The 107,224-nt window shown below is 38.9% G+C and overlaps 3 protein-coding genes across 3 annotated transcripts; all 3 read right to left on the reverse strand.

Moving 5' to 3' along the window:
- Positions 1-516: 516 nt before the first annotated feature.
- BZW1 (basic leucine zipper and W2 domains 1) lies at positions 517-17,236 on the reverse strand (the record flags this gene model as incomplete). The annotated part of the gene is made up of 11 exons (XM_079538821.1): positions 517-548; positions 757-879; positions 1,657-1,795; positions 2,152-2,298; positions 6,283-6,453; positions 6,570-6,679; positions 8,052-8,187; positions 8,405-8,470; positions 11,998-12,092; positions 14,378-14,554; positions 17,176-17,236. 11 exons carry the CDS (start codon positions 17,234-17,236, stop codon positions 517-519), a joined length of 1,257 nt encoding a protein of 418 aa, XP_079394947.1.
- Positions 17,237-23,588: 6,352 nt separating this feature from the next.
- Positions 23,589-62,977, reverse strand: LOC306949203 (aldehyde oxidase 2-like; the record flags this gene model as incomplete). The annotated part of the gene is given in 36 exon segments (XM_079538985.1): positions 23,589-23,642; positions 26,112-26,279; positions 27,430-27,618; positions 28,968-29,033; positions 30,021-30,135; positions 30,680-30,732; positions 31,101-31,175; positions 31,970-32,098; positions 33,004-33,099; positions 33,962-34,189; positions 35,114-35,305; positions 35,842-35,928; positions 38,999-39,086; positions 39,796-39,929; positions 40,267-40,391; positions 41,495-41,591; positions 42,146-42,202; positions 42,206-42,265; positions 42,816-42,930; positions 43,447-43,616; positions 44,955-45,047; positions 45,255-45,413; positions 45,641-45,642; positions 45,645-45,828; positions 47,638-47,747; positions 48,850-48,943; positions 50,092-50,243; positions 51,457-51,549; positions 52,804-53,014; positions 55,794-55,880; positions 56,365-56,426; positions 57,397-57,523; positions 58,490-58,598; positions 59,556-59,652; positions 61,165-61,222; positions 62,921-62,977. Coding segments are annotated over 36 exon segments (3,993 nt in total).
- Positions 62,978-67,874: 4,897 nt separating this feature from the next.
- LOC306949202 (aldehyde oxidase-like) lies at positions 67,875-104,894 on the reverse strand (the record flags this gene model as incomplete). Its single annotated transcript, XM_079538984.1, has 34 exons — positions 67,875-68,084; positions 69,850-70,038; positions 70,594-70,659; positions 71,272-71,386; positions 71,966-72,018; positions 73,614-73,688; positions 74,201-74,329; positions 75,022-75,117; positions 76,079-76,306; positions 76,599-76,790; positions 79,041-79,127; positions 80,077-80,164; positions 80,833-80,966; positions 81,982-82,106; positions 83,025-83,121; positions 83,901-84,023; positions 85,050-85,176; positions 86,747-86,916; positions 88,777-88,869; positions 89,712-89,874; positions 90,404-90,588; positions 90,888-90,997; positions 93,262-93,355; positions 93,626-93,777; positions 95,506-95,598; positions 95,753-95,897; positions 97,312-97,392; positions 98,033-98,113; positions 98,815-98,876; positions 99,946-100,072; positions 100,582-100,690; positions 101,905-102,001; positions 103,734-103,791; positions 104,835-104,894. The coding sequence occupies 34 exons, from the start codon at positions 104,892-104,894 to the stop codon at positions 67,875-67,877; spliced, it is 4,014 nt and encodes a 1,337-aa protein (XP_079395110.1).
- Between the last annotated feature and the right edge of the window lie 2,330 nt (positions 104,895-107,224).

Here is a 107,224-nt window from a genome sequence, read left to right on the forward strand (position 1 = left end):
TGACAAAGATTTTACAAAGATGGACAATCAACAAGGTTATCTGGAGCAAGTAGTATGGATTAAAGTGTCACACCAAGTTACCACGCAAGCCACGGCCTCGTCAAATCAGAGGCTTTTTACAATTTAATTTGCAAACAGAACTGCCATGAATCTCATTTACCAAATCATGTCTACTCAAATGCAGATAGAAAACCCAACGAGGTAAAATGAATTTAATTGTGGAAGGCCTTAAATTACATTATTACAGTAGAAAATACAGGAGGTAGAATATAACTGAAAGGACAAATGCAGGTTAGAGTCAAATCTATAGCTCCTGTAAACTACCTACTTAAAACATGGTTTTAAAAACTAAACCCAGTATTTCAATAACTATAGAAAACAGTTAAAATAAATTTGCCATGAGAGCCCTTATATCATGCTTGATACAGGGAGGTAGGATGTAAGAATCAGAAGGACACATGAGACGTGACACTTATCTACAGCTCCTGTTTGCTTTACTGAGGACTGTTCCAGAGGTCAGTCACCCTCCTCCGCTTCAGACTCTGACTCTGCAAGAGAGAACCCTGATCAGCTGCTGCCATGAGGCCAGCCCCCCGGTAGCCCCCGCCCAGCAGCCCCAAACCGCAGGGATTGCTTTTCCAGCCAGGACTGGGGGCAATCCCGGTCTCAGAAAATCCATTAGTGCCTCCAGCTGACAAAAAAAAGCATCGGGCATCTCAAAGTGAAAAGGAACTTGTGAGCTAAGCTTTTGCTTACCTTCTTCAGCATTCTTGAGCCATTCAACAAACTTCTTCATTTGCTCCAGGAAGACACTCTTTCCTTTTGCAAGATGTGCATCTTTATACCACTTCAGGATGGGTTCTTCGCTCAGAACTTCAGCTGTAAGGTGTACAAGAGTGACGTCAACAGGGCAAAACACCAAATAGCAGTCAGCAAGGAACCCTGCCTAGCAGGCTTGGCTTCCTCGCCTAGAAATTTCAACACATATTTGTTGGTTGTTCCTTGGGGATGGCTGGACATAAGTGTGGAAAAGAGAACCACACTTTTCAGGTTGGTGACTGTGGGTTTTCTGAGCGTTGCCTCCACAAGCTGCACTTCTACTGCTAGTGGTAACACAGCCTTGAGTATTTCACAGCTATTTGAGTTCATGTACTCTGAGTCAGTCAACCACTAAGAACAAATGTCAGGACACCACACCAGCTGTTACCAATTGTTACCGTTCACAAATACAATATAATCTTCACATCATCAATTTTCCTTATGTTCCTATGGTATTTCTACAGGCCCACAAGCATGTCTTTAATACCTTTTAAACAGCCATTTAGCAGAAGCCCTAGAGCACCTTGTCACCTTGGTGGTCTCAATCTCTGCCTGTTCAGACCAAGAACTTAGGAAAAGACTGTAGTTAAGTGCCTGAAAGTCTTATTGCTTTGCTGCAGGAGACAAGAAGCATCCTTCCTTGTCCAGAGTACTTATCCATGTGCCAAAGACTGTAGTACCTCCACTTGTATTTTAGAATTCTAAGTTTGCAAACTGAGGGTAGAAAATTATTCAGTTATGGAAAAGCATTGAGCTCCCCTGAAGGCCTTACCAGGACCAAACCATTCTGCAATCCAGGCTTAAACAGAAAATGAAATCAAGCCCACAGAGATTTACCTTTATAGAAGAGCACCACTATTTTCTGGAAGGCCTTCATGAAGTGAATGTTGTCATAACAATACTCCTGAATCTTCAACAGAAGAGTCAGCTCTGACTGACCTTGGGTAGTAAAGGCAGCAAGTAGAGGGCTGTATTGCTGTAATAAGGAAAAACAAGTTGACACGCAGACACAACATTTCTTAACATTTACCACCCATCTACGCTGGCTTCGCACAGTTTCTATCAGCCACAGCTTAGAAATTTATAACCCACATATCAGGGAAGCAATTTCTACACATCTGTGGGAGCGTTTCTGCCAAAACTGTACTGCTTTTACCTCAACAACTGGAACAGCAATCAATACTAAAGTTGCAAGGGGAAGAGCTCCCCATCTAATGTTGTCTCTGCATTATGGTACTTATAGGTTCCAATTCACTTGAAAAGAGAGCTGGAGACAAAAGGAAGCCCAAGCCCTACCCCAGGAGATGCAAAAGCCTCAACTTGGTTACATACCTTCAAGTGCTTAATGGCTTGCTCTGCTACCAGCTCCTCCTTTTTGTTCCACTCCACAGTGCTCATCACACTTGACCAGATTATGGCTATGACAGTCTGCTCTGAGATGTTGTTTTTCTTCATCTCCTCCTTTACATACAAGATTATCTGTCAGAGAGAATAAAAACAATCATCACATAGGTCACATATGACAAAAACCTAAACTGAAACTTCTATTCTAAAGACACCTTAGAAGCCTTAAGTACCGCCAAGGCTCAGAGCATTAAGGAAAGACCACAAAGCTAAAACTGGTAAAGCTGGTACTTACTGCAATTGCTAGTGGGAACTAGGTGCCTGAGCTCAGCAATTGGACGTGTATCCTCTCCAGATTAGCATTAAATACTATTGCATTTCAGATAATTTGAGCTACATTCCCACAGAGGAAAAAGAAAAATGAACAGCTGCATACACACCTTGCCCACAGACTGTCATGGTTCTATGTTCTTTGTTTTTTGGGTTCCAGTATTGCACATCAAAACATCATGTAGTGTACGGGGCATTAAAGTGTCACTGCCCCAATCCCAGGTACCTATCCCTGTACATTCAGCAGTCACAGGATCTGGCCCTGCCGGGTGGGGGGGGGGGCGCTCTCTTGCTGCCTTGCAGTGGGTGCTGGAGGTGCTTTCCTAGCCGCCCCAAGCTTTTCAGGTTTGACTCGGTCCCGGGAACTCTCTCTCTCATCTTGTCTGATTTATTAATCTCAATTTCAATTAAATTGTATATATTGTGTTATCTTGTATTCCGGTATTACAGTAAAATAAGTTTTCCTCCATAGGTTGTTGCTGCTGTTCTTTTCCTCCCTTCCTTCCTTCCCATTTTTGTGGGACTGGGGTGGGGGGGGAAGGCAGAGGCCTGTTGCCCCTGTCACGGACATAGATTGATCTAGTCAACTCCGTGACAGATTTTGGTGGAGAATGCGGGCTCGCTGCTTTTTAGCTTTTAGAACGAATCTCTTTTTCTCTCTGCTCTTAGAGAGCTTTGTTAAGAAGCCTTATCAGTAGTTCAGGTTTCTGTGCTGGAAAACCTGACCTTGAAAGATTAGGCGTGCTGCCAGAGTTCTGGGATATTTGTAAACTTTGAGCACTACTTAGTCTGGGTAGTGCCTTTTTTTCTTTTTTTTTTTCCCTCCTCTTGTTAGCTTCAATTCATTAACCCCGTTTTAGCAGGCACCAGCAATGAGCTCACTCGTTATCATGGGGGTGCTGTGTAAAGGACTAAAAGCAATGGTATTACTCACAATCCACTGGCCAATAATCCATCTCATAAATACTTGTTGTGGAATTGCAATCATACATAACTACCTAATGGCACTGATGGAGACACCTATATTTTACCTATATGCAATGTGGTATGATTTGAATTTTGACGTTTACATCCCAGAAGGAATGGCTAATTTCACAAACAACTACATCCCAAATGGAATAGCTAATTTTACAAACCACACAATGTTCAGACCAGTCTCTGGGTTTTCTTCTTCTTCAAACCAAAAAGGTTTGTCAAACATTTTCGAATCCTGAATTAATACTCAAGGTGGTGTGCATGTCATTAATTTTCCTGAATGCATTCCAATGCATTCGTAATAAGGGGAAGGAGTCTCCTCCAAAACCAGAGAATGATGACTGGCAGGGAATATGGAGAGGTTTAGGAAAGGTCTTAGAAGCATGGGGACCCGCAGTGTATGGGATTTTACTCTTGAACACCTGTGGGATCCTGAGAAACTAAGCCAGTATTTGACTCAGGGATGATGCAGCTTGCATAAATCTAAGGAGGTACAACTTATTTGGGGTTTGGCTTGTGCTTACCGTGCCCTATAAATACCATTCTGGAGAGAGAGAGTTTCCAAGCTGAGGTTCAAGCCAAAGGGGAAAATCTCCAAATCAAATCTAGTCAATTACAGGAGACACCAGTAACAATACCAGTTGCTCCTGTGGAGGGCAAGAAATGGAAACGAGTGTCTTCGTGTCTTGAACGAAAAAGAGAAGAAGAGGAGGAGGAGGTGGTGGAGGAAGATCCAGGCGAGGGGCCCTCCTCAGAACCACCACCATCGCAAAAGGCAAAGGGGAAAACTAAGATGCAGAAGAGAGTGATGAAGAGGAAGTCTCTATTACTACTCGCTGGCCTCTAAAGATGACTGAAATCCAAGGTTCAAGAAAGGAGTTCACATGGCGCCCGAATGAAACTCTTGTTTCCTGGTTGATTCGCTGTTGGGACAGTGGGGCCCATAGCTTGTCTCTAGATGGTAATGAAGCTCGCCAACTAGGGGCCATTGCCAGAGATCCAGGTATTGATAGAGGAAATAGCTGATGCTCGGATGAGGCTGCCAAACTCTGGGAACGAATGTTAATAGCCGTGAAGGAAAAGTATCCCTTCAAAAACGGCTTGAAGATTGTGATGAAAAAATGGGATACAGTTGAAAAGGGTATCCAGTATTTGAAGGAAATAGGCGTGGTGGAAATGTTGTACGTCCCTAACTTAGTTCCTAACCACCCACACCAAGACCACGACCCTGAAAAAGTGAGGACAAAGCCTGAGGTATGGCAGAAACTCGTGACAACAGCACCGGACGAATATGCCGCTACACTAATGTCAGCGTGTGACAGATACAAGGGTGAATTATTTCTAGCTCGGTGGGCCCACGAGACCTCAGGTCATCAAGGGAGAGAAGAAACATACAAATGGGCTAGAGACCGAGGGATGGACTTAACTATGGATGCCATTGCACAGGTTATTCATAACTGTGAAACATGTGCCATCATCAAACAAGCCAAGAGGATGAAACCTCTCTGGGAGGAAGGGCGATGGCAAAAGTACAAACATGGGGAGGCATGGCAGGTTGATTAAATCACCTTGCCACGATCTCACAATGGTAAGCATTATGTGCTTACTATGGTGGAGGCAACCACTGGCTGGCTTGAAACATATGCAGTACCCCATGCTACCGCCCGAAACACCATACTGGGTCTCGAGAAACAAGGCCTGTGGCGACATGGCACCCCAGAAAGAATTGAGGGGACTCAGTTCAAAAATTCTCTAGTAAATACTTGGGCCAAAGATCATGGCATTGAGTGGATTTACCATATTCCCTATCATGCACCAGCCTCTGGTAAAATTGAACGATACAATGGATTGTTAAAAACGATGCTAAAAGCACTGGGTGGCAGAACATTTAAGCACTGGGAGAAGCATTTGGCAGAAGCCACCTGGTTAGTCAATACCAGAGGATCTATCAATCGTGATGGTCCTAACCAATCCAGTTCCCTACATGCCGTAGAGGGAGATAAAGACCCCGTTGTACATGTAAAGAACATCTTAGGAAAGGCAGTTTGGGTTCTTCCAGCTTCTGGAAAGGGCAAACCTCTCCGTGGTACTGTTTTTGCCCAGGGACCAGGATCCACTTGGTGGGTGATGCAGAAGAATGGGTATGCTCAATGTGTACCACAAGGAAACTTGATGCCGGGGAGTGCAGTTACTAATTCTATGTATATGTATATAGCCATGTGTGTGTAATGCATTTCAATCATTTTTTGTTTGTTTGTATATATATATATATATATATTTTAAGCATGATGTAGTGATGTAGAATAAGGGGTGGAATGTCATGGTTCTATGTTCTTTGTTTTTTGGGTTTCAGTATTGCACATCAAAACATCATGTAGTGTACGGGGCATTAAAGTGTCACTGCCCCAATCCCAGGTACCTATCCCTGTACATTCAGCAGTCACAGGATCTGGCCCTGCCGGGTGGGGGGGGCGCTCTCTTGCTGCCTTGCAGTGGGTGCTGGAGGTGCTTTCCTAGCCGCCCCAAGCTTTTCAGGTTTGATTCGGTCCCGGGAACTCTCTCTCTCATCTTGTCTGATTTATTAATCTCAATTTCAATTAAATTGTATTATATTGTGTTATCTTGTATTCCGGTATTACAGTAAAATAAGTTTTCCTCCATAGATTGTTGCTGCTGTTCTTTTCCTCCCTTCCTTCCTTCCCATTTTTGTGGGACTGGGGTGGGGGGGGAGGGGGAGGGGAGGGCAGAGGCCTGTTGCCCCTGCCACGGACATAGATTGATCTAGTCAACTCCGTGACACAGACAAATACTTACATCCTTAAATGGATCTCCCCGTGACATCTGCTCCTGAAGTTCTTTCTGCAGTTCTTTTCGAGCTCCTATAGTTTGCTGGTTCCGAACATACTCGGAAAGTTCTTTCAGTCCTGCTTCAGTGAAGTACTTGGAGAAGTGTTCTACGCTTTGTTTGTTGGCTGGGAAGAGTTCCTGAAAACAAAGTATACAACAACTCTTTCAAAAGAGAAAAGTGTCAAGTACTTTGCTGGTAAGAGCTATTTTCAAGCTGCCTTCAGAAGTGAATCAGTAGCAGCAGTGAGGCTCACCATTAGCCTGTTATCCATGTTTACTTTACGAAGACTGACAGCTACTGCATTAATGTCCTTCTCATTTATCCATGATTTGAAAAGCTTGACCGCAAAAGCTGCAGAAACACCTGGGAAACAGAAACAGTATATTACTGAGTTCAAAACAAAGGGAACCCAGTAAGAGACACATAAATTGCCACCCCCTGCCCCAAGTGACAGCTGTGCTCAGAAGCGGCCCAGTCAGCCTGCAATACTTTTGGTTGCTGCTGACCTGTTGGACTCCTCTCACAGCTCAGCATCGTAAGAGCTTCTCTGCACTAAGCCCAACTCTCACTTCTGTAATTTAAGAAGGAGCCCAATCATAGAATCACAGAATCACAAGGTTGGAAACTACTTATAAGATCGTCTAGTCCGTCTCCTCATCACCATTGCCACCACCAGCACTACACCATATTACACAGCACGTTGTCCAGGCACCTCTTGAACACTGCCAGGGACGGCGACTCCACCACCTCCCTGGGCAGCCATTCCAGTGCCTGACCACTCTCTGAGAGAAATAGTTCTTATGTCTAATCTAAACCTCCTCTGATACAACTTGTGGCCATTTCCCTGTGCCCTGCTCGTTGCCTGGGAGAAGAGGCCAAATCCCTCTTCACCACAACCTCCCTTCAGGAGGTTGTAGAGTGCAATGAGGTCTCCCCTGAGCCTCCTCTTCTCCAGACTGAACAATCCCAGCTCCCTCAGCCGCTCCTCATAAGACTTGTGCTCCAGACCCCTCACCAGTTCCATTGCCCTTTTCTGGACACGCTCCAGGACCTCAACATCTTTCCTGTAGTGAGGGGCCCAAAACTGAACACAGTACTTGAGGTGCGGCCTCACCAGAGCTGAGTACAGGGGGATGATCACCTCCCTGCTCCTGCTGGACATCCTGCTATTTCTAATGCAGGCCAGGATATCATTGGCTCTCTTGGCCACCTGGGCACACTGTTGGCTCATGTTCAGCCGAGCACCAACCAACACCCCCAGGTCCTTCTCTTTACACTCACCCAGCCACTCATCCCCAAGCCTATAACGCTGCATGGGGTTGTGCCCAAAGTGCAGGAGCCAGCACTTGGCCCTGTTGAACCTCATCCCATTCACCTCAGCCCAGTGATCCAGTCTGTCTAAATCCCTCTGAAGGGCCTCCCTACCCTCAGGCAGATCGACACTACCTCCCAGCTAGGTGCTCCGAAGCACCTTCTGCTCCAAGAGGTCCTTTTCCAGAACACAGCAGTCACTTGTGGGGCAACTCTAGTGACTACAGCCCCCAGCACTGTGCAGAGAAGCCCTATGCACAAGTTTCCTAAACGACAAGTTTCTACAGACCTTTCAAGGACGTCATCCAACACGTTTACCTTTGCTAAGGGGCACACTGTCACCATGGTTTCCTTCTACTGACAGCATAGCTTTGCATTCTGTTCACATCATCGTTCCTCTTACAGAAGAGCCAGCAACACTTACCTTCTTTTACCAAGTTCTCATTATAAAGACTGTTGAGAATTGATGCATTAAGTGTTCCATTGGCTAGCAGAATACCCGTCAACATGGCCAGTTTGTTCCTCTCAGACTCTGAGAACCCTTTCAGGAACAGCAGCAACTGCAAGCGGAAGAAGAGTTGTGACATCCATGCATACTTTTATTACTCAACCAGCAGCACTGCTAGGGCACTGTCAGTCTTCTCCAAGTCCTACAAGCTTGTTCTTCAATTAACAAGATTCTGTTCTACTATAATAATCAATTATATAACTCTTCCATATCATGACTAATTAGCAGGATATGAAAGCCTATATCTCTGCCAAAATAAATCTTCATACCTTTTTGACTTCATCTTCAAAGCCTTTCTCCAGGTACTTGTAACGCCTGATGAGCTTGTTAAAAACCTGAAAAGAGACAGTGTGTCTGAAATGCTTTGAATTATCATTGAATTTGAATTAGGAATCAAGTTCAGTACAGTTGGTCTGAATTCCTTTAGAGCACTTCCAGCTTAGAAGAGTACCATTCCACAGTGCCCAAAGCCAACAGGTTCCCAGGAGGCTTCTTCAAGTCATATGCTTTCTTTTAACCTGAAGTTTCAACTACACTGTCATGGCTTTGTCATTTTTGGTTTTCGGTATTCCACATCATAACATCATGTGGGGCACTGGGACTTTAACTGCCAATGCTCAAGACCTGGGTACCCGCCCAGAAGAGAAAGAACTACATTCCCCAGGGGACCTTGCAGTCAGGGAGAGGAGGTTTAACTCCTGGCAAGGTCACCTGATGCACTCTTTTTTGCCTGCCTTTCGTCGTGGGCGCTGCATGGTCTCCCTGCTGCTCAACTGCACTGCGCATCTCACCTCAGCGTTGTGGTGAGGCCTATCCACCTTTTGGACATTCTCTCTCTCATTATATTTATTAGCTTCAATTGTAATTATATTGTATTATAGTGTGTTATCTTGCATTCCGATAATATACTTAGTAAATTAGTTTGTTTCTCCTCAGATTGTTGCTGCTGTTTTCAATTATTTTGGGTCCCCCGTTTGTTTTTTTTCCGGAGCCGCGGATCCGCAGATCCCTCCGCCCCGCTCATCATGGAACCGGGCCCAACCAGCCTGTAAACCACTGACATTCTTGGTGGAGAATGCAGGCAAGGTGTTGTTTTTTAGCTTTTTAGAATCTCTCTGCTCTCGGAGAGCTTTGTTGGGAAAGTTTATCTTTTTCACCGGTGCTCACTGAAAACTTGATCTTGAAAGTCTAGGCGGACTGCCAGTGTTCTGGGATATTTGTAAACTTTGAGCACTGCTATCTTGCTCCGTAAAGAGAGAAAAAAAATGATTCTGCTTTCTCTTTTAAACCTGTTTGCAGAGGGAGCTGCTAATTTCACAGAACTTGGGATTTTTAAACAGGTTCCCAGTCTCTCCTTTTTATCCTTGATGCAGTTTTTGAACGCTCACCTGATCGCGTTGTTAATCTCCCTGAATTTACTGTTCATCATTTCAGTCAGTTTTTGTATTTTTGTATTTTGAGGAAGCCTTCCCCAAAACCAGAGAATACTGAATGGCAGGGAGTGTGGAGAGGCTTGGGAGAGACTTTAGAGAGATGGACATCTTCGGTGTCACAGAACTTTACTCCTGAACACCTGAAAGACCCTGAGAGTTTAAACATTTATTTGAGACATTATAGGCAGATCTAAGGAGGCACAAATGATCTGGGGCCTGGCTAATGCTTATTGGGCCTTATTCAATAGTATCCCAAAAAGGGAGAGAGTTTGTGAAATTGAGAGAGAGTGTCTGAGAGGGAGAATCTCCAGGCTGAGTGAGAGTCTCCTGGTTGAGAGAAAAGACCTCCAATCTGAGAGGGATATCCTCAAGTCCGAGAGAGATGCTCTCCAAATCGAGAGAGACTCCCTGCAATCCCAAAGAGAGTCTCCAGGCTGAAAAGGAGAGTTTCCAGGAGAGACTCCGAGCAGAGAGGGAGAACTCCAGGTCCAGAGAGAGAGTCTCCTACTTGAGAAACAGAGTCTCCAAACCCAAAGAGAGATGGATCGTGCCGTATTGTGGGAAAGCATCGCAGATGGAAATCTGCTGTGTGGAGCCCTACACAAGTTGCAGAGGCCACTGAAAGGAAAGGAGAATCAAGCCAATTTGCAGAGGTAAAGGCTGTCCAACTGGCCTTAGATGTTGCTGAACGGGAGAGGTGGCCAATGCTCTATCTTTACACTGACTCATGGATGGTAGCAAACGCTTTATGGGGGTGGTTACAGCAGTGGGAGCAAAATAACTGGCAAAGAAGGGGTAAACCTATTTGGGCTGCTGAACTGTGGAAGATGTTTCTGCCTGAATAAAGAATATGGTTGTAAAGGTGCACCATGTAGATGCTCATGTGCCCAAGAGTCGGGCTACTGAAGAACAGCAAAATAACCATCACATAGACCAAGCTGCCAGAATTGAAGTGGCTCAAGTAGACCTGGACTGGCAGAACAAGGGTGAATTATTTCTAGCTCGGTGGGCCCACGAGACCTCAGGTCATCAAGGGAGAGAAGAAACATACAAATGGGCTAGAGACCGAGGGGTGGACTTAACTATGGATGCCATTGCACAGATTATTCATAACTGTGAAACATGTGCCATCATCAAACAAGCCAAGAGGATGAAACCTCTCTGGGAGGAAGGGCGATGGCAAAAGTACAAACATGGGGAGGCATGGCAGGTTGATTAAATCACCTTGCCACGATCTCACAATGGTAAGCATTATGTGCTTACTATGGTGGAGGCAACCACTGGCTGGCTTGAAACATATGCAGTACCCCATGCTACCGCCCGAAACACCATACTGGGTCTCGAGAAACAAGGCCTGTGGCGACATGGCACCCCAGAAAGAATTGAGGGGACTCAGTTCAAAAATTCTCTAGTAAATACTTGGGCCAAAGATCATGGCATTGAGTGGATTTACCATATTCCCTATCATGCACCAGCCTCTGGTAAAATTGAACGATACAATGGATTGTTAAAAACGATGCTAAAAGCACTGGGTGGCAGAACATTTAAGCACTGGGAGAAGCATTTGGCAGAAGCCACCTGGTTAGTCAATACCAGAGGATCTATCAATCGTGATGGTCCTAACCAATCCAGTTCCCTACATGCCGTAGAGGGAGATAAAGACCCCGTTGTACATGTAAAGAACATCTTAGGAAAGGCAGTTTGGGTTCTTCCAGCTTCTGGAAAGGGCAAACCTCTATATATATATGTTTGTGTGTGCATTGTGCATGTGTTTAATGTTTGGTAATTACTGTTTGTTTGTATATATATTAAGCATGATGTAGTGATGTAGAATAAGAGGTGGAATGTCATGGTTTTGTGATTTTTGGCTTTCGGTATTCCACATCATAACATCACGTGGGGCACTGGGACTTTAACTGCCAATACTCAAGTCCTGGGTACCCGCCCAGAAGAGAAGGAGAACTACATTCCCCAGGGGACCTTGCAGTCAGGGAGAGGAGGTTTAATTCCTGGCAAGGTCACCTGATGGGCTCTTTTTCGTGGGCGCTGCTCCGGTCTCCCTGCTGCTCAACTGCACTGCGCATCTCACCTCAGCGTTGTGGTGAGGCCTATCCACCTTTCGGACATTCTCTCTCTCATTATATTTGATTTATTAGCTTCAATTCTGATTATACTGTATTATACTGTGTTATCTTGCATTCCAATAATATACTTAGTAAATTAGTTTGTTTCTCCTCAGATCGGTGCCGTTGTTTTCAATTATTTTGGGGTCCCCTGTTTTTTTTTCCGGAGCCGCGGATCCGCAGATCCCTCCATCCCACTCGTCACGGAACTGGGCCCAACCAGCCCGTAAACCGTTGACATACACAAACATTTCATTTTTGACTACAGAATGGTTTAAGTAAAATTATATTCATTTCAGGACTCACCTGAGCAAATGCTTGCATGGTTTCTAGGTCTTCCTGTGCTGCAAATACACAGACATCTGTGCGTGTCATGTCATCTGCCAGGGTACCACCTGGGGCTAAGGAAGGGTTTCAGTATTAGTGCTGTGACTCCTCAGTGAGAATCAAATACTCATAACATGAAAAATACGTTGTCTTTTCATGGTAAAGAGAAGAACCACATCACTAGAGACACCCTGCATTTCTATGTGCTCTGCTGCTGTAGATGCACTAAACTTTAGATCGGTAACTTAGATAGGAACACCTAAATATTCCAACTCCCTACATCTAAAATGACCGACAACACATCTTGTTCATGTCCAAGCAAGTTAATATAATTATACATGCTCTTCTTCTCTTAAAGGAAAACACTGAAGCTGCCTAATCATAACAACTTCTTACTATCCTCTGCAATCATGCTGCTTTCTACATCAGTCTTAAATAACCAAACAAGTCACCACAGGAGATTAAACACTTAGAAATGCATATTCACAATTCAATGCCTTTGAGATGAGCTGAAAACTTGAGCCTGTGAAGCTCATTTCAGCTTTTTAGACTGAAAAAAAAAAAAATAATAAAAAATTGGAAGATTCTTCTTCAACATACGTATTCAGTTTAATACAGACATTTGACTGGGACTCAGTCTGATTCATAACTGAATTCCAGTCGCCAACTTCAGCGTCAGAACAACCTGTGATCAAATTCTATACCATCCTACATGGAAGGGAGCTCCTTTTGTTTTGCAGTAACAAAACTTCACGATGAAAATAAGCACTAGCCTTAAGAATTTTAAGAGGTGGCATGTTCTTATTTTGTCTGTGTCTGATTAAAGACCAAAACTAATCTATTCAGCTGCTTCTGCTTGTTATACAGAGCAAGCTCAACACAGGTCCCTCCTATCACCACTAATGCAGTAATTCATTTTTTCCTTCAGTCTCATTCTGAGAAAAAACATTTCCTAACATAGCACACCATGGTCTTAAGACTTGAACGCAATCTCCCCCAATTTGTACATTAAGATTTCCAAGCCGTGAAGCTCCATGTGGCAGACAAACCTACTCTCTCACACAACCAGCTCTTGTAACACCAGCAAGAGAGGCTTTTGCCAAAACAAACATTGCACAGTAACTTCAGCCTACATAACACTGTTCCAACACACAGCCTTCAGATAAGCAAGCACGCTTTGTTACATTGCACCATTCTGAAAGCCTTGTTTTTGGCATTTCTTTGAGCAAGTCACCTGACAGTTCTCCAATATCAGTGGCAGAGCTCCGCACATGCAGCAGAGGTGCCCTCCTAAACCAGCCGCCCCACTGCAGGACTGCTACGCAGTCAGGCTGGAGCTCAGAATCTGATATTCCCTCTTCCTCCCCTCTGCATTTAGGTTATTTGTATTCTGTCATATTACAGAAAGTCTTCTATTACTGCCACTTACTTCATTTTCTCATTACTTCACTTTCTCAGTGAAGTCTTTATCCCCACCACAATACACAGAGCAACCAATGTCACAATCTGAGATGGACTGTATCTGTCTAGATAGACAACAGAGCGCCCTTTTCACACCCTCTATTTTAAACAGTTCCCTGCCACTTGAATCCCTTCTCACTGAACAGCAGTCAAACATACAGTCTAAATCTAGAACTGCATCTTTCTTAACACTTTTCAACTTCATTTATCTTCATCTACATCTTGCCTGGTTGGTCAACATCCCTTCCATTCTTTGCACTTCACACACAAGTATGAGTTCACAATACCTTCAGTCATCACATTTCACTTGCTCAGTTCACGTGTTTTCTGGTGACTTGGCAACAGCCTCATCTCTCGCTCCCACACAAAAACTAGGAGTCCACCATGCCCTCACTGCTGCTAGCCACAAACAAAACAGCACTTCCAAGGCACAGCAGTTTCTTCTGCAAACAATGTTACTTTGCAGAACAACAGGGAAGGGTGCACAAGACACAGGATCAAGTCAGAATCCTCCAGGGCAACTCCATTGGCTCTGTGACCACAGACAACGAGTATGAACCAAGCATTTGTTTCCCATTAGCAGAAATGCACTTCATTACACAAAATTCTACTGTTGGTTTAAAAAAAAAATTCAAAATCCAGTATGCCTCTCCTTAATCTAAATTTGTATAGCCTACGCTTTCAAGAAGGCAAACTATCTCAAGCAAAAGCATGGTGTGGTATACAGAGTATACAGGCCAATTTAGGCCTGGGACACTCGTAGTTTGCTGCAGATAACAAACCCTATTCTACACACCAGCATGTTTCCTGAGAGAGTTTGCATAGTGACAGAAAACAGCAAGTCTCTGTCAAAGGTCAAGTAAATGAAATCAGACAGCAGCTCCGTCAGAGTACTTACCCAGCATCCCACCAGCCACCAGGATGTCAAAAAGTGTTTCTGCATAGCGGCGATAGTCAAGTTTTGCACCAGAAGCATCAAGAAACTTTGCTACCGCCTCCAAGTCAGTGCCAGTTTCAGTTAAACCTTGAATAATGCAGTCCTGGAACTGGGTAGGGTCAAACCTCTCTTTTTCATCTGCAAAGACAAGTGTTTGTTGAAGTAAAGTTGTCACACTCATTTATTTGGTCTCCAAACATGTGAAAAGTTTTTTTTTCTCTTTTTGTCTTAGAAAAACAAAAGGAAATCTACACACTGACAGTTCTGAAGTGAAACAGAACTGTGAACATTCCAGCCTCCCAAGACAACCGGGGCCACTAGCACAAATAGTGACATAACAGTGTAGCCTAGAACAAATTTCAATGGCCATAATAACAAATTTTGGTGTTGTCATCTGTACACTCAAGCTAAAACATACCTTATTTACCTTTCAATGATTTTCTCAGTCCTTTCACTAAGCAGAGCAGTCATTTATGGAGATCTGAACCTAAGAAAACCTATTTGATTTCCGAGTTTGATTCTTACACCCCTGCTCACACATGATCACCACCTCTTCCCCCAAAACAAAGGCTTAGCCACACACCAGAAGGTAATTCCTAACGCATACCCTACAACTTCTTACGTTTGACCCTGCTACTCAAGTTCCATTTCAGTCCTTCGGGACTCTCACTGTTTCAGATGAAATACTTTGACTGAGACACTGCATCCTGTTAACACACGCAGGCTTGGCCCCTGGCCAAATTTAGACCACCTCCTCTTCAGCTGGAGGTAAACAGAAAGCTACCGCCTTTTGAGTGCCTGGGGGAAACACAGAAATCTGAGCTAACCTCGTGGTCTTTAATACACGTTAAATAATTAACTCGTTTCTATTGTTTTAAGGCAGAACACATTTTTACATTTGAGATAAATAATTTGATCATGGCCTTTTCACTCAGTTATAAGAGCTGATCTGAAAGTAATGCCTCCTATTTTATTACGTTGTCTCACAACACCAGATGTGGATATGTTGGTGGTACAGCAGTAGAGGCTGAACCTCCCCACCAGTATCCCATCACGTACTGCTGCCATGCGACAGATGGCAGCAGTGGGGCAGTCTGACAAAACGGTGTCTCACATGGAAGTGTGGATGAAGCAAAGACGTGCCACTGAATTCCTCCATGTGGAAATAATGGCACCCACTGACATTCATCAGTACTTGCTGAACATTCAAGGAGACCAAACAGTGGATGAGAGAACAGAGAGGTGGAATGTGCTGCATTTCAGCAGTAGGGACAGTAGTCACCTCCACTGGTGCAGGTTTTTATGAGTGCAACACGCAGGTTCTTGTTCACTGCTGGCAAAAAAAAAAAAAAGCATAACTAATGGTGGTAGCTGTGTTGGAAAATAGCATTTTGTAGCTGAGAACGTTCTCCATCAAATAGTGTTATTGTGCTCTTTGTATCTGCTGTAGCTTACATGGAAATACACAGGAGGCACTACTTTTGGAGCAACTTGCACAACACACAGCATTCACGTAAATAATAGGCAGCCTTACACGAAGAGGTCTTCACCTCTATTCAATTCAGTTTGTCCTCAGATTATGCAAGCCACGGGAAGAAAAGCCTTCAAATAATATAAGTGCTCTCCTGTAAGCCTTTACTAAAGCACCAACAGCTGAGGTAGCACTGTTAACACCTGAATAAGTGATTTTCTAAGGGGCATGTCAGTGTCCTTACATCTAGTGCAAGTTACAAAACAGCCCTAACAGCAGGGTGGAGATCTGAAAATGGCGAAGCAGTTATTTTCCAGTACAGATCTATGAAACTCATTGTTACTGCAGGATCGCTTGGAAGCCAAACAATGGTTAAAGGACACAAAGTCAGTTCCACGTGCAACCAGGTACTTCTGTGCCCCCCATTACGTCTTCTGTGGGTACCACACCCTCACTGTCCTCAGCGTGACCCAGAACACCACGAGGACACCAGTGGGTGTTTGATGGAGTAAGGATAGAAGGCAGCAGATACAGCTGCCTTAAACCAGTTTCAGATTGCTCAAGAAAGGCAGTTATCACAATCTGGTAATAAAGAAGGAATTGCTGATCCCTTTCCGAGGATCAGGGCTCCCTGAGCACTCTGAAGCCAGTGATGTCCGAGAAGAGATCCTTCCCTTGTGACTGTCAGCCCTTACATGGTGTTAGGGAGGGCTGGACCCAGGGTCCACATTACTTCCACCTGTGCTCCCAGGGCCAGCTACACCACTTCATCAGGTGCTCAATCACTGCTTCAGGCCGTGCCCTAACGGTTCCCCCAGATGTGAATCACAGAGCGCCCCGCCAGCTCTTCAACATCCAATAACCACATCCCACATCGCTTCTCACGTTTCCCCAGCCATTAGCTCTTCCTGCAGCGTCCCCGACAAGATACGGGCACCGCGCAGCCCTCGGCCGGTTCGCCGCTTTGTTTCGAACCGGATCCCCGTACGGCACTGCAGGGCAGCGCGGCTCCCAGCGGCCCACACCGTCCCGTTCAGAAGCCGCTCTCTAAGCACGCCCCGCAGCAGGCCGCGCCGGAGCCGCCCGCGACCTTGGAGCACCGCGCGGCCGCTTCAGGCCAAAAACACGCGGCGCGGCCCACGGGCCCCTTTCCTCCAGCCAAGGTCACGGCAACCACCACGGCCCCGCTCGCCACTTCCCTCCCCCACACGGCGCTCGCGGCACCCGGCGCCACGCTCGCGGCGCTCTCGCGCAGGAGGCAGTGCGGCGCCAGGCCGCGGCCCCTTACCTCTCTTTCTGGTCTTGAAGCGCTGCCCCGATAGCGTCGGCTTCTGCTGCTTTTGATTCATAAAAGACGCCCTGCGCGGGAGCACAGCACATCACAGCACATCGCACCTCAGCGCCGCCCGGACTCCCCCCGCCGCCGCTCCCGACGTGCCCCGCCGCTCCGCTCCTCCTCCCCCCGCCGTACGGCGGTCCCGTCCCGCCTCGCGACCCGCCGGCCCCGTGGCGTTCGGCCGCCGCCCGCTTGGGGGCACGGAGCGATCCCCCACGCCCCACCCCTTCGCGATCGGCGCGGCCGCCGCCGCCGCTCACCGACTTTAAGGTAGAGAGAAATCGCCCGAGGGCCCGGAGCGGAGACGAACGCGAGCGACGAAGAGGAGCGGCGGCGGCAGAAACCTGCAGGCGGAACCGACGCGAGAGGAGGGGGAGGGCGCGCCCCGCCCGGGACAGACCATCGCGTCGCGCCGCAGGGGGCGCCGGGGACGAGGCCGAGCTCCACGGGACCGCCCGCCCGCGGCAGCCCCGGCGCTGCAGACCCCCGGCACCCGGCCGCGCCCCCCACCCGTCCGCGGGGCCGTCCGCTCGAGGACCCCCGGGGGGCGAACGCGCCCGCGCGCCCCTCGACGGCGTCACACGCGGCAACCCCTGCCGCCTCCCCCCGCGCGGCGCTGCGCGTGGAACGGTCCGCGGGCGGCAGCGCCCCTGGCGGCGCGGTGTGAGCGCGGGCATCGCCGCCCCGACTGCGCTGCAGCGGCCCCTGCAGCAGTGCCGCGAAACGCAGCCGGGCGTCAGCCAGTGGCGAGAGCCCCATCCGGCCGGTTGATAAACGCCTCTTTCCCATCGAGCCCGAAACGCCGCGGCTTGTGGTTGGCGGCATGGCGGCGGCTGCGTCGCACAAACGTAGCGGCAACAGCGTGCAGCCTGTTCCCGAGGCCGCTAGAAAAATGTTATTTGCTTTGGTGCTTTCTGAGTTAAATAAGCAACAGCAGATGGGTTGGATCGTGAAGCCATAACAGTATAGCAGTTAAGGAAGATGGCCCAGACCGACACCTTCCCTAGGACTGCTCTGTTGCGCAGAAACATGGCTTTGGAAAGGGAAAGCATCAGTCCGTACTACCGACTACCTTTCTTCCCACCCACAGAATCACAGAGGTTGGAAGAGACCTCTAGAGATGGAGTCCAACCCCGCTCTTAAACAGGTTCCCTATGCAGGTCACACAGGCAGGTGTGTCCACACAGGTCCTGAGTATCTCGAGAGAAAGAGACTCCACAACCTCTCTGGGCAGCCTGTTCCAGTGCTCCACCATGCTGACAGTAAAGTTCCTCCTCATGCCAGCATGAAACTTTCTGTGCTCCATTTTCTACCTATTACGCTTTGTTCTACTGCAGCACACCACCAAAAGAAGTCCACCCACATAACAGTTACGAGATCCCCCCTCAGCCATCTCTTCTCCAGACTGAACGGTCACAGGTCCCTCACAGCACCCAGCCTTCCCTCACATGGGAGATGCTCCAGGCCCTTATTTATCTCTGTGGCCCTCTGCTAGACTCCTTCTAGGGAGATTCCTGTCTTTTTGAAGCTGGGAGCCCAAACTGGACAAAGTATTCCACATGTGGCCTCACCACAATAGAAGGCAGAGATCACCTCTCTCTACCTCTACATGCTGGCCAGGCTCCCAGCTTTGTATCATCAGCAAACTTGCTTGGTATGGACTCTATCCCTTCATCTAGGTCACCAATGAAAATGTTCAACAAGACCAGACCCAGCATCGACCTCTGGGGATCACTGCTAGCTGCAGGCCTCCAACCAGACACTGCACTGCTACCCACAACCCTCTGATTATTAAGAGCTTAAAACTATTAGTTCCTAAATTTGTATCAGAATTGCAATTTCTTTTCCTCCAAACTTAGTTATAAAGGCTCCATGTATTCTGCTTACAGACAAACAAACTTATGGGTTAAAAACTACTTACATCTGGTGTAGAATCACGTTCCTGAGTTCCAGGAGCACAGGCCTTCTCTTCCTTCAGATAACACACAGCTTCTTTTACCAGCAGTTGTAGCAATAGCACTCATCCTGTCTGCAGGCTGTAGAGCAGTACTTCCATTAGAAGACAGCATAAACAGAACCAGTACGGTTGTATGAGTCTAAAAGTCATCTAAACATCAACGCTTAGATGGACGCATCTGCAAGACTAGCTAACAACACACAACGTGCTGGCAGAGGACAGGAGAGGCAATTGCTGCTGAGTTCCTTACTCCCCAAAAGGGCAAACTACTTATTAACCCAGAGCTCACACAGCTGCCAAACTTCCACCAGGTGTAAAGCATAATGTTCCTTTGGCTAAAACTCTTGAGCTGTTATCAGGTGTGCAAACAAAGAGAAAATGGGATCACCTGCACAACCATAGCTCCCAACCTTTTTTTTATTCTTTTATTTTATTTTTTTAACTCCAACAAACCATTTCCTTGGCTGTGAATTTTATGGCTTGTTTGGCCCAGTAAAAACTGTAAATATTCAAAAGAATGCCAGGAGATGCCCGTCTGACAGCACCAAAGGACAGTAAAGTGAGCTGCATCTGCTGCTCTCTATCTGAGGAGTACACCAAATATGTTATTTTTCAGTGGAGGCTGGTCCTCTGAAAGCCTTATTCTGGAATACATGTTTAAGAAAGCATATATGAATTTGTTAGCGAATAGCTTAAGAATTATATATTTTACAAGAGAGTACACTTAAAGCCTGAAAAAGAATAATTTTAATCTATGATATTCTTTCACCAAGCACAACTGGTTAACTTGTGCTTGATCCTGCTGCTTTACACAGCTGATTATCTTGAATTCAGAGGGTGCTTTCCCTCCACTGTGTTTACCTATACTAAAGGCATTGTGCTGTCATCCAACCTGGCATTCACTTATTTACACTCCCACATGTGTAAAAAGGAGGGTAAAACTTGAAAGAAACAAATTCAATGTTTTGTTCATTCTACAGGGCAAGTGTACTGAAGGTATACAGTACGGACCCCTCTGGTAGCTAGCCTTAGACATTTGGTTCATCCATTCCAGATCTACCCCTGTGGTGGCATCTGCAGGTATGAGCCCAAGGCCTGAAACCTCACACCAGTTGCTGGCACCCAGCCCTCCCCACACACAGCAACCCATACAGCCACATACTGAGTCATACTCAGTCAGCTGGTCAGCACATCCTGGTATTTGCTAGAGATCACATTGATATACATACCCTCTCTTGCTCCAGTTTTGGGTGCCATGTGCTCTCCTGTTGGTCAGAGCCCAGTTTCTGGCACTTATGCACGCACAGGTATGCAGAACGGAGTCCTTTACCCAGAAAAATGGTCAGACATGGAGTTTAATTAGATAGGACAGACTATGCTGATCAGACACAGGTACAACCAGACAAGTGTGCTAACAATCAGCCTGGATTTCCTATTTGTCACTCTTCCTATGCTTGTTCCTCCCTAAAAAATAACAACCTGTCCCTTTTCCTGCCTTTGGTTTCTCACCTAATCACAGTAATTACAGTAGACCCCAATTGATTTTTTCCCTCCATCCCATAAGTTACACACCACCTCCCCAGTCTAGACAGTGCTCTGGACACCCTCTTCTGCTGAGTGTCCCCATGGCCCACGGAGGTGATGGCCCCTTTGTGACAGCCCCAGCACGAGTCTGGGTAAAAGCTGAGGGGCTGCTTTCTCTAGCTGGGTTATTGGGGTTCCCCTGCCTTCCCTTGTGCCCCAGGGCTTCTTGGTGCTCATGGAGACAAGACTTCTGTCACACAGCCTGAGCGAATACTCTGCAAATAGTATCTTTCAAGTATGTCTTGTACTTTGGAATTGAGACAACTCTACTTTACAGATTTAGGATAAGAGGACTACCAAATCCCCCGAGTTCATTTGTTACTACGAAATTCATTACCACAGCAGATTAATGGGTGTCCTGGTTTCAGCTGGGACAGAGTTATTGTTTCACTTCATAGTGTCTGGTGTGGTGCTTTGTTTCTGCTCTGGGAGAAAAACAAATCTGATAACACGAAGGTTTTAGTTGTAGCTGAGCAGTGGCTGCGCAGAGCCAAGGATGTTTCAACTTTCCATATTGTCTCGCCAGTGAGGGGGCTGAAGGGGAAAAGGAGCTGGGAGGGGACAGTTGACCTAAGCTGGACAAAGGGATATTCCATACCATATGACATCATGGAAAAAAGCTTTATATTGACGAGGGGAGCAGTCGCTGCTCGGGGACTGGCTGGGCAGCTGTTGGTGAGTGGTGTGCAACTGCATTGTGCATAAATATATATCATTACTTTATTTTCCTTTTTTTTTCCTTTTCTACCTTAGAAAACAGTTCTCAATCCACATGTTCTACTTTGTCATTTTTTTTTCCCATTTCTCTTCCCCATTCCACTGGGAGTGTGGAATGAGTGACCATGTGGTGCTGAGCTGCTGCTGGGTTAAACCACAGTGATGGGAAAACACAAGGCTTGCTAAATCACTTACTTTGAATTTTACGACCAAACACTGGCCATTCTTACTGTCTGTAGGAGCCAGATTTCATTTCTCACATTGTATTCATTGCTGTTGTTTGTTTTTCTCCTCCAAACAGTACCGGTTGTAGATCAGCATCACAAATAGCAGGACAGTGCCCTACAAGTATGCTTTTATTGAAGACTTATATAAGAAAACTCCAGTTAACAACCCATGCAATCTAGAAAATACATCATCCAAAATACCCCAAGCAAGATCACATTCAGACATAGAGTTTTGCAAGTACTTTTCATTCATATTAAACCCAAGGCAGGGGTTGCTTTGATACTCATTCTAAAATGATAACATTTGTCTAAATCACAACTAAAAGCCAAAAAGATAAATCGCAACTGTGGAAATCTCATTTTAAGGAAAAGAACACAGACATATTAAGGAACTGACTGCAGGAATTAATAAAAGTCTCAGACTGCAAAGTATATTGCCAGCTGAGCTGTAGTGCCTGACAATTTATCCAGGGGAAGATAAAAGGAAAAAAAATTAAAATGAAAAATTCACCAAAATAAGCTATCAAGTTTCTAATTATCTGGAATATTAATTTATTTGTAAAGGCATATAATCTTCTTGTGCTGCTACAGACGTAGATAAAATGATTTATTTGATGCTCTGTGCAGATCATTCTCTCTTCTATATTAACTAATTTAAACCCGCAGACTCACCATTAAAATAAATGAAATAAGCTTAGACGTGTTTATGTAACTGACAGCAAGATATAAAATAAAACTTGTTGAGTTTCTGCAAGTGTTTTAGTAAACAATGACAATGTTAAACGTGTTCCTACTATTACTTTCATTATCTGAACTATGAAAGGTGAAAACTGAATATTCATTTGTATGGATATCTGTACTGACTCAATTTAGCCCAGCCATTTTCTTTGTTTTCTCTGAAGCACCTTTAAACTTGCTTTTCAGTCTCCTATCCTCCTGAGGACGTACTCCATCAAGGTTCATATAGCTGTCACTACATCACTTTAAAACCTCCTTTCTAGCATGTTTGGCACAGCTGAGTCAAACATGGAGCTGACACACCTGGTTTTGATGACAAACTGCTCTATTGCCATTGTTAGCCCTGCTCCTCCATATTTTTCAGCTCAGTCACCTGCTGCACGTCTGCTACTCAGTATCTACTTATCAGTGCAAGGAGTGACCCCATTTCAAAACCAAATATTTCAGAATTAGTAAGAGTTCAGTCCTTTTATCTGAAATAGAACATCTCCTGTACCTCACGCTCTCAGTTCACCTACAGACGAATGCATTGGCTGGGACCTACTTCACCTTTTCACTGGAAAGAGGGAGCAAAACTGGATAAGGCAAAGGAGAGGTGGAGTGAACGCTGACAGCGTGGCAAATAACAGTGGTTTTATTTCAGCTCTGAGAGGTCAAAGTCAACAGTGGTTTAGAGAGGTCTAATGGGTATGGAGTAGACGTGAGATGGGTTGTCAGGAAATAGAAAATTACACTGGACTATTACTTATTTACCATGGTAAATATCATTGTCTGGAAAATATTTGGTAGTATGTACTCTTAGAATCTTGGTTCTGCTACATTATTGGTGTACGTCTGTCACTATCTTGTACAGTATCTAACTCTGATTTATTGCAGATACTTTCAAAACTGCATGCAAATTCTTCAAAGTTTACAGAGTAACTCCAGAATTATTCCACTATAGCACGGAGAACAACTCAGTTCATAAAGAAATACATTTTTCTGAATGAGAGGTGTCTTAGTTGGCAGCACATTAGGGCTGATACTTATACCTTGTTGTACAACTACATGTGTGTGTATGTATTACTGTTATACTTCTTTCTTGCAGGAATACTTTCTTTCAGTCAGTAAGTTCCTGAAAGTACCACCTGGTTATTCCACACTTAAGATATATCAATGGCCCACGGCTTATAGGTTCCAGGTTTATCCTTCGGAATCTGAAAGAATGTAAAGAAAACATGATTTTGCTAAGTGGAAAGAAAACCTTATGTAGTTCACAAATGCGTGTTCATTTTTATCCATTTCAATGTCATTGCATGAACCTTTTTCACATAATAAAGATTTGTGAAATCAACCAACTTGCCTCTAGTCAACTGTGAACAGTTAATTAAGGACATCTCTCTATAACACAGGTGAGCTCATTGCCTGAAAGTTTCAGGTTATTCATAGGAGGAACTGATATATGAAGTTCAGTTGTACAACATGGTTTAATGGAACTGCATTAAGTCCTAGAGGCCATGAAGTCTGCAAGGAAATCCTAAATTTCAGAGGGCAGAGATGGAATGTCAACTCCTGATGACAAGATAGAACGGTCACCTTCATTTAAACTCTAAGTAGTTAACAAGTGTATGCACAACACCTAGAGGACAAAGGTTCTTGATTGTGGTTATGATTTCTATAAATAGGAGAAATTTTATCAATGCAAAACACTTGATCACTGTGTATTGTGCGCAGAAGGAAGCAGAAGTGAATGGATGTGGAATTTACAGTTCCAACCTCTGGTCAGGATGAGGTCAGAATGTCTCCAGCTGGCTGCCATTGAAAGAGATAGCAGCCTGCAGGTTTGCCTAAGCCAACTTCTGTCCCTTTTCATAGAGAAATCTGCAGCCTATGTTAGAACACAGTTATTCAAACCCAGCTTTGTGGGGCTTTTGATTAGGCTTCCACCATTGAAATGTTGTCTTAGTGTGTGGTACCTCTTTTTTTAACTTGAAAACTGTATTGGAAATGGTGTGTGATTTCTGGAATGCCAGAAGATTTGCAGATACCCAGAGAAGACCTGAAAGCAGTCCTGTTTAGATTTTATACCAGAAATGTGTCCCTGATGTTCTGCACAGACTAACAACTTTTGGCTCCTCAGATATTAAAAATATAAATTAAAAATAACTTGGGTCAAAACACAGCAGCTCTTGTTCTCAACAGGGTAGTAATTTAAGTTGAATGCTAAATTAAAGTATCTTGGCACAGTCTGGTCTGCTATTTCTCTACTTCCCTGTCTGCAAGATATTCGTCTAGTTCACTTTCTGACAGGACACAGACTGATGATAATGGCTGCAAAACCTTATTCTCATGATTGTTCCCATGCTTTATTCCTTTCATTTTTTTTTATTCTTTTTTTTTTTTTCCTTCAACTTACAAATAAACAGAAATTTGGGGCAAGTGACAACGTATTACACAACCCCTGGAAAACCTGCTGAAGTGGCCTAAAAGTATTAAGTCAGAAAACAATGTGGTCATTTCCCTTTTCTCCTTTGTGAATAATTTTTTTTGTGTGATCATCATTGGCTTGGACAGATGGGGTTTTAAGTTGGCTCCTGCCTCAGTCTCACAGAAAGAAGCACACCAACAGCTATTGCTCTGTTCTGCCAACTCCTAGTGAGAGAAGGGCAAGATGCAAGAAGAGTGGATTAAAGGTTCTACTCAGGAAAGAAAGCAGAGAGCATAGATGGCTATCCAAATAATTTCAGTGACTAGGGAAATTTTTGATAGAAGTACACAATCAAACCTTTTGGTTGCCTGCTCTATTAGAGAAAATATTAGAAGATAAGATTATGTCAAAAACAGCCAGAGCTGGATTTATGTTGCAGTTGCAGACTGGGAAGCTCTATAGTTCTCAAACCTAGACATCAAATCTACAAGAAATTATAGTACCTGAGATAGGCAGAAAATAGGTCTCAGGAATACTTACCAGATCACGACACAGAAAATGAGCTTATATGATGTAACAGGGACCTAGACAGTTTAGGCCTCTGCAGTGAACACTTTAAATCTGCACCCTCAGATTCTGTGCATGCCAGTGTCACTGGTGTTGCTTGCATGAAACCATACCTAGAACTCAAATGTTGTATTTGGGAGTGTTCTTGTGCAATTAGTCTATATTCTAACTCCATGTTTTTACAAGACCTGAATGCATATCAGCCCATATTTCTGTCTTCCTGTTTTTTAAGGAAGAAAGGTAGGAAACTGGGATACAAGGCTTAGTGTGGAACTAGCATAGATTGGGAACTTTGAACTAGTGGTGAAGCACACCTACTCTGTGTTTAGACATAGTCATATTTCCTCATAGAGATGCAAATCAAGTGATACTAAATAAATAAAGTGATACTCAGACAGTAATCTCAGAAGTATTTTAAAGGGCCCTTAAATTAATTACATTGGAGTTTTCACTTCTGCAGAAAAGGGACAGATACTTCAGAGTTCTGGAGTGTTGCTAACTCTGGCCAACCATTCATATTACAGCTGAGAAAAGTGTCACTGATGAAATAAAATGCATAACTCTGCTAAGGATAGAGCACTAGTCAGGCACTGATCTGGCACTGATCAGACTATGTGCACTATGTCTATCCAGGTTAGAGAGGAGTACTGAGGAGGTAGCTAGCTCATGAAAGGAATGAAAATACTGTTACCATCTTAGTAAAGATATCATCACAGGCCATACGAATCCGCTCAACGGTCAAGGGGCTGTTCAGAGTGAAGTCCAGGGGTAGTCCTCTTTCTTTCCGTGCAGCAGCCACTGCATCACGTATTGCAAAAAACACTGAACTGCCCAGGAAGAATCCAGCCTCACCCACGCCCTGGTAGAGGAGAGAGACAACTGGAGAGATGGGCTTAAAAACTAACAGCAGAGTTGAATCATTGTATATTCGCTGTAGTTATCCAAACTACAGTGACTTGCACTAGCTTTGTATTTGGTCAAGTCCAGCATATACACATGCAGCAGCTTTACTCATACCTCTGAGAACTTGCAGTTTAGAAAAACATCGAGGTCCAGGATTTGGCTGGTGAGGACCATTTTAAAATTTACAGGACAGCCACACTATCAAAAAAGCTTTATGGTGTGACTTCAGTTGTCACATTATAAAGCCATGAAATAACTTACTACTGCTCACATAAACTACTTGTTCTATATTCAAGTGGTCATACTGAGGAATAAAGACCCCTTTAGCTTCCTCCTGCACAGATAAAGTCTGTGCCATCTACGCCTGATATTGTGTTCTTTGTCTTTATGTTTTCTTCATGTGGAACAGTTTGTTTACCCATTTATACCAGGTAAGAATATAAGCATCTGGAGTGGACTTTCCTCTGGAAATTCCTATTCCTTTGTCATATCTGCTCTACATTCAAGGCTGTAACAGTGGGCACTCCTGTCTTTCAGAAGCCAGAGCCCTCCTCCAGTTTTCCCTTTTATTTTAAGTGCTTTTGTTTTGAGGCTACAAACTGGATGCTTCCTCAGAGGATAATATTCCCTTAAAACACAAAGGCTGGTGCTCTGCAATGCCTAATGGAAGAACTAGGCTATATTCCCATATCTATGAGATTTCCCATACGATTCTAGAAAGTCATTTAACCTCTCATCTCATGACTTCTCCACTTTTAAAAAGGATCACAGTATTTCCTTCTTCCATCCTTTCTCCTGTTAGGCACTTTAAATTCTTCAGGATGGATTCTTTTGCTTTCAATGCATTGCACAACAACAAGGCACAAAAAAGGGTTTCAATTTTGATTAGTGTGTCTAAGTGCTACTGTAATATCAAAAAATCATAGGAGGAAAATAAATAAAAAAGCTCAGAACAACAGCGCTTCATCATTTAGATAATCTTTAAGCACCGAATCTGAAAGTGGAATTACTTCAAGGAAAAAAAGCATCTACCATACTATACAGCCACTGAAGGTTTTGCAGCAGAATCGTCTCGTTTGCTTGCAAACAAGGTTTGGTATACCTACCTTGGAAGAATAGATAGCAATTGAGTTGCATGAATTTGGCAGTAAATAGACATGGAATTGTTCAGGAATGTCACAAACCGCAGGGATCTTGTATGTATCCGGGCTAAGAGTGAGCTGCTCTCCTTCTGGGGAAAAGTAGATTTCTTCTAATGTGTAAAGACCAACCCCCTGAATGAAGGCCCCTTCAATCTGAATGAAGAAAAAAAAGTTAAACACCTACAACTCATTCAGGCATTTTAAAAAGACAAAAACATACACAGAATTAGACCTTCTGAGATTACACATAAACTGGATTCTTTCCTTCCAAAATTAGAGGTTAGCCAATGTAGACTGAAATAGGACCAACCTGTCCTCATCTGACTTACACAAATATTTTCATTGGCTCAAGTTCTTCTCTTCCTTATTCCTGACTAAATTCACTGTGACTAGTGCAGTTACCTCTGATTTGCTTTGGCAAAACTGAGTTGAGTGAAATCTGTTGACTTAAAGCTTATTGTTCACAGGAATGCCATGAGGAGATATTTGCTCAGGGTCTATGACATAAATAGTCTGCCCAGTCTGTTATTTTCTTATAAAGATTTGTGGATAGCTAAGGAATTCATTATAGAGAAACAATCTGTCAGACACAAACAGCAGATAAATTGGATATGAAGGGAAAGCTACAAAGAAAGCCAACCTAAAGTAGGAGAGAACAGCCACTGAGAAAACCTCTGGGCCATCACAGTACTTGATATAAATAAACACTGGTGCAAGATGAACATAGCATTGAACTGGTAGGAAAGAATTATTAGATTTATTTGATAATCCTTGAGTGTGCAGAATGAGAGTAACCATTTAGACAAAGAACACATATATAAGGATGAGCCTGTAATAGGATAAACAAACAGGATATGAAAGGATTTTTAAATTTAAATCAGATTCTTAGGAGTGTTTTCTTTGATTCTGCAAAGAAATGACAACTATTTTTTTTTACATTTCTGAGTTCACCACTACTTTCTTATTTATAAACTATTAGTGCCACTGCTTTTATTATTCAGTTTATATTTTGTTATTCAGTTTATTTGCAGGTGTAGATAGTTGAATCCATAAGGCTATGGATACGGGACCTTTCAAGAAAGGTCTGTTCCATGTCCACAACTTCTTCCATGAAGCTGAAGTCAGCAGTACCCTGCAGGTGGCTGAGATTTAGCCCTCTGTCAATAATTCCAGGGCACAGTAAACTGATCAGGAAAAAGTCACAAGTTGGTTCAGGGTGCAAATCCTACAACACATTTCCAAATGAGGTCTGACGGTTCTCCTTATCTTAACACTTCTCAAATATAAGAAAAAATAAGATATGGAAAACTTAACGTAGTATTTTTTATACCTGCAAATAAAAACAAGCAGTACATCTATTTAGTCCAGCCTCCTTGATCACTAAAGCATAGCATGTCTTAGGCTTTGGTGGACATTAAGATAACCAGCAGTAGCAATCTTTTAGATATAAAGAGGGATGTGCACTAATATTTGATAAAAAGCAGAACTGTAAAAGTACATACCTGTCCTATATCTATAGCTGGATTTATGCTAAAAGAGGCATCCATCACAATGTCTGTCCTAATGTTCTGTTAAACAAATAAAAGGTGTTATAAACTTATATTTAAAATAGACAACAACAAAGGGATGCTAAGTAATATATATTCTCACTCATCATAGATATGTAATGACAGGTGATATTACAAATTTACTCTGAAACATGAGAACTACTTGAGACAGGCTATGCTGATAGAGAGCTCATCCCTATGATTCATTTTTTATGACCACCTGAAACTTGCAATGTAATGTGCACATCCAGTGCATAACAAGATAATGAATAAGATGATGAATTCAAGAACAAATCTGTCGCTTGCTCTCTGATAGAAACTTAATTGCTTGAAGTGACATTTAGCCATTTTCCATGCTTTGCCATGAGTGTGGAAGCACTGACACCTGTGAGGAAGTTCCTTATGTAGAGAAGGGCACAGAGAAGAATGCTTACTGGGCTTTCTTACATGAAGACCAGTGGCTTCTGCTTCTAAATCCTAGCTTGTGTAGTTTGACCAGGTTCAGAGATTCCAGTGACTTTGGTGTCTAGTTTCACTTGGGGTACTACACAGATGAGTTACTGCAGACAAATGTGATTCCCCAGTACAGATGAAGACATTGGACTGCGGCTCCACACCAAACTGCTGAAAGCTGTCCATGGACTAAATCCTCACTGCAACAAGTCACGTTATGTGATAGTGACTTTTCCTGTTTTAATGTAGCTCCTTTAAAAATGGGCTGCAACTAATGATTTAGACTTGTGCTACTGAAAAGCAGTAGGAAGATGTCCACAGGGTCTAATTGAATTTCAAAGCCATCACAGATAATGGAAACATTAGATCTTTCTTATTTTGTGCTGTTCTCATATACTTCCTTATTCTTCTTTCAACAACAGATTTTATCAAAGAATAGGATGAACAAATTATAAAGGATTCTGTAGCCATTTATTGTCATGCTGTTTCTCTATTCTGAGTCAAAAGAGCAAGAGGAAAAAAAAGTCATGTGAATGTAATGATAGTGACCATTACCTTGTGTGCTCCTGTAAGGCAGTCAATTTCTACTTCAGAACAGGCAGCTCCATAGAGAAAATACTGGAATGCATGGCCTTTCTTTGTTTCCCAGTTCATGTTTGTCACATAACCTCTAGAGGAAACAAAAACATCCCTCAGATAATATGAATTTGATCAAGACACCCTCCTTCCACTATCCTCATTCTCATGAATAATGCTTGTTGAGATCACTATGGGAACCACTTAACATGAGAAGCAAACTCCCTAAATGACCTATTTTCATAGGAACCTCATAGTCAAAGACAATCTGGGGTATCGTACACTGATAAATATTTGTTGCATTGAATACTTTGGGAGACTAAGAACGTTGCAGTCATGATGGTTATCAAGTCAAATCCTTGTAGGTTTCCTGTTTTCTACTGCAGTTGGCCTTGGAGAAGACCCTGTGCACCTACCTTCAAATCTTTTATATCCTTGCCTAGCTAGCCAAGGTTGAAAAGATGACTTCCTGTTGCGTAAACAGTGCAGTTTGACCCAGGCAACTCCCTCATGATTTGTGCGCTGCATCTGATATGGCCTTGAGAAGGCTGAGTGGGGACAGTTTTATCCTGTCTGTAACATATCGCCAAAATGCATCTCTGATGACAAGAGATTAAAAGACTAACAGCTTTCCTTACTTGAAATAGCCAGTAGCTGAAAGGCTGATGCTCTTCTTGTGAGCTTCACTGATCTGCAAAAGGCATACTTATTACTAGCGAGAAAATTTTAAAAATCTTTCTGATATTCTTTATCAAATTTAAAGAAAAAAATGAAACTTTAAAAAATCATTTAAAAAAAATGGAAGTCTAAATAAAAGCTTTACATTTCCTAGTGTCCTGAACAGGTCTTTAGGAAGGGACATATTGCAAAAGACAATCTAAAGCTGGCCAGGTTTACTAGGGCATTGTGTTACACCACTTGCTATTCTACAGTTTATTCTCTCTCTTCCAGTTTACTTTGCAGAGAGGCTCCTTTCTCCCTCCAGAACAATGGCGGGTGTCACACTGGATCCATGGTTTCATCATAATTTAATAGCAAGAAACAAGGAGAGACACTTACCCAGTCTTCCCATTTGCCTTCAGGATTCTTTCTTCGGATAGGGTCCGGACGCTTCCAAAGGATTTGACAAGCATCCTAGAGAAGAAGTTAAGCACCAGAAAGCCAAATCTATCTGGTGTTTTCAAAGAAATACAAGTATTTTCCTGGTGAAGTTGGTTTGTTAAATGCTCCTTCAACATGTTCTGTTTTTATTCTCACTTGATAGTTGCTCAAAGAAAGACTGATTTGGATTAGCAAATTCATTCTGTAGTTCAGATTTCTCTTCATTTAGTAACAATTTCTTTCCTCTGCTAACAGCCAGCTACAAAGCAGCACTTGTTCACACACTAGGCAGCTGTTGAAACCATAAACAAATAGAAGACAGAAAATCTGATTCCCCTTCTGTCTTGATTCACTGGATCTACCAGTGTGAATGATTTCTTCTGAAATAAATGAAAGAAGAATTGATCCCAAAGTATCTAAGTGGATAAGAGTGATTAATTTAAATTTAAGTTTAAATTTAAATTAATTTAGGCACTATTTTAAAAGTGCCTAATGTGTATCTTACAATAAATTTTCCTTTAATTTTTGTTCACATGTTCAGAATAAATTGAAAATCCATAATTTTCTCTAGATTAAACCTGAGAAAAACTGAAGTTTGTATATCCGATACAGTAAAGCTTTAAAGCTATTCTTTTTAACAGTGTTCTATGATTTGCCTTACTCTAAACTGTGCACATAAATTAAACTAGCAACAGAAGCTTTGAGATAAAAGAACTGATGCTTTTTGAAAGCTGCTCAAAAATAAAGATGAAATTATGAATTGTCAAAGTGAATTCATTATTTAACAGAATGGATGATCATGGGAAAAAAATAGTAGTAAGTCTAACCTGTACTGCTCTTGCATTGATTTCTGTCCCAACTGATCCCGCTGTGTATTTGCCATTAGGTACGGTTGTTGAGCTTGTTTCACAGAAGTGTATATATGACAGTGGTATCCTCAGTTCACGGCTGGCAATCTGTAATAAAATTAAATAAAAGGATATCCAGTCCTACTTGAAGAGACAGTCTCAAATTAGGGAAAATAAGGCACTGTCATTCATGTCTCTCTATATACACGCACTGAGAAATGACCTAATTCCAAGTGATGCTGTAAGGAGGACAATGCTGAAGTCTGCCTTAGCAATTATTCTGTAATACAACTAATTTATTAATTAATTCAGATACTAGAAGATAGGATAAAATAATACAATGCAATATCATATATTTTGCCATTAATTAATTGCTCTATTTAATCAGGTTTTGGTTTTACATATTTATATATACATATTTCAACCAAGATTTAACAATAAATCATTAATCCTCATGGATTTTCAAATCTTCTTTTTATATTTTCCTTTCTATCTCGTTTCAAACAGCTTTCTTAGTTTGTTTTCACACTTCAGTGTTTTTCAGCATTCTAACATTTCAATATCATTCAACTCATTTTGAAGGAATGGACTCATTTTCGCTCCAAAAGTAACTATTTAGCACATGGTTTTGTGCATCACTGTTTGCACCTGAATGCATAACAGTGGACAGATGCTGCCGTCAGTTGCAAAGTTACAATTTCTCAGCAGTTTAGCTCCTTCTGCAAAAAAAACTGCTGAATCTTTTGTGCATGTTCTCTCTGTGCCTTAGCCGTCCTGGTATCAGTGAGGAATATCACAAAGATGTTCAGCTACTATCCTCACCTTGAAAGATTATGTTGATTATAGCTTATATTTTCCCTGAGATTTGTTTTCACCAGTAACTCTGAAGCAACAACCCAAAGTTAAACCTAGCTTTCTTACTGAAACAAAATTTGTTGCACATCTGAGTGTCACTCATCTTTTTGGCTCAGTTATCTTGTTGCATTTACTCTCAGATGGTAACTCTTACTCACCTGTAACATCTTAGTGTGAATTCCTTGTCCAAGTTCAATGCCACCATGAGTGACTAGTACAGACCCATCTAAGTAGATATGGACAAGAGCACCAGCCTAAAGAGAAGATATGGAAATGCAGTAATTCTCTTACTGTACTGAAACAAGAAGGTGCATAAGAAGGAGAACAAGGCAAAGAAAGATTTATTTCACAAGAATCAGTATATTACCAAGAACAAGGATAAATTCTCCAGTAGTCTGACAATAAACTTCACCACTCAAGAGCAGGGTGGTTCTAAATGAGCTAGCAGTTACTAACAAGAGTTCTGTAGGGATCACAGTAATTGGTTTATATTACAGAAAATCGTATCTGTTTTCTTGTGAAACTGAGAACATAAATATACTCTATAGGCTCTAGTTGTATGTGAAGCCTCAGATCCACAGAAACAAAGAACTTTCAAAGGAGTTGTGATGAAAAAAATCACACAAGCCACTCCCTCTTACGAAGGAATAATTGGATAGAAAAGAAAAATTCTGCAAAATTGCATTCTGCAGCATGCAAACAGCTCCCAGCAGTTAGAGAGCAAACAGCAGAGCCTGCGAGGTATTGTGAAATACAGTGTCTCCAAAGCTTGGGGTTTTTTGCATGTTATTAGTTTTACATTGAGAAATAATGGTCACGTCATCTCTTTGGTGTCAACTTGTGACATTTGCAATCAGGTAACATTTTGCTAATGTCAGTCAGTCTCAGTGCCAGAGATCGCAGCAAATAATAAACCTATTCTCTATGACTTAAATCTAGACCCTCAATCAGCACAACGCCTGACCTTTACTTTGAATGGTTGGGTGAACTGTAATTGTTATTTATGCCTTTTACTGATCTTTTTATCAGTAAAATGCCTGCCTATCGAGACTACACTTCTCCTATGGAGAAAAATAGAGACTTCAGACAACAAAAGCACCATTTTGAAACAGTTACCTGATGAAAATAGGTTGCATTAAATCCAACAGAAAATTTCATGGGAATGATGGCAATGCCTTTCTTTTTCCAGTAATTCTTCCTGTTAAACTCTTCCACCTTTGCGTTCCGGCTGTGGTAGTCAGACTTAACCAAACATTCTTTCCAACATTTCCACAGATTCTCTGCGTCAAATTCTTCTTTGAAGGCTGTTGGGTTAACTCCTTTGTACATGTTTATTTCCCTCACCTAAATAGCAAGCAAATTTATAAATGCTGAAAATAAATGTGGCTTTATAATGTAATGACATGTTACACAATACATAATGGCATGCCATGTGAAGGAAATCACTGCTACATAAGAAAACCATTATGCCTTGTCTAGAGCTGCTTTAAGTTGACATGAGGAAATCAAAAGTGTGGAACAAGTGTGGGCTGGGAGATAAGCAGTTGGATAAGCGAAAGCAGAAGTTAAGGTTAAAAAGCAGTTTGGTCTTCAAAGCTACGCCTGAATCCTCTCCTGGAACATGAAAAAGCACATAAAGCAAATGGGACAGGAAAGAGATTCAAAAAAATAAGGAAAAGACATGATGGTTAGCATGTTAGGAAAGGAAAGTTATTTATGAACCACAGTTTTGTTACACAAGTGCATGTGAAGAAGGAAAAGGTTGCAGCAGGCTGGGCAATGTATAAGGAAAGGCTAAATCTCACAGACAGGAGAAAAATGTTGAGAAACAGCTTCTTCAGGGGGGAGAAGAGAGAAGTGGCCACACAACCCAGAGACTTAGCTGACGTGATCCAGCTAACTAGACTGGTGGTAGATGATAGAATGAAGTTCTGACAAGCTGAGATTTAGGTGACAGCTGAATGTACACAAATTGGTAAGAAACTAGTCACAGAATGCAAGAGATTATACCATTTTGATTGAAGCAGGACATACTAATAGCAATCATCAAATATTTTCCAATAGATCCTGGGCCAGCTTTATCCACTGTTACCTCTACTACATCAAGTATTGTTCCATGGAAGAAAAGGTCTTGGATAATGTACCATTCAGGTAAAGTTGGTAGATCTGGCCCTATAAGAACTGACTTAAGAATGAGGAACTTCCAAAAGTCAAGGTCCTAGAATTCTTTTTATTCCATATTTTATTTGGCAGTCTTAGTTGTTATACCTTCTCATGTGGTAGTCCAGTCTTGGTTGCCACAGCCACAATACAGGTCTCCACAAACAGACCTGCCTGAGGAAACCCAAATCCTCGAAAGGCAGTATTAGAAGGCAAATTAGTCTTGCAGGCATGGCCCCTGACTCGGAGATTAGGGATATTATATGCATTGTCCACTTTCAGCACAATGTATTCAATCACCTGTAATAAGAAATTATAGAGATTTAAACGGTTCCATTTCCCTTAAAGAAAATGGTGAGACTCTCAAGAGACCAATAAGATGCAATTGCTTTAAGGTGGAACAGTATTATACTTCGGTGTACTGTTCTCTGCTGTTTTTACACTGATGTATATAAACTGCATTTAAGTCATAGGAATTAGAATAGCATGAAAAGCATCACTGGGGGGAAAAACGCAGATTTTCAATTTGGGGAAAATCAATGAATAATTTCATGATAATTGGGTACCTAATAAAACTTCTTGCATCTCTGTCCTCATTCAACAGATCTGATTTTTTATGTCCCAAATTTTCTGAAATCTAAATTTTCAATGTCTAATATCATCTGCCAAGAACTACTGCACTGCCTTAATGACTGCATTTCTACTTTATGCAGGCAAGAGTTGCACTTAGCAAGAACAGGCATATTCTTAAGAGAAATAAATTTGAACAAGAAGCTGTTATTTTCTTTTGTGACCAGTTTAGCCTGTGCATGTAGTATCAGTGAAGAAGGGCTTACCAACTCAGATTCATCTTTTGTACAGCCACCATTTATATAGCATTGAAAATCTGCGGCCATTATTCTACCATCCTTCATGAATCCAACCTGTAATATTGCAACCAATACATTAGTGGTCTTTCCTCTGATGCATTTCAAACTTCTCTTTAGAAATAAGCTAACCACTTAACAAATACAGCTTGAGAATACAGAATGCAATGGGATTACTTTCCACTGAATTGGAAAAAAAAACCTTTGTGGATTTCTGTTTATAGGATGGTACGTATTTGGATCCAAATACTCAAACCAAGACCAAAATAGCACATAAAAGCTATAAATTATCAGAATGCCTCAGTTTCCCACAAAACTATTCTCCCAACTAGCCACTGACCATTCCTTATTCATGCAGAATCTGAAAAAACTGTTCACCCCTGTTTTCCATTTGAAGAGACACTAGAAGGAAGATGACAAGATCACTAAAAAAAACAAACCTAATTATGATTCTGCTTATTCTATTTCCTGAAGAATTTCTTTTGTAATCATCTTCCATTCTGATTATTTCATTGCCTAAACAATAAAATAAAGTGAGCAAATAGTGCATATATCTGGCATATCAGATGTTCAGAAACATATATTAAATTTAATTTTAGTTTTGGTTTCTTCTCTAAAAAATAATAGGTTCTATATTTAGTTTATCTTGTAATATTTAAATGGGAAAAATTACAGAAAGCTTTAAAATAACTAGAGATCAAATTCTTAACTGATGGAAAGTGATGCAGCTCCACCAGGAATTAAGAATAGGAAAACGAATGCTGTTGCTGGTTAAATTCTGCTTAGCTGCAAGGGTAAGATAAGAGATGGGATCAATGTGGCAAGTCCTGTTTGCTTAACATAGTTTAGTTTCATGCAGTTTGGGCAGTTCTTCCAATCAGGTAAAACAAAAGGTAGGGTGAGTGTTAGATTTAGGATTTGAGAGATCAAGGTCAACATTCTTACTCCTTCTAATTTGTTCCCATTATCCCAATTTTAGGAAAAAACAGGGAAGTTGCAGCTACATCAAAATAAAGTATGAACTCTGTGTCTGTGTAAGTTATTGAAAATTCAGTGAGAAGTATAATTATTCCTCCTTTTTTATCCAAAAACAGAATATTGGTCATAAATCACAATATTTGTTTTAGCTTCAAGATTGTTACTGAGTAACTGCACCAGAGTCAATATGATTAATCTTCTGCTCTAAGGCCATACCTAAGTACTGAGCTCCATTTAAGATTCAGCACAAAAATGAGCTCTCAGTTATCTCTTTTCCTTATGGTTTAGCCCTGCTTCTAACACCTTACATGGGACACTTAGAGGTAACCAATGTCTAAAACTGAAGTAAACACAAGCTTTTGCTACTAGCACTAACTTTGAGACTCATAAATGATTTAAGGAGAAAATAAGCTCTCTACATCTATTTCAGCCCCTCTAGCAGTAACCATAATCTCAGAGATCTCTGGTTGGGAATGATCCCTGTGGAAATGAACCATGAACCCTTTCAACATCACCTCAACAAAGCTTGGGACCTATTTTGTAAGTAACATTCCTCTCATCAATTTCTTTGTGAATCCCAACTGTCACAATTGCAAAAATAGTCTTAACTCTTAAGCAAACAATGTTTGCTTCAAAATTACATCTAAAGCACACATCCCATCCATATTGATAATTATTCTAGTCTCACATGGCATAAGTGATTATTGATGGGTGACTTGATAATCAGAAGTTTGAAACGCACATCAAATATAAGGCATGACCCAGTACTCATCATAGCTTAAATACCTACATAAGATTCAGAAGAAGCCACAGTCCTCTTGCTTTTGCTTCCCAAAGGGTATATATGGGTTTCCTAATACAAGTCTAAACCTATAATGGCGATTCTCATTAAAAGGTAACTGAAGTTAAATAAAACATAAGCCAAATGCTGCTTTTCTAAGAGAGCTATCTTAGTACTTCAAGGCTTTCATGGAAATACAAGAAATCACAAATTTTATTCAAATCCTAATCCAAATTCTGGTCTTAGAAATACTGAGGCACTTTTTTCTTTCAGCAAAGCTAATTATAAGTCAAAAGGAGAGATGATCAATTTTTGCTACAGCACCTATTTCCTCATTAGGACTAGCCCTCATCTTGCTTCCTGAAGTACATTAGAAAGTCCATGCATCAAAGTTATGTCAGGAAACCAAGTGCTTGACCCCTTTTCCCCAAATCCTACCCCTCTACACATATTTTTTTATCCTAGTTTCTATTATAATTAGGTAATAGATACCTAGAAAAGTATGAAATACGTATGCTATTAACATCTCAGTCTCAGTTCCATTTTTCTCCCATGGTTAATACAAGATCTAACCAAAAAAAAAAAAAAAAAAAAAAAAAAAAAGAAATCTTTTCTTTTCCCAAGTCAGTTCTAAACCTAGCATAAACATAACCAATACCATCTTTGAAAGCAATATCTTCAGCAAAATGAAAAATAACACCTCATCTCTCTCAGAAATAAAGAAAATGAAAAATACACCCCCCTCTTCTTAGCTAAGCTCTATAGCTCATCTAAGAATCAGTAGGAAAGAAACTCCTTGGACCTTCGTTGCCCAAACCATATGATTCATAAGCCCTGTCCTGGAGGGTTTTAGTGTCCTCAAATCATACACCAATAACTAAAAGAAGGGCTTTGCACTTGGTAACAGCAGCTGCCTAGATGGCTTCAGTGCTGGTTTCATTTACTCAATTATTCTTAATGTTAAGGATTTAAAAAAAAGTCAAAAGGAAGAGTTTTCCTAGTAGTTGAACTTTCCATTGAGTTGAAGAGCTGCCTTCATTTCTCAGAAGTGGCTTGCATTCAATTCTGATCTAAGTATTTTTCAAATGAGGATGTGGTAGAGCTGATGTTAGCAGTGTTTTGAATGAAAAGGGATGGATAGTTTTGCTTAATAATGGATATTGTATGGACTGTAGGATTAGGAGGATAGCCGTTGTTTTTATTCATAGTATTAGTCAGGATATTTTTAGGACTGGGGCAAGGTTGGTGCTGGGTTAGTATTTCAGAAGAGGTGGAGTTTGTTTCTTGCTGCCTTTTGCCAGTCAATAAAAAGATGCTAACTTATCCCAGCTGAAACAACTGAGAAACATAACCTTTGCTGTCACTCACTTTATATTTTCCAAAGAAAGGGTGACGTCCACCAGTGATTAACATGTCCATGTCTCTTTCAAGGGCAAAGCGGACTGGGCGCCCGGTCCTAAAGTAAACGTAAGTCATCTTTAATTACAGTTTATCTGTGAAGATTGAAAAGACATTATATTTATATGGCCAAACTCCTAGCGGCAGCTGTAAAACAATCCATTCTATGTTTTAGTTTCTTATTGACCATCATTTTACTGACCATGCCTGCTGATACTAATACTGCTAATTCAGCAGATAAAATGTAGATTTTCTGCTACAGAGACAAGGCAGAGAAAAAGAGCTTTCCAGTGACTTTCCCTTAGTGTTTTAAACTGGGAGATACAAGAAATGCACACATGACATGGCAAGGACACTTGAGTAGTGAAAACCTGCGGCACAAAGGGCTGACTTGAGCACACCTAAGAAATCCTAACAAGGATTTCAGGATGAAAAACATTTTCACTAAATACATAGAATGGAGATTCAATCCACTATACCTGAGAAAGGCCTGGTTTGTTGGGATTTGTGCAGATGAACCCTAGGAAAAACTGCATGAAGGCTTTTTTTCCACTGTCAGATGGACAGTAAGTGAATTCTATTGTCAGAATTCAAGATAATTTTCAAGCTTCTATCCAGGATTTACTGATATGGAAGATAAGCAAGATCATGTCTTCAAGCCAACACCACAAACAGGGTTCAGGTTCAAAGTTTCTTTCTATTTCAGTCTCATAATTTCTAATCTGATTCAGTTAAATCATTCATTTTATTTAGTTAGATCAACTTACTTGTTGGCTGCCACTGCTGCAATTACAGCAAAGAACGAAGGCTTAGTTATCTTCCCACCAAAAGCTCCACCAACACGTTTTGTGTGACACATAATCTTGTTGGACTGAAGGTTTAAAGCTGAAGCCACTAATTTCTGCAAAAGTAAAATCCGTGATTTTACTGAGAATTATCACATATCAAAATACATTACAACTACCTATTTTCCATGGCTCACTATGTATTAGAAGCTAACAAGCTTATGTACACATTATCTATCCCCATAACAATCTGCTCATTTTTGTCTTTGTTCAGCTTCATCATTAGCCTCTTATTTTTATTAAAAAGTATATTCAAATCAATTAATCTGAATTGGGAACAGCATAAAGGAGTTTCAAGAGAAGCACAGGAGAATGAAAGGAACTCTAGGTCTTATTGTTTACGTTTCAAAATAATTTAGGAAGGTAAGAAACAGGTAAACAGGTTTATTTTACCTGTACATCTGTTGCATGCTGAGTTGATACATACACATCCATTTCTTTATCTTCCATTCTTGGAATAACAAGTACACTATTTGTTTCCAGGTAGAAATGTTCCTGTCCTCCCATATGCAATTCACCTGGTATGTGTATTATTATAGGAAAAATCTAAGCATGGTTTCAAGTGAACTGGGAGGGAATTTATATTTGCATAAATATATATGTCAGAAAAAAAAGTTCTGTTACAGAAAGAAAATATAATCAGTTATTTCTCATTTCTTTATATCTCGTGTTTACACTTCTGGAAATATATGTTTATTTAGAAGAAAGATGCTCAATCACCCCATCTAGCTGTATTTATTTATTTCTCTGGTATAAGATCAGATTCTATTTACTATCTAATGCTTTTTCTTCCTTAGGAGGTTACATCTGGTCTGTTACAATAGCATTCTAATATATTATCTTCTAAATCACTCTGTGAGAGAAGAAGTTCTCTTTTCCTTTCTTTTTTATTCTCTCTCCATCAGTATATGCCCTTATCCTGTTTCACTTTTCCTACCCATTTCTGCCCAACACATTCTTTTTGCACAATTTTCCTTTCAGGGAGAGAAATCTGTCAGTACATCACAACATAAAAGCCAATTCTTTCAGATTTGTGTTGTGACCTTTACTTTATGCCATCCTTAGATCTGATTAGTTATGCTTAAAACACATTTATGCAGCAGCAGTAGGAATCAGAACTGATTCCTCGAGCGGATGACATGAAGTGATAGGGAACAGCTGGGAAAAGTCCACAGGAGAGCAGAAAAAAAAATAATCACAGAGGTCATAAACTTTATGTATAGAGAGATTGACAGAACTGAGGAGGCTCAGCCACAAGAAGTGCAGGAAAACATCTTGAAGTCTGTAGAAGAATGTTGCAAAGAGGTAGAGAATAGTCAGTGTTGTATATTCACAGAAATAAGAACAGTGTAGTAGTGCTTAAGTTACAGCAAATCAGGAAGGCATAAGAATACCCTTGCATTCAAAGGAATGGCAAAGCACAGGGAAAAATCGCTAACAGGGCTTAGTTAATCTTCATTTCATCTTGATTATTGGTGAAGGGGGAAAAAAATTAACAACCGTGTTGTTCTCATTAAATTCTGGAGCCATAGCAAAAATCTGAGTTCAAGCACCAGCTGGTGATAGATTCTGAACAGCACAACTCCCCTCCCTCTCCTGATGCACCGCACACACAAACTACCTTCTATGATTTTATCAGCAGACTTAAATCCTTTCTCAATGTCTCCTTTTTCTAGTTTCCTTTCTTTAGTAATGTATGAATTATGCTTTATTGCATCCTGCAGCAAGAAAAAAAGAACATGTTAATTCACTCAGATTATTTTTATATGGTAAAATCTTCAATTATCAATACGATCCTTTATTCAGATTGACAGATGGTTGCAGCTGAGTATTAGAAAGAGCAGGACAACTGTTCCCATTCCACCAGTAGAGAGCTTGTGTTTTTATTTTTCACAGTTCATACCATTCTGTCCTTCCCCTACATTAGAAATACCTACTGACTGTTAATGGCACTCAGAGTCATTGAAAATATTTCAGAGTCAGATTCCTTTCTACTGAAGATGAGCCAGTCCTGATTATCAGAACATGGGTGTAGGATGTGTGACTCCAGAACTTCTGCAAAGCAAACTCTCTAATTTAATTCTATACTGGCCTACTCCTGCCAGAAATATGGCTCCCACAAGCAAAGAAATTTTCCCTTAACATTTTCTGAATATTTTAAAAACTATTTTGAACAAGTCCAAAGCCTGACAAAGACCTGCACAAGGAGGTGAATAGTGAACAAGGTGACTTAAGCGTTCTGTCAGACAAGGAAGAGGAGATGCATTGTTACCTTAATGGTGAGGACCGGCTGCAGATCTTCATGCACTATCTCCACCTTTTTAGCTCCTCACTTCGCCTGGGTCAATGTCTCTGCAACCACGGCACAGATTATCTGTCCAACACAAATGACCTGCAACGCACCATCATACATTATCCAATGGAAAAACACAGGAACAGTTACAACTCTCTACAAAGAGTGTTCTGTGGGAAAAGGTTATGCACCAGTGCCATTATTTAAGTTCTGTTCCTCTAATAATGCTATTCCACTGCAGACTTAACTTCATTAGATGAGAAATACCATTGGCATCCTTCATCATCCGCAACACCTCTGCTGCTGTCAGTGATCACGGACATTTTCCCTATGGCCATCCTGAAGTGGCCAGATACTGTATCAAGTAAAACCTGATATAGGGCAGACTGCTTTCCTTCTCAGAGAGGAAGGAAATCCAGATAAAAAGGAAAGAGAGGGATAACACACTAGGAATTACACCTGTCCCACTGCAAATGCCAGCCTGCAGTATCATTTGTGATGGAGACAGCTCGGGACCTTGGACATTCTATATAGTCACATTGGCTGTGCATATACTCTATGTTTCAGCATATGAAAAACTGCCCTTATTTTTTATTTTTCATATGACTGAAGCAAAACATCCAGGCACTCCTCTAAGAGCAAGAAATACCTTGTCTTTTGCAAATGCTTCCTCTTCATCATTGCCATTTTTCCCTGGAACATCTTTTGCTGTAACCACATTGATCACTCCTGGCACCTGAAGGGCTTCTGAAATGTCAATTGATCTGGAAAGTAGAGCATGCACATAAATGAGTACAGTACATAGTACAAATATTTTTAGTGTAAACTAATTCCATTATTTTCAGGACAGAAATCTATTCCATAGGTCTCATACTCTTACATATGAGATTATCTTCAGACAGAGAAGAAACTGGAAGTGTTGATTCACATATTGAGAAAAACAAAACAAAGCATGAGCAGCTGTGCATGCAGTACAAAAACACCTCTTTAAATTTTAGTTCCAGTACATTCAAAATCTAAAAAATTTTACTTCCTACATTTTCTGTACTAAAAGGGATGAATGCATTAGCATGAACTCTTCTGCCCTTATCTGACAATACTTGAAGCACATAGTAAGGACATCCTTACTTATGCGTAATTGCATACCTCATTATATAGACAAATCATATAATGGGAAGAGAGAATGTGCTTAACATACTTACATGGATATACTTTTCCTCTTACTCAATCTTTGCACAGGCTTATCTTTCTTATATGGATATACTTTCCTTCTTACTTACTTAATCTTTGCATGGGCTTTAATGCTAGTGACCACAGCCAATGAAAGTTCTCCATCCACTGGACGAATGTCATCAATGTAAACCGCTTCACCAGTGGTGTGCTTAATTCCAGACTGGTGCATGATGGGACGTCCCACGGGGTCTTGTGGAGACTGTCCTGGGTCAACATCCTGCAAACAGGAACATGTCTTCAAGTCAGAACAGTAATTATAGAAAGCCTTAATCACACATTTTATCTGAGATCATTGTCTGATGATAAAATCCACACAGACACAATTTAGATTTTATGAAACTATTCTTGGGAAGTATTATGAAGAGCTAGTTTGTGCTCCATTACCACCATGATGGCCGGATTGAGGTTGGAGAAATATATTGCACTAGATACCAATCACAACTCCAGTAAACACCAGTCTTCTGCAGAAAGACTGCAACAATTAAACAAGCAAAAAGCCAAATCCTAAACAAGACACAATGACTTCTTCATACTGAGGATCCATGGCTGAAAAGATCCAAAACTTTCTGGACCTTATCTAGCCCGTTTGCTGGGTCCACACTCTTTCTGACAGCATCATTTGCAAGTCACACTTGCAGACTTCAGATTATGTTTCATGTTGTTTACTTTGGAGAAAACACATCTGAAATTAGGGATTTACACACACACACATACACACATATATATATATATAATCAGAGATTATTCTAAATCCTTCTTGCTCATCTTCCTATAGAGATAGATAAATTTGTATTCTGCTGAGTGCTAATCAGACCAAGAAAAATGGTTTCATTCATGTTTCTGCTAATTAAATCCCCATCAAATCCTTCCAACACTGTAAAGAGCCTGGAGTTGAGCACACTTCAGACACACGTAATGAAAGTACATCTTTGGTGCTCTCAGTTGTTGAGTTTCTGATAAGTTACAGCTATGGTCAGGGACAGTGAAAAACTTCCAACATTTGTGTTTTGTTTGCTTTTACTCAGAAAAGGATTCTTCTCCTTAAAAAAGTCAGTGTCTGAAAAGAACAAAACCAAAAGAACAGTCTGAAGTAAAGGCCTTTTCTGGCAAACTGATACTAAGCAGCTAAAGCTTGATTTTAAAAATTTCTCAGTTCTGCAACAAAGCAAAGATATGGGTGAAAATTCTTGATTTTTTTTTCCAATTTCCAATTAAATTTATATTTTCTGAACAAAGTTTTTATTCCCTAGCTGCCTCTTCCCCTGATATTGTAGTTTTGTAAATAAATGTCTTAGGCCTGAACAATCAGAGAGATACTGCAGCAGGTGATTCCATTTATTTTTAATGAAATCCACTGAACAATGTAAATTCTCTGCAGGATTACATCTGTGCCCTGACCGACTACAAAATCTGTAAAACAGAAAGTTTCCCACAGGGTCAACTGTTCCAGCAGCTTCATAGTACAATTAACAGAGACTTAGGAATAAAAACTGAGAAGGGCACAATATTCATTAAGACAGCGTTTGTGGCAATCCCAGCTGCAAACAAACCTCACCTGGTAGACTTGGACACCCTGGGGAACACCACTTTGCAGCATTCCCAAAGCACTCATTTTATCCTGTGAGAGTTCAGCATACCTGAAGGGATACTGAAAGGAAGATGATGTCAGAGTAGTATTGTCAGATCCTTATTTAAAAAAAACAAAACAAAACAAAATGGTTTTCCCCTAATATATTTTGAAATAGATCATAACACTTTTACTCTCCCCTCTCCTATCCCCAAATATTTAGAAAACCAGAAATGTCTTGCAGCCTGTCTTGCTGATGCAGATATGCAGTTCTTGTCCAGTCCTTACCATCTGATGTAAGCCATGTAACACTTCCAGGTAAAATCTGAATAAGAAGCTGACAAGCAGAGTTCTTCTATACTCTACTTTTCCACCTGAAGCTGATGGAGGAAGAGAAATTTCCTCCAGCACCAGTTTGCAAGCTTCACTCAGCATCTGATCATTCCACTGTTTGGTAGAAGAATAGGTTAGCATACACTTTATTAAGACAGCTGAAACTATTGCGAAGTATGTGGGAAGTATTAAGCAAACAGCATAAGTTATATATCAAATAATAACATACTAAGGAGGACTACTAAAAGAGACTGTGAGAATCTGATGATGACAGAATCCAACAGGCCCCATGCATCACACCATACTTCCTGCTTTTTCCTTAAATGCATTAGGACATCCACTACCTTCCAATGAGCTTCTCACAAGACTTTCTTGCACTGAGTGCAGTTGAGCCAATGCCTCCATATAAAATACTCAGATCTACAATTGTGTCTGTGCCTGGTCTGAAGAGGACTCGCAATCCAGCATTCACTACGGAAAAAGCATTTTTCTGACGCTCAGCTTGTCTGAAGGCTGAAATAAACTCATCCTAATGGAATAAAAGACAATAGAAATGCCATAAATGGTAGAAATTGGTCTTGTTAAAATAAAGCAAATCTACAACTCCCTGTACTTTGATTATCGTTGTCCAAAGAAAATACTACTTTTAACAAATGTCTGCTGGAATTACTGTTTCAGTTAATTTTTAAACTCTTCTTGAAGTACTAAGCTAATCGTAGGCAGACATACTAAGACAGTATTTGACACTGTCTGCAAGTAAGAAAACATGCCAAAAGTTTTTCAGAGTACAGGAAAAGCCGTCCTGGTATAAGCCACTTCATGTATGGATGGTGTGTTCTTTAAATCAAATCTCAGCTTACAAAACAGTGGTTTCTCTTCCAGAACATGGAAATCCTACTGTGCCAAATAACCTGATCTTGCGAAGATTTTACACTCAGAGATTCTATGTGTTATTCTAGCTACCACAATGGCATTTACAGAGGGAGGCACTCAAAATAACAGCACTTTCAGTTGTCAGAAATCTCCTTTAGTTCTGGAGATGATTAAAAGTATTTTAAAAAAATTCATAATAGCAGCTTCTTTCATGATCAGGCACAGAACTGATCCCTTTGTAAAGAAAATGTAAAGTGCCCTTTTTCTCTAGCCCCAGAAAAAAACCTTCAAATTCAAAGCCACTGAGCCTGCTAGAGGTTAGCAGGTTAGTTTCTCTCACTGTGTCTGATTGTAAAAGACAGGATTGTATGATCAACAATGAGTTTTATCAGAGATGGGAAAACTCCTTACCAGGATCTAAATTCACTCACTTAAGCATAATTCACATCAAGCTACACAAAATCAAAACTAGGAACTGCCGGGAACAAGAGTGAGAACTGTCAGACAGATTCCTTCAGCCTTTGTTCTCTCACTTTCTGTTGACAGGTTTTGCAAAAAAAAGTTTCCATATGCATTTTTGTTATTTCAGCAGAATCAGTGGAGGAGACATTTCAGCATTAAAACAAATGTCAGAAGCAGACACCCCACAGAAATGGGGTTAATTTTGTGTGCTGAAGCTGCTGCATATCACATGTTGTCCATGTGACTGCTGACAGATAGTTTTCCACGTCTTTGAAGTGAGCTTTTGAGTACACCAGTAGTGCTACTGTCGGGAATATGCTGCACAGCTGCTTTATTTCTCATATAATGATGCAGATGGGATTTCCCTCTTTTACTCTGTGGAGGGAACTAAACCCTTCCATTTTTTTCCTCCAGCCTGTTTGTCCCTCTAATTACTACTGAGGCTCAAAGTTTCTGTGCAGTACAAACACTGTTGCACTGTTGCTGCTCACAGATTATTCTACTGCAGTTTTCTGCTTGTGGATTTTTTTTTTTTCCATAGCTGGCAGCCTCTAAAGGGCTGGAGAACTTTTCCAACATGAGGCCACATGTGTTTATAATGTGGTGTTGCAATGGGCAGCTACTCTGGTGTCAGGGTTGGCAGCTACACCTCTGGTTACTTTGGCATTAACTTCAATCACAGAATATATGCTTTGAGTTCTGTCTCCTGCTTGTCTCATACTTCTCCTCACATCCACTAGAGGGAAATCTAAGAACACAGTAACAATGACATAATTTCCTCTTCCACTAACTTCCGAAAGCCACGCGCTGACACCATTGCTCACAGCAGCTTGGGTTTTATTATTAAGATTTTGCTTTAATTAATGGCTGCACCGAATGCTTCTATCATCCATTATTTAGACTGAAATATACAATGATTCTGGCCTTTTATCTGGTTCTATTTACCCATAAGTCAAAGAGACATCACAAAACAGCAATTCAGAGAGAACATCAATGATTTTACCTTTGTAGAATATGGGATAAGAACAGAAACAACAACCTCCTTGGGCTCTATGTCTGCATGTTTATGGCCGGCAAGAAACTGGTCATTTAAAAAAATCTGTCGCTTGCCACCTGTCACAGAAAAATGTATTGAATGTGCATTAAGAACAAAACATCCAAATTTTACTTAATCTGTGCAAAAGCATACACTTGGCCAGATCATATATATAGGTTGAACTATTTTCATTTGGAGTGAAAATAATTATGCAAACATGCAGCTGTGAAAATGAAATGAAGATGCTCAAAGAAGTGCTGACATTTTCAGTGAGCACTGTTTTCAGCAGAAAATAATAGCTCCAAAGTGCTGCAATAGCCTTAAAGCATACAGCTACCTTCACTCAGGAACTGGCCTTAGACTTTCAAAGTCCTTCAAGTGGAAAGTTTAATCTTTATCATATAGGTTAAGTGCATTTTTTTTCCCTATGTGAATGCTATAGTCCACCATCAAAAATACCAAGTTTTTTTCTGGAAAATTTTCTGGAAAATTGAACTCCTACAAAAGCTAATAATAATGATAATAATCAGAAAATCAGCAATTCGGGTTTAAGTACAGCTATTCTCTTTCTGCTCTCTTTCAAAAACTCTTAGACCATTAAATAATTAAAGCACTGCAATGAGAATGAGCTCTGCACATGTTTAGCACAGAGTTATAAATAATTGCCAAGATTTTCCAAAGAACCTACAGATTTTATATGACAAGGATGGAATTTGCTCAGGCTTGATTACTGTGTTATTCAAACGTTTACACACACACACACACACAAGTACCAGTGATTTCAACAGAAGTTTGAAGGTGCTAAGACATGATGAGAATGAACCATTTTTTCTTAAAACGAGAAAGACACGAGCAACAAAAGCAAACACCCATCTGATAAACGGAGCAGCGCATCCAGAGACCTGTCACACCTGACTGTTTTTCTTTCATGAAATCAACATCCTTTTGTCTTGTGAAACCCACAGACAGTGTCTTCTACTGGTAGACATTTGTTGATAGTTATAACGAGAGGCAGAAGCCAAGACAATGTTGTCTTCCATTCAGCAAAAGTACCAATCTAATTCATTAGGGGGATGTGCAGTAATGTTTCATTTGAAAATGAATGACCTATAGTTACATTCTCTCTTACACTGTTCTGTCCATACGGCAAAGATATCTGGGAGGAAGTTCAAAGCTTACCATCTGATGCCAAGTTGAGAACAGATTTGCCAGCAGATAAGATTGGGTTCAAGTCCCAGGCTGATCCCCTGCTTACAATGTGTCCTCCTAAAGACTTGAACAAACAATTAGGTTATTTTTAGGCTTAAACAATTAGGTTATTTTTAGGCTTGTTCTTTCACGTGTAACAGGGATCTGCATCATAAACACATTTAATTCATTTAACAGGCCTGTTGTTTTATTTTATTTAATCTTAACTGGTAATTTTCAAGGTGATTTAATTTATTGTTCCCTTTGAAAGTTCTGTCTCATCATCATGAGAAAGACCAAGTTTACTTTTTTGCCCAATAAATTAAGCGATGGCCAATTTTCTTAATTAGAGGCATAAATGCAAGGTATTAAGCTAAAGGAATTCCCTAATTAGGGAAAATATCAGAGATGCCTCACATATAAATAGCTATGTGTGCATAGTCAAACCAAAGTACGATTCGCCGCAAGGAGTGTAGTACCTTCCCAAATAATCTCACTTTTCTTCTCTGCTCAGTCTCTTTCTGTTTTCTGCTCAGACAGCAGGGAAAACAAGAGAGTTTCGTTTACAGCTCTCAAGATATTTGACCCTGCTGACAACTTCCCATTTATTCCATATTACTTCATACAACTTTTGTGATGGTATTAAATACTTAGCTTTATGAAGCTTATCATAGATTCATCCAGTTTTTCTCCATGTATTTGTAAGTGACATTCATACAGATATGTCACAGAATAGCAGAATGACCAGGGTTGAAAGGGACCTCAAAGATCATGAATCTCCAACTCCCCTGCCACATGCAGGGCCACCAACCTCCACATTCAATAACAGACCAGGCTGCCCAGGGCCCCATCCAATCTGGCCTTGAACACTTCTAGGGATGGAGCATCCACAACCTCTCTGGGCAGCCTGTTCCAGCACCTCAGCACTCTCTTTGTACAGAACTTCCCCCTGACATCCAACCTAAATCTCCCCTCCCTCAACTTAAAATCATTTCCCCTTGTCCTGCCGTTAGCAACCTTTTCAAAGAGTTGATTTCCATCCTATTTGTAGGCTCCCTTTAGGTACTGAAAGGTTGCAATAAGGTCGCTCCACAGCCTTAGCCTTCTTTTCTCCAGGCTGAACAAGCCCAGCTCCCTCAGCCTGTCCTAATAGGGGAGGTGCTCCAGTCCCCTGATCATCTTCGTAATATGTCTGTATTGTTGACTTATTTCCCATCACAGCTGAATACATACCGCCATGCTTCTGATCTGTTCTCCAGCTAGAGTTCTCAGCTGCTGCAAGAGAGCTTGGTAGATTTTTGTTTTCTCCTCTGGGAGTTTTGGGATAGTCTCCAGGAGAATCTCTCTGAGCTGGGCAAGGCAACAGGCAGCTCCTATTATTATCCCTGAAACCAAATGAGTTTAGATAGTGAAATTGTAACTCCACACTAAATGCAATACCTGTAAGGCCTCTAAAGATTTGCTACTGTAGGCAGCTTTTGTCAGCAGTAAAACAGAAATAAGAGTAAGATAAATTTCATATTCTAAGCAACAAGAACTTCAAATACTGTTTGCTTATTCAGAAAATTTTACTACTATACATATATCTGAAAAATATTACATTCAGTATTTGCACACATAAATGCACATCATGTTTTTATGCACTGTATCCCCAAAGACACACATAAACATTAGTTGATTAATAAGGATGAATGATGACAAATTTATTGGAACCCTTCAAGAGTGAGCCCCAAACACTTGATCACATTTCCACTAGTGGTATCAGAGAAGCCACTACCATGTATTTCACTGAACTCTGATGTACACAGAAATCTTCAAGCGTTGTGAAAAACTTTTTATTAATAAAGGGGCCACAATCTATGGAAGTGGGCTTAAATGCAGAGTTGTTTTTGTAATTCAGTAGTTGCAGGGAACATAAGGAGATAAAGAGGCCATTATTAAACAGATTAATTCCTCTAATTTTAATAGTAAGATTTCCCATAGAGAAGATGCTGTATTTCATATTTTGCTACAGATGTAATTTCTTCATTCAGCAGCATGATGTGCCTACTGCATTGGACTCTTAACTCAGTTCTTTTCACATCAGTGATCTACGATTCATTCTACTAGCTGAGAATCAAGCCCAACCACTCTAAAGAAAATACTCTGCTATTTTGGGTTGCAAATCTATCGTGTTTAAAATCTAATCCTAGCCTAATTCAAGTTCTGCAAACTTTATCAGACAAATGGCTGTGACTGAAAGGTAAATGACCGGTTAAAACAAACAAATAAGGCTGACATAGGGCCTTCCCCTACGTTTGCTGTTTGCAGAAATTTGAGATTTGAACAAATACGCTTTTGCAGAACAGTCTCATGAATTGCCCCATCTATCATCATCTCCAGACCATAAATAAGCTGACATATTGACTAAAAGGCTTAGTAAAATGACTGCGACAGGGGAGGAAACAAAAACAAAGCAAAAAAAAAAAAAAAACCCAAAACATTCAGCAGAAATAAGAGGCAATGGTTCTTATTCCTTCTGGTGTCAAAATACAAAACTCAATTTAGTCATCACTGTACCATCATTGTACCATTAGTAGAGGTAACTTGGAGACTCACCATCATCTGTGATACTCACAACTTGCATTTCTGGAATCCTCAAAGGATGGAGAATGATTGGATGATAGGCATCACAGTCATTTTTGTTGAGTCCTGTAAGGGGAAGTACAATACTGTAGTTAGAGACCTGTTGAAAAAGTTGAACATATTCTTTGATGCAGAGACTGCAAAGCTCAAAAGCATTGTAACTAAGTAGTTGCAAAGTCTTCTGAATTTTATTATGTAGTATCTTGAATGCCACATTTTATTGCTTTTCCTTGGTCCACTTCATCTGACCCCCACTGTACTTACTCCTCATACAGTCTTTTCAGATCAGTTTGAAGGCTGGTCTGAAGTCCAAAGCTCAATATGCTCTTCCCAGACTTTTGCTCCATGTTCCTCTAAACTGGTTTCTGGCCCTTTCCTATATCACATTAGATTTCACCTCTCACCTCAGAGGTGTATACAATTCCACCTTTATATATGAGCAACATCATTTCTGTGCTTTTCTTGTTTTCCCCTAATGCAACACCTTTAATATATACGTATATTCCCAAAATTGTGTGTATATATGTAGTAATTAGATTACCCCATGGTCTCTATTGTAAACCTCATGCTTTGTGTAAAGTCCTATTCGTTCTGCAGTAGCTGCCAGAGCCTTATATAAAGAAACTTAAATTTTTTAGACTGAAGAGATTTACCATTCTGGTGTTATGTGAAGTATTACATCATGGTGGGGGAGAAGCTGGGAGGGAGGGATGAGCCAGTATATTATTAGAAAAATGCCTCAATTAAGTTTGTAGTGCAACTATAACAGAGAATTGACTTATGTCTCTATTTACAGTGAGAAATGCTCCCTGGTTGATTATTCCCTCAAAAAAACCAAACCAAACCAAAACAAACAAACAAAGAAAAAAAACCAGCAAACAACAACAAAAACAAACAAGCAAACAAAAAACCAAAACAACTCTACAAACTCTCAACCCCGTCTATAGTATGCAGGTACTAGCCACTGCCTAGATACCATGGCACGTGGGGTTACTATGCTCTTTTCCTTTGTTACACTCAGGCCAGTGTGGATAGGAAATGTTTGACCCTTCGACTTGAGCGATTCCTCCCTTATTCACATAATTTTCGCTCTGAGGTTACTAGGAGAAGTTAGTGTAGACTCTGTGCTCAGTTATGGTGGTGCTTAGTTTCTGACATGCTGTAAAAAATCAGAGAAAATGAGCATGGCCTAAATATAGAAGCACAGTCACTAGGGTGAGAGAATGCTTTCAGGATCCTCAGAAGATAAAATGAGGGCTCAGTTACATGCCCACTAGATAAAGAAATCCTTGTGTCAAAAGGTCTTTTGCCATTCCATACCTAAGCTGGTGTTACCCACAACCAGAGGCGCCTTTGGATACTTGGCTTTCAGCTCCAGAAGCTCCTTCAGGCTGGAGGGAGAAATCCATTTTGTTCTCTTACTGCAGAAAATAAGAGTCTTTCTTTGCTGTTCTTGAGCCATTCTCTGTGGTGGAAATGATAAAGACTTGTCAGTTTTGAGAAATGTCAATATAAACAATTTTATTACTACCTAGGACATTGTCATGATAAATGATGAGACACAAATCTTGTGCTTATATAGTGCTGTACAATACTGAGTTTTTATAACTGCTATTGCTAAAGGCCAACTAGACAACTATGCAAGAGACACTAGACTAGCAGTAGATTAGTCTTCTGTTTTCCTTTATCTTGCTCTGAAAGTTTCCCTCTGTATACAATGTAATAAATAAGAGTGCAATGTGATCTGATTTTGAAGGAAATCAGGATGCCAAAAGCTCACTGCATATGTGAGAGAATACAAGGAGCATATTCTGTCAGTCAGGGAGAATCACTGTATCACCATCTGCCAGACGTCTCTATTTGCCTTGCTAGACCCTGATTAGTTTCTATGATATAGAATTTATTAATTTTTAAAAAAGAAAGCAGTTACTTCTTCATTTATCTGAAAAAACTTGGAAATACAGTCTCCTTGGGTTGGTTGATCAGTATTTCCAATTAATTTATTTATAAATTAAAGGGTTCCTAAGACACCTCTTTTCTTACAAGGCTAATTCCCTTTACTCCACTGAGAATGCCATGTACGCTCTCACCATGTTCAGCAAGTACCATGTGGAATCATGCCTTCAAAATATTCCAAAGGGACCACTGAGAAACATCTCTTTTGCAAACAAAGTAACGAACACATAGAACAGTCGGCAAATGGAAGAACAATTGCAGTTATGAACTGGTTTTCTATGTAATACACTTGCCTGAAACACATGTAAATAGGAGCATGTGGACTCAGTCATAATTAGCAGTTAGGCATTCCTTTGCCAGAGAAGAATCTGTCACTATTATTGCTCTCCACATCTTTGCAGCTGTATTTTATGTGCTTTTTCCAGTATCCACGCTTTTAATGCATATTATAGAATCACAGAACAGCTTGGGTTGAAAAGGACCTTGCAGATCTTCTATTTTCAACACCCCTGCCAAGGGCAGAGTTGCCATCCACTGAATCAGGTAATAGATCAGATTGCCCAGGGCTCCAGTTCATCAAGTAGGCTTGATTTCACATAGAGCTTATGGCTAACCTACTTAAATGGGCTGAGAGCTTGCAACAGACTTCAAGAGAACTTGAACAAACTCAGCATTATCATTCTAGGTCACGCTGTAGACCTTACATCGCTTGAAGAGACAGATCACTCCTCTTGGCAGCTCAATGTGAACATGTACAACAGATGACAGTATCTCCTTTCTTAATGAACAGCCTTTGAGTTAAGAGCAATTTAGCAAAGATGCTTAATCCAAGTACAGGAGTTGCAAAATATCCATTAATGCCTGCATTCTTACAGCATGAGTCTAACAACAGCAAGTCAAGTAGCAGAAAGGTAAATTTGCCTTCCACTTCAGGACAACATGAAGAAGCTTATACCCTAGTATCAAGTTCAGCACTGAGAGACAATCCTTAAAAACAGAACTTGTATTCTTAAACTGAAGTGTTTACAAAGTTAACTGCTGTAAAATAACATGCTGTAACACTGTAACAAATCAAAGAATTAGGCCTTGGCTTCCCAGGACACAAATGAACTTTCGAGTCCCTGAGGTAGTTGCATAATAGCAGTCAGACGTACACAGTAATATTTGCAACAAGAGTACAAATAAGGAATTTCACAAGAAGCTGTTGAAACATGAGGATTAAATAAAAAATCAGCCTGAGCCTGCCTGTTTGGACTCTACTTGACCTGGTCTGGTAACACCCTATTCTATCATTTTCACAGCTCTCTTCTCTTGCCACAGACCATGCAGCACTTTACACATTCTCCTTTCAAGTTTCCATCTGTCCTTCCTTTCTAATAACCACTGCCATAAATGCTCTTTTCCCTCTCCATCCTTTCTTATGCATCAGTCCAGCCTTGGTTTGCCAGCTGGAAGGAAACAGTGGGTCCTGTAGTTCTTTAAATCCAACAGAGAATGACAAGATTGAAAAGACTGAGCAGTTCACCTGGGAACTTTCCAACAAAATGCTGTGCATCACAAAAAGCTCTGAAATTAAACAGTTCTCAGTAAGGAGATGTTTCAGAAAACACCGGAAACAACATTTTTGTTATGGAGAGGCAAACCATTTCTTTCTTGAAAATATAATTTAGAACAATGATGACATACAAATTATCCACATAAAAATTCCTCAGTATGTCTGATAAAAAATGTGGTTTATTTCTGATTTTTAAAGCGTGCCATATACAGAGTAAGAATAAAACAACATATTTTTCTTCTTTCTTGCTGTTTTCAAGCAATTCCAATATATCAGTTACATTAGAATGTAAAAGACACATCCTCCTTAAGGATCTTGCACCCACTAACACATAATAAGGTTTATGAAAATCTTCAGAAGCACAAACTAATATCGCACAGGGACAGCTTTGTTTCCTCAGAGTTGGTGTCTTAAGAACACACAAACAAGCCATGCTGATGGTTGCAGAACTTCTGTTACAGGAATCCAACCTCATGTTAAAACCAGCTTTTTTAAGGAGAGTGTCTCTCTTCACAAGTTTTCTTCTCCACAGAACTCAGTAGACTTAAATGTGCAATAGTGAGATCCACACTCACTAAAAAAAGTCACTAAATAAGTCATGCCACTCTGCACTGTAATCTTCATTCTGACAATGCAGAAATGCAAATATGTTTATGCTACTATTCCCCAACAGCCAAAGCATGAAATTCAGTCTGGGTTAAACATTCAAGGACAGAAAAAATAATCCATTTTCTCCAAATTTTGTAATGCAAATAGGAGATAATGAAAACGAACAAAAAAAACATTCAATGTATCTTACCCGAACTCCTGCAGAAGATGAGCACCCAAGTTCTTCCTGATCCAAGCAACATTTTCCAGTTCCTCTCAGCTGGCAGCATGTTTGCTCCTAAAGAAATCATATCCTGTTCTATAAAACCAACAAAGCACCTTTATAATTTATCTGTAAATTACCACCTTGATTTTTCCTGTTTCAAAGCAGACTTATTTATTCAGACGATAAGTTCGTCCAGGAGATCTCGTGAACCTTGGGGCCCCTAGGAGTGAGTTCCTTTTGGGTACCTGAATGTCTTTACTCATAAGGTGAATGGAAAAAAGCTCACAATTGTTTCAATGGCACCTGGATCAAAGTGGCTGAAGCTGATGTAAAGGATACTTAAGTTCATTGCAAGAGTACATGCAAAAGTTAAAGTCAGCAGCAACTGCAAGTACTTAGCACATTTGAAAACAAAGTGTCAGATTTTCCAAAGGCTCAACCAAAAAGAATTTCCAAATTAAGCTAGATTTCAGGCAGGTTCTTCAGGAAGCCTCAGACTTTTCAGATCCCACCAACGGTCTCAAAATAACAAACACATTCACAAACATTAACCCATCTTAGCAAAAGATGCATAGCTGTCTATAATTGGCCTGTATCCTGTGCAACGGCATAAATTACCTGAAATAAAGCACATATAAATTATTTGTTTCACAAATAATGAAACATAAGAAATTGTAATAATGTTTGGAAGCACTGACAGAATTTGAAATGGTGTGGGTTGAAATCTGTGGATATGAAATGTTGAAAATTATGTCCCTAACTCCCTAATGGGAAAAACCATATCTGCAAAAGTAAGAAACATTACTTTAATAGTGATTATGATATATGATTGAAATTCCTTGTTTTAGAAACCATTTCTAATAATAATATGAAATACTTTTTATAAATATATGTCAAAAATATATGACAAAAAGCACCCAAGAGATAATGCTAGTATTACTCTACTACTATTGCTACTACTATCACTATAATCTTTGGGTTTTATAATCCAATCAAAAATCTACTGCCATTGGCCACTATCATCGTTTTCACATACAGTTAAAAGCAGTAGGAAAATCTCTGCTGAAATTTTTGGTGCTTCTTTCATGAAGTTAAAACTGTTTAATGGGAGGGGTCAAATATTTTTGGGAACCGTGGGATTGTTAGCAAACTTGGGATAGAAAGTGAATTCAAGTTGCTTCATCTGTTATAGTAAATTTGAAGAGTCGACATACAATGTCATGTCTTTTATCTTCCCTGCAGCTGTCTGTTAAAATTTTTAATAGGAATTTTATGTTATTGGTAGGTGAAGTACTTACACCGAAGACAAAAAAGAATCTATCTTTCATTATATAGATTGTAACACTGAAATAATATTGCATTATATTGAGGCTGCTGATGTAGGAGTACTATAAAAACAGTTCCAAATGATTTTCAGAAATACATAGTCAGGATTCAATGAATTTTAAAATGTTCTTAAGACTACAGTAGTTAGAACAAAACACACTTTCAAACACCATCTACTGCTTTTGTGTCAAATCATACTTGCTATCCCAGTTAATATTTATTGTCTCATCTTACTTTTTAAAACTTACTGTCTGAGACATACCATCCAGAGCAGAAATTATCTGTTCCATGGAAGGTTTCACATGGCTTCTCAGTAAAGCATATAAGGACATCACCATTCCAGGGGTGCAGAAGCCACACTGAGAGCCGTGGCATTTGGCAAGTCTTTCCTAGGACAAAACATATGGCTTCACTGGCTTTCTGAATAACCATTTTCAAATTTGTTATCAACAGACATTAGACTAGTAGCACCTTTTTTGCTATCCCACCATGACCATTCATGAGAAAATTCTCAGAGCAAACATCTTGTAAAAGATAATGCTGTCTCACAGTATTATACTTTGACATTCATGACTTTAATTCCTTGACATGAGATCAGAATGAGAACCCAAGACTTCCAGTTTAAATATCCACCACAATCATGAAGGCCAGAACATAACAACTCATCAGTCAAAGCTTCATTGCAGACCAATCCCAGAGACAATATCCTTAGAAAATGATACTGAGAAAAAAAAAAATACAGAAAATTCTTAAATCAATGTGTCCAGACCATGCTTTTCAGGGATGAGGTAGACTGAAGGAAGTACAGAGCTGATCTAATCTAAGGGAAATTTCTGGCACACAGGAAAGACGCATCTACTTGAATACTGGTCAATCTAATTGCCACCTGGGGTAACTCCTCATGTATTGCAACATAAGCATTATGTTGTCCCCAGTGAGCTGGCTAGACGCCATACTGGTGTAATAACAGAAATTGAGCAGTGCTCTTTGTTCTTCTTTCTAATCCTTGCTGAAAATTGCCATGCTACAAAACACAGGAATGGACAGGCCTGTGTCGTGGAGATTGTGATATAATCCCTGCATGGCAGTACATTAGGGAAAACTCCTTGCATGCTCCTTATTTCATTTCCTGTACCCACACCAGACCAACAACAACACAGCAATTATTATCCGAATTCCCAATAACTCCTGTTCATCTAAAAAGATCAGACAAAACTCAGAGTTTCTAGAATTCTTTCAGAGATTCTGTATTGTACAAACTTACAGTACCTTTTCACAACTCCCATCTCCATTACAGGCATAAGACAAGAAAATCTCATTATCTGTCTGTATTACACAGTCCAGCATGTTCTCACCTGAATTGGATTAATCCTGTCTTTTATGCTTCCAACCCCTTCCACAGTAGTAACAGCAGCACCATGCAGTGAGCATATGGGGAGCAGGCAGGAATTGGCAGGATGGTGCCTTTGAGGAGTAAAGGAGAACTTTGGTGTTAAACAGCCTTGTCATATGGGTTATGGAGGAAGAAATAAAGGGTATATGCTTCAGCTACTGGGTTATAAAAAGACACTGTGGCACAAGAATACAAAATCCTTCACTTGGACTGTGAGAGCATGCACAGTTCCCACTGGTGGGATTTCTTTCTACACAAAGCAATAAGCTTTCTTAATTAAAAAAGAGAAAGGTTAAGTTAAAAAAAAAAAAAAAAAAAAAAAAAAAAACCAACCCAAAAACCCAAACATATGCTTTATTAAAACCTGAGGAGAGTAGGATGTGAGGAAGTCAGACACAACATTTATAAATGTAAGTTTCAAGAGCCAGGGAGAGAAAGAAATTAAAACATCTAACTTTGCTGCAGACAAAACTGCACAATTACAATAGAACGTGTTCATTGCTGAAGCCCACAGAGATTTTAGCAATGGTTATGGGAAATATGGGACATTTCTTTGTGTTGTCTAGTAAAGACTCACTAACAATGATACATATTCAAACAAGCACAAAAGAGTCAGGAGAAGCAGGTGATTAGAAGGCTGCAGAAATCTCAGATTATAAAGAACACAATTTTAAAATATCAGTTCTCCAGAAAGCTGGGGTGGAAGTTTTTATTCGTTTTTTTCTGCTTTTTATTGGTGGTGGTGGGTTATTTTTTGTTTTTTGTTTTGTTTGGCTGTTTTTTTGTTGTTTTGTTGGATTTCTTTTTTTTTTTTTTTTTTTTTTTTTTTTTTTAGGCAAAGATTTGAGACTCGGGATCTCAGTGTTATTGCATCACAATGGGACCAACTCTGGAATCACTTTTGTGGAGAAAGTCTATAGGTAAAGCTTTTAGATATGTACCAGAATTACCCAAGATCTGTCTAGATGGAAAGAAACCAAGTATTTCCAAGTGAACATGAGTTCTTTCAAATATCAGTGCGAGCATACCGAATCTTCTTGGCAACTGGATCATACATAGATAACATCACAGTGCATGCACCACAGCCTCCTACTCCACAGCCATACTTTGTTCCTGAGAGACGGACTGCAAAAGGAGACTGTTAAAGAAATAAAATATAAGATGAAGAAGTCCTCTTTTCTTTACATTCTGCTGAGTTTCCCTTGTTTTACGTACACGAGCAAAACCGGAGGGATCTTTGAACCAGATAGCTCCAGACACACACAAAAAAGTGTACAAGATAGATGAAAGTAAAACACATAAAGAGATAAGACGGGTAAGAATGGAGAGAAATGAGGGCAAGGCAAACTTCTAACACAGAAGTTTTCAGTCTTGATAGTCAACACCTGGTGAAGCCCCAAAATACTGAAAATCAGTACCCTGTAATTGAAACATGTTGAAGAAATCCAGCAATAGGTTCTCTGATGAGCCTTATTTGTAACACTTTCTTAAGCGTTATACATAATTATCTGCATCCTCCGTTTCAGATTTCAGTATGTCTCCACTGCTGCTTCATGAAAGGAATACAGTACCCAAAATGGAGCACAATACCCATGCACAAGACAAAGTTCTGTAAGAATGGACTTTGTCCATTATCTGCACCATAGAAGTTCCATCTTTTTTTTTTTTTCCATCCAATTCACAGTCTATCCCTCTGTTGTCATGGTGCCATGCAGACCATGGAATCTACTAACTCATTTCATCTTAACTCTTCCATTCATCAGAATGGTAGACAGTCGTATTGCTCTTCCCACTGGGTAAGTACATTTTCATCCATTTTGCTTATTGGTACTAGATCATGTTTACAAATTAATTTCATCATGTTTCCAGATGCTCCTGCACTCAGTGCAATTTTTGTACTCCCATGCATTCCTACTAGTAATCATTATGTAATCATACTTGTAATCATTATAGTAATCATACTGTGCTTGACTGTTAAAAAGATGCTAATTATTCCACCAAATGCCTGAACAATGCAAGTTAATAAAAAAGCTACAGCTTGTAAAGTATTTTCCACTACTGCCCTTCTCCACTTACTCCTTACATTAATGTTGTTTTGCTTTCTCAAAAAGGACCTCAAATGCTAACACAGATGCTTAATTTTGCAACATGCATGGCATCTTTTTATTTAGAATAACTGTCACTGAAGTCAATAAGGCCTTGACACCAGTTTAGGAACTTGAAAATTCCCAACTGACAAAAAATAAAGATAAGAAGATAGTAAGAAAATATGCTTATACAGAATTCTTTAAGGGACTGGGCTCTAAATAAATGGTTTACTATAAAAGAAGTTGTGTGTTTATTTCTTTAGTTATAATTTTAATGGCAAATGAACTGAAAGTTTTTTCTGTTGTTTGAGAAGCTGTAGAGAAGCATTTGGGTAGGACCTAGAAGAGTTACGCTCAGAATTCATGATGTTAAACACACGTAACCAAACAAATAATGCACATAAAGCACTGGATTGCACTGCCAAGAACAAATGCAACATGAGATGTCTTAGTTCTACTTATTGTTCTGTTCCCAAAGTCAAACAAATCCTCAATTATAGTAGTTCACAGAATTGCAGAATTCAAAGACAGAGCTCAAACAAAAGGATACGTTCCTTTCTTAGATAGTACAGGAGTAATTCTTCAGGATCTGCCTGCCTCTCAATTACCTGCATCATGGGGAAAAAAAAAAAAGAGTGATTATGTGTTACGGAGTGGACATAACCTTCTCACAAGGATTAACTGACACTGAAATGCTGTGATTGTGCATTAAGGTCTGTTTGTTCAGCAACAGGATCCTGACATTTGATCACAATCTGTAGATACATCAACGAATGTGTCAGGTAGTATTGGTGAAATATGTATTTAAAGTATTAGAAATCATGGTTTATTCAGAAAAGTGAGAAGGAAAAGAGACTAAGTAAACACTGGGTGGAAAAGAATAGACCCCCTCTTTTTACTAGACCCTTTGTTGACTCATAGCAGCGTGAATCAGAAATCCCTTAGTTTTAAAGCCATGAATTTGTGTGTATGATACTATACTAACCCAGAAAGCATGAAAACATATTTTAAGACCTATCAATGCAGAATGAAGAGAGATCTCACTTCAGGCTTCTCTCAACAGTTTTCCTGTATCAGCAGCATGCTCCAGTTTACCAGCTTCAGCTAGTTCAGGAACACTGTTCAGTGGAATTCAGAAATTACTAAAAGCACTACAGTAAACTCTCACCTTCACCAAAGAAGGGAACAACCAGAATAGGAAAAGGAAATGTTTTGAGCTTCAAAAATATTTTCACCTAAGATAAAGGGATGGTAATAACATAGGCTATTTAAGATCATATCTTTTTCAACTGGTTAAATAGCAACAAGTAATATGTGAAACTTCTATAGAAAATATAAAAGAGCACAACAATTCAGTTTTGGTGTTTTTTTTCCCCCCAAAAAGAATGCATTTAAGCATAGTTGGCACATACAAAGAGATTTAAAAAAAGACAAAAATTTGAACCACTTTTCCACAATCCAGCTGAAACCTTTATTTATTTATTTATTTATTTTTATGCCAGTACTCTTGCTCAAGAATATAAAAATATTGACCAAACAAGAGAAAAATCCATGGCAACTTAAAAACAACAACAACACAAACAAAAAACTCACATAGTAGTCAAATTATTTTATTCCAGCTTTTAATATATATTGGGTGATATCTTTTTTAATAGGAACTCACGTTTTATTAAACTGGAAAATCAGAAAAGGTGACAATATATTTGAAAATGAAATGTGAGCTTTTGACATTAAGAACAGAAAAAGCAACCTCTTACTTTCTTTTTGTAAATTTCTGAAATTATATTAGCAAACAGCATATCCTTTGTACTAGCGGTGTTCACTCCAATTATCAACATTAGGAGTATGTTACTGTAAGGTTTAGTAAATAATAACTAGTTATAATTCTAAAAATTCCAGGTAATGAAGTATAAAGTCGCTAGTGCAACAAATAGACTGCCTAATTTTTATGAGTGCACAGAAAATACTGAGCTAATGTAAGCAAGAACAACAGTTACAGAGATGAGATCTTGAAATTTCTCTCAGATTAATTAATGCTCAAGTTTGTTTCCTTACAGAGGCAATTTAAAAATTCTCAGCTTTGAATTGAAACCATAAAGAAATCCAACTACCCAGTTCACAGTAAAGACAGGAAAAGCCCACAAGCTCCTTCAGGAGAAAACAGGATGCTGTAAGGAAGATCAAATCCACAAGAAGCTTACCTATGAATGAAATATTGCTCCAGAATAACAGCTTTGCAGTATAAAATAAAGAGTAAATACTGCAGCAATTTTCCAAAGGGAAAAAAACAGCCTTTAAAAACTTACCTTCTTGCCATTCACAAAAAAGACAAGGTCATCTGGTTGTTTGTCATGGCAAGCCATGCTGCTGCATTAATATCTGAAAAATGAAGTTTTATATACTGTGAGAAATTAATGAAATACTACATGCTCCTCACCTAGGTCATATGACTCTGACTCAAGTCAACTAAACTTGCTCTATGTCCCACAGAATTTATTTTCAGACTGAGCATCAAATCAAGTAGATAGGGAGGAGTCAGCGTAAGCTATGCACTTTCACGGCAAGTAATGCATTTTAAGGTGCTGGCTCACCAGACTTTCTACTTGCACTCTGCACAATAACTCTTCTCTGATGAGCAATAATTTCAAAAGAGTAAGATCCCCTCTAACTCTAACTTTGCAACCTAAGCGATAAGCTATCTGTTGGAGGGGATTCCTGTGTTTGAACTACAACTCGGAGGCCTCTTTTTAATGCTGTGAATTTTAGATTAGGTAGGAACGCCTAAAGCTAAAACCTGTGCTTCTCATTTAGTATATCACTGATGGGCGTTATAGCTACTGTTTTCCTATAACCAGGTTTCAACAGTCAGGATTACTACTGCATAAACTTCAAAATTTCCTACTGACAATCTATATGCCACTCCAACTCAATAGCCTGACTGCTGCAGTTGACATGAGTTGATCACACCCTATATGATATACCATATGTGCTAAGTTCATAGAGAAAGATATTCCAAATCCTGATCTGGTACTCTAGTGTCTTATCTGTTTTTTTATATTATACGGCAAAAGTGTCTCTCATTTAGAAACAGTTTAGTATTGTAAGACAAAGTAGTCAGTTCCCCACCTTTTTTCCCATTAGAAGGAAATTATTCTCAGCAGAGCTATGTGCTGATTGTTTTAGCCCCTCAAGTATGTCATGAGAATTATGAACAATAAAAAACTGAAGTCATAAGGTACTGCAGGCAAAAGCCCTATTGAATTCTGCCAACTGCAGCACTACTGTGGTATTCCTCAAGCATTGCACATACCACACGCAGGATTAAAAGACAAGAAGAGAAATAAGCAGATGTAATACTGGACTTTGGCTACGCAATATCTACATTTTAGAGCAACAGATTCCAAAATCAGAATTTAGTACCTGTATGTTAGGTGCTTAAGATTCTCCAGCCATAGCTTGGGAGTGAATGAAGATAGATATTTACAGAAATAATTCTCCACTACAAAAACAAGAAAAAAGTTTCTACCAGCCATTTCCAGTTTGGGTGTTTCTGCACAACATATATTAATGTGTCGACAGCCATCCAATGCACCATGCCTTTGGAGACCTAACACTTTGTTTGTGCAGCTCCTTGAGTCTGCAAATCTTTAATACTAAAAACATAACAAGAACACAAAAAATACCCAGCTTCTTAACACTCTTCTGTTCAAAAAAAATTCATTTCACAATTTCCCTCGTAGGCATAGTGTCTACAAGAGGATGTTTAATAGCTGATATTTCTAGCTTTCATGCAGTTTTTCAAAATCTTAAAGCCAAAAGATTAATATCTTTCCATTAAAAAAAAAAAAAAATCCACAAAACATGTTCAGCATATAGCTGGATTTCACTGAGACAAATAGAAAACGGTGTCACTTGTAAAGAGGCAGGAAGGAATCTTTGCTAATAGTAGCTGAGAAATACTGATAAGCAGATGTGATCTGTACTGCAGATAGCAAAGCATAGGACTAGAACACAATGAATCTCAAGTGTATAAACAGCTCAGCATGGCAGGTGGGGTGACATCATTGTGTGTAAGAGTTGGGCCACAATTTTACAATAATTGACTTGCCTAGAATTTACCAGCATGCATTATGAAAAATAGGTACATAGGAGAGCCACAGACAATGCCCTTTCCACAATAAATTGATTTCATATGCTCCCTATTTCAGCATATCCTGGGATTTACTCTTAGTTTGGAGCTATTACTGACACGTGGAGTTGCAAATTGTCACTAACAAGCCCACACAGCAAAAGATCTCTGTAATCAGAAAGACCAATAATGTCAGCAGCACATACATTCATTTATTTTCTACTTTTCTTAACATATGTAAGACCCAAAGCAATACAATGAAAATGAAGAAAAAGAAGTTAAAAAACAAGAAGGCTTCAGCTGCCTAACCCACACTTCTAGTGTCCTTTCAGATGACCTACTATAAGCATTTTGGTCTCCAGTTACAATGTCATATCTTCTAACTGCTCTCCTATTTTTCTCTGCTGTCTTATTATGCCTAAAATAGCACTCAATCCCCAGGTTTAAGCAGACGAATTTCACCCACTCAGAGACCACAGAGTCACAAATTGCAATAAATATTTATATTTTAATAGGCAAAACAAAAGAAGTCCAACCAGCTATCTTGGTTTCCCTCACAAATACAATACCAGGTCATAAAAGGAAAGAAGAGAAAATAGTTGGTGGTAAACTAAGAAGTGAAATGAGAGACCACAAACCAATGTGTGAAACAATTAGAGCCACTGATTTTCATCATAAACAGCAGTCAGGAACAGATGATGCAAAGGTTCACAGAAATCACGTTCAACGTGTGACTGAGTTCGTGAAAGAACATGTCGAGGGACACGGGTTAGTGAGAGCTATTGGTGATGGGTACATGGTTGGACTGCGTGATCTTGTCTTTTCCAACCTTGGTGATTCTATGATTCTATGAATCTAGTACAATTTTTTCAAGTGTTACTTTCTGAAACATACATGCATACACTGAAAAAGTAATTATTTCTCTGTTATGATGCATCTTACATCAAAGCCCTAAATCCAAATGCCAGAGACTTTTGGATATCTGTGGGTATGTGTGAACACATTCAGAATTGAAATTTCAACTTTACACTTCTATAACAAGAAAGGCTAAAGTTTTCCATGAGCTCAATTCTATGGATTCTAACGTTGAAATCAGAAAACGGTGACTGGTTATTACCAGTAATAATACATTCATTTCAATATATTCTATGTAATTTCTTGAACTTGTCTTATATTACAAATAAATACATTCTTCAAATTTATTATCACCAGAATTTGTTACCATTCTAAACAGTGCTGCTTTATATTTTCCTGAATCCAGCTGCTACTACTTGTCTGCTGCCTAGGCAGCATCAGATGATCAATATTCGCAGATATCTTTTGATGTTTTTAAATTGTTTTCTGTTTTTTTTTTTTTTTTTGTGCCTTTTTTATCACAGTAATGCTCAAGAGTGAAAGAAAAGCTCTTAACTTACTCTCACGACTCAGTACAGTGCAGAGAACAGGATTAAGCACTGTTTAAGAATCCTTTCCAGAGACAGGTTCATCCAGGCCTCTATTTAAAAGTACACTGAACTCCACATGAATTTTCCCACTAAATTCAGAGGCTTTTGAACTGTGCCATGACAAAAAGAAAGCCTTAATGGGAAACTACATCTAAGTGACTCTTCCAGCTTTGAAGATAAAATCAATCTCCTATCTGTATAGGTCATACCAATTTGCCTGGCATAGCAAAAGAAAATCATACTACTAGTTCCGTGTATATTCTTAACACAAAGATGTCTGTACCAAGACAAATCTAAAATGACTTTACTACAAATCACTTGCTATCAGAAAGATATTTAATTTAATAAACAAAGTTCCAATTTTTCAACCAAGATGTCTGCAAAGACCTGTACTGCATGACATGTGGAATAAGTATGATTGGAGATGTATTTCTAATAATTAAATGCTGTAACTCGAGTGGTGTAGTAAGTATACCAGACCGAAAATGAAGACTGACAGAAGAGTAATGTGCTTTTTTTTAATGTATATATGCTTCTATTCTGAAAATGAGAAAATACTTTATTTTATGTGAGTTGATTAGTGTGCTTTGGAGCAGGAAATCAATAGTTGGAATTCTGTTCAGGTCTGATGCACTCTGGCCCAAGGAGTGGAGAAAGCAGATTCATCATTTGTCATCTAAGAAAACAAACAAGATATGAAAAGAATTACATGTTAATATTATTTGACTGACAAACTCTGAATGTTGTCCTTATCAGGTGCCTTTAAGTTGCCCAGCAGGGTGTTCCACAGGAGATACCTAGAGATGATGTCTAGAAGGAAGGTAAAACTGAGCTCAGGATGAAACAGGGACTGAGAAGAATAGTTTCTGCATTTGTGGACCTCACCTCCTTCAAATTCTTGTAATGACAGTAAGTCCATATACCTACTGATTTTGGGGTCAGTGACATCTACCACAACCAAAGAAAAGTAATTTGTAAGCGAGAGCTCAGAAGTTTCTGTGCCAAAGCCGCAAAGGTTTGGGGCACAGCCTGGATGTGCCAAAGCATAGACTGGCCAGAACTTTGCTTCACAGATTTTATAGACTAAATCTAAATCTAAGTAGAAAAAGAATAGCAGTGGGCCATAGCAGTGGGAATAAGATAACAGTGACAGCTGCAGAAAACAGTGAATCCGAAGGGTTAGAATTATTGAAAGTGTATCACTTCATTTGTTTTTCTTCTGTATTCTTTTGTTAGCTCTCTTTTCTCCAACAGAGCTCTGGCAAGAAGTACCACAAAGAAGTAACAGTGCCAGAGTGAAGTTGGTGGGAAACTTCGAAGGAGGATGGAACTGCTCAGAGACTGATCTACTATTTAGCACACACTGGTAATAAATGTTATTTAAGGAATGGCTATGGAATTTGCCATGCAGAAGAAAAGAGGAGGCTTCAGGAAGAGAAGGGGAAAAAAAAAAGTTTTAAAGGCAAAGAAAGATTACTCAAAATCAGATAATTCCAGAACAATGCTTGAAATGAATTTTCTGGAATAACTTAGTTGTGTGGGACCTGTTACCACATATTTCAGTTTTGAAGGAGCCTTCAGTGGAAAGGGCTCTATGGTATTGCTCTATATAATGCATTCCCAGCCGGAACATCATTAGGCACCTCACCACTCAGGGATGCCAAAAGCTTATTTTGTTACATTTACTCAGACATAATTAAACAGATCACCCCCCCACCTACCTATTACCATCTTTGTAAAGTCATCTGTGCAGGCTGCTCGTATTTGTTCAGCAGTCAGAGGGCTGTTCAGGGCAAAGGTCTTTTTTAGTTCTCTTTCATTCCTCACACGAGTTATTGCATCCCTCAACGCGAAGAACACAGAGCATCCCAAGAAAAGTCCTGCCTCACCTATCCCCTGGGAAAAAAAAGGTTGAGCAAATGAGAAATACATGTCACAGCAATATCAACTGAAAAGCTCAGATGATAGCAACTCAAAGCACTTCATTCTTTAGTATGCTTTTCTTCAATTTAGTATAAGCAGACTTAGGTGATGTCAAGTCTGCTGCTGCTGGATGCTTCCAGGGACCTAAAAAGGTTGGCTTCAGATACTGGCTTCTGATTTTAAAATATTTTTGCCTTCTTGCTGAATGGAAATTTATAATAAGTGACAGATTAAATTAAAGCACTCTCAATCCAGTAGCAGGAACAGATTAGAAAAAAGTCAGAACTCACACTAATTCACCATAGACAAGGAAACACCTTAGTGGTCTTTACATTCTCTTACTGATTCAGACATGAGTCACATTTGTTCCTTATCGCAAAAGTAGGTAAAATCTATGTTGCCTCTGGATACTTTCTTCTAAAATACTGAATATCTTAACCTGAGTTTGACTGAGATATTGCAATTGCAATCTGCTTGCTACGATTTGAGAAACAAACGTCTTCCCCAAACATGCTGCATGAAGACAGAATCACACTTCCTTAAGACAGTGAATTCTTAGGGTAATTATAGATGTTCACAGGAAAGGGTAAAAACTGTTTGAAGAGGGATACTAGCATCAGTTTTATAGAATCAACTATGTAACTACATAATGTAGACAATATTAAAAAAATAAATCTAATTATGTGTCACAAAGACAGCTTTAAATAATTTTAAAGGACTTATTTGTTCTTTAATAACTTTTACTTTAAAAACATGTTTCCTACTCCTGTCATGCTATTTTACTGAATTCTAAAAGCATAACTAATATCTGAAACAGCTGAAATTTTGCACAATTGCCTTTATCTTGATATGCTATTACTACTTGCAACTGACAAGAATATTTACCGGTGTAAATTGAAGCAATGATTCTACCAGTTGAATAGTTCAGCTTATCTCATATATAAGTACACATACACATTCCTATTTCTTATTGCTTAACACAATGCACATACTCTCATAGTCATTATCATTCTCTATTAATTTCTTGATTATTTTCATTCTAACCCATCAGTCTATCACTGATTTAAAAATTTTAAATTTACCTTGCAACTTCTGTGAATAGCTTGTTAACAAAACCCTATAATTACTACTTGTAAGCCATGAAAGCTATGCTGAGAAAAGTTCTGGCTGTGACTTGTCAACCAATTCCTTATCCAATTAACAATTCACCTTTCAAATCAGTATCTCTCCAATTTACAGATAAGGACATCATGGGGGAACCATGTCAAACCTTGCAGAAGTCCAGGTAGATGGCATCAGTTGCCTTCCCTTTGTCCACCAATGCCATCACTCCATCATAGAAGATCACTACATAGGTCAAGAATGACCTTCTGTTGGTAATCTTGGCTGTCTCAGATTACCTGACTTGTACCTCATGCGCTTCAACAGTTTTCCAGGAGGATCTGTTGCATGATCTTCCCAGGAACAGAGGTGAGACTCACCAGCCTGTAGTTCCCTGAGTTCTCCTTCCTCCCTTTCTTATAAATGGGAGTGATTGTTTCTTGTTTTCTAGTCATCAGTGACTTCATCTAACAGCTGTGAATTTTCAAGTATAATGGAGAGAGGCTCGGCAATCATACAAGCCAGCTCTCTTAGGATCCTGGAACACATGTCATCCAACCTCATATCTTGCATATATAGACATACTTTTCTGTATTTATTTCTCTGATTGTCCTGAGATCTAAGATGATTTGCTTACCTTGGATGAATAGATGGCATATGGATTTTGGGAAGATGACAGCAGGGAAACATTAAACTGTTCTGGAATATCACAAACAGCAGGGATCTTATACTGATCTGGACCCCGAGTACGCAGGACTCCTTCTGGAGAGTACTTCAGTTCTTCCATTGTGTAAAGTCCAATGCCTTGAACAAAGGCACCTTCAATCTTAAAATAAGAAAAGACATAATATTTGTGTACTCATGTTTGTTAAGATGGGTAAAACTGTAGCAAGAACTGATTTGTATCACTGGCTCTTAGAAGATCAATTTATTTCCTGTTTGCCTAAGGGGATTTTTCAACATTTTGTAGCTATCATGATGGGACAAGCTTTCATATTCTTCTCTCACACCAGAGACAAGTGCATTTATGATGAATGATGAAGTCTGTGGACCAGCCTGCAATGTAGAAAGGTGTTTCCCTGTTAACAGGTAGGAAGGCAGATTAAACAACGTGAGAAATCAGAGAATGCAGGCCACAAACAAGATTTAAGTCCGGCAGACAGTGAGCAAATATACATGCAGGAAGTACTACAGGTTGACATTAGAGATAATGGGTAAAATTCAGGCCTCACTGACACAAATGGGAAAAGACTGCAAGCAAAGAACTTAGTAATATCATATATGACATATTAATGTTTTCTAAATTAATAGAGAAATATTCATTTCAGATAAGACTATCAGCTTAACAGAAATCAGACAGCAGGAAATTCTTGAAACATACCTGTCCTATATCCACAGCTGGATTTATGCTGCATCCAATGTCCATAACTATGTCTGTTCTGAGGTTCTGTAAATAAAATTCAGTGTCATATCACTGATAGAGACGGATAGGGTAGAGGCACAAGAGCACAATATGGGTTAGAGTTGGTATTCAATGGAATAATATATGCTAAAATGCATGTTCTTCCACACGTACACAATATCAAAGTAATTCCCCATACCTCATTACAAGCAAAATGAGCTTGTCTCAGCTCTAATGGAATTTTAGCCAGAGCTAGCCATCACAGATCTTTTCCATTTACACAAGGAAATAAGTACATATAGTGGGCGTATGATCAGTAGACTACAACACCAACCTGTATATTTAATTTTGCTGTAATTTGTTTGCTGACTAACAGGAAAGGACAGGCAGAGAATATGCCAGATGTCCGCCATAATCCAAAAGTGAACTGGTATGACATTGATACAGATGTGCCAGATGTGCAGTCAAGACTGCACAGATATCATTCTGCGCTCCTCCAATTTGCATTCACTCTACGAATATACTTATTATCAAGTGAAAACAGGTGATTTATTCATGCAAAGCCCAATAAGCTGTTGAAATGTTGAGTGACAAAAAAAATCTAGAGGAAGCCTCATCCACATTATTTACAAAACTAACATGATGCTCAGTTATTACCTTGTGATCTCCCGTTAAACAGTTAATTTCAACTTCTGAACAAGCAGTTCCATAAAGAAAGTACGTGAATGGCTGTCCTTCCCCTTTCTCCCAGTCCATATTTTCATCATAGCCTCTGATGTAAGAAAAAGTTCACAATGAATAATCAATGTTTGTATCATGAAAAAGCACACAAGCACAAAAGTTTGAAAATACTTGATGTGAAATCTAAAATAACAAGTGCACTTGGTTGCTAATTCCAGATGTGTGTCCTAGAGCTGCCATATATTTTTTTCCCTTTTGTAAAATGCAGTGTAATCATGTTTAAGGTGAAAAACGTAAAGAACATATAGCACAACTTATAGTATATGGTAATATAGCTTTCAGTAAATAAACTATATCCTGCTTTGTGTATTTGCCATTATGGGCAGCAGTCACTTTCTCAGTGTTTCCTGATTTTCTAATGGAAGCATTAAGGAGCAAGTACAAGTTGAAATATTCTCTTGATGCTTTCTAGAGAATCTGCACAGAGCCAGCTACAAATTAGCTCCTTAACATTATAATCCAACCTTTCCACATATCAAAGACTTATATAAAATATAAGCTGAGCCATTAAGAACAGTTGGACAGGGTCTCACACCTACTGAATTGGCATCGTCAGAAATCAGTCCTGGTGTTTAAGATCATGCATTTTAAAGGAACAAAAATACTTCACCTGAAGTAGCCAGTAGCTGAAAGACTCACACTTTGTTCAAAGGCTTCTTTAATCTGTAAAATACAGTGAGTTTTGTTGTAAGCCAAGGAACCAGTAAGGAAGGAACACAGCATGCATCCATTTACTTAAAAAGAAACTATAAGCATGTTTAGCTGCACATGGTGCCTTAGCACTCCACCACACTTGAAGGAGTAACCTGAACTCTTGGTAATACAATAGGGAATGGACCTGCAAACAGCAGTGTTTTTAAAAAAACCTTTATTGCTGGTAACACCAGAGTCAGAAAGGGTCCTGCTTGACTTTCCTGTTCAGATTCAATAGAAATGGGTCCCTCTTTGTCAGCTGAATTGAATAGATCTGGTTGATACATCACTGAGACAAAAGATCTGCATGACGTATCAGCATAAAAATGACAGTTAACAAGAGAAATGCTCCCTGCACTGATCTTCAGCCAGTGGCGTAAAAATGGATATAACACCTTATATTTCATTTCAGTGACATTCACGTCAGATGTATGTGATTCACAAGTCAGAAGTTTTGGGTTTTTTAATATATTAAATTTACTTTCTCTGCAAGTCATAAAATTGTTTCTCTGCATGGTTTAACATTATTTATTAGGTTAGCTATTGCTGCTACTGCTTTAGGTGTGTCTGAATTATCCACACGGATTTGGCACTAGAATTTATTTTTTTTTGCATAGATAGCTGTCAGTTATCAAGTTACCACAGGTATCCCAACATTAATTGCTGTTGCCAAAAATTAATACTGCCAAGATAATACTTTTATTTTTTGTAGTTACTACAGTATTTAATCCCATAAGAAGAAACACCCTAGTGTACTAATCTCTAAATGTCTCAGTGTAGGGATTGTCATTTCCATAAGGCTGTAGATAACAAGTAATATTGGGTCATCAGAAATAACATGCTTTCCTTTAACATGACAATACAGCCAGGCTCGCAGACATATCTTCATGGAAATAGCTGATGTAGCAGAAGAAATATAATTAAGACAATGCCTTGCCTAAAATTCTGTTACTACTTCAAGTGGACACCAGATACAGGCCATTAATATGAACAGCTTTAGCATTAATTCTGTACTAACTTACAGCAAATGTAACTAATATTATAATGAATTATGTATCAGAGCAATGGAAGCAAGCATTCTTGCTCTTTTTTTTTTTTTTTTTTTTTTGCAGTTCTGTAATACACCATACATGGCAGATAGAAGTATGAGGTTGAGAAGGTTTCCATTTATTTGTGAATTTGTGATTACTGAAAAATAAAGAACAGCCTTGTAGGAAAACAGGTATATGTACACATACACCTTGAAAATCTTCTTGCAACAGCCTGTTTAAGAGTAAGTTGAGGACAGTCCCACTACTGCACAAGCTAACATTTTATCTGCATAAAAAACTCAAGAACCTCCAAATGTGACTCCACAGATAGCTTTCCTTCCTTTCCAACCCAGATATGATCTAGAGATTATTTTGCATGCATCCAAAGCACCTACATTCCAAATATTCTGTGAATCAACACGTTCTAAAGCTTTTAGCTTTAGGATTATCAGGCTTAGAAGACTAACAGATGACAAAACGTGTCACAGGTTCTCCAAGCACACAAACACACTTAGTAGGTTTCACATCTCTTACCCAATCGTTCCAGTTGCCTTTTGGGTTCTTGTTAATGATAGGCTGCAGGCGTTTCAGAAGAGTTTGGCAAGCATCCTGGTTATGGAGAGAAATCAGAAGAAAGCAATGCAAGATTAACAAACATAAATTTGGCAAATAAAGTACTACTCAAGATACATTTACTCAAGATACATTATAGTTAGTGCCTCATTAATATGTTCTTTATTGTAATTTAGAAAAAGCATGGAAGGAGTTAACTGCATAAGCACAAACCTTATAAAGGCTTGATTTAAAAGGGCAGGAATTGTTACTAATAAGTATAAAAAACAGGAATAAAATACAGAATGAGTATAGGACTAGTTTGCTTCTGTCTGAAGAGGCGAGGGTTTGGTCAAATGTAAGCTTTCTGAAAAAAAGCTCAGATCATATTCTGAAATTTCATAAGCACCATTGCTGGGATACTATCAACAATTAATATTTTTTTCTTGGCAATCCTTAGTGGTGCTACTAATAACCTCAAATAATTTCCATGGAGTCACAACACCAAAAGTTTGGCAGACATTAAATACCATGAGGGACAGTGTGTTTTGTTAAGCTAAATACTTTACCTTCACAGCCATGCCATTGACATCTGTCCCTGCAGATCCTGCTGAAGCACACGCATTAGGAACAGTTGTTGTGCTTGTTTCACAGAAGTGAATATATGACATTGGGATGTTTAATTCCCGACTAGCAACCTGTTTCAGGAAGCAGAACATGTTCTTCATTTCAGAAACATTCCAAACATTTCAACTGTTCCCCAATACTTGCTAGAAGTCGGTACTACTAGGAAAGATACTGTTTTAGCAAGTCTTTTTCTAACATCCAGATATAATCATTCTGCTGAGTTTGTCAGCACAAAGAGACAGCACAGAAGAATAATGTTTTAGCTGCACTGAAACTCTGGATTGAGGTTCTGAAGTCCAACATTCAGATCCTGATTTTGCTGATTATGACAGAGGACAAATTATGCATGCCCAGATCCCAAGCTTTCATCAGCTCACTAATTATCTTTAGAGATTATGTCTCAATTATTCCAATTATCCAGTAAACAAAGATGATGGCAATATCATCTCTTTAGACAGTACACTTATGTGATTACTGACTTCTTTTGTAGTAGAGTAGGGATTATAGAACCATCTCCTAAATATCAAAAGATCTTATTTCTAATGAGTCTCCTCACATATCACGGGAAAAATAATAAACTTATTTTCTCTCTTTCTGTTGTCCCTATCACCTTTGCTTCCCAACTCTATCAATTCAAAGCAGCAAGAACAACGATAACGAAGAAACTGTTAATCTGGTACACTAAATAAGCAAGAAAAAAAATTTCCCATTGTTTATCTGTGTAACAGGCAAAACAGAAGTTAATATTTGGATCATTTATTACCTGGATCATTTTTGTATGAATACCCTGTCCCAATTCAATTCCACCATGTGTCAACAGCACAGATCCATCCGTATAAATATGAACCAGAGCAGCAGCCTAAAAGAAAAGTAAATGAATAAATAAATAAAGATCATTCAAGTGAGAAATTGTTATATATGTTGATGGATCAAAAAAACGAAAGGAGTTTTCTGCCTAATGTTTTTGAACAGGTGACATTTTGAATTCTAGTCCCTTAACAAGCTTCAAAAGAAAATGACACAAATCCTTGGAGGTCTGCTTTTTGCTGCTGTTAGATCTTGAAATATAGCCAGACTTAGCAATAGACTCTCAATAGTTTCAAAAAAAGCTGTAAGAACCTCCATCATTATCTAACTGATATCTGAGTGCCTTTGGACTCACGAGTTTTGAAAGGCTGTCAGTTCTAGACACAGTAGGAAGGCTCTGAATGAGATTTTCCTCATGTAATCAGTGGGAAGTAGGTGCTGTAGACTACAGACGTTGTGTATAGAGACAGGCCAATTCGATCTGATTCAGTGAAGTCAAATGATTAATTTTCAACTTATAAAATGTTATTTATTCTTCAAATTATTGAACACCAATGTAAAACAAACATACTGACTAAAAATACTGCTGTTCTCCTTTTCATCCTTAAATTTACTCTTTGATGACTTCAAAGGGTTAAGCCTAAGAAAAGCCTCTCATATTAACCCCTGGTCAGAAAGAGTAAGCCCAGAACTATTTCTAAAATTGACAACTTACCCAATTACACTTTGCAATCATTCTTAAAATACTCTTAATTGCTCCCTTTTCTATATCACATCCTAAGAGACAAAGCTGACTTCTAAATAGGCGGTCTATGCTGCCTGGGTACTGAAGATCAAACAACTGTGATCCCAACTTGCAGATAGCTGGAACCTAGTCTCCCAGCAACAACTGTTAGAAGAATGATAACTTTCCAGAATTTGAAAGATGACTTTTCCTTTATTGTTATAAGGTAACTATAATTGTCTACAAACGAAAAGTTCAGCTCGTTTATTCTTTAAAAAAAAAAACTAACCTGAGAAAGGTAACGTGAGCCTAGTCCAAATGGAAACTTCATTGGAACAATGGCAATGCCTTTTTTCTTCCAGTAATTTTGTTTGTTAAATTCCTCGATAGCCGTTTTCCTACTGTAGTATGCAGATTTCTCCAAACATTCATTCCAACAACGTACTAAGTTTTGTGGATCAAGTTTTTGTTTGAAGTGTGTTTGCTCATCCTCCTTATACATATTTATTTCCCTAACCTGAAATAATAAAGTTAGCAGACACCACAATCACATTAAAGGTAGAATGACCATATGGGAGAGAACTAGTAGACAACTAGTCTAGTGTATTATGGGCTTTTTATGAGCAATTATCATTTTCGTTCGGTTGTAAAGAGCATGCTATTCTTCAATAATCAGACACCGTTAAAAGGAAACAATTACAGTACAAATCATGCTTGACATTAAAAAGATTTGTTCAAACATTTGAGCTAATCCAAACAATTTTAACTTAACAGATTTCATTTCATAAAAGATGTCTTCGTATTCTCACCTTTTCTGGCGATAAACCTGTTTTCTCTGCAACTCCTGTTATCCAAGTTTCTGTCACCAGTCCTGACTGAGGAAAACCAAACCCTCGAAATGCCGTGTTTGATGGCAAGTTCGTTTTGCAAGCAGAAGCCCAGCACCTCAAGTTGGGAATCTTATACGCATTGTCCATTTTTAATAAGGACACTTCTGCTACCTGAAGTAGGGAACAAACAAGAAGAGTTAGATTTCAGAACAGTAATTCTTTCAGATTCACATTTAAATCTTTCTCATCTCATAGATAGACCTTCAGTTTTCTGACAATCATTAAGCACACACACAAATATTTTCAGTCATTTCTCAAGCAACATATTAGATTTCAGTTGTTTTCACCTGCTATTCACAGAAAACAGATAAAGTTACTAGTAGTTCAGTCATTAGATAAAGATATAAAGGATTATTCATTTTAAGATTGGTTTTGCTCCTGCTGCGATATCAAAAGCCACACAGAATTAAAAGAAGGAGGAAGAGATTGAAAACAACAGAAGCTGTGAAAGGAACTGATGAAAGAATTCTGAATTATCACGTCCTATCAAAATTCACAGTTAAGGTTTGGTTCCTGTAGAAAACCTATGTACTGCTCTCTTCTGGTTCTTATGTGATTTTTGTTGTTGTTGGGATGTTTGTTTCTTAGAGGTTTCACCTGACATAGAAACACAAGAAAAGGAAAATCCCAGAGTAGGTATCTCTAGTTAGACTCTAGGACTCAATATCAAAATAAATAATTTTTTTTAATGTCTCATGGTCAGGCCATTAGCTCTCTTTAGTGTTAAGTAGATTTCTTAGAACAATAAATCTAATCTTAAATACCTACAAGTTCTACTGTGCTTTAAACAATAAACTTCAAAACATTTATGTATACAGACAATTGAAGAATACTGCTGTAATAACTATGTATATGGATAATGTCATATAATGCTACCTTTCCACTTAGGAAATGTAAGTTGAAATGTTATTAGTGGAATGAAAACAGGGGACATATTTTTCTTGTTACAATCACAACTTTTATGGACTTCAGAGAAAATGTGTGTCACAAGCTGCACAGTCTTAAGAGGGTTATTGATATACCAGAGTGAATATAACACAGTTATACTACAACGCTAAGTTATTCTCAAGTTTCTTCCTAGAAATGTCTGCTTTAATCTTGATGCCTTAAACATAGATTATTTTGCTAAGCCAGGTCAATTTTTAGAAACAGCAATAGTATGGACAATTGCACTGACAGATTTCAGTGCACAGAAAATACCTTCAGGCAGGATAGTAACCCATATAGACAGTAACCTCAAAAAATATTTCACTTACAGGTAGAACTGAAAGGTGAGATGGGCCCCATAAGTGACAGTAAAAAGGCAAGAAGGATTCACAGTGACTGAGAATAAGGGGCGTGAAGGGGAATAGTTAGAGATAGTTTACAGAAGCAAGCATGTACAGCTTGTTAGAAAATAAGGGATGGCAGACACTGTGTCTGGGATAGTGAGGGGGAGGAAGGCCATAAAAATAAGGGTTTGAGAACAGCCCGAGGACATTTGGCAGGGAGGTGATTAGATGTCCACAGGGCAAGAAGAAACCACTTTTGAGGGATGCCCCTCCCGAAAGGCCAGGAGTTTACAGCGAAAATGGTCAGAAGCCTCCGCAAGGAAAACAACAAATCTTCATCCCATGACCCACTACGCACGCGCAAGAGGGGAGGGTCTGCATGCTAACAAACTCTCAGGGGTGTAATGAATGCGTATCCGAATTCCGGGAAAACTATTGATGATGAATTAGTTTTGCCTATATCTGTAGCACCATTTTTCTAGACGGTGTGCAAGTTAAGCAGATCTATCCCCCTTGCACCTAGGTGTCTGTGCAGCACTGAATAAAGCGTACCTGCTTTGTAATCTTACTTGGGTTAGAGTTTGATTCCACACATCAGAATAATCCATACAAGTGCAGAGAGATAGCAACATTTTGTACTATGTAGAACTATAAGCAAGGAACTATTGTACACAGCACAGTAAGTGCAGATTTGGGACAGAAATGCACAGAGCTGATAGCAGAACAATTATCACTACATTTATATTCTGAAGGCTAGGAAGATCTGCTCAGCTTTGCAGACACAAAGCTTTATTGCTGGTACAAACATAGATACTATGTATTTTTAAATGAACACACTGTTGACATGTTTGTAATGGAAAAACAAGCCCGAGAGCCCACATATGAAGCAAATGTGTAAGGAAAACATCAAGAAGCTGACATAACTAAATAAGGAAAGGTAAACTGCTAGGTGTAGATTTTTCAATAAGAACACAGTCCTTACTCTGCATGATTATATGATTAATACCTGTGCAAGTGAGTTTGACATTAATAATTTTCCAGCTAATAATTTCTCCACGTTATAAGATTTGTCAGCTTATGAAATCCTTACCAGGACAGATTCATCAGGGGTGCATCCACCATTAATGTAATATCTGGCATCCACAGCTCTGATTCTACCATCATTCATGAAGCCAACCTACAACAAATCACCAATTACCTTAGATTTTTGACATTCATTCCTTCACTGTTTGTATATTTTGCAAATGAATGTAAGCCACATAAGGCTCCTACTGCACTGTTAATTCCCGAGCAGCATTACTGAAACTGTAAAAAGGACAAGAGAAAATTTAAGAAGTATAGATACAGGAAACAAGCCTATTGATACAGGAAGAAACAGGGAAGCCCGGTGGTTTTTTGTGTGTTGCCCAACAGATGGCTTAAATGTCATCTAGGAATGCCCACAGCAGGCAGAGTCAAATTTCTTCCTAACTGTAAGAACAGATAGCAGATGCAGTATGACATTTGCTTGTATTTATGAAGAAATGTTATGTTTATCTTGCATCTCTTTTCACCTGTTGCCATTAAAGATAGTTGCTGAGTTCTCAACATGAGCTACAAATATTTTTTTCTTCAGGGATACATCTTAGACAATTCCTCCTGCTTTATCTATGTATTCGTGATTGAAATGTAGACCGCATTTTCCCTAATAAACTGTTACAAGTAATGACAATGCATGAACAAGGAAGCCGTAAGTTTCCTCCAGAAAGTGCCTTTTCATGAATCACACTGTTTCTGAGAAAAAAACAGCAGTTCCTTCGTGTAAACTTAACTGCATGCAGGGTTTAAAAACACCTGCACCTGCACAAGTTCTGAGCTAGCCTGCCTTCCAGGTCCCAGGAAGAAAGACAGAGATACAAAAGGAGAATAAGAGCAATGAACTAGAAAACAAAACAAAAAACTCTGCAGAGATAGAGAAAGAAGCAGGTTGTAAAGCACCTTTACCTCTTTGTTTCCGAGAAAGTAGTTTGTTTTTAAACTGATTATTATTACTCTAATGAATAGAAAAAGTATTAACCAGTGACACTGAACTCCTTATTCAAGGACAACGAGCAGATGTTTTTTCACTAAATTCTTATGGTACTCACTTTGTATTTGCCAATAAAAGGATGTCGGCCACCAGTGATCAACATATCATCTCCCCGGCTCAGAATAAGACGGACTGCTCTGTTGGTTCTAAATCAAGAAAAGAAAAGTAAGAATTTCAGATAAACTAAGAGTTATTATTAACAGTGTTAGTGTATTCTATTAATTAGGAATCCAGATTTGCAACGTATAAAAGTATGTACTGAGCTTTAGTACAAAACTGAATGTTAATAGGCTTAAATACGTGCATAATGCTATATCCAGAGTTCATTTTCTTTTGCAGTTACAATCAAGTCAGAATTTTTAATTTCACCTCTTGAAAGTCAATGAAAATTTCAATTTTAAGACTGAACTGCGTTAATTGTGCTAAGAGCAGTTCCACTCATAAACTCAGCCACTGACACAGCAGGATCCAGTTCACTTCCGGATGGCCAATGTCATGGTTTCAATGCGTTTCAGTGTTTAGGGACTGGTCTTTTACAAATGGTCAATCATTTCAAGGCTACTTCAAACTTACACTACTCACATTCTCTTCAAATCCCTTCAATTCAGATGAGGTGAAGCTGCTTAACGCAACTTAAGCAGTCTAACAAAGTGAACAAAGAAAAGCATTGAAAAATCTTACCAAATGTACACAGATAGGATTTTATGACATTTTGGCTAGCAACCTTCAGAAAGGAAAAGACAATTTTGCCAAGATGTAAAAATCGTTCACTCAGTTTTCTCTTCATATCCCAGTACACACACATCACACTTACTTGTTTGCTGCCACTGAAGCAACTGATGCCAGTAAACCAGCTTTCAGGAGTTTCCCACCAAAAGCTCCACCAACTCGTTTAACATGGCACATGATCCTGTTTGCTGGAACGCCTAGACTTGCAGCTACCATCTCCTGTAGAAAGTTTTACACCAGTATCAGGGCCTGCTTTTAGCTCTAAAGTCAGTATTTGAATTAAGAACCTTTTGTAGAGAATGGCTATAAAGATATTCTGTTCATATGTTTGTTGTTAAATTGGCTTACAAGACTTTTTCCCTTAATCTCAACTTTAAGAAAAGCAAAAGAGAACAAGAAACACTCAGCAGTGTTTTCATTCAATATCTCTGTCATGGAGACTGTGAAAGGGTCATGAACAGAAGTAAAGAATATACATACCAAAAAGTACATAATTTATGCATGAAAAACTGAGAAGCTTCATGCATAACTAAATAAATATCAGAATACAGTATACATTTTTATTAACTAAAGCATTTATATTATTTTAACTTCTAATTAAAATTTAAATTTGTTTTTTAATAATCTAAAGCCTTGTTAATACCAGGTATATCCTTTTCTCAAATCTCTAATATACATCATTTTCTCAAAGTTCTTCATGCTTCTTGGTCTTGCCAATAAGGTAATGGAAACTGAAAAGTCCAGCTGAACTGGGCACTGAACACAAAATGCCAGCATTTGTTGTGAAATATTATCAGTTTCATGTACCATGGCCATTGCTATGCAGACAATATGTTGCATCAGTTTGCTTTACCATTATGACATGGAGCAGCAGTCTCCCCTACAGCTAATGAGTAGCTCCGTCTGTTAGCACAACAACTGCAGAATGCTGATTGCTCTTCACCTCAACAGAAGCTAAACTCCACACGGAGTTTCTCAAAAACACAATAGTGGGGGCAAGATACGCTTTCTTCAAAGTGGAATAAGAGACATTTTCTTCCTCCTTACTGTCAAAGCAGAGTGGTCAGTGTACATCAGGATACAGCAGTACTACAAAGCAGATCCCACTGGATAATCCAGATGTGAAAATTCACATTTCCAATATTTCTAAATTGCTAAGATGGATTTTCAAACCACACTTAAGGAGCCCTCTGTCACAAGTTCAATCACATTCTCTGAGAATCCTCTATATTACCTGGATAAATGCTGGATGTTGTGTTGAAACAAACACATCCATTTCTTTATCCTCTCCTTTTGGAATAGCAAGGACACTCTGAGTCTCCATATAAAAGTGTTCCTGTCCCCCAATGTGAATCTCCCCTGTTCCAAAGAAAAAACACAACTATTACTGGAGGAAAAGGACAGGAAAATGTGAGCCAGAAAAAAAATACTGCTCATCATCATGCAAATCATGGTAGTCAATGTCAAATCTTCTGATGCATCCTGTACAAAAGGAGCAACATTTAAAATAAAAACATAAGTCAAACTTTTCACAGATTTAAATTGGTCTTGTTCCAGTGACATCAACAGAACTTGCTTAATAGCACACTAATATTGCCTACAAATGTTGGCAATATTAAATAAAACACAGATTAATTATGCAAAGCATAGACATACTGAAGGCCATCAAGAAGGTGACAGCATTAGAGAACAGAATGTGTAACAAGAGACTGAAAAAACAGATTTTACTCAGGCATAAGAAGAAGAAGGTTAATGGCAAATTTTACTGTCGTCTACAACTACCGAATGAGAGGGGATAGACAAGACAGATCCAGATTGCTCTCAGAAGTGTGAAGCAGAAGGATGAGTGTCAAAGTACACAAGAAACTGCAACTTGACATATGGAAAAAAAAAATCATCGTGAAGATGGTCAAACACTGAAAGACGTAGAAGTTGTAGAATCCCCATCCTGGAAGATTGTTAAAATTTGACTGGATGTAGCCCTGGGTATCCTGCTCTAACTGGAACTGTTTGAGGGCGAGGCTGAACCAGACAACTCTCTTTCAACCTAAATTATCCTGTGATTCTACCTCAAGGGCAGAGGGCACAGAAAACTTGAATGAAACAGGATCTCAAATCTACTAGGTTTGATCACACTTTTATTCCAGACAGCCTAGAGCTTTCTCAGGCTTTATGGCCACATGACATCACTGAAAAAAAGGCCAAAATGACACTTCAGGAACAAACAGGGAAGACCAAATACCGACAACTTCTTATCAAATATATGCTGCAATGTACCTTCAAGTATATGATCAACAGTTTCAAATGCCTTATCGACATCTCCACGTTCTAATTTTCTTTTTGGCTCAAAGAATGAATTGTGCTTTATAGCATCCTGCAGCAGAGAAAAACAGAAACATTTTTTTTAGTGTATTTTGCAGGTTCACAGTTTGTCATGGCATTTTATCTCAGGAAGAATATTGTTCTCTTCAGAGATACAATTATTTGCCAGCCTTTCAAAAGAAATCACTTCTATTTTTGTATCAGAATGAGTATTCTGTTACTCCATACACATTATGTAAATAAGTGATTGACAGAACTAATTATAGCTCCCTGCAAACATGTCCTTTGCTCCTTATTTCCACCCATCCCTGTGAGTTCCACATCACATTTCCAAGATGTTCCATATCTCTAATATATTTTCCCACACATTCCTCTAACAGTTCCTGCATCTCCAGCCTAACTTTGTCAGCTTTCTAACTAGTCAACAAGTAAGTAATAAGAAACTGATTGTTCAGCCAATAATATATAATTTACTAACATGCTGGTTGTCAAGTTGATAGCTCCCAATAGAATTAGAAATAATCAGATTGCTTATTGCTTTTTACTCCCCAGGAACAAGAAGAAAAATTCTTTGTTCCTCCTCTTATGTTGATTATTACAAAACTTCTGAGATCTTAATACTTTTGAGACTATCATATATATATTACAAGTGGCCAAAATTAGTCAAAAGTTATTTACAGAGTTACTGACAAACTAGTTAATCGGATATTCAATTTCACTGTCTTTGCTTAGAAAAACATGTTAAAAAAGGCAAGTGAGAAGCACAGACTGCTGCTTCCATTACCTAAATAGATAAAACAGTGAAAAAGCAAGAGAAAAGAAGATTAGCACCTCAATTGTCAAGATCACAGGTTCCAGCGCTTCATATTCTATCTTCACTTTTGCAGCAGCTTGTTTGGCATGAGCATATGAATCTGCAGCTACAGCACATACAATCTGACCAACACAAATTACCTGTGAAAAACATATAATAGAATAGTGGATTAAATTACTCCTGTACGTGTTTCTGAAATTCCTCTTTCATATAACAATTACTAACGCTTCCTTTTTTTGAATTTTGTTTTCAATTTTTAGATCATCCCTGAAGCTAACAAATCACCAGGAAGACGTGTATTGTTGGGGAACCAAAAAATATAAGGTTTTCAAAAATGTGCAAGTGATTTGGTAGTCTCAATGAAATACACCCTCCCAACAACTCAGATGATTTTGTGAGATTTAATATGTCTTCCTCTGATTTATACATATTTCTCTTGCCAGATTATAACACATATCAGCTGTTTTAAGAGTCCAAAAAAGGAGTGAGAAAATATAAGAATTTGTCATACTGGTTCCACTCTTCTCTACCCACGGTTGCAGCCTCACCTTGAGTACAATATACAACTTTGCATGACACAACTTAACGGACAAAACTATTAGACTGTGTCCAAAGGAGGGCAAATAAAATGGTGAAAGGTCTAGATGATGGGAAGACGTATTGAAGAACAGTCGAGGTCACTTGATTTCTTCAGCTTGGAGAAGATGAGATACAGCTTCTTCATGAGGGGTAACAGAGGGGCAGACACTTCTCTCTGGCGACAATAACAGGACCCAAAGGAAGGGCGTGGAACTGCATGAGGGAAGGTTTAGGTTGTGTCTTAGGAAAATGTTCTGCAGCAAGCGGGCATTTGGGTTCTGGACAGGCTCCTCAGGGCTGTGGTCACAGCACCAAGCCTGCTCAAGTTCAAGAAACGTTTGGACAACACCTTCAGCTGTATTATTTAATTTTTAGGTAATCTTATGCAGAGCTACAGGCTTGATGGCTCCCTTCCAACTCTAGACATTCTTTGAATCTGTGTCATATGCCGAACATGATTCCCTGACATACCCACTATACAGAAATACAAGAGACAGCAGGCAAAATTTCATTATAAAGACTTCAAGAAAAAATTGTAGAAATTAAGAAAATAAATTTTAAAAATTTAAAAAAGATTGCTTTCAAACCTTGTTTCTTGCAAATATAATCTCTGGATCATCAGAGTAGTGAAACTCATTTGTAGCTGGTACATCATTAGCTGTTATGACATCAAACACACCTGGTTCCTTCAGAGCCTCTGAGGTATCTACAGCTCTAATAGGTACATGGAAAGACAGAAGTGCAATTCATTAGTTTTATAGTAACACATAGGGAGTGAACACAATCAGAGGTATATTTCTTGTACAGTAAGAATCTGCACATGCTGCCAGAATTAGATACGTCTCTTTTTTCTATCTCTGGTACGCAAATAAATGATCAAAGGGAATTAAAAATTCCAGTAACTTGCTGTGATTCTAGAAAATGTTCTAAACATGACAGGGAAATCATCTGTTCATTAGGCTGCTAAAATTCATTGATTTCATAAAAATCTGCATAATTGCAACTCATTAAGACTTTACAGCATACATAGATATCAAATACACTAATAAACTTTCTACAAATTGAGATTTCAGGTGAAGAATTATGACAGAATTGGCAAGACTGGTATGAATGAGAACACGTGTGGAAAGACCAGAAAGAATTGCAGAAGGTCTGTAAGAACAGCATGTTTGCAGCATCTATTTCAGCAGGTCATCAAGATCCCAGCATATCTACAAGCACCCTTCCTGGATACTGAAATCAAAAGACAAAAAAGACTAAATCCTACCGACTGCTGCAAATCTAGGGGGTAAAAAGGATGTCAGCTCCTAGATGGTACCAAAAAGAATATATCCAAACCCAGCATACTATTGCCAACTTGAGAATAAGACAGGATGTATGACAAAGAGTCTACAGCTAGCAACTCCAGTTCTCTGTCTTCACAAGTAACCTTGACCAGAGCACAGGAATATATGTCTTGATGCTTGAACACAGGGCATACAACTTGTATGTGTATTTTTGTATCTTAATAATGGAAAAACTGTTCATATATCGCTACTAAAGCATAGGTGAAAATAGTTTCCTTTCCAAATAAGATCATCTTCAAACTTTCTTCTCTTACAAGGCCTCATATGAGCTTTGCTACCTTGTTGCAATGTGACAATGTTATTTCCTACATTTTGAACAATTTTCTTTCATAATGGAGTTGAGATTTCAAAACTATGTTCATGAACATTTAGGTGCCTCTCTGCATTGCACAGCTCAGCACTATGTGTAGGTAGGTATCTAGGTTAGGATTAAGTACGCTAGCTTACCGAACAGGAGTAGTTCAATCACAGTAATATGAAGTGATATATGTAAATCCAATCAGAGCCTTCTACTAGAGTGACAATAGGGGGCCTACTGGAAAGCTGGGGGGAGAATTTTTATAAGGGCAGGTAGCAACAGGATTAAGGGGAAATGGTTTTAAACTGGAAGAGGGTAGATTCAGACTAAATACTAGAAGGAAATTCTTTATTGTGTGGGTGGGGAGATGCTAGAACAGGCTGCCTGGACAGGTTGTGAATGCAACCTGGTCTAGTGGGAGGTGACCCTGCCTACAGCAGGGGGTTGGATGCAGATGATCTTAAAGCTCCCTTCCAACTCAAACCATTCAGCGATTCTACGATAATACTGCTTCCAACACCTGAGCCATTGTGGGTATCAGATGTGTTATTCTGTATACACATAATCCAACTTCATTAGTCTGTTCTAAAAACAGCAGACTTCAAAGTAAACTTTCTTCAGATACTCTTGGAACACTTACATAATCTTAGCATGAGCTCTGGAACTAGTGACAACAGCCAGGAAGAGCTCTCCATCGACAGAAGGAATATCATCAATGTAAACTGCTTCACCAGTGGCATGCTTAATTCCAGACTGGTGCATAATAGGCCGTCCCACAGGATCCTGGGGAGACTGACTCAGCTCTACATTCTGTATCATCAAAAAAAACAACAACAACAACAAAAAAAACATGCAGAAAGTTAAAAAATAATGCTATATTGCATTAAATAGGAAATCACATAAAGATTAATTGTCTTTATTATCATCTTCTGGTTCTATACTGAAAACAGATGCAGAACTAGACTGCTGCTCCTGAGGTTTTCGATAATCACATCTCCTAGGGAGTCTTCCAAGAATCTTGTATAGTTTCACCTAAATGTATGTTTTCCAGAATCACTTACATCGAAGTCATATAAAGAACAGCTAGTTTTCAGAAGGCCAGTTTTCGCCTTACTGATTGGTATCATGAGACTCTGATAATTTTCTGAATTATTCTCACATTTTTCTGTTCTGTATTCTGTCAGTCTGTGGTGTTCTAGTTTCAACAATTTGCAATGGCTTGTAGGATTTATCTTCCTCAACGAAAGACTGCAATCAGTGCAAATCAGAGAGAAGATGTTAAAGTATTTCCTTCTCAATTTTATTCCCTTACAACAGTGTATGAATGTCATGTCTTATTAACCTTATTTTTCTAGGATTTCCTGAAAATTAATTTAGTATTACTAAATAATTCTAGTTGAATTATAGCCAAACCAACTAGTTGATGTTCACTTCCAAACCAATTATCTAGTTTCTGGGTCAGTGATCACACCTTTTCACTTTCTGCATTTAGAGCTAGTGATTCGCTCAGGTCCCAAAGTCTTTTATTCTCCTACAGCCTCCAGCACACAAGTGTTCTACATATTTCTCTCTCTTGCGCTTTCTGGTACATTCTCTGTTATTAGACCACAGACATTTTTCACTTGAGTGACTGAAGTTACTCAGCAAGTCCATCTAAACTTTATCTCATATTTATCTTGAAAGATACGTATTCTTTTTTTCCCTACTTTAAAAATAAATAAATAACAGGTCCATATGAAATATTCCAGGTAGAAGATAAGAATTTGCAAAAGTCAGAAATTTAAAGTGATAGATAAAGAAACAGACTGGGTTTCTGTATCTTCTGTGTTTCTCAGTTCTGGCTGATCAGAAAAATAAACATTGCCCATTTCTGTTGTTAAGTCACTCTCTGTGGCAGCTCAGGAATAAATTGTAGAAAAAACACAGAAAACTAATTTCCTTAACCCTGGATCCTTTGTTAATTTTGTACTGCCATTACTTTTAAGGTAAGTCTGCAGAAGCTGTAGATAATGACTTCAATTTGAAGCACTTAAAGCTAACAAGTTATTCTAAGGAATATCTAAAATTGAAACAAAAATGTTTCCCAAGATTTCATTTGAATTTTCTTCAGGTTTCTAACAACTTGATTTTTATAAACTGTACTCTTATTAATGACATGAAAAGATCAAAAGCCTTTCCTTGCTGGATTTCCCAGCCAGATCTAGCCACTAGGTCTCAAAGAGCTCAGAAAATCTAAGATGTGTTCTTTGCTGCCATCTACTGCTGACTTCTCATTTAACACTCTGAGCAGATAGCTATCACAAACATCGTTTCCTAAATCTATATTAAGAACTAAGAACCCTCTTAAAGCCTAGGAAAAGTGCAACTTGAGATAAGAATATTACTGTATCCTTGGACTTGTCAATGTTTTTTATTTTTGTCTAAGATTTCTCAGATTAGGTTGAACACAGACATGTAACAGCTTTAAGCAGGCTGACAATAGGGCTTATTCGCAATATTTATCTTTTGTGAGCCATTTATAATTCAGTATATCCAGAAGGCAAGGTTTTTATAAATTAGATACACTTAAAACCAAACACTCCATGCCTGTTGCTCTCAGTTCTTGCTTGAACCTTTACTTTTAACCAAGTCTCACAAAGCACAGAACAATCTTAGAATGAAATTGCTTGCCTGGTATATTTGGATACTCTGGGGCATTTTGGTTTGGAAGTTTTCTAGAACACTCTCATATTCCGCAGGTATGCCAGGATAGCGACAAGGGTCCTGAAAAGGAAGTAAATTACTAAAATTACTATTAAAGCTCATGTTTTAAATAGTAAAGCTAACAACAGAAATCACCCAATTCAAGCTCTTTATACAGAAAATTATTTCCAGATTCCCACAGTTTAGGCTCTAAAATGACAATGTGAAAAGAATTTAGAGCTTTAAGATTTCACTAAATAATATTTATACGTGTATTTCAAGTAAGCAACATAATGTAGAGACAGTCAGAGGAGATTTGTTTTGAGATCTGATCAAAACTGGTACAGAATAACTCCTGGTTAGAATAAATTTAGAAAATTATCTAAGCAACAGAAATGGGGGAAATAGCTTAAGGTAATTCTGAAAAGAAATGCAAAAGGGATGTTTTTCCTCAGAACAAATTATAGGCAAAAATAAATAAATCACAGCTAAAATATATTAAGCCAGTGAAATTCTCCCACTCAACAACTCATACAAGAAGCATTGGTTTAACGCATACAGTTGCTTTCCAAAGCCTTTATACTTTTGGTTGTTTTTTTGGGTTTTTTTGTTTTTTTGTTTTTTTTTTTGAACTGCAGACATATAGAGTAAGAAGATCTTAATACTGATATACTTTTGCAATATCCTTGCTAATTTTTTATTTTTGTTTTATTGCCCAATATCCAAGGGAAAGATATTCGGGCATCTAAAAGTCAAGCAGGCACCTCTCCATAAATCTCTTTGGGATTTAAGTGCTTACATTTCTCTGTAGGTCTTAACTCTATAAGAAAATATTTAGCACGCTCTACAAACTACAAACCTTGACATAGGAAAAAGCTTTACATTTGACTAGAAAAAAAAGGAATCATGGAGAATCAATTTACCATTGTCTTCAAGGACTGTAATACTTCCAGGAAAAATTTGTAGAAGAAACTAACTATCAACATTTTTTTATATTCTACTTTCCCATCCCAGGCTGAGTCTGGGAGAACTATTTCATTGAGGATTAGCCTGGAAGCTTCATCCAACATCTCTTCATTCCAGTATCTGTCAGAAGGAATAATACAGATACAATCAGACAAAGGCTCAAGATAAATAAGTAAACAAATATGGATGTATATCAGTAATACCTTTGTACCATTCTGCTCACAATGAAACCAAAATATTTATTTTAATGACAGCCTGCATTTTTTAAAACACTGTTGGTCAATGTCACTCACAGAAGTGAGGTATCTTAAGTCAGTGAAATGGAGCCCTATGTCAGAAGAAAACTGATTTAAAACTTATAGACTATCATTGCTCTGGAGACACTGTGCCATATGTAGAGAAAAGAAAATGACAATACTGTTGCAAACTGGAGATGCTTTTAAGTGATCTGATTAATATTTTCAATTATTGTTCCATATTTTCCGATAAGGCCTTCTTTGAAATATCTCAAACAGATAATCCTGCATAGTTACACAATGCTAGATATCAGAATATAAATATATTAGAATAAATTCAAGCACATAAAGCGTCAAAAAAAGCTATCAAAATGCCTTTATTCTGAGACACAGAAAACACTGAAGAATTTTACCTTCCAACAAGAGTCTGACAAGTATGCTTTGCACAGATTGTTGTTGAAGCAGCACCTCCATAGAAAATGCTCAAATCCTTTATTTTGTCTGTACCTTCTTCAAAAACGACTCTCATTCCAGCACTAATGATTGGGAGAGCATTTTCTCTTCTAGGTGCTTGTCTAAATGCAGAGATATACTCTCCCTGAACAAGATCAGACAGAAGTGAATAACTGGCAGATACGTAAGCATCAGAAAGCAAAACATACTTTGGCACTACAAGAAGCAAGCGAATAAAACCAGAGAGCACAAATTCAACCCCCTGAGCATTCAGTACCACATGCTTCCTTACGCTGAACTTTCAGTAAAAAAAATGAAATGTAAGGAATCCAGAAACTAAGCAGTAATAATATTACCTGAAACACAGGCATTATGCCCCACTCCTGCTGTTTATATAAGTCTCTAAATCTTCATGAAGCAAATCTAAACACACCAGTGACTCACCTTCCTAGAATGGGGAATACGGACAGAGACTAAAACCTCTTCCGGCATAATAGCATTGTTACCAACTCCATTTGCAAAAATATCACTCAAAGGAATCCATCTCTTTCCTCCTAAAACAAAACAAAACAAAACCAAACCCAGAAGCTTTTGTACAACTGTGCTAATAACACACATTAAACAGTTTTAGTTGGCAAGAAAAACATGCAAATTTCATAAGTAAATACAAACTTTAGAGTTTACATAACATCTACCAGTGCTATACTCTATAAATGTACGAGTGTTCAATATTCCATAGCACCATGATAACAGAGTTCTAAAAAATGGAGAACTACCCCTGTTCTGTAATCTTCTCTACTGATGCTACGGCTTTTCTTCTCCTGCTTCTGTCAATGTGTTGCACCAAATCTCTATAGCTACTGTCATCAGTGCCTCCTCTGCTAAAGTAAAGGGAACGAGTAAGACTACTGAATGAGAGAGAACTGCTGTAAAAATATAAACTGACTTAATTTTATTATCTGTTTGAGTCATCTCAAGACTTTCTAGAACCAGATAATCTTTGGTGTCATTTGTAAGAGCTTCATGTATCCCCTCGTATATTCAATGAGCCTGATACTGCAACACTGGTTGCTTTGCAGGAAGACTACTTTCCTCATGTTTTTCCATGCTACATGTAATGACAACACATTCACCCCAGAATATCATTTAGCATTCAAACTGCATTCCTAAAACACAACACTACTGTAACAGTAAGTTTTAGTACAGAAAGGTGATTTTTTTGAGTTCTGAATCTGAAAAGCAATACTGTCAATATAGCAGCACTGGTGTTTTTAGGGTTTTGCCTATGCAATTTCATATGGAATAAAATTTGTATAGATATATTGTCCAATTCCACTTAGAGCCTGCCAGAACGTGGGAAGATGCATTTTCTGCTACACTGTAAACTAAGGTAAAAAATAAGAATGAAGACTGTTTCTGCAACCTCTTTTACCTGAGCAATCCACTTTTCCTAGGTTTCGCTGACTACTACTTGGTGAAGAAATATGTTAAAAACCTGTGAAACTACTGCCTGAAAACTTTTTTTTTTTACTGCCTGAAAACTTAGCAGTAAAATTCTACCAGGCTAACAGAAAGAGATACCTATCAGTGATTCTATTCATCACTCAAACAGGCATATCACTGGAGCTTTTCAACGAGGGGATGCAAATATTTGTGCTTTCACTTGTCAGAAGACCTTCTGACAGGTATTCTGATTTCCAATGGTAAACTACGCAGAAAGAAGTCATGGAAATCATATGGCTTTTTTTTTTTTTTGCATCTGTTCCAAGAAACCCTGGCGCAGAAGCAAAACCATAAAGAATATTTATTTCACGCTACTGAATTAAATATTACGTGGTCTGAAATGGCAGTATATGCTCAGTCTAGATCAAGGGCAAAAAGAGGCATTAGAATCACAGAATCAAAAAAAAAAAAAAAGGACATAAGACATCTGGAAAGAAGGAGAGCATACAGTTTCAAGCCACAAGACACCTGATGCTTACCAATAATTTCATCACTCTTTTAATGGTAAGGAGTACACAGGGACACGAGCTAACAGAGGAAAGTACGCAGTGATGGAAGAAAAATGATGAAAATGAAAGAAAGTGCTGGACTAGAAACTCCTGTATTGAAAGTTCATGTAAGGAACAAAAAGCTGGACTTCCTCTCAGGGCCATGGGATAATTTTAAAGATAGCATGAAGTACCCGCCACAGGGAAAACTATCAGTAGAGTGGGCTACTCAAATAATAAGGTTTACGGAATGCTTTTGGCAATTCACTGCCCATGAAAGGACACAAGATCCAATTGATTCAAACGCTTACCTTCACATGAAAATCTGTGATGTTCTTAGTTTGTAAATTGCTTCTCTAACAGATATGAAAACAGTTCCTTAACAAACACTCAACATCCATTTACTACCCAACCTCGCACCTTGTACAGTGTCATCCTGCACTTCTGGCACTATCACAGAATCACGGAATCGTGGGGGTTGGAACGGACCTCCAGAGATCATCTGAGATCATCGAGTCCAAACCCCCTTCCAAAGAAGGTTCCCTACACCAGGTCACACAAGTAGGTGTCTTGAACAGGCGGGTCTTGAACATCTCCAGAGAAGGAGACTCCAAACCTCCCTGGGCAGCCTGTTCCAGTGCTCCGTCACCCCCACTGTAAAGAAGTTCCTGCAGACATTTGTGCGGAACTTCCTATGCTTCAGTTTCTGGCCGTTTGCCCTTGTCCTGTCTCCACACACTGCTGAAGAGTCTGGCCTCGCCACTCTGCCCCTCGCACCTTAGATATTTATAGATACACTAGTACAGAAAAAGAAAAATATCTCTTACCTTGCGAAGCCAGATTAAGCATACAATTGCCAGCTGCCAGAATAGGGTTCAAATCTGAGGTTGATTTTTGACTTACAATGTTTCCACCTAATGACTTGAGAAAAAAAAAAAAAAAAAAAAAAGAATGCTATTTCTCTTTATTACCTTCATATTTTCATTGTAACAATATACCAAAAGATCACTTGAAAGTTTAAGTGCAATAAAAACTCTAAAAGATGTACTGAGAGAAAAATAACAGCTAAAATTTTTTAAAAAAAATTTAAATACAAAAATTGTAAAAATTTAAAATGCAAGTTTTTCAAGCAATTTTGCATAGTTTCTGTTCCACACATGCAACTGTTACTGAAAATAACATACAACATACAGCAACATTTCTTATCTGTTCTCCACCCAGTGTTCTTAACTGCTGCAAGACCGCATTGAAAATCTTTGTCTTCTCTTCAGGTAACTCCAAAACTGCATTTCTCAAGACGTCTTTCATTAGAGACAGGCTGCAGGCAGCTCCTATAGTTAATCCTGTAACCAAAATATTATGAAAGCCTAATGTTGACGGAGACCAGCTCAGTCTTAACAGTCTTCCTCATAATGTAATGGCTTTACTCCAGTATTTTAAACTACATTCAAACTACAGCCAGGACTGCTCACACGCAGTACATTAGATTTAAGGCAAAGAGCTTTCACATGTTAGAGGGACCAGTTTAAGAGACTGAGGGTAAAGTTTCATGAAATGATGAAACTGAGCTAAAGATTCATCACATACACTAAAAAAGAACATTATTCTCTCCTACCTGCTTTCCTTGCACCACCTTTGACTAAGGAAGCGCTTAAGTGAGGTTTCACCCAAAGGTGAAGCAATTTCAACAGGCTTTTTCCCTTCTCAAGCACTTACATAGTTACTATCCTAAGGTAGAATTTGCAACAAAATAAGTAATTCTAACACTGCATATGGTATTATTCTTTTTCCCACTAGAAAGATAACCTATAGCTAAAAACATTCACTTAAGTAGTGATAAATTATTATATCAAGATTATACTTTTTAATTTTTTTCAATACTATAAAATGGCAGAAAGTGTTTTTCAATTCAAAATTCTTAATATGTTTTAGTTATGAAAAGTGAGAACATTCTGAATGGGCACTAGAATTCAATCAAAAATATAAATCAAAGGACATATCATTTCAAAATGACTCTTTATTAATTGAGTAATATATTGAGTATTTAAAATAAAATTAATCCAAACATCCTTTGCATTGAAATCTAATTAAAGAGAGAAAATAACATTCCTTGTCAAACTAAATTGCATGTCTATCATGTTAGAACCAGTATGTCTCACTCTCTCATAACTAGAATTTTTTTTTCAGAATAAAAGATACAGCAAACATTCTCTCCACATTCTCTTTTCCCAATTCCCAGCCACTTCTCATCTAAGAACAAATCAGTCATCAACTTGAACCAGCTGACTAAAATGAACTGAAAAAGATATTCACTTGAGATGCAATGCTAGAAATATCAAATATATGTTACCACTTCAAAGAAAGCTGCTTTAGGCATTTAGGAAGTGACTGACATTAGATATGGAACCTAATTTTTCTTAGAAAATGCACAACATAATTTAAACTTCATTACGTTATTACCATACTTTTAAATCCATTTCTAGTTACTATTTCAAATTTCAACAGAGCTTATTTTGAACTACAATCTAGGTTTACTTCAATTTTAAAAAAATCTCTGTACTGATCTTAAATACATACACCGAGGTACAAGAGTATAAATTAGCAATATGTAATGCTCTTATGTTTGACATCAGGATTAGTTGATGCATATTATCATTCATGTTGAATCACATAAGAAACATTTTTTTTCTCACATAGGAAAAAAAAAACCATTATGCATAGTTGCATAATTTTGCTTAAACTCTCCGTCATTCTACAACATATTGTGGTACAGAGATCAAAACTCATATATTACATGAATTAGCACCAGAACTGGTATTACCAGGATAATGGCCTGTACTACTATATAAAATATTTCTGATCAGTTCTCCACTGCGTTATGAAGACAGAAGTCTGTATCACACACAGTGGCCACAGCCACCTTGATACAGGAAATAACCAAGCATGCTTTGGCACAGATGAAAAGCCAGGATTGTTGTACAGCAACTTAACACATTCAGAGCCATGGAAAACAGTAATATCTCTTGCTGCAGAGGAATCTCTCAGGTCTCAACAAAGAAAAGTCTACTGACCATCGCTCATGCATTTCACCACATTCAGATCTGGGATCCTGGCAGGAGCAATGACAACTGGATGGAACACGCCTCTAAATTTCATATCAGGTCCTACCAAACAGAAATACACTTTAGACAAAAAAACACATTCCATAACCACAATTCCAAAATAGTGATGAAAATGCAAAATAAACTGTAAGCTTAGCCCCACTCCATGGATGCACACTGAAAATATGGTAATAGAAGACATTCTGACTGTACATACCCACACCAGTGTTTCCAACAACAAGAGGTGCTTTGGGGTGGGCAGCTTTCAGATCCTGTAATTCATCTAAGGTTACAGGAGAAATCCACATCATTCGTTCCCCATGAAAAACCAGAGTCCTTTTTGGTTGATTTTCAGCCATTCTCTGATGTGGAAACACAGCAGATTTACACACTTAAACATTGCCTTCAAGTACCTGAAGGGCCTACTGGAAAGCTGAGGAGATAACTTTTACAAGGGCAGGTAGCAACAGGATGAGTGGAAATGGTTTCAATCTGGAAGAGGGTAGATTTAGACTACACATGAGGAAGAAATTCTTTACTGTGAGGGTGGGAAGATGCTGGAACGGGTTGCTCAGAGAGGTTGTGAATGTCCCCTCTGTGGAAGCATTCAAGGCCAGGCTGGATAGGGCTGTGAGCAACCTTGTCTAGTGGAAGGTGTCCTTGCCTTTAGCAGGGGGTTGGAACCAGATGATCTTAAAGGTCCCTTCCAACTCAAACCATTCTATGAATGTATGACACATACAGTTGGCAAGGTCTAACAGACACTGATGAGATCAGAAGTAAAAAGATCTTAAAATAGGGCAGTTCTACTTAATCCTTCAAAACTGCATAGAAATTGAACTGCCAAGTTGATTCTTTGCACAGTGGTAAATTTTTAGAAATCACAAGTGAACAACCTTTAATTCATTCCAATGTGCAAACTGAATGGATTAATAGTAAGTATAAGAAATAGCCCCCAAATAAAAAATGTACAAATAGGGTCTGCAATTGGTGAAATTAATAGCAAAGTTATTTGCACGCTTAGTTTGTTTGAGATTACCAGTGATACCAGCAGCTGCATCCCTTTATACATCCATACGGATGCCTGGACTGGCACTGATCACTTGGATATAGCTTGTGAATTAGTGTTGGTACCAATACATAGTCAGAAATGTTTACCTCCCTGTTGACAACTTCTTTCTGTAAGGAGACAACTAATCATATATAATTTGGCTTTGAATCTAACAATAATGCAAAGCAATGAATTTTTGTATTTTCTAGGGCAAATACTGCTGTCAGTAATGAAGGATTATTAGCGTTTTCCATTCCAGTGCCCTTGTTTTAGATGCCTGTGACTTTGCCACAAACTGGGGCTAAACACTCACCTAAGTGGCCATCTGAGGCTGACACTTTGACAGAAAAAAATAGAAAAAACTATTTAATGACAAAATAGGGAAAAGGCATTATTAAAAAGCGTTTGTCATTCAGATTGCTGGGAACATCTGTACTTTCACGTGCTGCTCTGAACACCTGCTTTTTTCTTTTTTTTACTTCTTAGTATTCTCTCCTAATGATTAATTCTGCATCTTCAGTTTTCCAATGTGATATTTTAAAAATGTAATTAATCAAGGAGATAACTGGAACACCATCATATCAATCCAGAATTATATCTAAGATTATATGACATTTCTTCTGATAAATCATTGCTAAATAGGAATTCAAAATGAGTCTTGAACTATGGACTACCATAAAGGAAAAGGCAGAGCTTAAGAGCAGACTATAAGCCACAAAAATTACCATTAGTTCTGGAGGAAATATAAACTCTTGGGTGGGATCTAAGGGCTGGAATTCATCTGGTGAAAACAGTCTGGCAGATTCCTTGAAAGAGAAAGAAAACAAGACCGAGATTTTTTCTCCTTATTAGTTCCACACAAAACCAGAAAGAAACTGAAAGGGTTCCACTGAGGTCAGTATAAAATCAGTAACTCTATTACCTTTTGGATTTAATGCTAAATTGCCCAAATGAGGGGAGATGGTTGCGGTGGCAGAGGCTGGACACTGTTTGCTATGTGGTGTGGTTGGGCATCAGTCAGCAAGGAGTGAACAACTGTGCTGTGTATCACTTGTTTTGTGTACTCTTTTATCATCATTACTATTACTATCCCTTTTTTTATCCTATTAAACCGTCTTTATCACAATCCACAAGTATTAACTTCTTTTAACTTTCTCATATCATGCAATGATTACAATATAAGTAAAGCTGAGAATATCTGCTACATCATCTCCTCTACATAAAAGTACACAAATAACTCAATGTTTATAAGAATTTTTAAATTAATTGTGAGGAATAATAAAATATCTGATTTCACATATTACAAATGTAATATTATGGAAGGAATAAGGTAGATCAAAACGACAGAGTATGCATATATCTTGAATACTTCAGCAAGAACTAATGCAAAATACTTTCTCTAAGTTCTATATCCAACCAGGAAAGTTACAATACTTAAAATATTACCTTCTCTTTTCTGTCAAATAAATCCTCTTCTTGATCCAAGCAACAGCTCCCATTTGCTTTACTTTGACAACAAACAGAATCCTAAAGTAGGAATATTCCATCACTAAAATATTTCCCATAATGGCAGTGATTTAAAGTTTGCTTAAGCCCTTCTCTCTTTATATTACATGTCATTTAAGAGTATCTCCTAACATTTCAATGAAGAATGTCTGGATGACATTTAATAATACATTTAATTGGAAGTACATGTGTGTTAAAGAAACAATATCCAATAATATCTTAAAATCCTATGATATCAAAGTCCTTAGCAGAAAATAATTTATACTATATCAAATTTGGTGGAATTGTGAGAGCACACATTCTGCATTATTTCCTTTATCCACAGTCAGTTCAGTCTCCTTCTTTCACTTTGACATGTTACTTTTGCCGGCACTGACTAATGGGAAAAAAACACATCAGGGAGTTACTTTGGATTACCCTTCATAAACCAGGCTAGTTCATTTGTGGCAATCCCAAAAACCCCTTTATTTTTACACAGGTTAGGCCACTAGATACCTTACTCAGACTTAAGAGAAGATGGATATGATATTAATAAAAATCTTCGTGACTCGTATATGCATAGATACTGTATTTCAAAATAATTCATGCTCCTCATACACCTAACTCAACAGGAAAAACATTAGTTTATAAACATAGCAACAGGCATAAACTATTACTACACTAGAGAGTACTAATAGTCACAACATAGTGATGAAAGTACTCCTATAATCACTAGTTCTTACCTTACAAAAGGTTTTACAGGCATCTAGGATGGGCCTGTATCCAGTACAGCGGCACAAGTTCCCTGGATAAAGGAAATCATTAAGAAACATCTTAATGATGTTTCTGAAGTACACTGTACTTCAGAACATGAGATTTGTGTTTTTGAAGCTCAAGGGAAAGTGTTAGCCTTCTGAAAGACATAAAAACACCACAACATCACTAGACTTAAGAACTCGCAGCTCGAGAGAAAAAATGGCTTTTGTTTTAAAGTGGAGTTAGATATTAGGAGGAAGTTCTTCAAAAAGATGGTGGTGACGCACTGGAACAGGTTGCCCAAGGAGGTTGTGGATGCCCCATCCCTGGAGGCATTCAAGGCCAGGCTGGATGTGGCTCTGGGCAGCCTGGTCTGCTGGTTGGCGACTCTGCACATAGCAGTAGGGGTTGAAACTCAGTGATCATTGTGGTCCTTTGCAACCCAGCCCATTCTATGATTCTATGACTCACTAGAGGGAATGCTGACTACAGCTTAGTAGTCAGGAGATAAGAGAATGTAAAAGGTTCCTCACCCACTCCAAATGTTTTTCCATCCCTTCAATCTGTTCTTAATAGTGGAGGAGCCGAGCATTATGCCTCCACCTAGTTCATCTCATCGTAACAGGAAATGCCTTTGTCTCCATTATGACTTTATGGCATAATGGATAACAGAGGATATTTTACCTGCAAATAATGTTTCAATTTGCAATTTAGATGGCCTGCACGTGCCTTTACCTCATTTGACTGATTAATTCCTACCACAAAGGGGCCTTCCTCCCATAAGGCTTATGATACTCTCAACTCCAGATGTAACAGGATCTCAGAAACTTCCAGGTACAGCTACACATCCAACCTGCTGTTATATTTTGCAAATTGGATTTAAAGCACTTCAAAAGATGCAAAGGAGGACATTTTTAACACCTGTCCCTGAAACAACCCACGGTTTCATAACTTTTCAAGAGAAAAGAACGACAGGGAATAACAACAATTCTGTTGGGAAGCACAATTTAGAGCACATACATGCATGTGTGCTTACACAGACTTACACTCACATGCATAAAGCATCAGAAGAAAATGGTTTGATGAAATAACTACAAATTAAAAGTGACAATACTTACCAGCCAGAGCTGCAGTCATCTGCTCGTAAGTTGGTTCTGGGTGGTTTCTTAACAAAGTGTATATGGACATCACCATTCCAGGGGTACAGAAACCACACTGGGAGCCATGGCACTTAGCAAGCCTTTCCTAAAATTATACACCATGAACAGCATTGTTTTCGGTGTACTTTGCCTTTCTATCAAATTTTCATAAATAAGAAAGCCATACTAAATGCTGTCTTGAAACTAATTGTGAACTACTAAGGAAAACAATTTAAACATCGTCAAATAATTATTTGGGGTATGATGCCCCAGCACGTATTACCAAGGAAATTAACTAACCTTCAGTAGTCTTCTGTCTCTTTTACATCACAGAAAGGGCATTGTCCAAGATGCGCCATTAGCCCAAGTGCCACAGATTTTAAAGTACTATTTGATCAGGATGTCAGTATTACAACAAGGGCTATCACGAGCCACACATCATCACTCTTGATGAACCAACCAACAATTAGAAATTTGTGTTGCCTTCTGTTATCATTTAGCAGGAAGAACAATCGAAACACGAAACTCCCATGCCCAAAAAACACTGTCACTACAGACAGCCTCTACAAAGAAAGAAATCAGTGCTCTTCTTACATAGTGATACTGTATTCTCACCTGAACTGGATGAATTCTGGTTCTTGTACTTCCAACACCTTCCACTGTGGTGACTGCCATACCATACAAGGAGCAAATGGGAAGCAAGCATGCATTTGCTGAGTAGTGTCTTTGGAACATTAAGGTGAATAAAGGCAAATATTATTTTGCAGTAAATCAAGATTTTATACTTACTAGGCAATCATTGCCATCATTTGGAAAGAGAGGAGACTAAGGCATTATAGAAGAGTTTCCTTACTAGCTGCATCTCTTGTCCCCAAGCTGAATAAACAAGGGCATAATATTGATAGCTGTGGAGAATTTTTATCTTCCTTAATACTTCAGTCTTTTCCTAATTGTCCTCTCATCAATCCTACCCATAAGCACCTTTCAAGTGTGTTTTGGAAGAGGAAAGTGGGGAAAGTTGGTGTAGTTCTCTGTAGGAAGCAAGTCCCCTGCTGATAAACTGAAATTCAAATTTCTAATCCAAAGGAATTCTAATTTAAGACGAAATATATGTGTGTATATATATATATATATATATATATATATATATAATTCTAAGTAGGAACAATGCGTCAAAAAGAAAATTCTGGAAAGCTTCTCATCATTAACAATACAATGTTTTGTTTCACAAGAGTTTAAAAGTTTATTTTTGGTAGAGTCATTCTGGTTCTTTTAATGTCAACTCTTATAATAACATTAAACATTTAATTTCTATTGTACTCCGATGGAATGCAATTGTCTAAAGGAACAACTAGCACATTTTGATCTCCACCCCCTCTAAAAAACATTCAATTCACAATGACATTACCATTTAACAATTTCACTGAACTTTTCCCAATTTAAAAGTAACTTATTCCCACATTCAGTTTAACGAGAAAACTAGCAGACATAATCTATTAGCACTGCAAGGCTCAAAGTCCTTTTTTGGAGAGGAGAGGAAGCAGTGTTCGAAGGCTGGGTTGATCCACCTCCTACTTTTGGCTACCCTATCCTCACACCAGTGAGACAAAACTGCTGAGAGAAGCAATGTTCCAGTGTAAATACAAAAGATGTTAAATTAATTCTCCTAAAGAGAGAACTCCTCACTGCAGCTATCAGCATATATGAGCAAACAAAGCATTTCAGCGTAACATATCAGCAAACAAATGGCACGGCTGAATTAATTGAATTTTTTACAGTAACTTTCTTCAGATTAAATTAACTCTTCCTTTGGAGTACTTTACTAATTAGTGCAGGTTTTACAACTGTATTTTTACAGTTTCATATGTTCATGCCTGGAAACTGCATCCACAGCCATAAAACACAGCATAGAGCTTTTCAGACTTTTGTTAAGGATACCGTATCTTCTTTGCAGCTGGCTCATAAGTTGATATCATCACTGTGCAGGCACCACAGCCACCTCCTCCACAGCCATACTTAGTTCCCGTAAGACGGACTGAAATTCCACTATTAGGGAAAAAAGTTTTATTTCTGCTTTTATTCTGTTATAAGGACTGAGGACCATCTTTTTTCATGAATTTTGATGAAATACATAATTGGTTACATTCAATAGCACAAATATTGTGTTGCTTTCTTTACTGGAAAATAATTTTTAGCAAAAAAAAAAAAAAAAAAGACTGAAGCTAAGGAATGATGCAATCAAAATCCAGTTTTCAAGGAAGCAGGAAACTCAATTCTTTTTGGCGAAGAGTAAGCTGGGACAGAAACAAGAATTAAGTAAGTTTCACAATAATTCTACGTCAGGAGACTGAAACTAATGTTTCAGTTTTTCCCCAGAAGTGCCACTGGAAAAGGAAGGCCCATTTATAATCAAAATTAGCCGTCCTCCTACCCATTTTATCTCATGCATGGAAATTTGTTGTGAAAAAAAATCAGTACCTCAATCTGGCTGAGTGGTTTTAGATACAATTGTGCAGGCACATCTCAGGGAATGGCACACTATCATACAGACATAAGCAACAAAATGCAGGAATACTCTAAGCTGATATCTGAACTGCAAAGTAAAACCATCAACTAGGTCCTGAAAACAAATTAATCTTACCCCCATTTTAAAGACAGAGTACAAAGATATAACAAGGTCAGATGAGTCTTCGAGGTGCCAGATAAAGTCAGCGCAATATTGTATATGGGACACTCACTAATGTGCTTTAACCAATGAAGTACAACTCTTGTGGTAAAGTTGATATGGAGCTATGATTTTTAGTTCAACGGAGTCTGAACATGCTCAGATTACTAAAGAATAATTTCTTAAGTACCAGAACTACAGAAACTTACTCTTCTTCAGGCTCTCCCCACAACTGACCAGTAATGAAATGTTCCAATTCAAGTTTTTCTTTTGAGACATTTATAAAAACTCTCTGTGGTGTGAATTCTCTAGTGTATGGTATCTATCATTTTGTTCTTCAGGGATGTGTTTGATGAGACAGCCTAGGAAGCTAACAGCTGAGAGCAGACACACAGTCAAACCTCTGAAGAGGTGAACAGAAAGAGAGGGAAAGATCAGAGAAAGCACTGCAGAATTTGTAACACAGAAAGCCACTGAACTGTGGACTGAAACCAAGACAGAAGACAAAATTGTCTGCAAAAAGAAAACTGGCAAATGTGAGTTCTTTCAAATTCTGTTTTGTTAATTATTATATTGGTTTTTTTTCCTGTTTTAAAAACATACTTGTTCATATTTACTTACTATTAAAATCTGTTTGTTTTTTTTGTTTGTTTGTTTGTTTGTTTTGAGTTTAGAAATCTATTTGGAACACTTAGAAGAAAAAAACGTGATCACAAAATTGAAACAGATTTAGGCCATCACCACAAGGTATTTCTTCTTTCTAGGGAGAGAGACTTTTTACAAAACTTGGAGACTACTATGTTGTTAAATTTTATTCATACTGGCCAAAAGGTTTTTAGGAACAGACAGATAGATACACACATGTAAATTGTGCCTAATAGGATAGCTTGTTTGTTTAGAAAACTAGGCTGAAAACACAGCAGCTCATTGAAGAGCATTTGACTTAAGAACATCATACTGTTTAATACAGCTATTTTATCTTAAGGAAGTCACAGCTTCTTTAACCTGGAAAACATCGTTCTAATTATCACTTATGAGAATCCTACTTGAAAAAGGCTTTCAACTAAGTGACTGGAAGGAAAAATAATCAAGAAAAGGATACGTCTCTTTCGCAGATAAAACAGCAGCATCTGTTCAGGATCGGCATTTTTCTCTATTATCTGCAGTAAAAAAAGAAAAGTATACTTCAAGAAAGTAGAGCTTTTCAAAATTCAGGACACAGGCTACATTCCTACAAAACCAGAACAAAAACATTCTCTGGTTCACTCTCATAGGACTACTTGTATTGCCAAAGCCCACAGATTCCTTCATAGACAGATATGTATTCTGTCAGGATGTACTAAAAATAAATGCTGCTCACTGAAAGGTCGTACTGAGGGAACTAAACTTCAATCACATTAGAAATAAAAATGCAACAGGATTTTGCCACAACAGAGATAGCACAGCATAACAAATTAATCATTTGCAGATTTTGGAGTCTCTCTGGCACTTTAACCCACTAGGATGAACACCAGAGGAAGCCTCTCAGGCTGTCAACAGGAATTTTTTTCTAGTTTTGTTTATATAAATTTTCACTTATCTTACTAGGCTAACAACTGAGAGCAATAAAAATGCCTGCATTTTTGTCTCCGTTACAGAGAGTCTTATTCCTTAGGATTTCTTATTGCTTAGAATCAGCTAGTTCCTCGCAGTTGCATTTAATCAGTAACAAGCTTTGGTTTGCTCTTGCAGTATTATCTTTGGAACAGTCCAGATTTTGGCACTTGAACCTTGCTGACAACTTTCGTGCCTACATAATTTTCTTCTCCAATAACCGCTGAAGATGAGAAACCAGGCACGTACAAGCAAAAAAACTAGTTCATTCATCAGCCAAATGAAAGTTCTTAGCCAACTGAAAGTTCACTTCATTTTTATACTCCCCCTCCCAAACTCAGCAGAACTAGCTAAAACAGGATGATTTAAGTAACAGCTGTCTTCCTCCGATGCTTCTCCCTTTCTTACAGTACTCGTAATGCAAGAGAACTAACTAACTGTAATAATACTAGCTGACTGATTCACATTCCAAAGGCTTTGGAAGGATTCAATTACGCGTTCCCAAGGACGAAGTCTAAGAAAACTAGATCCTATCTGCGCCCACGCCTTTCGGGGCTACTTTTGAAACAGCAGTTACCCTTCCTTCAGACTCACTCCCAACGACACTTACCTTTCTGCCATTGACATAGAAAACCAACTCCGCAGCCCCTACCGCCCCTTGCAGAGACATCGCGTCCCAACGCGGAACCCTCAGGGCAGCAAACCGCAAGCAGTGGCAGCAGCAGCCGGAAAGCCCCTGCGCCAGGAGGGCGGGGCCGGGCGGCAGCGGGCGGACACCGGGCAGCGTGGGAGGTGGCTTGCGGGGCCGTGCTCTGTCAAACTCAAACAGAACCGGGTGGGCGCCCGGTGGGGTAATACAACGTGTGATTTAAATTGCCTACAGCAATGCAATTCAAACGCAATCCGGAATACTTTATCCTGATTAATTTCAATGTTTTGCGTTGTTTATATGTTAAAAAATACTCGTACGTGGAGGATGCAGAAGAGGTTCTAAGGCTGCAACTGCATCCGGATTGTTCTTCCCTGAACTGTTTCGGGTCCTTCTGAGTTGCAGCATACGTACCCACAGCAGTCTGGGTTCAGGACAGATGATTGTTTATATTGGTCAGATAATTGGTCAGATAAGAGATGACTGTTGCAGTTATTGAACCTGTTGTACCTTTTGTTGAAGTACAAAGCTTTGTTGTTTAACAAAACAGAGCAAAACCTCTCAGGAAAATTCAGCTATTTCAGACTGATGTGAGAAGTAGAACACATTTCAGGTGTTTCAAGGATGGAGAGCTTACTAATTCCTCGGAGTTGACATATTCATCTATGAATGGCAGAAGAGCTGAGTAGCTTTACTTAATGTTGCTTATGTGACCCTGAAAGTTGCAAGACACTTTTTTCCTTAATATGTGAGCTGACCGTATAAATTTTTTTTTACTTCATTCTGTTAAGGTAGCTTAAAATATTAAGACAAACCCCCCACTTTCATAAAGGGCATGTGTTCCCATAGAGCAAAATGAACTGAGTGAACTGCTAGTACTTTCTATGAGGTCTGCTCTGAAAAATAATGCCTCCTATTTTCTTATGATGGCTCACAGTGTCAGAGGTGGATGTTAGTGGTATGGCAATAGAGGTTGAACCTCCCCACCAGTATCCCATCTCACATTGTTGTGTGTGACAGAGGCAGCAGAGGGGCAGTCTGACAAAATGGTGTCTCACATGGAAGTGTGGATGAAGCAAAGGTGTGTCACTGGATTCCTCTATGCGGAGAAAATGGCACCCACTGACATTCATCGATGCTTGCTGAAAGTTTACGGAGACCAAGCAGTGGAACTGAGCACAGCAAGGCAAGGATGATGCGTTTCAGCGGTGGCAACAGTGGGTCACCTCTGCTGTTGCAAGCTTTCACAAGCATAGCATGCAGCCTCTTGCTGGAAAATAATGTTTTGTAGCTGAGAATTTTCTCTATTAAATAGTATTGTTGTGCTTTTTGTTAGAGTTCTGAAAGAATTAAACTGGAGGCACTAATTTTGGAGCCACCTATGTAACAGTTTAGTCTCCAAAGTAATTCTGAATTGTGGTTAAACCCAGCAAATTAGTGATCGTAGGCCCTGTGGAAATTTTGCATAAATTTCTGCTCACAAAATATTCTTCATTCTAAGCATTCTAAGCATTTATAAGGGCCACTTAATTATAAGGGCCACTTAAACAGTGATTCTGTAACCCATAGCTGTGCAAGTATACTGAAGTAATTTTCTTTAAAACAAACAAAAATCTTTCAGTAATAAATGAAAATATTAAATATATATTTTAAAGTAATTGCATAAACGCAAGGAAGAAAAAACAACTTTGATGCCACAAAAAGAAGCCCGAAGTACCTTATCCTCAAAAAAAAAAAAAAAAAAAAAAAAAAAAAAAAAAAAAAAGAGTAAGATCTTAATCCCTGTGACGGCCGCAGATGCAATTTTATCTGGAACATTCTGAGCTGTTTTTACAGTGAAAGTGAAGATTCAGCACTAAGCAGGTATTCCATCATTTCTTATGCAGTGCTTCAAGTAACCATTTTATAGAATAAACAAAATAAGTAGACCTTAGATATTAAGAGTAAATGTTATCTCTGTGTGTAGCATCAACTTGAGCAACAAAAGTAAGGATGGATAACAATGAAACAAGTGCTGTAATAACAGTGATGTGATTTCAGACGTACATAAAGTAACTTCTTCCCTCTCTCAGGTCACTTTCTTTATCCTTTCATACTCTGAAAGATATCTATACTTAATGCAAGTTGAAGAAGGTAAGGCATAAAGCCCAGGTTTTACAGCTCGATTTAAAACTGCCTGAAACACAACAGCAGCCTAACTGGTAGTAACAGAGGCAGTGTTGAACAGCAAGAACGTCACTGAAAAAATAACTAAGACTATCTCCAAAAGATCCTTTTTCTCTCCCCCCCAAGAAAAGAAACCTGGACTTCTGTTTTTAATTTTCAAACCATAGGCAATAGAGAGAAATAAC

This window comes from Tetrao urogallus (genome assembly GCF_951394365.1).
Source record: "Tetrao urogallus genome assembly, chromosome: 8".
Taxonomy (NCBI): Eukaryota; Metazoa; Chordata; class Aves; order Galliformes; family Phasianidae; genus Tetrao; species Tetrao urogallus.